Below are 144,179 nucleotides of genomic sequence, written 5' to 3' on the forward strand. Positions count from 1 at the left end.
AATTATTTTCATTTTTCACCAGCTCTAGTATTAACCTATTTGGATATAATTCAATTACTATTTTTCAATTTTTTTAACATGATAAAAATTTCAGGCATGAAGGTTCACTTTGCTGTCATTCACCAAACACTCCAGAGATTTCATGCAGCTGCCGTCTGATGGCCAAGAAGTACCCAGTCCAATCAAATGGGATGACTCCAGACTGGTGGAATTTCATAAAGCTGCTTTGCTTTTAAGACTATTCTACGCTAGAGAGCTTCCAGCAGCACGGCTGTACCAATGCAGCTGCACCACTGTAATATCTCGTGTAGCCGCTCTATGCTGACGGAAGACAGCTCTCCTGTCAACATTATTAAACCAGGCCCAATGAATGGTGGTAGCTATGTTGGTGGGAGAAGGTGATATAGTGTTGTGCACATTACCACTTATGCCAGTGAAATTTATGTCACTCAGGGGAGGGGGGAGATATTTTTTCACATTCTTAAGCAACAAAAGTTTTGCTGACATACGTGCTAGGCCTTAGTTTTATTTGCTCTGTTCGTTTGGTGCCATTATGGTCTGCTTCAGGTTGTCATAACCATGGAATAGCAGTTCTTAAAATAATTGGAGATTTGTGACCAGATCCTCAGCTGGTAGAAACTGGTGTAGGAGTTACTCCAATTTACACTAGCTGAGAATCTGGCCCAATGTGCTTTTATCTGAAATAATTTGTCTGGCTAATTCATGAAGTCAGAGTAACTCATGAGGTGCCTGTCACATTTTAACCAATTCCTCCTGCTTTTTAAAACATCTCTTCTCTTCTTTTCTGACACCCTTGCTATTCTTTGTAGAATGTCTGTGCATCTCCTGATCTGGCTGTTTATCGCTAATGTGAGAATACTGCATACCCATAAGTTAAACAAGAGGGGCAATGTGTGTGTCTCTCCCCATGAAAAGGCCTTTTGTATTCTCCCCTTGGGAGGGCAGAACAACGTAAGCCCCTATGAACATTTATTTTCCTTTAGCAATGATTGCTGTAAAAAGAGCTCAAAATTAAATGAAATGACCTGATGTTACATGGCTTCTACAGCTCTAGGGCACGATCCAGTTCCAACTGAAGTCAACAGAAAGGCTCCCATTGAATTCAGAGGAGCTGGATGGGACCCTTTAAGAGAATACAATTAGATAATTGATAATCTCTCATTATAAGTAGATGAGTTTGGCTGGCAGTCCCAATATAATAAGGTTAAGTCTGGTGTCTTTAGGTACTTCAGAAAATGTATAAGGAAAGCCAAATAAATGGGGTCACCACATAGGTTGTGTCTACATTGTAATCTGGGATGTGATGGCATCCTGAGCTGGCTTTAATCTAGCTAGTGTGGGTCCAGAGCTGTGAAGCCACTGGCTTCTGCCCAGTTTGCCCACCTGTAACCCTGGCTAATTACTCACATGTCTAGCCAGCACTGAAGTGACTTCACTACTACCAACACCTAAGCTTGCTAGATTAAAGCTAGCTCAGGAATTTCTACTTGAGCTGCAATTGCATCCATGATTGCAGTATTGACATACTCACAGAGGAGCCATTGCTGGCTCAATTGTCCATTTCTGTTCATAGTCAAAGAGCAAAGCCAATGTACAGATATTTTATAATATAAATACTATAAAAAGGTTCAGGAACTATTAAGCAACTTTCTATACTTTTAAACTTAATGTTTTTGCATGTGAGGAATTCAGTGCTCAGTAAAAATGCTGGGCTGATGATACTGGAACATGAAATCCTCTGTTTGGTCACAGAACAGGTATGGTACAGAGAGTATCAGTGTAGCCTTCTCCACACTGCCTCACCAAAGTGACTCCACCCTGTTCTGAAAAGATCACGTCTGCTAGTCTGATGTATTTCAGACTATCTGGTTTTTAAAGCCCTGGCCACTCAGATAAGATAGCCAGCTACTATAGAGCTAATTGGAGCAGTGATTTGGTGATGTGGAGCCTTGTCTGGACTGAGACTATCAATTTATTTCATCTAACATCTGGCAGATGGTGAACAGCTTATGGTATCTACTAACACAGAGCCTCTTCCTGCTTCTACTAAAGTCGATGGCAAAAGCCCTTAAGTTATGAAGCCCCACGTTGGGTACACTATTGTGCAAACGTTCATCCATCTGAGGAATAGATCTGCATGAATTCCATGACAGATCAATAACTCTGGGCCTCTCATGAGAAAAAGGGCATTTTTTGCCATTGCTAATTGTTTGTTTTCTGTATTGATCTGTATACCACCTACTGTCCAAGAGTCTTGCTTGTGAGACATAGGGCAAAGTTGATGCTCTCAGAAAAGTCCCCAATGAATTTACCTTGAACATACCCTAACTAGTTTATTTCCAAACAAGATGAGCTATATGCTGCTGAATATTTTTAATATTTGCTTCTTATCAGGTGAGATCATTTTGGCTATGCACGTGTTCTATCAAGCTGAAAGACTGTCAATAGATATTAGTGTAACTCTGCTATTCAGTGCTATAGCTGAAAGGAACAGACTCAGATACATCTCAGTTTGCTGTATTCATTTCATTTTGCTATAACATTCATTGCCAACTCTCACGATTTTATCAGGAGTCTTGTGATATCTGATGTTTTTCTTAAAGCCTCAGTACGTGGAGTCATCTGATTATATGAGAATCAAAACTAGCTTTACAAAAAAAAAAAGAAAGAAAAAGGAGTTTCCTAGCCCTCATGGCTGTGGAGAAAAGATGGAAATATAACCTATGTGCTCCTACTAACTTAGAAACCTGAAGGTAAATAAAAAGAACTCAACTGGTGTTAGTAATTTTTTTTAAAAATCTCATCATTGTTAAGCCACTCTCATGATTTCTGGGACTTGATTCGTGATCTTTGAAAGCTTAGGGTTGGCAATACCGTTAAGGGCCAAAGTGTTCCTGGTTCCTACATTGGTGTGCGAGGAAGAGGGAAGATATAAGAATTCTTCTCTCTGCAGATCACTCCCTAGCTGGGAAGAGACTCTCCTGAGCTTCTAGCTCTAGTGATACCCACTGGAGTGCAAAGGAGGCAGAAAGAGGTCAGAACTGCAGCTACACGCTATAACAGAGCCCTAGCAGCAACACTTTTTTGTGTGTTTTCTTATATAAATTCTTGCTTCTCTGTAACTAGAGGTATAGAAGTTTTGCAGTCTGTTCTTTCACCTCTAAAGGTTTGGATATACAAATTCCATTTCAGTCAAAAGTGTAGCTGGATTAATACTGAAGAAAAAATCTGTTTAAAGCAAGTTTAAAGCTCAACTGCACCAACTAACAATAGTGTGATGCTGGCAGACCAGGTGCCAGCTCATGCTAAAGCCCCTGGTCAGTTCACTTGTGTATTAGTATAGATCAAAGTAATTGTTAAATGTATAAGAGTGTATTTGGTGTTTAAACTTCATGAAAACTAATGGGATGCTACATGCATTGTTTTCACTTATCTGTAATCTTGTTATAATGTAATAGTAACCATTTACATTGTGTATACCTCTGTGTAAATAAATAACCCATCAAGCAAAAAAGAAGCCCTGTGGAATGCTAATGAAGAACTTTAACAGAAAAGTGCTAATTTCAAAGCAAGTGGTCATTGTGTGTAATAATCAGAGGTCAAAGACATAAAATGCATTCCTTTCTCTCTGTAATCAAAGGGAAAGCCATAGTACTATGCCATTCATGTCCACATGGGTCATGACACAAACAGCTTGTTTTCTGTGAGAAGAAGCTATAAGTATCGATTCAGGGAAAGATCCTGCATCTCTGGACTGTTTGGATTCTAACAGGGCAGAATAACTGAACAAGAAGATGGAGATCCCTAGAGTTATTCTGGGTAACCCTGAGAGACTTTTGGGAAAATGGCAAATTACTACATCTCTGACACCATTTGGAATTACAAACTGTGACTCACCTGTATATATATTGTACCTGCTTTAACCTCTCAATGACTGTCATTCCCTTTTCTTAGCTAATAAACCTTTAGTTAGTTTACTATAGAATACTATAGTATTTGGTGTAAGATCTAGGGTACCAACTGATCTGGGGCAAGTGACCAGTCTCTTGGGACTGGTGGCAACCTGATGTGATGTCATTTTTGGTGTAAGTAACCTTTTATCACAAAGTCCAATTTGTCTGGGTGGCAAGATAGGTTGGAGAGTCTGAGGCGGTGGTCCAGATTTGGCCTGAAGTCCACCTATTGACTACCCCTGGTCTAAGAGGATTGTCTGTAACTCCATGGTAAGACTGTTATACTGATCCAGGAGATCACATTTGTCATTGGCTTGTGAAATCTAACTACAGAACACACACCAATGGATAGTCTTCCCTGAGGTAGGCACTCACAGTTGTGAACCACTCCAGACAGCATGACAAATAGTATAACCTCTGAAATGCAAACTTCAAACTTTATGTTTCAACGTGCAGTTTAAATCCATGTTGATTTTGGTTAGTTATACAAGACATCCAGTCAGGAATAATATCTATGAAAACAAAATGAGAAGTGAAAACTTTAAGAAATCTGTGCTACGCTCTGCCATTCATGACACTGTTTTAAAGAAGTGATGTATTAACAGCCACATAATAACATATTCAGTATAGTACAATATGGTAAAAATATTGCCCATTCCTTCTTCATAACATGCCTAATATACTGCCTTTCCTATCCATCCACTCAACTACGTTCTTGTCCAAGCTCTCAATTACTGCACCATCTTTCTCTCTGGACTTGACAAATGCCATCTTGCCGTGTTCATATCTATTCAGAATTCTGCTGCAAAGATCATTTTCCTAGACAGCCACTTTGAACATGTTACCCTTCTCTTTGCATCCCTCCACTGGCTCCTCCTTTTTTACCACATCAAACACAAGCTACCTGTCTTCATTTTCAAGGCCCTTCACAGCCTATCCCTTCCCAACCTATCATGCCTGATTCACTAGCGAGCTGTCGATGCTTGCTGCTGATCAGCCCATGATGGCAGCCTCCATCTTCTGTTTGTTAAATTTTCAAGTACACAGCTTTGTGCTTTCTCCCATGCTGCTTCTCATGCTTTTGAGGAGCTCCCTGAAACATCCAAAAACCAAACATCTTATCCTCCTTCAAAACTCTCCTTTTCCATGATGCCTACGAAAAAATTGATTAGGCTGCTGAAAGATTGTCTCATTGTTTCCATGTACTCTTTCATCTGTCTTTATCCATCTGTCATCTCTTGTCTTAGATTGTAAGTTCTTTCGAGCAAGGGTAGTCTTTTTGTTCTGCGTTTGTACAGAACATAGCACAGAGAGGTCCTGGTTCATGACTAGGGCTCCTACATGCAACCTCAATACAAATACTAATAAATAATAATCATAAATAGATAATCATATGGCAGTGCAAACGCTATGTTTAAAAATAATGCATCTGTCTGGTGCCCCTGTGCTCAATGGAGTGGAGGCAGAGCTGGGATCCTCTGTCTGGCATCCTGTGACTGGTATGGGGATGGTTTAGCTCTAGTATAAATTAGAGAAGCCTTGAGATTGCTCTAATTTACCCCAGCTAGAACAGCCATGCCTGAAACGTTTCACCAGATAAGGATTGGATACTCTGTACCAAGAGGGTTGGAGTAGTGAGTGGCATAAAGCAGGCTATGCTGGCCACACCAGCTGGGGGAACTCTTTGCTGCCTAAGGTAGTTTTTAAAGTCCCTTTCACACTGCTGAAGCATCAAAAAGGGGACATTTTTATGGGGCTGCACTGAGCACTCTGTGACTGTGCAGATGCCTTGATTCTGCATAGTGAGCTTGTGGGACTTCTTGTGGGCAGGAGAGTCTCTGCCCCTGGATCTCTATACAGGACAGGGCCCTTAGTGTTTACTGTTAATTCTGGGCCCATTGAAATCAATGGCAAAACGCTCATTGACTTCAGTAGGGTCAGGATTTCACCCCAAGCCTTTAAAAGTGCTTTGCTAAGTATCCATTATTGTAGTTGAGAACAGTAAAGATGCCCTATGGTAACAGATACATCAATCCTCCAGGTAATTACAGATCACATCAGGCAGAAATGTCTATATAAACTGTCATAGCCTAGGTGCAATTCTTTAGTCATTTAATTTGGATCAGTCATTTTGTATATTAAGGCAGAGAATACAAAATGCCTTAAACATTTCAATTTTTAGGGCCTGCTCCGGCAGACTTACATGTGTGTTTAACTGCTCCTGTGAGGAGTAGTCAATTTCAGTGGGACTACTCACATGAGCAAAATTACTCATGTGTGTAAGTCTTTGCAGGATCAATCTCTGAATTTGTAAGGTTCCTCAGCTCACAGAGCAATTACTTTTCACATTTTATTTTAACAATGTTATCTCCCAATTCAATTAACATCATCACAATTTTCTCTTGACAATTTCATAGCAAGTCTATGGGGATCCTATTAAAATGTCATTATATTGCTGCTGCATTATAAGACTTTGGTGCGAAAACAATTTCAGTGCAAGTCTATAGAGATCTTGTTATGAAGCTGTTAGAATGTGGAATGCAAATAGCATCAATTATTGCAGCACAAGCCTGTGGAGTCCCAATCCTGATGTCATCGTGATGTGAAATTAAAAAGGGAAATTATTTCAATCCAAGTCTATGGAGATATCAGAGTGATGTGAGGAAGGGGAGAAAACTATTTCACAGCAGCTCTGTAGGCACATTGATATGCTGGCCCCAATCCTGAAAGCCCTCTACATGCAGAACCCCTTCAGCTCCCCATGCAGAGGCTTGCAAGACCATGTCCATAATTGTATAGGATATTTCCAGATCACTGTAAGATCTGCTGTACTTACTGGTGTTGAGCAAAATGGGACTACCCCTGGGTGAAGTTCATCCCTATGGAGAGGCCCATGCACCACTTAAATCCCCCTTAAGGCCTTATTTAAGTCAAACTGGGTCCATATATTTAAATCACGTTATCCACTGAAAATAAAAAATGTAAGACCACTAAACACAAAGGGCACTCTTCATGTATACAAGGGGATGGGACTGGGCCCACAGTGTATCTTAGTGGCACTTAGGACTTGTTCTGGCTCTCTGCAAATTTTGCTCAGTGTAAGTACTACTCAGAGTAAGTGAGTGTTGCAGGATATTAGGCCCTAAGGTAATGGTGATTATTTTCCTTGCTGAGAGTTCTAGAAATGTCTATAAACAATATGAATAACTAGAGAATGTAGGTGACTATGGAATATAACATTTCCAAAGCATCTTCCCACATCATACCAGGGATGTACAGCTTTATATATGGAGCATTTGCATCCATTATTCACTTTGTCCAGGCAAGTTTCATTATCATTAAAAACATTCACAAGAAGTAAAATAAAATCAAAGTGCTGATGTTAAGGTTGAGAGCTACAAAAGCCAGGAAAATATACTTTAATGCTCATGGCTTTCTTCAGACCCTTCAGACTTAGGCATTGCCTCACACGCAGTGTGGATTAGCCACTGGACCAATGGGGCCCATGCCCAGAGGCCCTGGCCAATTGGGAGTCCCGGAAAAATGGGCAGCCCCAATCCTGCTCCCCGGCAGGAGCACAGTGGAGTGGGAAGGGCCCCCACTTGCTCTATCCAGGGTCCCACAAAAGTTTAATCCACCTCTGCCCACACGTGGTTCCCAGAGCCCTTTGGTCAATGTTAGCTACTACTGCAAAATACTGATTTCACCAATATGGGCCAAGCATGTGGGTGGCTATAGTTACCCAGTTGTGATGGAGAAATATTACTATAAGAAGACACTCATCTATGTGGGGGATCATTCCCTCAAGGGTCCCCTCCATATATGGCTCTCCCCTTTTCCAGGTGGAAGCTACATCAGCAGTACTATTCTCAGTCCTGAATATACCAAGGGCCCCTCCACATGTCCAGGAATCCATAAATGAGGAGGAGGTGGGGATAGGAGCTCTTTGTGCCTCTTCCTTCCCTTGCCCCCACGCAATGAATGTGTGGAAAAGTGAATGCATCCAAGGTTCATTAGCTATCCCTTGGTTTATCCATTGTGCCATTTAAAGAGAAGAGGTGGTGTTAGGGCAGTAATTGGCTGATGTTGCACTGCCAGGAAGCCAGAGGAGAGGGACCTCAGAGCCAGTGTATTATAAATTATTATACAATAATCATGTTTATTACAGGAGGGCCTAAGAGCCAATCAATAATAGGGCTCCACTGCAGAGGTGCAAGGCCTCCCCATGTATGGCTCTGGCCTCCTGTAGATAAACTAAGCTGCATGATGGTGGGCCAAACTCTTTCCATTAGGGAGCAAACCCTTCCTCCCCAGTGGAATGATCTGAGGAAAACTCGGTAAAGGGTGATTTCCTCTCCCTTGGACTTATTCCCTGAGCTTCCATGGGAGAGTTGATCTGACCCTATCTAATCTGTCTGTCTGTCTAGGTCTTTATAATGCATTCCTCGCAGAAGCCTCTCAGCACCTACAGGGGATGTACTGTGGTGCCCTCATGGAATGCTATAATAAATAATTCTGTAAATGCCACAATGCCTTCAACACAAGGAGGCTGAGTTAAAGGCACTGTAATTGCCTTATGTTACTTCAACATCTGTTCTGTGGGCTCAATTCCATCCTCCCTTACACATTCACTTGAGCTGTCTGTGTTTATTGAGCGCAAACTTTTATTTCATTTTAACGGACTGCACAGACATGGACCTCATTTGACTCACGCAATTGCCAGGGTGATTTTTACTTTGCTCCATCAGGATTTTGTTGTCATTGCTTCATAGTTCTCTCTTCCAAAACAACTGGAAATTAGTAGCTGCATATTAGGGATGAACGGTAAATGCCCTGGATGGGCTGCCTCTCTTTTAACTGACTGAGGTGTGGAAAGGAAAGATGTGTTTTGCTGGGATCTTAACATTCTCGTTCAATTATGGTCAAATCCAGATTGTGGCCTAGCCATTGTGCTAGTATGCTCTACAGGCACTGCAAACCCACTGGGTATGTCTGCTCTGCAAAATGAAGGTGTGATTGTAGCATGGGTAGGCCTACCATGTTAGCTTTAATCTAGCTGATACAGCACATGCTTGAGTACAGGATCATGTATATGCTTGTGCCTGCTCCCCATACCCAGCCCAACAGTCCACATATGCTGTGGTGGACTCATGTATAATACTGTGTACATGTGTATACCTGTCACCATGCCTCATGGGTCACAACTGAGAATACCAAATTCAGGACAAACTGCTGAGAAGTAGGGCCGACACACCCCAAAACTGGTGGTTATTCTCCTATAAGATATAACCAACCAGCAGCAAAAGTAAAATTCTGTTTCACCACACTGGTTACAAGAAGTCTGAAAAGTAGCCTCCTAAGGCATTCCAGTCCTGGATTCAACACCCAGACACTAGACTCGAAGATGAGTGGTTCTTTAAAACCAATTTCATAAAACAAAAGGTTCTTCTGATCCCCAAGGACCAGTCATATACCCAGGTCAATATACAACTCAGATCAGATAATCATGCTATTGCCAATCCTTTAGTCTAAAATCAAAAGGTTTATTTATAAAAGAAAAGAAAAGTGAGAGTTAAAATTGGTTAAAGGAATCAAATACAACAATTGCTAGTTTCTTGGATCAGGCTTGTAGCCATGATAGAATAAACTGCTGGCTTGTTAAGTCTCTGGCTGCTTCCAAATCATTGGAAGGTCCTCAGTCCATTGGTTAGAATGCTCCCATTAGTATAAGTTCATAGTCCAGAGGTCTGGGCAGGAAAAAGGCAAAATAGAGGTGTTTCCAGGGCCTTTATTAGCTTCTGCCAATTGAAAGGAAACCCATTATTCTCACTGTGGAAAATTACAGGTAACAAGATGGTGTTTGGAGTCACATTGGCAAGTCACATGTCCATACATGATTTTGCTTAATCATAGTAGAGGCCATTACAGGAAAGTCCATTAAGTGTAGAGAGGTGTCTCCCATGGTCTCTTGTGAGTTAAGTATTTCTTGAAGAGCCATTTAACTTGAATAGTTCATTCACAATGTGCTGGCTAAATCCCTTGCTGGTGTTACCACATGAGCAAACATTTGAAATACAGATACATAGTTAATATTCATAACTTCAGATACAAAAATGATGTGCGCCTACCAATAGCATAATCATATTCAGCAAATCATAACATTTCCATAGACACCTTACATGGCATACTTTGTACAAGATTTGTTGCAATTATAGTGGTAGCAACTATGACCTACATGGTCATATTTTAATCAGATGTCACAATACCTGCATCCACAACTGCCACTGTTGTTATAAGACTTTAGCACTACCATTTCAGAGGTGCTGTCGCAGAGTTCTTTGAGTCACAGGGAGATACTCTCGGAGCAGCTTTGTTGTGTTTTGCTGGTACTGTCCCTCTCCTTCACACATTTGCTAATGACACTTCCTGATCACATGGTCCCTCACTGTTATTCCCTGTAAAACTGGTTGGAAGACACTGAGCAACAGGATGATGATCTGGTTCTGTTCCTGCTCCTTACTGGAGGACAAATGGTTATGCAGTGGAGCAGGTGATCGGAGAGATGCTGGATGGAATTTGGGCAGAATGTTCTGACACATTGAAGGTGGTTGACCTTGAGGGTCAATTACAAGTAATTCAGCCTATGTGATACTGATATGGTGAATGCCATTGGGCGAACTGTCACTTATGGTGCAGAAGAACGAGCACGGTGTGGTGGGTTCACATTGTTTTGGATACCTGGGTTGACTGTCAGTGGCTTCAAAACTTCTGAATGAGGACGCAGACCTTCATGGATCTGTGTGAAGAACTTGCACCAAACCTCCAGCAGTAGAACACTTGATTTAGAGAAGTGATATGAGTTCAGAAGCCAGCTGCTATTGCCCTCTGGAAGCTGACTACACTCAACATATGTATATGTCACAGACAGAGAGAGAGAGAGAGATAGCCATTGCAAACCACTCTGAGGTTGGAAAGTCTATTGCTGGGGTCATGATTGTGCAGATTTGTGAGGCAATTAACACTGATCTATCCACAAGTGGTTGCCATAACAAAAGTTCCAGAAATAACAGCTGGATTTCAGAGGATGGGATTTCCAAACTGTGCAGGGGGCATCGTTGACACTCATATCCCAGTACTTTTCGCACAGCAAGAGGCAAGTGAGTAAGTGAATGGAAAGCTTACTATTCACTCATTCTGCAAGGCTTAATGGATCACAGAGGCAGATTCTTGAATACAAAAATGGAAAATACTGGAAGGTTCATGATACCAGGGTGGTGAGGAGATCAGGATTGTACCTGGAGGGAGAAGGGACTTTATGCCCTAGAAATGATATCGTTCTGTATAGAGTGCATCTGTGCCAACTGTTATTTTGGGGCACCCTACATGTCCACTCCTGCCTTGGCCAAAAACCATACCCCAGCATCAATGACTTTAGAAAAAGAGAATTTGATTACAAGCTCAGTAGCTGCAAAATAATCATGGCATGAATGTTTGGTAGCCTGAAAGGTTGTCGGTGTTGCCTGTACACCAATCTGGGTGCCAATATGGCAAACACTGTTTATATGATCATCACCTGCTGCATACTCCAGCACGTTTGTGAGGGTAAAAGGGAGTGCTGCCATACCAAGCAGGCTCAAGACAAGTCTGGTTTACAAAGTCTGCACAGACAGCAGGATTTCATCTATGTGTACACTGATCCTGGTTCCCAGCAGGCAAGGGAAATCAGGGATGTCATATGTGCATACATCTTGGCACAGCAGTGGGGCAGAGGATGATATCTGCCAGTGCCAAGGGTCATCTTCACATCCTGTACAGCTGCTGAAAATGCATGAGGGAGCATTGGTACATACTTGTGGGGTGACATAGCTTTGTGAGGGTTTTGTTCCCCTGTAACTGAAAGTTATAGCACTCATTAAAGACAATTATAATAGGGCATCTCCATTGGGTTATCAACCTGGGGTTGGGTTTTATGCACAGCAGTGGATGAGTTGTTTTACAATCATTGCACAATGTTTGTGGTTTCACTGTTCTCACTTGTTTATGCACATCTGTTATCGAGAGGATTCAATCTTTCTTAGCAATGAAGATTTGCTTGGGAGTGGGTTATGCAGCCATTCTGTTTTTTGACTGTTCCTTGTGAGTGGTGCTGACTATACTTAGTGGCTGTTATACAGCACTGATCCCTACTAAGACTGAAATTGATTAAAGTTTCAGGGGTGGGAAGAGGAGTTGTTTATGCACAGGGTAGTGATAGTTGCTGTCATTTGTCTATATGGTTACTGGAAATGTGTTTCGATTTTCTGCACATGAACTAAGCTATAAAGATGTTCATCTACCTTCTATCTTGTGTTTTAGATTTCTGCTGCTTTGAAAACTAATAGCACATAACACTAATTGCACTATAACAGTCCCTCCAGTGTATCCTTGGGACATTGGATATTCCTGAGCCCAGGGGCAGGGAGAACAGCCAGAAAAGTGCAGTATTGTGACACCAGACAGTTACACACCATTCAATTTCATGAGCTGTGAATTGTGGGTCCAATCTTGAACTTTAAAGCATCTTCAGTTCCTCATACTTTGGAAGGAGGGGCCACACACAAGTCAAGGAAAGTATAAAATGTATTAAAAATATGAGATGGAATGTGTAATAGACATATTTTTAAAAAGAAAGGTCAACAGCAAGTCTTTAAAAAATTAAGTGAATGCAACTGAGAACACTGAACAAATATTTATGTCTCTGCATCCGTCTCCTTGCCCTACTCCTGACAAGGCGGTAATGATGGGAAAATGCCTCTGAGGGAAAACTGGGAATATCTTCTGTGAGGAGTTTGGGGGGCAGGCATTTGGTGGGGTTCTGGGATTCCCACAGTCTCATCATTCCCCTACTGGTTGCTCGTGGGCAAGGGGTCTCCCCATGAGGGACTTTAGCTACTGGTAAAGGGTGAGGTCTCAGGCATCCTGCAACGTACATTTTCTCCTCCCAGTCACTCAGTGAGGTCCTTCAAACAGCAATATCCTGAGTGGCAGCTGGAGAAGGAGAAGGTAGTGGTGGTTGCTGATGATCAGCTGGTTCTGTAGCCTCAGCATTACAGGAGTGCCATGAACTTGTTTGCCCACCGATTCATTAAGCATCTCCATTAGGGAATAATCCCATTCCCTGTGGTGTGCTGCCTGTTCCAGGAACCAGTTCCTCAGGGTCTCCTCTTGCTGAAGTAGGGTCACCAACTTTCTAATTTCTGAAAACTGGATCCCCACTGCCCTGCCTCTTCCTCCCAAGGCCCTGTCCCTTGCCCCACCTCTTCCCTGAGCCTTCACCTTTGCTCCACCTCTTCCCTTGAGGCCCCACCCTTGCTCCACCTCTTCCTGCAAGGCCTTGCCCCTGCTCTGCCTCTTCCCCCAGGCCGCACCCCTTGCTTACTGCTCCATCCTTTCATTATTGCTTAATCCTCTTCACCTCCCTCTTCCCACCACCAGCTGGGCTTCCTCTGCTTCAGGACTGCGGCAGGAGCTGCAGCCTGACACCAGAGCCTGCCTGCCCACCCACAGCATGTAGGATGCTGCCCCAGCTGAGCAGGGGCTGGCAAGGGTTGATGAGCCTCCCCCTGTATCCCGCAGTAACCACATTTTGGTGTCCAGTCAGTAAATCTGGTCCCCTTTTCAACTGGACTTTCAAGTAAAAGCCGGACACCTGGCAACCCTATGCTGAAGAGCCCACTCCTCCCATGCACTAAAGAATTTAAACTGTTCCTCGTTTCGCCTGTCCATCCCTACAAGTAGCTGTTCCAGGATCCTTGTCTGTCCTTCTCTGCTGTCGCTGGGGTGCTGGTCCTGCCCTTCTGGAAGAACGGTTTCCTTCCCAGGAGCCAAAGATCCTGCCAATTCACAGAGAAGAGTGGCATTATATATATTTTTTCCTTTGGAAGAAGCCAAGAAATCTCCTCATATACCATAACTTTGCTGTAGAAGGCCACAATTTTGATATTTTCAGCATTCCAGACTATCCTTTGTTCTCAGACAACTTTTGCAGCCCATGAGGAAGGAGCAGTTGTAAACCTTCATACTGTCTCATGAGGGTGATATGTGGGGGAGTTCCTTCCAGGGACTATGTTACCAGTTTAAAACTTCTTTAAAAGCTAGCCAACATTTGGAGAACATCGCAGTTTTCAAGTTACCAGAATGGAAAAGAAAAGTGGCTTTCCAACCTTGTGGAGGAGATACAGGAACTTATGCCAGAAAGATGTTTCTGCTAATGGTCACCCCTCTACATTTTGCTGAATGCAGGGGTTTGGTCGGCTATCAAGGTGGATCAAGTAGATTTGCACTGCCTTTGAACCTCAGGACCCAACTGGAGTTTCTGCTACACCAGAAATTTCCTGAAAACTAACTAAGACTATATTTTTAGCTAGTGCACAGAGTTTCCATGCAAAAGGTGATGTGAACCATGAACTCTACCCCTTTGGCATCACCAGAAAGTCCTACCCCTGTGCCTTCCTGATACCAGTGAAATGGACTGGAAAGAAAGAGACACAATACAATTTTATTTGGTTCTCTGAAGTTTCAGATCATCACCATAAGCTCTGCACCTCTCCAATGCAAAGGAACACTGCACCGTGTTTATCCAACCACCAGTTCTGATCCTTCTCCCTGCCTTGTGCAGCATGGCTCAGTGTGGGGAAAGACCAGATACCAGGGACAGGGATGGTAAAAATGTTGTAATCAACCAAGGGGGAAAGGACTGCTGTGACTAACTTTTCCTCAGACAACTAAAGTGTTCCCTTTCCCTTCCTGATCCTAACTCCCTCATCCTACCCAAGTTCCACATGACTCCCCTTTGTAATGGGATGGTATGATCAGAGGTTTGGAGAAGCACTGAAACTAGGGAATCTTGCAGGGGACAAAAGACAGCTATTGCTAACTTTAGACAACCAGTTAGAAGTTTCTATAACTGCCCCATCCCCAACCGGGACCTTTCCAACCTGCTCCCTCCTAACCCATGTGGCCCCGAAACCATTGCTGCCCAACTGCTGGCTGAGAAATACACAAACATGGGGCAGAATGATTTTTCTTTAATAATCTGTTTTTAAGAAATAGCTTTAACCAAATGCATAATAGTGGTTAATGAGAAATGAATAAAATCATTGATTTATAACTATTTCTTCATTGGGGACGATTTTGGGGTAAGTGGAGCTGGGGTTGGATGGAGTGGGGGGAGTTGGAGGAGTTTGGTAAGCAATGGCAGCATGTCATCCGGAGGGTGGGGGTCAGTGCATAATACTTCAAATGCCCTTGATCTTAAAATCAGAAATTTAGCACCAAAGCAAATGAGGATATTGGTGGGGAAAGTAGGAGTCCATTGTAACTTACCCACCCTGTGTTCCGGTTCCTGCCATGACTCAGGGGCATCCTCAACAGGTTCCTCGGGGTAGAGGTGCAAAATAACATGATCCTCTGCGTCCAGTGGCATCCTTCCGGGGGATCCTCCTCACCTGGGATATCATCAGCATCTCATCAGACAATGAGGTTGGCAGGATAGAGGAGGGGATTGTAAGCCACTTGACAGCACTCAGTCAAGCTCCTTGTAGAAGTGGCATGTACAACAAGCCATCCTGGACTAACTGTTGGAGTCTTTAGCCTTCCTCTATAGGAGCCTCAAGTGCTTGATGCATTCCTGGCACGACTGGATTCCACTCAGTGCCTGCCTGGTCCAGCCTCCATGAAATTTCCTGGTACCGATAAATTGTCCTGCCACTTTGGGTGAAGTCGTGGAGGACAGTGTACTCCAACCACATACTGACCAGCACTTGGCTGTGGTTGGCAGGCAAAGCAGCTGCTCTCAGCACCTGTTCCATTGCCATCTGTGTTGATCTGCAAAGAGTTCAGCAGAAACCTGTTCTGATGTGGTCAATGCAACATGCTACTACTGGTGAGAAAGGGGTGACAGCAACCTTTATAGATTAGGCAAGGGTCAGGAAGGAAAGGATTCAGTACGTTGTGGGGATGGCGGTGGAGGAGTATTGAAACTTGAGCCATGCCCCTTACTCCCATGTACACTGCCAGCTGGCGTGGATAAAAGGCCATGACATAGATGAGGCACATATCTATCCACACCCCTCAGGGCGCGCTAGCTTGCTCAGCCTCGGACACATGCTTCTGGGGCTTAGGTGTTGACAACAGAGGGTTATGGCGCCACCATGAGCATGGACATGTGGACAGTTCCTAGTCTAGATCAATGGTTTTCAACCAGGGGTACCTGTACCCCTGGGGGTATACAGAGCTCTTTCAGGGGATACAGCAGCTTATCTAGATATTTGCCTAGTTTTACAACAGGCTACATTAAAAGCATTAGTGAAGTTAGTACGAACTGCTCTATATGCTGTACACTGAAACATAAGTACAATCTTTATGTTCCAATTGATTTATTTTACAATGACATAGTAAAAATGGAAAAGTAAGCAATGTGTCAGTAACAATGTTCTGTGACACTTTTGTATTTTTATGTCTGATTTTGTAAGCAGAATCAGTGAGGTGAAACTTGGGGATACAAAAGACAAATCAGACTCCTAAAAGGGGTACAATAGGCTGGAAAGGTTGAGAGTCACTGCGCTAGATATATGCATAGTCACTATATCCTCACTTCACACACATGGGTGGGAGTGTCTGGGAGAGTGTGGGCGGGTGGAGGCTTGACTATTCCCACAGTGTGCCCAGGGCTTTAGCTACATTGGTGTATTGGGGAGCATACACTGCACCAGACTTATACCTGTAATAGTGAGAAGACAGAGAAAGAGAGAGACTATGACTCCCAAGGTAAATTCTCCCTCCTGGACTGTTCCATGAGCCACATAGAGAGTGCTGCCCCTTGCTTAGCTCTAGATTATGATATGATGGTCCAGGGCTGCCCGGAGGTGGGGGGGCAAGCAGGCCAATTTGCCCCAGGCCCCGCAGGGGCCCCCCACAAGAGTTTCTTGGGGCCCCTGGAGCAGGGTCCTCCACTTGCCCCGGGGGCCCCGGAAAACTCTCACGGGGCCCAGGCCCCCAGAGCTTTTTCTGCTCTGGTTCTTTGGCTCAGAGAGGTGATGAGCAGCAGCGGAATATTTATAACTCCTATTTCAGTCATTGGAAGTTGCAGGTACCATCAGGATTTTACCCAAGTGGTACAGCAACACTCAGCATAGAGATACACAGATCTTGAGATATTATGGTTTAGTTCTACAAAAAGAACAGAAGTACTTGTGGCACCTTAGAGACTAACAAATTTATCTAAGCATAAGCTTTCATGGGCTACAGCCCACTTCATCAGATGTAGCCCACGAAAGCTTATGCTCCAATAAATTTGTTAGTCTCCAAGCTGCCACAAGTACTCCTGTTCTTTTTGCAGATACAGACTAACACGGCTGCTACTCTGAAACCTGGTTTAGTTCTGTCATGTTACAGTTCAGTCTAATTCAGTCTCCATGAATCTGCATGACTAAGGTGGAAATGGATGAGAACAGACTTGCTTGTGAGATTTCTGTCTCTTCAACTTCTGGGCTCACAGAAATACCCTGAAAACATCCTTTTCTGTGAAATATTGGCATTTCTGATTCTGCACCAGGGAAAACGCAGAAGTGCATAAATAGTTCCCTGAACACTGCGGAATCTCAGAAAAAAAATGTGAGCAACAAACTTGGTTTTAAAGCTGGCCAACAGTTTGGGGTGCCAGGAGCTACTTAAATCAAACCAATTCACCCATCTGGATCTGAACTTAATGTCCTTGGTTTAGTCGTAGCAGTCATACATACTCATACTGATGACAACCTAAAGCTATTCTAAGTTGAGTTGAGTTGGGGGCAATGGTCACAACCCTATGATATTTTGGAATCAATGGCAGTTCAGGGTGGGTGCATAGCACATCTCCGAATCAGGCTCTATGTTAGCAGAAACAACAGAAACCATGACTTGCTATGGATTAGGTCATATATTTTCTTGTAGGCATTATCAGATGCAACCTCAAAAATGCAGCTTTGTCACTATTTTCCTGCTAGCAGCATTTGGCTTTTGTCTTGGCTGTATTTCTCATTGCTGTAAGTTGTTCTGACAAATGAAAGTCATTCTGAAACTATGTGGCTTTGTAATTATTTTCTTTGGTAAATGTTTTGAAAACCCAAGAGTTGCTGTTTGCTCCCCTGTTAAGATGGAAATGCCTGCCAGAAGTTCAATTTAACTGTCAACACCTCCGTTCAAAAACTTAAAATATTTTGGAGTCTGTCTTTATTGTTACATATATTTGCATGTTCTGTTTTCTGTAGGACAGACAATGGGCTGCTAATATGAATTTATTCCTGTTTAGTCATGTTCATGTATTTAATAGCTGATGTTGAGGTAGTTTTCATCGCACTGTGATATTATTCTTGTCAGACACAGGGTTATTGAGTTCACCAGAGGGAGCCTGGATAACGTTAAAATGTGACTTAAATATTGCTACCAACCTTTGAAATGTAAATTGGTAATATTTGGAAATATTGACAGATTAATGCTGAGTTAGGCCCCGATTCCGCAACCAATTACATGAGTGCTTATATTTAAATATGGGAGTAGTTTCATTGAGTTCAGTGGGGAGTTCTCATATGCCTGAGTTAAGCATGTGCATAAGCATGTCTAGGATCAAGGCATTGATGTGGAAATTCCAGAGCTATACAGCACTCATGCTTGTGTGAAATGAGTTCATCATGATGTATTTTATGACAATAGATAGCAATTTGGCCTGATTACAGTCTTCACATGCTTTAACTTTCACTAGATATTCACTGTAACGTTCTGGTTATATAGCTATTTTTCAGAGCCTTATTCTTCCGCAGCAATAAATCTGATTCAAAACTTACCATAAGAATCCTTCTGAGAAATGCTGTTGTATTCTGCAGCATTTGCCCAGAACACTACAGGACAGCTGTTGCAAGATAGTGCATTTTGGTCCATTGCAGTACGATATTTATAGTACTTTTTCATAAGGAACAGTTTAGAATTGAATTACATGATATTCCTTTAAACCGCTGTCACATCAGTAATTAGAAATAAAACCGAGGGAGATGCAGGGACTAGTTCCCATGCACTGTTGTATGTATTCTATAGGGGAAGGGCCAGATTTTATCAGGGACCAAAACACAATAGTCTCCAGAGGACATATATCTGTGTTTTTACAGTGCCTAGCAGAAGGAGGTCCTGGTACATGACTGAGACTCCTAGATGCAATGATAATTATAATAATAGCAGCGTCTGTGTGAAGATCCTGTGTGAAGAGCAGGCTCTGTGTGAAGAATAATTGCTGGGGCATATGCCTATAACTATGGTGCCCATGCCCTAGGAATGTATGCCTTCCCTTCTAATGCCCCACCACAGCTCCTCATGTGGAGGGCAGATAGAGTAGCCACCTCTCTATTATTATTTGTGGGGCCCAGAATAACAGTAGACAAGTTCAGTCCCATGATCTTGCTGCTGTTTTTCTAGTGTGCATCTGTACACAGTGCTGGTCAGAATAAGACTCAAGAGGCCAAACTTTTCAAACCTGGTGGCCTAAAGTTAAGCACAATGGGCAAGGTTTTAAATATTGAATGCCTAATGTTAGGGACCTAATTCCATATTTATGCATCTAAACAAATGGCCTGATTTTCCGAGTTGCTGAATGCCCACACCTCCCATTGAATTCCATGGATTTCAATAGGGGGTACAGGCACTGAGCCCCTCTGAAAATCAGGTCACTTGTGTAGGTGCTTAATTATGGATATTGAAGCCTAACATTAAGATCACAAATCTGATGATTTTGGCTTTAAGTTTTGTGTGAAAATTAATTAAAACATCAACATAAAATTTTTCAAAGATGCTTCTCTTTATTTTTCAGGGTTCCACCCACAAATTCTCTAATAAAAGTCAGACTGTAGAATTGTGTATGCCAATACAATCCCTGGAATGAGGGGATATTAATTAGGCCACCCATTCAACTGGTTACCACATAATCTGTAATGCTAAATCCCTTTACTTTTTCAAATCAAAATGTTCTTGGTGCTGAAATTTGGAATGCTACTTTTACTTCTTTTTAAAAAAAATAAAAATTAAAAAATGGGAGGATATGGTGGGGAGGGAGGGATAAAGACAACAGTGCATTCATGAGAGCTCTTGTTACAGCATGGTGCATGAACACAAACTCTGTTTAACATGGAAGGGAAATAATCTCTTATGTAGAACGGAGCACACTGAAGCATAAATAGGGCAGATTGCATGATCGTAAGTGCAAGCAGCTGGTCAGAATAGTAAGAGCAGATTCATAAACAAAGCATAGCTATATGGGGATAATAGACAAATGTAGTTGTAAAACGTGTATAATATGCCAGCGCAGGCTAAATGATAGGGTTTCCCTATTCACCGTGTTGAAATTCATCCTAGTGCTGAGAGCCCACACATGGTCCTATGTACTATTGAAACTCATGGACCTAATCCTGGTCCCATTGAAACTGATGGAAATTTGCAATCATAATGCAATCTTTGTGCAGCCTCTCTGCCCAGGAGTGTATTTCCCCCTACATCAATGTTCATTCCATAATTAATAATGTCTTATTGCAGAATGGAAAAGGATGGAAATAAAGGGAAAGACACTTATTTAAAAACCATTTATTTAGGTGCCTAAATATAGGGAAATGGAGTACTTATTTAGGTACCTAAATGTAGGTGCCTAAACACAGGGAAATGGAGGAAATATTCACACAATTCAGGTACATAATAGGACTGATCTTCTGAACATGCACAGGGCTTGATTCATTAGCAATATATTATGTCTGAGTTGATTTTTTCTCTGAAAGTTTTATAGGACAGTCAAGCAAAATTTCATGCTGCTGGTCTAAAGAGAATGCAGCAATGTGTGGCCCTGCAGCAGCATGTAGGCTGAGGAAGTGAACTACATGCATGTATGCTGTGCCAAAATGTAATACAGATGTATCTGGGAAGCATCAAGGATCCAGTGATCAGAATATCGTTAGATTTGAAATGCCCAAGGGGGAGAGTATTGGAGGAAGCAGCAAAACAGGTTTTGACATTAAGAACACATTGTGAAACGCTGTATGGAATGTTGACTGGAATTTTGCAATGGATGGAAAATCAGCAGTAGATGAATAGTAAATGGTTGGAGAGAGTACAGATAAAATTTTATTTTCATGATGTCCAAATGAATAAAGTGGCAACTGAGGCCAGTGCAGCTGCATGGAGATATGAAAGGCAGTTAAAACCTAGTTTAAAAAACACTATAAACTATACTGTTAGGAGAACCAAGCAAGAGGTTTCTGGGGATTAGAATTGCTATCTGGGAATTAGGATACCTGGGTTCTATTCCTGCCTCTACCACTGATTTACTATATAGCCTGAAGCAACTCACCTAGGGTCAAATGCTGCATCGCTCGCCAGCATCACTCACATCTTCCTTCCAGTGAGCATTCAAGCACTGAAATGTGGAGGAACCAGCAGACTTATGGCGCCAGAAATGTGAGCCAGTTTAAGAAAGGGCAGATCGCAGGGACTCTGCATTGCCTGCATAGTGTGCAGTCATGCTCCATGATGGTTTTCTCTTCAGATCTGTAGAGGGGGACTTGGAAACAGGCCTGGCTAGGGTAGAAGTTGTGACCAATAGTGAATCCATGAATTACATGGATCTACACCCCAAAGCAGCAGCCACTACTTCAGATCATAGTCAGTAGTGCCTACCATAGTGCTACTGCACAGGTTTCCCACTCCATGCCACTGAGTGTGTATTGTATGTAAGAGAGATGACTCCCTACGTAGGTTCCCCATGCAAGGCCCAGTGACTGAGGCTTTTTGAAGAGGACTTAATAAACTCCACCAGCACTTCCCACCAAACAGCACATGGCTCCTGGTTTTAATCTAAAAAAATGACTCTGTGAAAATGATTTTGTTCAGCATTAATAGTGTCTCAGTAACTTCATATAAAATGTGCTTATCTCACGAGTTGAAAGACAGTCTTTCTAACTGCCAGCCCAGAAAACTCACCCTGGGAGCTGAGTGTCAAATTGGGTTCTTTCTTGTTTATGCATCGTCAGCTGTCATAATGAGTTTGCAGACCACATTCTGGTCTTGGTTTCACCTGTGCAGACCACTTGTCTTCGGCGCCTGAAATGTTTTCCAGCTATTCATGGTAGATAAAGCCAAGGCAACTTGTTGCCTTTTTAACATAATATTGAGCTAGATCCCAAAGTGGCACTTCTACATTAAGGGCTTGACGCTGCCCCCATCATTACTCATGCCTCCCACCAAACAATGGAAGTATTAAACATTAGAGGAGTTAACAGCAAATTCCATACACAACCATCTTCTGGTTGAAAATGCCATCTTCAAAAATATATTTTAGTAAATGCACGTGTGCTCAAGGTAAACATCAATGGAGAGTGATCTGACTGAAAGCTGGGCACGTGTCTGTGTGTGTTCAGCCCTATACACCAGTTCCTCAACATATTCCTTTCTGGAATATAATGTTTCGGAAACATGTGTGAGCAGCACTATATAAGCACTTTATACTTGTGGTCACACATCAGCCTCCTCACACGTGTAATCAGTAGGGCGCTGTTTGTTTATATGTGATTTTTCATATTGTTCATCTACGTCTGAGACCCAAATGTAACAGAACGCACATACAGCCATCACAAATGTTAGTGACTGTTATTGGCGGGGGAGGGAGAGAATCCATAAGACAATAAAAAGATTACACTCATCCAGACAAAGCATTTTCCTCTGTGATACATACCATGCTGATAATATTGTTAATCTCTTTAGAAAACCAAGCATCCTTAAATGTTAGTCAAAAATATACTTTCAAAATATTCTTAACTTTAAATTTAATATTTAACCTTCTTAGAGCTTCCTTGATGCGAGACGACAACAGAATGGAAATTGCCTTACAAAATACTTTCCAAGGAGCTATCTCACAGCTGAGGTGCGGCATCACAGCTGAAAAGCCAGCTTGAGACATGCCTTTCACTTTATTTGAGAGGCATACCACATGCCACATATTGTTGCAACCCTAACTGCAAAATGTTGTAGTACATATTGGAAAGGACATTATTGCTGGGGTACATTTAATTTGTGCTTACAACAATCACACAAAGGAGATGAAAAAATTGGACCAAAGACTTATTTTATATATTTTACCCACTTCTTTGTATATCTATGCAGAGAGATGTAGATATATACAGTGTGAGATTTTCAAAAGCAAAAGTCAGCCAGACTTGTGATCCTAAATCACATATGTGCTTTGGAAAATCTCACCCACAGTGTATATGTGTGTAGAAGAGGTAGGTAGATAGATAGTATTTCCTGTGAGTATATATTGACTGAGTTATTTGTGACCTACAGTTTCGACCAAAGATTGTTTATTTCTCACACAATGCTAATCACTGTTATTATGCTGATCATTTATGTCTAGTAAATAAATGGCTAGGAAGCACATGCTGGCCTAGAAACCCTACTCAGACATATTGGGACAAATCCTCCAAGACCTCCATGCAGAACTCCACCCAGATTGCTAGAGACCTCCACATGGTAATGTGTGTGTGACCTTCATCCATCCACTTTATTTGTTTTCCTTCTTTAAGTGGCACAATAATACCTACCTCACTGAAGTGTTGTGAGGCTTCATGTTTGTAAAATACTTTGAGATGTCAGTAAAAGGCTCCATGTAAGTGCAAAATATTATTATTATTATTATTAACTCTCTGCTTCTCTTTGAAATAGTAATGGAGGATCCCTTTCTATGGCTCTCTCTGTCTCTGTTTCCTTTTGTCTCTGTTTAGGATATAAATGCTGAAATGTCTTCTACCAGATTCAGCATACTTACCTATATTGGCTCATCTCCAGAACTTGTCACTCTCCATTTCTATACACCAGGGATCAGCAACCTTTCAGAAGTGATGTGCCAAGTTTTCATTTATTCACTCTAATTTAAGGTTTTGCATCCCAGTAATACATTTTAACATTTTTAGAAGGTCTCTTTCTAGAAGTCTATAATATATAACTAAACTATTGTTGTATGTAAAGTAAATAAGGTTTTTTAAATGTTTAAGAAGCTTCATTTAAAATTAAATTAAAATGCAGAGTCCCCCGGACCAGTGGCCAGGACCCAGACAGTGTGAGTGCAACTGAAAATCAGATTGAGTGCCACCTTCAGCACACGTGCCATAGGTTGCCTACCCCTGCTATACACTAAGTGGACTGAGGAAACAGTGAGAGAATATCCTCTACACTTTGGCTGAGACTTTGTATGCTGGATAAAGGACCAGAGTGATGTAAAGAGAATCTAAAAGCCCCAGATCTGGCCTGGGAAGATTTCCCTCATTGCTGGAACTGAGGCATATAGCACTCTCCCCAGAATAGCATGCTATCAAGAAGGCCCAAAGATTCCTTATAAGCCACATAGGCCCTCCTGGGCTGTGAGTTCTATACTGCACCTGTAAAAGTTATTTTTAATTCAACATATCAAAGGATGACACTGCCAGCTATAAACACCTGCCTGGGTTTGCACAAGCTTCCCAGTGATAAACTGTGTATTGGCCAGTATGCTGGGAGCAGTCACTGCTTGAACACGATACAGCCAGATAACTAGAAGGATGTGTCCTTAGGCAAAGCACTGCAGGACATATCATTCTTCTTCTCTTCCTTACTTCCAAATTAAACTTGAAATAAAATCAGGTGGGGCATCTCTCCTTTAATCTCTTCTCACATCACACATGCCAAGTTATACTCATAACCTCAGGTTCCTAATGTTAAGCAACTAAGTCTAGAGGTTCTGGGAAGTGCAGGTGTTCTGCATCTCTGGAAATCAGGTCATTTTCACTGAGGTATCTAAATATGGATTTTGGTGCCTAATTCTGTACACCCAAGTTTGAAAATATTGGCTCTAAACTCCCTGGACCTCAGTTTCCACATCGGCACCATGGGGATAATGAGACTTACTTACCTCCTGGGTAGGACTGTGACAGTTAATTAGCTACTGTTTGGAAGGAGGTATATACGGTAAGTCTGAAAACTCACCCAAGTGCACTCACTCAAGCCTCCAGTTTATCTGGACAAATTGTTCTTTGCCAAACTTTTTCTGAAAGCTGGCAACTGTGCACAGACTCCAGCACAAACGGCCGGTCTCAGTTGCAGCTGCACCATAACATTTTCTAAGGCAGACAGGATGATCAATCCCATCTGAAATCAAAATGTCAAAATATGGAAACAATATTAATGGAATTGAAATGACTCAGAACTGCTTTCTTAGATGAACAGCTGCCCAAGCCATGTGTTCCAGATGATACTGGTTACTCATTCGGTATCGATCCAAAGGCACATCTTCAGTCAATGTACAGTAATTGAACAGATGATGCATCAAGGCTGAAAGAAAACGTGAAGAATAAAATCAATGCAACAGGATGCACTGCTTTGAGTTTCTTAGCAGTAGGACACACAAAATGGTAAGAAAAATGTCATCACCTGAAATGTCAGTTTCATGTCTTTAATATGCTTTTAGACAGCAAGAGGGAAGGAGAAAAAGCACCATGGCTGTTTAATAGCAGCAGCAACAGCTGTAATGATTCTGACCCTGGTTAGATCTCTTGATATTGTTGCTTCTGCTGGTGATGACACCAAGGCGACTTGCCTGTTGACTCGATATATTTGTCTCTGTGGATATGTTTGGCTGTGCTAGTATGACTGGAAAGTTGTCTCGTCTGTCCCAAGTTGAAACTGTGCCTTTCTCTGAAATGTTAATGCAGTCATTTTATAGAATAAATGCACATGATTAAGTTGAACATAACGTTAGCATTTACTACTGAAAGATAATAATGCATGACATATATGTAGTACCTTTCACAGAAGAATCTCCAAGTGCTTTCCAATTATTAATTAAATCCCACAACATCCCTCCTATATAGGCAGGCAGGTATTATTATACCCATTTTTATGATAGGTGAACTCTCAGAAAATTTAAGACCAACATTTTCAAACCTGGGTGCCTATAATGTCTTGATGTTCAGAGTTGCTAAACACCCACAGCTCCCATTGACTTCACAGGAGCAGGAATTGCTCAGCACACCTGAAAACCAGACTACTTCTTCTGAGGTGCCTAGATATGAATTTAGAGCCCTAACTTAGGCACACCAATTTAAACATTTTGGCCTGAGTGACTTGCAGAAGCTTATAGAAAGAGGCGGGAACAGAAGCCTGATTGTCAGTGCCCTCAACTTGTAGTGACTAGACTACATGATCCGTGGGGAAAGAAAACTTGAAAAATTAAGACAGTTTATCAGTGTAGATTTCTGCCTCATTTGTACTTCCTCAGGCCTTACATTTTCTTACAAGCACACACAAAAGTGAGTGGAGGATGGGGAGGGGGAGTGTTCCACTGATAGGAGTCTTCTGCATAGTAGTGCTAACCTCTCCTGTTTTTAAGCAAATTGTCGCCTTTGGACTTCCAAGGACCACCAAGATGGAAGGATGAAGTTTGTATGAAAAAGAAAAAAAGAGGATTTCAAGCTATTATGTATACATTTGTTTTGTGCATATTGGCCTATCTCCAAAGCAAAGTGTGTGGAAAACATATGACCATTATTGAACTCCTGCCTAAATCAAATTCACAGTGTTTTTGCTTGCCAAGCACATGCGCTAAATGAGGTCAGATACCATATGGTAGGTGGAAAACAGGTTGTACTTTTACTAACACCTTTACAGAAGCAGATAGACCTTGCCAAATTAAATGACACCCAATCATAAAGAACTCTGCAGCCTGCAGCCTGCTGTTCTGCTCCAGTGTCCAAAGCCAATCCTGAGATTACTTCCCCAAGAGCTCCAAAGGCTTCAACGACACAAATGACCCAATTCACTCACCCAACCACGGACCTGATTCAAAGCCCATTGAAAATAATGGAAGGTCTCCCGCTGCCTTTCTGGACATCAGTTGGGGCCCAGAGTCAGTTCTTGCACAGACACTGGGTCAACATGCAGGGAAGGCAAATATTTGCCTTAGCTGATCAAGTTTCTCTTCTGCCAAGTGGACATTACCATCTGGAATTTCTATCCTTTTGGACACCCCACTATCTGTTTTTCCTCCCTGCCCACTGGCTTCTTAGAGGGACCATATTTGGTGCAGCCCCCTGACCATGGTCCACACTAATCATGGGAACTGAGCATCCTGATCCCCTAGGTAGTTTTACAAATCTCAGCCTTAGTTGCTTACTGTAGAAGATAGTCCCGCTCTATTGCAGGAAGATGAGCCAGGAGAACCTTGCTAGCTCTCTCATCTGTGATGCTCAGAAACCTGAAAGCAAAATCACGAAGGGCAAACCAAGAGAATGCTGGCAGATGATGTAAAAGAGAAGAATAAAATACTTCTTTTCTGTGATCCACCATGAGTATGAATGCAACTTTTGAATATTTGGGGATGGAAGGAAAACATGTAGTGCACCTAGATCTACTGATTTGTCAGCCTATGAAATACCCCATGCTCCAAAAATTGCAGTAACACTGTCTACGAAGGAAAGATTTGGTTACTAAATGCTAATGAATAAAGAAAAATATCCCTTCCATGCCCTCTCCCTGCCAAGATCCGCCTGGCTTTTGGTATCTAGGAGGAAGAGGGGACATTTTGGCTCAGAAACACACAAACAGAGGAGAGAATTAGGCAACAGTTTGGGGACAGATTTTTCCCAATTTTGTGCAGGTGTGCACGGGTTCAAGGAGCCGTGGTCCTGATCTCAGTCCTTGCACTCAAAGAGCACAAGAAATCAATGAGGCTAGTGGTGCTAGACTCTCCAAAACAGGTGGGGAGGGGAAGTAAGAGGGTAAGGTTGCAGTCGTTTCCTCTAGCCGCACCCACCAGCTGAACTGGCCCTTTGGTGATTGCTTCATCCTCCCAAGGGATTACTGCATTGCTCCCGGAGGCACTGTGCACACTAGAAACACAAGGCCTCCTGGAGCTCCTTCTGGGGAGCATGGCTCTGCACTGCAGGCTGTGCCTTAATGCCACAGTTCAGCCCTTCGATTTTGAACCAATAGCCATATGCACACATAAGTGCAATAACTGCACACGCAAAATACACATGCAAATGTAGGGTCCAGTTTGAGGGCAAAATTTATTCCCCAAATTAATAGCATGCTAAGGATGTTTTCTGTTGATATACACCAAGTCAGGCTAAGATATCTTTAATGCTGTGAACTTTAATTCTAAAAGGATATCTTTCGCTGGATACCATCAGAATTGATGGAAGCAACTATAGAAAATACAGAGGAATCAGGTATCACTTGTAAGAGAGCAGCTAGGGATGCAGTATTCCATTACACAGGATGCATTTGTACCATTTTAGTTTGCACAGATGGAAATATAGTTCAATGTTTCAACATCATTTGACTTTCACATGTTAAAATATTGATAAGTGCTGCACAGGATAATGCCCCTATGGTCTGAAGTAGTAACTGGAGCATGATGTTTATTGAAGTGAGATACAGAAAAGCCTTTAACGAGCATTTAAAATTCTGGGAATATTTCTCAACACTAGCATGGCTTATTTCTTTATTTGTCTTCACCTAATCCTTTTTCTATATTTCACAATTTGTGGGAGCATTAAAATGGATTTTATGCCGGTGATTAGCTGTAGATGACTGTGATACAAGAACACGATAGAGGAGAACTATCTTCTCTTTGAGAACTAGAAATGCTGCTGTGATATGTGGAATAACAAAGTTCAATCGAAGGAAAGCAATGTTACATGAAATAGGCATAAATAGGCCATACAGACTCTATATTCTAAATATTTATGGGCCTTTTATGCTGAAACAAGAACATTTGGAAACCGGAAAACACTTGATCATCCAGATTGCTCAAAACCATCTGTTTTGCATGATGCCAAAACTCCAGTTCTAAAATGCACAATAGTGTGTACACTACTTATGATTCCTAAAATAAATTAGCCCAAACAGAAGGCAAAGAAGGCCAGAAACAGTGTAACTAATGTTAATGCCACTTTTATATATTTGAAAGCCTGGGGTGGGGTGTGGGGAAGGGAGTTAGTAATATTTTCTAAAAATGCATATTAGAGTGCTAAGACTGGCACTCACTCAGAATCCATCTATCCAATTTGAAGCATTCAATTTAGGACAAATGTACTTTGGTCCCTTATGAAATTGTGGATTCATTTTCTGTTTCACTCTATATGCTCTTCCCAAGAGGTATATGATTTGAAAAATCAGGAGAAATGGGTAGTTCACCAGAAATTATGCAGGTGAACAGTTTGAATATATTCAGAATCTTCAGAAGACAGCCCCATGGAGAGAAAGAAACATTTTCAAGAGTTTGGGCAACTACATCCTAATACATAGTGCTACAAGGGGTCTGCTGGCTTGGTTTTCACTTAGAACGTAAGAAGGGCCGTACTGGGTCAGACCAAAGGTCCATCTAGCCCAGTATCCTGCCTACTGACAGTGGCCAATGCCAGGTGCCCCAGAGGGAGTGAACCTAACAGGTAATGATCAAGTGATCTCTCTCCTGCAATCCATCTCTGACAAACAGAGGCTGGGGACATTCCTTACCCATCCTGGCTACTAGCCATTAATGGACTTAACCTCCATGAATTTATCCAGTTCTCTTTTAAACCCTGTTATGGTCCTAGCCTTCACAAGCTCCTCAGTTAAGGAGTTCCACAAGTTGACTGTGTGCTGTGTGAAGAAGAACTTCCTTTTATTGGTTTTAAACCTGCTGCCTATTAATTTCATTTGGTGACCCCTAGTTCTTGTATTATGGGAATAAATGAATAACTTTTCCTTATCCACTTTCTCCACATCACTCATAATTTTATACGCTTCTATCATATCCCCCCTTAGTCTCCTCTTTTCCAAGCTGAAAAGTCCAAGCCTCTTTAATCTCTCCTCACATGGGACCCTCTCCAAACCCCTAATCATTTTAGTGGCCCTTCTCTGAACCTTTTCTAGTGCCAGTATATCTTTTTTGAGATGAGGCAACCACATTTGTATGCAGTATTCAAGATGTGGGCGTACCATCGATTTATATAAGGGCAATAATATATTCTCTGTCTTATTCTCTATCCCTTTTTTAAAGATTCCTAACATCCTGTTTGCTTTTTTGACCACCTCTGCACACTGCATGGACATCTTCAGAGAACTATCCACGATGACTCCAAGATCTTTTTCCTGATTTGTTGTAGCTAAATTAGCCTCCATCATATTGTAGGTATAGTTGGGGTTATTTTTTCCAATGTGCATTACTTTACATTTATCCACATTAAATTTCATTTGCCATTTTGTTGCCCAATCACTTAGTTTTGTGAGATCTTTCTGAAGGTCTTCACAGTCTGCTTTGATCTTAACTATCTTGAGCAGTTTAGTATCATCTAGAAACTTTGCCACCTCACTTTTTACTCCTTTCTCCAGATCATTTATGCATAAGTTGAATAGGATTGGTCCTAGGATTGACCCTTGAGGAACACCACTAGTTACCTCTCTCCATTCTGAGAATTTACCATTAATTCCTACCCTTTCTTCCCTGTCTTTTAACCAGTTCTCAATCCATGAAAGGACCTTCCCTTTTATCCCATGACAACTTAATTTATGTTGGAGCCTTTGGTGAGGGACCTTGTCAAAGGCTTTCTGGAAATCTAAGTACACTATGTCCACTGGATCCCCTTTGTCCACATGTTTGTTGACCTCTTCAAAGAACTCTAATAGATTAGTAAGGCACAATTTCCCTTTAGAGAAACCATGTTGACTTTTGCCAAACAATTTATGTTCTTCTATGTGTCTGACAATTTTATTCTTTAATATTGTTTCAACTAATTTGCTGGTACCAACATTAGACTTACCGGTCTGTAATTGCCAGAATCACTTCTAGAGCGCTTTTTAGTGATAGCCCCAGCGAGGCTGGTCCAATAAAAGATATTACCTCACTCACCTTGTCTTGCTAATATCCTGGGACCAACATGGCTACAGCAACACTGCATAGAACGCCAGGGAGACTCATTTTATTTACATCTTCTTTGGACGAGTCAGAGCTAGATTGTGCAGCCCATTCCCCAGGTGGGCAGCACTTACTCACATGAGTAGTCCCATTGACTTAAATGCTCACTATCATGAGTAAGGGCTGCACAACCTAACCTCCAGGGTTTGCTGCGAAGCTTTTCCCTTTCACGTGATTGCATAGTGTTAAAATGCAGGTGACGTAATCCCCTTGTTAATTCTCATTAGCCAGAGTTAACCATCTTCCTTCCCTCCAGCCCCCCACCCCCACCCCCATCCCACCACCTCCACAGTAACAATAAATAAATAAACAACCAAAAGCTACTGAATGAAAAATTATATTGATTAAACAGTGTTTCTATTCGACTACAAGTGCCCTGAACTCAGGTTCCAGCTGCCCTTCATTTCTGTATAGTATTTAAATAAATGTTCAAGTTCTCACATGCCTTGTTCTATGTCATATGCATCTGTGGTGCTGTATACATGATTTTGATACAGAAATCATAATACTAGGAATGAACATTTTAGGTCAGAATTATTATTTTGCAGAGCTATCAGTTTCTTTATTCTGCTGTCCACATCTCATACATTTTTTACCAGAGCTGGTCAAAAAAATTGTGATTTATTGATTTACTGATTTTGTCAAATTTTTGACAAAAAATTATTGAAAAGTTTTGCTTCAATAATGCTGAAGCACTTCTTTCTGACTTTTCTTGTTTTGATTCATTAGTATAATAGTACAGAATATTTGAAATGATAAACCTGAGACCAAGCTATTTGACTTCCTGGAAATGAAGCATTTCGACAAGATTGTTTTGATATTTCTGAAATCATTTTTTTCAGAAATATCATTGGGTGGGAAATTTCAAAATTTCAACGTTTAGTTCCAGTTCGGGAGACAAGGACATTTTGAAATGTCAGAATTTCTTGTAAAACAAAATTCCAAGTTTTAATCAGCTCTAATTGTGATGAACCCTGGACTTTTGCTGACTGAAAGGCAGCATTTGTATGTTAGGACCAGAAGTACCATGAACCATCTTGAAAAAAAAGTGTATTACTATGAATTAGTGCTGCAGCAAAATGTTCAAGCTCGTGGTTATTTTTCACAGTATCACATGCTGAACAGCACCTCTGGGCCTTTCGGGATCCCAGAGATCATCCTCATCCTTTTAACAGCCTGGAGTTGTGGCCTCCCCTACTCCAGGCCCCCCTAGCTAGTGTTAGTCATTCTCTTAAGTAAGGAGAGCTGGCTGTGGTTCCCAACACAAAGCACATCACTACCACTCTTGACTTATCGACATATATAACTGGAAAGTGACACAAGACGCTCACACCCACCTCCTCTAAGGCTTGGAGGCTGCATCAGCTATGCTTCCTGTGCAGATACCAAGCTTGCATCTCAGGTCCAGATCCCACCCATCCATACACTGTGTTACCCAGCAGTAACTTTCTCATATGCAGGAGGCCAATGATTCTCTAGCCATCTGTTCAGCGTGTGACGCACGGGTGCTTAAGAGCCACTCACAGGTTAAATGCACACAGCAAATATTCCCTGCAGCACATATCTGTATTGTATCATAATGCATTAGTACATTTTGCAAGTATAAATGAAAGTGACTATTGGGATACAAAATGAATGTTCATGTGTCACGGCAGACTTTTTGGGTATTGTATTGTTAAAGCTATATGTATAAAACAACAAATACATTCCGTTGATTTTTAGACAATAATGTTGAATGCATTTAAACTGTTTTACAGTTTGCTGGTTGAAATATGCTGGAAACAGAAAGCATTTGACATTCAAATTCAAACTGTTAACAATAAAAATAAGAAGTGAAGACACTGAGATAGTGGGGTGATCAGCACATCTCTGCATAATCCATTTAGGCCTCAGTTTGCAAACCCTTACTTAGGGTATGTCTACACTACGGAATTATTCCAATTTTACACAAACCGGTTTTGTAAAACAGATTGTATAAAGTCGAGTGCACACGGCCACACTAAGCACATTAATTCAGCGGTGTGCGTCCATGGTCCGAGGCTGATTTCTGGAGCGTTGCACTGTGGGTAGCTATTCCATAGCTATCCCATAGTTCCCGCAGTCTCCTCCCCTCCTTGGAATTCTGGGTTGAGATCCCAGTGCCTGATGGGGCAAAAATCATTGTTGCGAGTGATTCTGGGTAAATGTCATCACTCATTCCTTCCTCCTGGAAAGCAACGGCAGACAATCATTTCGCGCCCTTTTTCCCTGGATTGCCCTGGCAGACGCCATAGCATGGCAACCATGGAGCCTGTTTTGCCTTTTGTCACTGTCACCGTATGTATACTGGATGCCACTGACAGAGGTGATACCGCAGCACTACACAGCAGCATTCATTTGCCTTTGCATGATAGCAGAGATGGTTATCAGTTGTTTTGTACCATCTGCTGTGCCATTGTAAATTGGCAATGAGATGATGGTTATCGGTCATTCTGTACTGTCTGCTGCTGTCATGGGTGCCCTCGGCTGGGGGCGCAAAGACAAAAATGGGAATGACTCCCTGGGTCATTCCCTCCTTTATGTTGTATCTAAAAATAGAGTTAGTCTTGCCTAGAATATGGGGCAAGTGTACTAGAGAACCAGAGAGCATAGCTGCTCCGTGTCAGATCATGCAGAAATGATGAACTACATGCCGTTCTAGGGGATGCCCCTGCAACAACCGCACCCGTTGCTTCCCTGCTCCCCCAACCCTCCTGGGCTACCGTTGCAGTGTCCCCCCATTTGTGTGAAGAAGTAATAAAGAATGCAGGAATAAGAAACACTGACTTGTTAGTGAGATAAAATGAGGGGGAGGCAGCCTCCAGCTGCTATTAGTCCAGGCAGGACATTAAGCTGTGCGGGGGAGAGGAGCCCAGCATCCCGCTGCTATGATAGTCCAGGCAGTACAGAATCTTTTCTTTACACATGAAAGGGAGGGGGCTGATGGAGCTCAGCCCCCAGTTGCTATGATGAATACTGTTACCAGCCGTTCTGTACCATCTACTGGGAATGACCGGGAATCATTCCTATTTTTACCCAGGCACCCCCTGCCGGCCTCACCTGAGACCAGCCAAGAGCACTCACGGGATGATGATGATGATGGATAGCAGTCATATTGCGCTGTCTGCCACTGGGGAGGGAAGGGGATGGGAGCGGATACTGCTCTTCACTGCCGCAGCATCGCGTCTACCAGCAGCATTCAGTGGACATAGGGTGACATAGAAAAAAGTCAAGAAACGATTTTTTCCCTTTTCTTTTCACGGGGGGGGAGGGGGTAAATTGACGAGCTATACTCTGAACCACCCCGGACAATGTGTTTGATCCTACAGGCATTGGGAGCTCAGCCAAGAATGCAAATGCTTTTCGGAGACTGCTGGGGACTGTGGGATAGCTGGAGTCCTCAGTACCCCCTCCCTCCCTCCATGAGCGTCCATTTGATTCTTTGGCTTTCCGTTACGCTTGTCACGCAGCACTGTGCTGTGGACTCTGTATCCTAGCCTGGAGATTTTTATCAAATGCTTTGGCATTTCGTCTTCTGTAATGGAGCTCTGATAGAACAGATTTGTGTCCCCATACAGCAATCAGATCCAGTATCTCCCGTACGGTCCACGCTGGAGCTCTTTTTGGATTTGGGACTGCATCGCCACCCGTGCTGATCAGAGCTCCACGTTGGGCAAACAGGAAATGAAATTCAAAAGTTCGCAGGGCTTTTCCTGTCTACCTGACCACTGCATCCAAGTTCAGATTGCTGTCCAGAGCGGTCACAGTGGTGCACTGTGGGATACTGCCCGGAGGCCAATACCGTCAATTTGCGGCCACACTAACCCTAATCCGATATGGTAATACCGATTTTAGCGCTACTCCTCTCATTGGGGAGGAGTACAGAAACCGATTTAAAAAGCTCTTTATATCGATATAAAGGGCCTCTTTGTGTGGATGGGTACAGCGTTAAATTGGTTTAACGCTGCTAAAACCGGTTTAAATGCCTAGTGTAGACCAGGCCTCAGACTGAATAAAATTCACTCTTGTGTATTGGGCCCAGTACAAGGTCTATGCATCGCTTAAATTTTAAGTCCTCAAACAAGGACATAAGTGGTACAGAGGCCTCACGTGAGGTATCTGAATAGGAGGAGAATTTCATGTGATTCCCAGGCAATGTGCCTCATTGAAGCTACTTGCCACAGTAGGCACAACTCACATGAGTAAAGTATTGCCACAGAGATATGTGTTATGACATACTGTGAATAGGTATCACTTACAGATTTTCTTTAAAAAGCATTTGTAAAGACATAAGGTCAAGCACATTGCTTGTCTTAACACATCTTTAAAGAGAATAGGGGAAGGTATACAGGAGAAAAAAAGGCAGGGTAGGAGTCGTCTGTACAATGTAGATTTTACTCACCTTTGTAAACGCTTTGGAAATGCTAAGTATTACTATATCTATGCTCTCTATCTCTCTATATATATTCTCTCAAAACATCATATATGATGCATGTATATACAGTGTATCTTTCATATCACAAAATGATGTATATATATATATATTGGCATAAATTTCAAAATAGCAGTTTTAAATGAGAGACAATAATAGGAGACAATAACCCATGGAAAATACTTTTGCTATAAATACAGCACATTAAAGAGAAAATATTCATAGAACAACAATTTATGCTGTTCTTATAAAAGAAATATGCCATCTTGGGTATTTTGGGGATGAGGGCCAGATAGATAAAGAGATATAGGGATAGGAAACATCTATACATATTGACAAATCTGGGATAGAAATTGATATTGAACATTAATAACATCTTTTTCAAGGGACTAGCTGGTCCAAAACTTAAGATATTTTGTTGATATCAGTGGGTATCAAAAGTATAATTATTTCAACATCTAACTATCCCTAGTTTGGCATCTTCTCATATTTAGGCCTCAATTCTTCAACAATTTATGTATATGCTTAACTTTAAACATTGTTAGTATTCCAGTGACGAAAATTGGACTATCTCCACTTCTTACAACTAAACATGTGTGTTAGTCTTTTCAGGATTGTGACCTTAATGTTCTATCAACATGATGACCAAGACCATCATATAACATGAGTACTTACTGGAAGGTCAGATACAGCAATCTATAAAACTGTTGGTTCTTACCAGCCTTAAACACTAGCCATTGTGTCAAAACAAAAATCTCTAGGGAGCAAATGTAGACAGTAAACAAACTAAGATATAAATTTAAATATGAATCAAATATCCCAAATAAATCACAAATGTATGCTTTGTATAGGTTACTTAGGGCATGGACAGGACAACAGCAGCACTCCAGGCTGAAACAGGCATTCACACTTCTATGGCCTGTGTTTAGTTCTATGGCTGATGTTGTACACGCGGTCAGACTAGACCTCTGGCCTTGAATTCTATAAATGGATAATACTGAAGGCTTGACTCTCCGAGAATGTGTGTGTGTAAAAGTAACATAGCTCACTTGCTCCACAAGCAGACATTTCTAGTTACCTTTTTCACCACAATAAACTCCCATATAATTAGCTACAGCATATCAAAATAGATCTGTTTATTGTGAAATATATTTTCTCAAAATTTTGCCTATAGTAGAAAAAATATTTAATTCCATCTCGGAGTTTTTCTCTTTGAGAAGATTCTTTGAATCTCACTGTGAAAAACCTCACTGAAAAATATAAACTCTTAACAAATGAAAAGCAGAAGTTTTAAACTGAAATCTTGTCCATCAAAAAGAAACAACTCTTATATTAACTTTTTTGAGCCAGTAGCCTGGATGGAGAGAACAGTTATGAACCAATAGTTATTGGTTAAGGCTGATAGGGACATTAAGCTTTATTTAAAAAGTAGATTTATGTCTCTTTTTTCGCATTTTCTGTTTGCAAGGTACGTTTTCTTCTACCGTATGGGGAAATGGAAAATGTTTCTTGAGAAAATAACTCAATATTATATGACCAGTAGATGGCAGCATAAACACACTGAAAATGTTTTATTGACCATACATTTAGTCTGATAAGTGGTCCAACTTTAAATAGGTTCAATATTTGTCTTTCATATTTGGAGAGTGAAAAGTATATGCGGCAATTAGAGGGTAATGCAATATTGCAGTGTAAACAAAAGAGTAAAATGAGTGTGTAACCACCGAACATTTCCACGTTTTAATTTGTTTGTCCAAACTTCTTTTGCAATTGCAAACTCACCTCTGAAGAGCTTGAACAGAGGGATGGAGCTTTGATTCCTTTGACTCCTAATGGATCATTTTTAATTGTCACCGGTTTCCCTTTGATGTTTGTTTGTTTGTTTTTTTTCACTGCTGCCTTCTATGGTAAATGGAGAAGAAAGATTATTCCCCTTAGTCTCAAAACTCACCGCAATTCTCTAACGAAAAGAAGCGGCATTTACCTGGTCATCAAACTTCTGCAATGTAAGAGATTCTGCCCGTTGTTATCTGGGCAACAGGAAGCCTGTGCCGATTCAAAGTTATTAAAACAAAACACGCACACACTAGGATTGAAAAGTCAAAAAGAAATTTGGATGTGGATTCAGTTGCAATGTGTTTCAATAATTAAGAATGTGAGATACAACAGTTACAGGAAACTGCCGAAAACATATTCACATTCTCAAAATTAGTGACTCAACGGGGCAGCTGGGGGTCTGTCTACTGGCAAATGTATTTACATAGAAATATTTTGCCAAGCCTGACTTGGATGAAAAGTTCCTGTGAAGTGACTTCTGCTTTCCTTTGTTTCGTATTTCTGCACACGTTAATGATTAGATAGATAGATAGATAGATAGATAGATAGATAGATAGATAGATAGATCACACACAGTCTAGCCAAAACCCAAACGGTCCCTAAATAAAATGGAGATGAATATGAAACGAGACATGAATGCAGGCACCGATTTCAGAACTGTGAAAATATGTCACCAGAGCATCGTTTTTGGTTCAGATTGATAATCGCTCCCTGCTCTCATTATAAGATCAGAAGGGCCATCTGTCCTCTCTGGATAATTTGGAGCTCAGATACAGTCAGCCCCCCTAGAAAATGACCCCTCTAGCCTATGTAATAACAATCACTTCAAATGCCGGGCTCCGACGGCAGCCGGGGAGGAACACATTGGCTCCAGATCAATATTGATTATATGTATTTAAAACATCCAGATCAGCTTCACTTCTCTGGAGTTTTCTTTCCCTCGTCCACAAGAGGTGATTCTAACACATTACACGAGCCTAACGGGTGGCTTTCTTATGCTGTGGGAGAAGTCAGCATCCTATGAACAATACAACTCGGGGAGCTGTTCCTAGCAAGGATCCATATTTGCCGCCAATGAGCCATTTTCCGCGGATACATGTTAATTTTCTAAGAGAGTGACTGATTGACTTATGCACATCCGCAGCAGACAGGTGTAACATTCAGTGCCTCTGGAACAGGTTCTGGACCTGCAGATAAAATTAAGAGTCTCCTCTACTGCAGTGACACAAGGACATAGAAGTCAGTAGCCGAGGGAAAGGCTGCATTTGCCAGAGGAGTGTCAGCTACATTTCTCCTCTAACTTTTCCCAGTGTCACAATTTCGTAGCTAGCCCCCCGTGGAGAGAAATCTCGATTATTTTATAGGCAGAAGCAGACTGACTGTGCCCTTGCAAAAAGGGGCAGAAGAAACAATCCCTTGTAGAACGAATCCAGAGGGGATGGTTCTAATGCAGATCAACCTGTATTGTATTGCGAACAGGGAAATAATGCTTACAGATGGGACCAGCAGTTTCAAGACTTTAGCTGAGGACGGGATGCTGAAAATTCACCCAATCCGTCTGCTACAATGGGAGGAATACGATTTGAGTGTTGCTTCTACCGAAACTGTGCGGTAGAGCCCTGGGGTGTTTGGAAGACGGTTTTTATCATTCTGATGGTAGCGGTTTCTCCTCGTTTGCGCGACACCGCGGTTTATATTCACCGTAGAGTTTGAAATACATTCGGTACCAGACAGGAATCCTCGTTTGTTAGGGTTCAGGGCTCGCCCACCAGAATGCCCCCAGCATCGAAGATGCAATCAGCCTGTATCTGGATTGAATGGCATTCCCCTGAACGCGAGGAATTCGCAGTCTGTCACTCTGCCTGAGCCCCAGAGGAGGCTCCATTGGCACTCACAGATGCTGGGCACCGTCCCAGCCAGCTGCAAAACGAGCCCATTCATATTGCGGTATAAGAGATTAAACTAATTTCCAAACCCCTCTGACGCCTGCACTTACTCAAGATGAGCAACATGTAAACAGCAAAACAAAACAAGCCCCCACGGAACAGGTGATCTCGTTACACTTCTGGGTCCCCTTTCCCCAGCTAGTGACCCAGGGGACTCAGTAACCCCTAGGGCTGCAGTGTGGAAAACACTAGGGGATCTCGGTGGTTTAATTAGCAGGAATCCCAAACTGGCTCCGTTTTTATTTTGCCACTAGTAAAACATCCCACGTTTACAAAAACAAACCAAAGTCAGGTCACTGACCGAGGACTGCAGTGTGCACACATCAAGAACGGTCACTCTTTCGGGTGACCACGATAATGTAGCACTTGATGCCAACCAGGTCTTTTTATCCAGTAGCAAAATCATTTCAAGTGTCGTATTAAAAAGCCAGCAAAGCTATCTAATCTGATGCCTCTCTGTAATATCTCTTGATAGATAAATCCTGTGTGTAATTCAAATCTTTCTGTCTTGAGAGACAGAGAGCGAGTATGTGAGTGAAATATACATAAACTAAAACAGAAGCAAGGTTAATATATGTACTACTATAATATCTATCTATCTATCTATCTATCTATCTATCTATCTATCGGGGGCTATAGCTAGTTAGGTATTTTGATATATATACATACCTATACACAACTATCAAAATACCTAGATAGATAGATCGATCTACCCCCCCATTTTGAAATAGGTATATATCTATTTTCATTGACATAATTTTCTCTGTATTTTCCTATCTACGTGTGTGCGCTCGTGCCTACCTGCGAACGAGTATATATGAATTAGTCGTATATATGTATATATTTTTGCACTCACATAATCTCTCTGCGTCTATCTACCTCGGAGGATTAGTTCTCTCTTTACCTATTGAGAGTTAGAAAGAGAGAGGGATTGTAAATCTATCTCCAGACAGACAGCTGATATGAATATGAAAAGCTAGGTACCGATGTAAGGCTAATTCAGGCAGCCAGTCAGCAGTACAGCTTGTCTTTATGGCTGTTTAGTCTCATCACCCCCAAAGTCTTTAGACAGTTTTCTCTGAGTGTCTCCATCAGGGTAAAAGCAGGAGATGACTGTGACGCACACCCCTGCTTTTCACATCCGAAGTCTACACAGAATGACATATGTCACTGCCATTCCGGTACTTCGCTGGGAACTGGCAGCTTCCCCCACCCCGGCGCGCACACACCTTTTGTTCCAAGCAAAATAAACATTTCTGAGGAGCTGGTGAACAGTGTCATGTAAGGGGGGGCAGAAATGTGAGGCCAGCCCTCCCACCCCCCGCCTTGCCCTGCACCTTTGCTGCGCTGATAGGTGTCCCAGGGAGCGCATTAGCCCTTTCCTTTGCATCGGGTGCGAGGGGACCAGTCAGACCGAGAGGGGACCCTGGGGGCAGGCGGTAGAGAGGGAGTGGAGGGAAAAGGAGAAGGGGCCCCGGGGTGCAGAAAGTGAAGAATGTCTCCAAAGAGGGAGAAAAGGGGAAGAGGCCCCAGAGCGCAAGGGAGTGAAGATGGAGCCCCAGGGCGCACGGGAATAGAGTCTCAGAGCGCAGGGGGATTGTGGAAGGGCCCCAGGGCTCGGGAGAGTGGAGAAGGGCCGCCGGTGTGTAAAGAAGTCGGGGAAGGGACCCAGGGAGCCCGAGAATGGGGGTGACTCCGGGGTGCAGGACAGTGCGCCAGGGCCTAGGGGCGCGAGGAGGCTGTGGAGGGGTCCCACGATTGAGGGAAGTCCGGGAGGGGACGTGGGGAAGGCGGTCCATAGGGGCACAAAAGAAGTGGGGTCCGCATAGGTGAGCAGGGAGCAGAGAAGTGGGGAAAGGCTCCTGGGTGCGGGGAAGGGCTCCCGGCGGTGGAGAGGAGGTTCCAAGGGGCCGGACAGAAGAGGCAGGGCTCGGAGAGGGGGCGCTAGGTGCAGACACTGGGGGGGTGTCCCCGAATGCAGGGAGGACTGGGCTCCCAAGGCAAGGCCCCGTGAGTGTAGGGCGAAGGGGCCGAGGAGAAGGCCGCAGCGATGCCTGCAAATGCCTGCAAAGGACCTTATTTTGTGGCAGAAACTCTCTTGAGCGCAGACAATGGAGCGGGGTGTTTACTGAGCGCTGGGAAGACAATTAGCAATTCATTGGGAGAGATGTGTCACCCAAATGTCACAGGGAAGCTAACATGACATCTGTTTTAATGGCTCTTTGCTAATAAACTCCTCTCGAAGGGCGTCTTTGTAGGGACGTCAAAGATTATTTACAGAATGAGTCAATTTCGAAATGGTTTCCTGATCGCTGGGCTGAGTCGCTGTAGGTGGTGGCGAGGACCAGAGTGGATTTAGGGGGCCAAGCCTCCCTCCTCCCGGCAGGGGGGGGCGCTGGGGGAGAGGAAGGAGACAGGGGGAGCCCTCATTGTGCAGAGCCACAGAAAGAGGGGGATTAGACCTGCTCGCCACAGATTTAGCAATTCATCGTCTCCGGGAGCAAGTAACCTTCTCGCACAGCTCCCAAAATATTGACATGAGCACGGAGCCAGGCAAACAGGCAGCGCAAACCACAGGGGGCTTGGCTTCCGCATGCTCAGTCTTCCCTCTTCTCCCTCCACCCCCCAGCCCCACATTAACGCCGTGAGTGGGACAGGACTCGAGTACCCATGTGCCCAGCTCCCAGTGGTGCTTGTGCCAGTGCCCTGGGGAAACCTGCTCTGAGCCCCTAGGCCGAGCTCTCTGAGCTCCCGACTCCCTCTGTCCCCAGCAATCCGATCATCCACGGGCCCCCAGCAGCCTCCCCTGCGGGTCCCCATTTGCTCCTTTGGAGGGAGTCTCCCTGGGGACTTTCTTACTTTCTCCCTTCTCTGGCTGCTTTCTCTGCCCTCCTCCAGCAAACTCGGGGCTCGTACCCCGCTCCTCTCAAACCCGCTCTGAAATGGTTGTGGGGAGCGGCCCAGCTGCCCTGGTGGGGTTTCCAAGACCCTGCTGGAGCCCAGGATCACGCTCGCTAGTCCCTCGTGTTTGTCTGTTTTGATCCTGTCTGGCTCACTCCCCCCCAGCTCCAATGTTCCCTTTTCATCTCTTCCCCTCTTCCTTTGCGTCACCGCTCAACCCCTCTACTCTACTGTGTTTGCCAACTGGCATCCGGTTCATTCTCCTGGGCACCTACCAGCCCCCACTCGAGTCCCTTCTTCTCCTTATTGGCAGGCACCATTTGGTGGAGCCTCTCTGGGGATTTTTATTTAACTCTTTAGCTCTGCCCCCTTCTGCTCCTTTGGCAGCATCTACTTCTGCTCAGCCCCTTCATCCCCCTCCTCCAGCAGCCCTCAGTCCCATGTCCTGCACTTCAAATACCTCCAATGACTATGCAGCTGGGGAAATTTCCCTTTTTTATTGGCTCACTCAGCCCACTACAGAGGGTCAGGACCTGCAGAGAAGAATACCCCCCCCCCTTTTGAATCTAGGCCTTCACAATCTCAACACAAGCTTAATGGGGGACCCAAGCCGGGGACTGATTTTTTTAAGAGGGCTTAGATGGGCTTTTTCAACAGAGTACAAATCACTAGTAAACAGCTCCCTGTAGCTCCACCGCTGACCTTCCAGATAAATTCCAACTAATATAATCATAGTCGATTTCTAAACACTCAGGGACACACAGGGAGGAAGGAAGTGGGGAACTCCATAAGTAAAGCAAACGGTGAAGACGTGGCTGGATTTTGCATCTGTTTAAATACTAATTCCCGTTTTAAACCCTTGCCCAATTTTTTTTATAGCTAAGTGGAACAATAAAGGGAGGCAGCATCCTCCAAGTGGGGTTAAAATAAGTTCAAGAACTCTATAAGATTTCTATGTCTGCATGAAATAAACCAGATTTGCTAAACTGTTTTGTGACCAGGAAAGTCAGACCTAGGAACAAGAAGAGCAGATTGCAGAGCTGTAACCATCCCAGAGATGCCAGTGGGTCTATGAGAAAATGTTATTCTCATAATGGAACGATAAGATTTGGATAAACTACACTATTCCTTCTTGTGAGATGACTTGATTTCCCTGTGAATTTAGTGGTGCGAGTCTCTGTCTGTGAAGGGAACATACAGGAAGAGTCTCTGGTTCATTGTCTATACTGTGTATAGAGTAAACACACGTCTTGTTTTGTTGTTTCACTAGGGAATTTTGGGAGCCATAGTCTCAGACAAACACACGCTTTACCTAACGCCCAAGTGCTCACTGCACTACCAGTGAGTGCACTTTCCTTTCCTTCTCTTCACACTGCAAACAGGTTGGTAGCTAAGGCAAACGCACACTGGCAAGATGAAATTCCATGACGTTTAGAAGTAAAGAGGCCCCAGAACACCCTCCAGATTTCCACGAAATGCCACATTCCGTGTTATTTAACAAGACATACTACAGTAAAACACATAAGTAGACAAACCGAGAGAATCCATTTGGAACAGTTAACACAGCCTGACTCGCTCACAAGCACACAGTAGGGGAAGACAATTTAATTTCACTCAAATCCATCAGGAGGATCTAACGTTCAGATGATTGCTTAGTTGGCATTAAGGGTTGCTTTAAAAAAAACAACAACCTTGAAGTCCCTGGTCATTGGTCTATATCTTCATACTTATTTGATTTTCCTACTCTGTAGTGGATGGCTGGAAAATATCACTATACATAGCTGGCGCTTGTCAATAAATATACAGTTTATGCAGAACTGAAGCCTAAACTTCAGGAGGCTAGGTGGACAGACGAATAGAGCCAAACCTAGAGCATTGACTCAGTCAAAGCTCCCATTGACGTTAATAGAGAGTTAAAACAAAACCATCTTCAGGGCTTCTTGATCTTTTCATCGTATTATATCATCCCATAGTATAATTTATAGAGAGAATGAGAATAAGTTACAGAAATGCAAGTATCCCAGGTGTTTAATTCTTTCACGAACAACGAAAACATATGGTAGTGGTAGGTCTGAAAGTAACAGTGTCATCATAACTTAAAGAGACAATGGGAATGGAGTTTGGGAGGAGGGAGTTTGCAGGAAAATTCTCATTGTCCATAACAGTAAGTCTGAATTCAGAGGGGGCCCACTGTATGCATATAACTTCGTTTCCCTTTACAAAAGCTGTGTTCACTCTTCCCGAACATATTGTGTTAATCTATGTAGCTGGTAATGATGTTCCGGCCACAGTGGGAAGACAGGATGAGGGGCTAGATGGACCATTGGTCTGACTCAGTCTGGCCATTCTTATTTCTTATGCTCGTGGCTACTGCATTTCAACATAAAAGTTCAGGGCAAATGAGTGCCAACTCTGCATGTGCAAAATGACCCAGGAGACAAAAAGACACAAAGACAGTACCTAGGCTGCTAGAAGTTAGAGCACGGAAGTTGTAACTATAACTCTACACTAAACAACACCGTAGTTCCCAAGCCAATGTGAAAAGGACAGACACTTCTGTCTTGGCTCCTTGCTTAAAAGAGACTGCGTTACAGAAGGCTATATACCTGTCCCTCTCCCACACACCCATCCCATTTTAAAGAAAAACTCAGTTCTTAGGATTCACTTCCGTTGGCTTTAACTGAGCGTAACAATTTCTCCAGAATGGCTTATGGAGTGCGCGAAGCTAGTTCACAGAGTGGAAAATGAAATTGGTATTTTTTCTGGAGCAAACCATTACTCCCTGAGCCTTTTTACCTTTTGGTGGGCAGGAAGGTATAAATGACATACAGTATTTCTATAAATAATATCTGAGCCGCTCTCCAGTCTTCAGCGTATGCTGGTCACACTCCTTTGCTTTCTCTGTTCTTATATAGACGTGCACTATTCAGGGTCAGCCTGCCTGATACACTTTGTAGCAAGGAAGCTAACAGCACTAACCTGAGAACAATGGTGTACTCTGCAGAACAACCACAAATGTTTCAGCTTCCTGAGCTATAGAATGGATGTGGACAGACATCACAGCACTGCCAACATAGGGCTGTAACAGCTCAAGAGCACGGTAGAAACAAAAAATCCCATTCAGTATTTCATTTCTTTCCACTTGTTAGGAATCTGGTAAATAAAATGTTCATGTTATCTAAATGCACAGATAAGGCGGGAATGGCTTTCTTTAATAGCATGATTGAAATGTGAGGGGTCTGATGTCTCCTCGTTAGTAATATTGGCTTTGCATGCAAAGCACAATCCCATCCCTCTAGACTGCTTAGCCAAAACAGAGCGTAAACTCTGTAATTAGTAACGTGTTCCATCATTAAAGAGCCCTGCTGAGAATTTCTATTTAATAATGGTCTTAAATTAGTTATGATGGTAAATACTCATCTGAAAATTCAACATCTAAAACCATCTACAATCTGGAAGTGCTCCAGTATTGCTGTAATCTCCTGTAACACAGAAATGACTATCACATGCAACCATCGCATTAGAAATTCTCTGTACTCTTTGGTCCACGAATATACAGTATGGATGTGTTAATTAGGTTAACTCATAAATTGTCTGCTTTACAAATATTTAGAACTAAACAATGAGGGGGGGTTAAATAGGATGCCAACCAGGCTGAGAAAATCTGCTAGTGAGATTTGATTCTTGCAACTGGAAAATCTTTTGTTTTCAGATAAGGTGGCACATGATCTTGAGGCCTAAGAGTTCACCAACCCAATACAATACCCCCCCAACACACTACTCCAGCAATACCCACTGTACCTGTACCGGATAATAGGCAACGGAGATTTTACATAGCAACACGCTTGATTTTCACTTAAGAATTTTGTATTTATTTTTACCTTTTGAGTCAGAGAGATCTATTCCTAACGCGGTTTTTTTGAAACACACACACACACACACACACACACACACACACACACACACACACACACACACACACACACACGCTGCATTCCTTTTCTGTAACGTCCACAAACATTCAGTAAGGCTTTGTTTAGCGAGTCCTTTGACGAAGACAATTATATTTAATAAGTAGTGAAACAAGACGGATGTGACAGATAGCTGAGGAAAAAAGATTTCTGTTTCCTCGTGAAAGTTGTTCCTTCCATCCTCTTAAAAAAGACCAAACCAAACAAAAATCTGTCAAGCCATTAGCATACAATGTGGAATGAAAGTTGCGAAGATAAAATGTGATTCCAGGTATAAATAAATAATTCAGATATAGTTCATCCCCGTTGGGGATATAAACAAAAGTTTTTACAATAACAATAGAAAATCAGTAACTGAGATAGTTGAGGGGTTAAGGGGAGGGAAGAGGGGGACAGAATATTTCCGTATTCACCTAAACGTCTAAACGTTTATCCTCTCCTGCACTAACCTTTCATGTTTAATGAATGAATCTGCATTGCAGGTTTTTTCCCCTCTCTGTGCCGGCTAGTTTTAAATCTGCAAGCATCACAAAGAGGCCGTGATCCCATCTGCCTATGATTCCAAATTAAAGTTCAAACGGACGGCTTACACACTGCTGATCCTGTATCATAGCCTCTCGCGACCCTTCAATTACTATTTAATAGAATTACAGTTTTAAATCCCAATAGTCTTAAAGAATGTTTTATCACAGACTGGAGAGAGAATATACAGGCACCTTCAATGTTATTGAACTATATTGCTGACCTATTTAGATATTAAAAGGAACGTTTAATGTTCTACAAGATATTACAAGAGCTACTTTAATCTTCAGATGAGAAAGAATATATGCATGTATGTATGTGAGTGTGCATATATACACACATATACGTACTATATATGCAAATACACTTAGGTGTGTATACACACACACACTGAGAGGTCAGAAATCAGTGCATCTACTAAACTATCCAACTAATATATTGTTGACAAATATTGCTAGATAGATTATTTCAATAGGAAACCAAATTCCCGTCCAGTCATTGAAAGATACACTTTAATGGTCCTTATTAAATGAACTTCTCATGATGTTTCTGTGCGGAGAAAAAGCAAATATTTGCAGTAGAGCTAAGCCTCTCTCTAGTAGCTACATTTGAAATTAAAGTCAATCGAAATCCGGCTGTAGATATCATAAATCTTGACTTCCACTGTAGGTTCCTCCATTCTTCAGACCTGTTCAGCAAAGGACCTGCCATCCGGAGGGACGATGCTGCCACTTCATCTCCATTACAGTAAAGCGATTCTAACCACACACTTCCAGATATTTACACCTAACCTTTACTTATTAATTACTCCTTTGCATCCTTCTTCTCCTGCACGTCCCTAGATGTCGGACGGCTTTGAAGCCTGCTGTCTCACAAACCTCTTAAAATAAAACTAAACTACCCCCCCCCACCACACACACACATGCACAGCTTCAAAATCCACCTTAGCGTTATTTAATCACCAATATGAGCCATTGCCCTAGTTGTATGTCTTGCTATTACCTTGCCAGAATGTAATATTTATCCGTAACACTGGTAATATCCCCAATGCCTTTTTTCCACCACCTTCTCTTCCTCCCCCCCCCCCCCCCCGCCATCTGTCCTGATTTTGCAACTGAGTATTTTGTTTATTTCTTTTCCCATTTGCAAACTTCTTTCTAATTGGTCTTTCTATAGGGCTGGGGGACTGCAGCTTCCCACTCCAGGCCCCGTGTCCTTTTACAAACTGGACTCCGTGTCTGTGAGTGCGGGGGGAGGGAAGGGCGCGCGCGCGCGCTCACAGAGGCAGCGTTTGTCTGTCCTTTCCCTGCACGCCGAATCCGGGCCAGTGCAATGTGGAGCTCAATAAGAAACTGCATGAATAAACACGAATAGAAAGTTGTGCTCAGCTAACCGGAGAAATCAGAGCAATACCAGGGCACCAACGTCCACAATTCTTTTCACTTTGGGCCCGGGCTATAACCTCATCTGGGTATGCTAAAGATTAAGGGCAACGGGCAAGCAGATTCAGCCTCTTCTAAAAGCCAGCTGTAACTGATCAGGGAGAGAGAGCTATAGCTTATCGAAAACCTATCGTAGCCGGGGAAGGACTACGGTCAACGATGGTATCGCATGCACACAAAGGACACGAAACAACGGTACAGGCCCCGGGCAGACATTTAGGTAGCAAAAGCAGGGAGGGTTTGCAGGTGAAAAGCCAATAGGTTTTTCAGACAAAGACGCTGCGCGCACACACACACACACACACATATACATATTATGGTCGCACTCCGAGGAACTTGCACACTTTATTTCATAGTACTCTCGGAAAGGTGGAGCTCACCGCAAGTCGAGATCTCTGTGTATGGACATAGACGCACATAAATAACGCGTGGATGTGTCTGTCACAACATCTAAAAATTGTTGTCACAACTAAACTGTAACATAGTGTCTAACTTCAAGCTTTTTTTAAAAAATCGTGCAATGCAAGACTGCCTGTGTGTGTATAATCTTTGCAAGCCGCGAGACAGAGGAGTTCAGTATATAAATCTGTATTTACAAAACTCACTTTCCGTTCCCCTTTTGACTCATCACAATAAGTTCTGGTTAACAAGAGTTCCGCGCGTCTCTCCTATGGGAGAGCATATCCTCTGTGCCATGAATTTAAAGGCACCGGTGGACTCCGGATGTGTGAGTTCGCTGCCATATATCTCCTATCCTATGGCTTTCTTTTAAATATAGATCAAATGCACTTCAGCTTCCGAATAATTTCATCTTAATCAACAGTCAAGCTTGCCACGGATAATAAACTAATACTGGAGAGGGCTTGTCGATAATGATCGGCCAGAGGAAGTGAAGAGGTAAGCCTCAGTTTGGAGTTTCTGATAGGCCCTATCTTACCAGGGCAGATGGATTTAGTGGGTGAGAAGGCTTAAACGCAGATTTTCATAGATTTACACCTCAATCAACCATTCAGGTTTTTAATGCAAATCCTAGAACAACATCGTTTATCTATTATGGGGACGAGATTTTAAACAGAGTATCATTAGCTGTAGCATTTTCAGATATAATACAAATAAACACAAATATATGGTTTTATGCGCGTGTACGTATGTATACGTTATATACTATATCACACAGATACGCACAGACAGACAGACACGCACACACCCACACTGCCTGAGAGAAATTACTGGAGACAAATACTTTACAAATCTGTATATTTGGGGCTGCAGCCCCATTATGAAAACTAGCTGCGTTTCATGGACTCTTTCCAAATTACCAAGCGTCACTGTTTCTTACATTAAAAGATGAACAGTAACTTTCTGAAATTAAACAATAAAACCAAAGGAAAGAATTTGAAAATTACTCCCAGAAGTTTTAGGGAAGAAAGTTGATGATGAAGGGAAGAAAAGTTATAAAACGCTATGACTGTTTTATGAACGGCAGTGAAAATATTCCTATTTAAAAGAGTCTCTGGTGGTATCCCAGGAAAACAAATGACATAAAATATTGTTATGCTGAGCTTGAAAATAAAGATTAAGACCTAGATAAATTAGACAGAATCAGGCATGATTTTACTGTGAGTTGACGCCTAAAATGCAGTTCCTAGATTCTAAAATGATGAAGAAGAAACTTTCACATCTCTGAATCTTTCCAGGTATTTAATTCTGTTACAAATAGCAGAGGCATAATGAGGCTCATCAAAAAGAGAAATAGAAATATTGCACTTTTAAACATTTATAAATATTGTCGATAGCTGCCCTGGCAATGCTGTGATTTTTTCTACAAGGGCCTTTGCTCCTTGCTAACACATACTGGGGTTGACGAAGAAAACTGTTATAAATGGCTCAATTCAAACGCCGGCTGCCTGTGAAGTTGCGGATACTTTTGAAGTATGTTGCCCCATGTTAGTATTTTTCCTGCTCTTTGAATCTGCATGGGGAAGATGACGGACGAATAATATAATTTAATTTCCCCATGCGATATAATACTATTCTCTTCCTCACTTATCTTCAAATCAACGCTAGTTTTGCATACGCCATGTTATTTTTTTATTAAAAAATCCTTCTATGCTGCTAAATATGCAATTAATTTAGCAAAACTAATTTGCAGTCTATTAGATTCAAGTTATTTGTCAAGTTAACAGAACGCTGTTATTGTTTTGTGCATGCCTGAGTATTACATAGGGTGTACCTATGCAATGATGCACATTTCAAATTCTGTAAAATTCAAATACACTTTTCATTTGAATACAAACGGGAATGCACGTGCAAGTGTAAAGGCTGAACCCATCTGAGAATTGTTTTTATTATTTCTCCTTAGCAGAGGATTTTTCTCTCTCAAGGAGTTGGGTAGAGAAAGGGTGCAGAAGGGATTTTAAATGTAGGTGAGCAAATTCACTGATTTTCAATATTAGGGGACAATTCCTAAAAGCGTCTAAATAGATTCTAGCCCACTTTACTCCGTGACGTGTATGATAACAGAGCAGCAAAATAAAGGTGTTCTGATTGGAAGCCTTCCAGGTAACAAGGTACAGCTTAATGTCGATGACCATAAACGGTAAAGAGAAACATTCCACAGACTCCTTTTCTCGCTTTCTTTCTCGGTAGCATTTCAAGTGATCACACAGGTCTGTTCCAATGACTGTTTCTTAACTAGTCCTTCATTTAAAGCTTTTGGGCAATCTTCCCTCAAAAATATCAATGGTAATAAACATGTTCCCAACAACTGTTTGTGCTGAAAGGAAGCTGAGTAAATACACATAGGATTTTCTGAAAAGATCTATAAATATATTTGCATTTCAGCTTATTTTCAAAATAATCAATAATGTTCTTTGAATTAAATTCCAAACTACAGGGCATGGGCTTTTCTTTCTCCCCGTAGAGTTTCCTTTTGGAAATGCCTATAGTTTTCCCTAAAATTTCAGGAGCTTCCCATTCAACTAGCCCGGACCTTCAAATAGAGGAAAAAATGCAGCCAAAACAAAGTCAAATCGGAAGTCAAAATTTGTTCTGGAATGGTCAAGAAATTCCAGGCACGTTTCTCACTAATCCTAATAAGTTTCAAAATTGTATTTTCAAGTAAAAACAAGTTTAGAATTCACCTCTTGTTAATTCACGGTTGAATAATCTGCCTGGGGCTAAGCAAAACTTTAACGCAAAAGGTGATGCTGGAATACTGTTAGTCATGCAAATAAAGGCTTCTTTCAGCACATTACAATATACTTAGGATTCGAGGGGAGGAGCTGAAACCTGATTAGGGAGAGTAGTTTATAGTTTTTGTTTTCATTTAAAGCTACAAACAAATACTAAAACATCTTAAACGTCTTAAATGGAGAAACCTGCTAATCCCAATAGATGGGCAAAGTGATCATTTAGGCTCAGAGTTTTTTTTAAAAAATGAAAAAAATGTTTGTGCCAGTGGTGTGAAAGCAGGATTGAAATGACATCACTGTGTCTTGGAAACACAGTCAGAGCAGTGATTATATCAACTCAAGGGGGCAAAGTCTGCCTATACAAAAGTGATGTTTTCTTTTCCTTCCCCTTTACAGACACTGTTCATTTCACTAAGGCAGACTTTTAATGCAAAGTTATTTTATATTATTTTTAAATTAATTTTAAATGTGCTACAAACACAGCACTTTACTTCAAAACACATAGAAATTCAAACCAAAAACAAACAAAAAAGCCAAACTCGCCTAGTTGCTATATACACACAAGTAAATTCCAGATTCCACTGGCGTGCATTGCTAACCAGCCTGAGCGCTTCAGCACATATAACCTTGAATAATTCATAGTGGCTCACCTAACCAAGCAAAGCTTGAAAAATAATTTCTCAGTTAGGGTGTGTGGGGTAATATATAGATATAGATATATAATTTGCAATAGACAAAAACACCAACATCGCTGAATAGATAAGAAAATGGAATACTGTATTTGATTTAGAAAGTTTGTACATATAGATAAACACGCAGTTAAGGAAACAATAGTATAAGCGTCCTACGTGGAGTTTAAGAAGAGACCCCAAAGCTACTATGAAATACTCAAAATAGCTTTTGCATAAGATAACTACAGTTGCATTCTAAGCTGTTTTCTATCGCTGAGGTCCCTTTTTAAAACCTAGCACGTCAGCTCGTGACAGCTAAGTTTGTGCAAGGAACACCAAGTCAAGGAAAATAAAAAGGAGAGAGAGAAAAAGAGGTGGAGACAGAGAAAGAGAGCGAGAGAGAGGGAAAAAGGAAGAAAAGAGCAAATATCATATACAGGCATTTCTACACATATATTACAAACTGGGGAAATGACCGCATCATTAAGATATACATAATTCATATAAAATTTTGAAATAAAAATAAAAATCTGTTACAGTCATAACTATTCTTTTTCCACATTTATAACCAGTACCCACACAGGCAGTGACAGAAGTGTAGAAAAAAAGGTGCTTACGAATAAAATGATTGTCTGCTGAACAAAAAAACAGAAGATTGCATCTTGGCTGGACCATCACTTGGACTTAAAAACAGAGAGAAAGAGAGGGGGGAGGGAGAGAGAGAGAGAAAGAGAACCAACAAAAAGGCGATAAACATTTGTTATTTCCCTCTTCAAGCAGTTCCTTTTTATTTTTTTTATTTTTATTATTTTTATACAAATTCGATCGGAGTTTTTGTTTGTTTGTTTTTTGTTTTTGTTTCTTTACTATAGAGAATATTTTTTCCCAGATACAAATTTAATCATCAGCATCATCATTATCATGCAAGTGGGTGAAATGCGTCCATGGAAAAGCGCAAAGGAGAAATCGTGCTTGTCCTAAAAAGAATGCAATTGTCACTTTTTTAATATAATTATTATTATTCCCCCCGCTGCAGCCTCAGTGTCAGGGACTGTCTGTTGAAGTTTTAGCTCCATCTCTTGGTGGCGGCGGTGGCAGTTGGTGGCGGCGGTGGATTCGCTTTTTGTTTGTTTGCTATTGTTTACGCGTTTGCTTTGCGTTTCTCTTGCTGAGTGTGTGTCTGTGTGTTCTGATTCTGGGGCCCTTGGTCTGGGTCGGGGAGCGGGTGCTTGGCTGGTTGGTTCGGGTTGTTTGCCGGTATCATACATCACATTCCGAGTCGCTGGAGGTTACCGAGAGGATGGAGGTCCCCGTCTCGGCTCGTTCTGTCAAACTGGAGACGCTGGTGGTAGGACTGGCAGCCGTGGACGGAGACTCGGCCGAGTTGTGTGTAGGGCAGCCGGGCTCTGCCAGCGACCGCATGCCGCTCTGTCCTATCGCCTGGTGCTGGAGCCTGCATCGCACGGGGAGACAAAACAACGACACAGTCCTTCTGAGAGAGGAAGCGCGAGCCTCAGGCAGCTCCCCTCTTTCCCCAGCCCTTGCAAACGCACCTCGCAAACAAACACTCACCAAACAGCCTCCCTCTGCAACGGGCTCCAGCCACATCCCCCCCGCTTCTCTAGGGCTCATAGCCCCACGCCCGATCACCTTCTCAGCTCAGCCTGCCTGGCTTTTCCATAGCGTTCTGCAATCTATAGAGCGCTATGCCCGTGCACCGTGTACACACATCCATATGCATGGGTGTGTATACAGGCCATCAAGGTTCAATGAGTGAACCTCTCTCTCTCTCTCTCTTCGTCTTGTTTTGGTAAAGCTGTCGGCCGTGAACTGCATTGCCTCGACTTCCTGTCACCGCAGCTGCAGACAGCCTCTTGCAAGTGTTTCAAAACAGATCAGAGAAAGCCCACTTCAGATATGATCGGGTGAAGCTCAGATATAAATAGACAGATCACAACTTTTAAAAAGCATGGTGGTGGGGGGGGGACTCATTTATTGCGCTTGAGATTTTGTTTAAAATCTCCCTCTTTGTCGGCTTCCCCCCCCCCCACTAGTCCATTTTTCCACCATAGACACCAGGGTATTGTGGGCCTAATCTAAACTAAAACAATATGTGCGCGTTTCTCAAACACACGGTGGATACGGAAAGCTACAAAGAGTGTTCTGTATTAGAGAAGAATTGCAGCTGAAACTGACTTATCTTGTCTGATAATATATATATATATATATACACACACACACCATTTTAAAAAATGTATAAAGAAATACCCTGGTGCTCTGGAGAAGGGGTGGGGGAAGCAACATCTCGCAAGTATTTAGCGAAACATCTATAAGGCATTTTTTCTGTCCCTCTAAAAGGGAGAACGTTTTAATTTCAAGCCTGATTTCGTTTTGAAAAACAAAAACTAAACAAAAGACTCCAAACTGGGGTCCCTCGCAATGTCAACACACGGGAAGGCATTTGATTTTAAATAGACAAAATACATAAAACAAAATAAAAATATTCAAGTGCATCATCGTATGCTGAACATTCTCCTGCGCTTGGTTATTCGGTTCTAAATACAGAGAAAAATTAATTCAAGCATAAGAGAAAGAAGCTAAAAGTCCTGAACTGACCAGCCATTCACAACGCATAACAAGCACTCCCAGTATTTATCAAAACGCACTCCTCAGTCCACTGCTTCCCACCAGAGCATTTTTTTCATTTCAATGTCTGCAAAGAGCTGAGAAATTTATCTCGCTTTAAAATTTCCAGTCATTTTAAAATTGTTTAATTATGGCGTGTTTGGTTATTTTCTCCCATTACAATTCCTGGTGTATTCTTTCCGCTGTCAACTGCGTTCAGTCAACAAAAGCATCCGTATGCAACTTCTGTTTACTTACTGTACTAAGCTGCTCTGCCTTCCATTTGATGGAAATCAAATAGTGAAGCAGTTGCAGTTTGTATTTTTTTCAGGACTCCGAAGCACCAGTACCAACAGTAAAATTACAAGGAATTTGGGGGAGACAATATCAAAAGAATAATGAGTTCTATTTACACACTTCCAGCGATAATGAAATGTATTTTTTTAATCAGTCTGTAAAGCTTGTTGAAAGGTCTATTTTAAATTTTAAAATGATGTATAAAAACTACGTTGAGACCAAACAGGAAATAGTTGAATTTAAGGTTTGGTTTCATTGGACACTTTAAACACAAACACATACATAACACACACACACACTATATTATACGCACACCAATAGCTAATCATTCTGTGTACATTTATAAATATACATGCGAAAGAAAATGCATTTCTGTGCCTCAGCGCTTTCCTCTATTTTTACTTCTGAGGCAAATTAGTTTGTTTGTTTTTTATAATTAATAAGAACAATAGGAGAACAGCTGCTTTCTTTGCAGAAGCATACTTTGAATTATGATGTTTGTTTAAACTGTTTAGTGCGTGTGTGTGGAGGGGGGGCAGATTCCACTAAAATGTGCCAACACGAGTGACATTTAAAAACAATACATCAAGCGTAGCATTGTGTGGCTTCCCGTCACTTTTACCAATCCACAAGGAAAGGAGAGACCATTCACTGCACTTTGGGAAGGCCGCGTGTAAACCGACTAACGCACACATCGGTTTAGAAAGAAGGAAAGTCTTTTTTAAAAGAATAGACTCATGGACACCCCGGTATACGTGTGTGTGTGAGAATAAACTTTGTTCTGGCAAGCAGCGAAGGCTTCCTGGTGCTGGGTTTCACAACAACTCCTTTGCTGGCTGCATCTTTGCAGCTGGAGCAAATAGATTGGTATGCAGGACTTGGCTTGATTCTTTATTAATTATTATTAAATATAAACAAACAAACTCCCCCACCGCTGGGGCCCAAAGAAAGAACTGCGAGAGCACTACCAGTGCTAGAAATCAGCCCAGCCCTGCCTCTCGCTCTCCTCCCAGGGTGGGGGTGCCGTGTGCACTGACCTGTTTTTAGCAGCGGCTGCTCTGTCTCTTTGCCTTCGGTTTTTGAACCAGTTGCCTACTTGCGTGGGGGTGAGGCCGGTGGCCTGCGCCAGTTCCCTTTTCTTGCTGGGGTTGGGGTAGGGGTCTTGCAGGTACCACTCCCTGAGGAGGCTGCGAGTCCTCTCCTTGAAGCAGTGCGTCTTCTGCTCTCCATCCCAGATGGTCCTGGGCAGCGGGAACTTCTTTCTCACCCTGTATTTATCAACCGGCCCTAGCGGGCGACCCCTCAGCTTCTCGGCCTCCTGGTAATGCGCTTCGAGCCACATGGCCTGCAGCTTGCCGTGGGACTCCTTGGTGAATTTGTGGTTCTCCAAGATGTGATAGAGGTCTCGGAAGTTGCCGGTGTGGAAGGCCACAACCGCCCGGGCTCTGAGGATTGACTCGTGCTTGTTGATGGCCTCGCATGCCCCTGGCGCCACGGGCAGCGACCAGAGGAACCTCCCCAGCCGCTCGATGTCTCCAGTCTCCTCCAGCGTCTCGCAGACACTGGCCACTTGTTCCGGGGAGAAGTTGAGTGTGGGCAGCTGAAACATTGACAACTCTTCTTGCGGTCCCCTGGAGCTGCCTCCTCCACCACCGCCAGCACCGGGGCTGCAGCCCGTGATGCTGCTGCTGCTGCTGCTGCTACTGGCGAGAAGTAAGGAGCGGTGAGGCGGGTCGGTGGTGAAGTTTGGCAAGAAGAAATGGGTGGGATAAAGCTCTAAAGGGGACCTGAAAACCATGGGATGACCTGAGAGAGGGGGAAATAAATCAAGGAGAAAAGAAAGAAAGGCAGGCAGAAGGGAGAAAAGGACACACACACCCCGCACGCATCCACACACGCACACACACACACAGCCACATAGAGGCACACAGCCACACACACACACGCACGCACGCACACACACACACACACACACACACACCAACCCAGCACCGCCACCGAGTCAAGATTCAATGATTCAACAGCAATCGCCCTAATGACAACAGCCTCATAATATCTCCCCTAAATCCACAGTGAGTGCAGCATTGAAACATTTTGTTTCGCTTTTCTATTGGTCTTCTGAGTGTCGTTGTGGCGTTGCCATGGCACCCCCTGCCAATCACTGTCAGCCCTGCCAATCATTAGTGAGTACGTAAGAAAGGTTTTTACCACTTCGCGCAAATGCACGGGGGGAAGGGAAGCAGGGTGGTTAGTGGAAAAGGATTTTTTTTTGTATCTTTTCAACTCTTAATCTCAGCACTTCCCCTTTTCTCCGTCTCTCCCCCTCCACACCCCTCCTAAATAAGGGATCAAATAATGCGAAAAGCAGTGTGCACATATTTGTTGAATGGGATGAGCAATTAGAGGGTGGAATATTATTGTGATCTTAACGAGCCTCGTTAAAGCTAAAGGAGATATGGGGGGAAAGTAAATGGGCCAGGCTGGGATACACGTTCGGATAAAGGGCTCCTAACTGAGACAATTTACACATGATTTGCACGTAGTTTCACTTCATTCTGCCTATCTGAACACTAATAGTGCCGAGGAAGAAAAGAAAGATGAGATCATTAGACCCATCCTCATGCCAGTGACCCTCCCAGAAGCAGCACACACAGTACGTCCTGGGTTTAGCTCTGGTTCTCTCAAGAATTTCTCCCCCGCCCTTCACTTAACAGGGTACCTGCTAAAATCCAAGTTTAACGGGATCTGCAGAGTCCCCTGCAGGGCTGCAGCGCTACCAGGAGCATCCGTGCTCTGAAAGGGCCCTGTCTGCGGGCTTAAAGTTAGAGAAAAACACTCCGAGTAACTGGCATGTTAAACCCTCTTCCGCCTTTCTTTTTCAGCTAAATACCTCTCTTTTCCTTAGTTCCTTCTCTTCCTCTGCTTTTCTCTCCCTTTCTCTTTTTTCTTTTCTCTCTGTTTTTTCTTTCATTCCTTCTTCTCGCACATCCCTCTTGTTTATCCTCTCATTTTGCTTTCTTCTCATCTAGCCACTCGCGTACGTGCCAACCTTCGCTTTAACATATATCCCCTCCTTTACATACATTTTCTGCCCCAAACTTCGGGGAAAAGAAAGAAACACATTTGACCATTAAATTAAATGTGTGGGGTTTTTTTAAGTGTGGACAAAGAAAGTCTACTTGCAGTTTTAACTCCATATTACTCCAACTGCTAGCTAGGCTCTTCGATCTTGCTCCCATGCAACTATATTTATTATTAGGTATGTTGCTTTTAAGAAGATTTAATCAGCATCTTGAGCTGGTAACTCTTTTGTTTAGTTTCTGTAGCTATGGAAGTGTGATTTACAGAGATTTGTACGGGTCATGGACGTCTTTCCAGACTTACTGTGTATATTTAGACAGGACTTTGCTTGGTGTTAAAAAGTGTATATTTTGAATAGGTTCACACACAGTAGCAAACAATACCGACATTGTAAAGGCATGTACAACGAGTATTGAAACGCAGCATCCAGACTTCAACTAATCTGCCCTCAATAAAGCTGAAATAATTATCCTAAGCCGCCTTTCTAGAAGAAAAATCATTGAGGAATTCAAAACTTTTTTAAAGATCTTTTCTGCATTCCGATGCAGATCTAGGGGTGAGGAATGGAGCCCGAACTACTTTCAGGCATCAATGGAGGGAAGAGAGGGGGAAGAGATATTACAATTAAAATGTGAAAACATAGCGTGACTTGGCCTATCCGAAGGATAATAATCATGCTGCTGCTCTGGGTGGTAGAAGTTCTTTAGCTGGACTCCGAACTGGTGGTGATCCCTTTCACAGCGCACTCCTCATGAAATAATTCCAAGTGGCAGATGAATAGGTCCAGTTGCAAGAGCTGCTGGACTGGAAGAACCTCGTTGAATTACACATTCATCACATTTTCACTAAACTGTCATCGGTGTGCTCTGTTATTCATCATGAAAATAACTCGCCCTCTTAATTTTTAGTGATCTGCTTAAACACTTCTGTTAACATACTTGGGGGGAACTTTTTTCGTCTCTCCCCTCCCTTTCTGGCTCATATTTCCAGTAACACAGCTAAGGAAGCAAAGAGACGACTCGGCACCTCCACCAATCCACTTGAAAGTATTAATTGTACAACAATATGTTTAGCCAAAGATTTTAATATAGAAAAACTCTTTCCTTTGTAATCCGTTCCTTTTATGTAAAGGATTATAAAAGCGGAGGGGCGATTCCTGCAAGGGTTTCTTAATATTTGAGTCAATTTTCTTAAAGCTGAACATTAAACTACCCCAAAAATTCATTTCAAGGGTCATATCAAAAAGGCCCTTCTTGTTTTCTATTCTTCCACACAATCATATTCTGTTCACATGCTTAGACTATGCTCCTAGTATTAGGATTCCTGGTGAACTTTGCAAAGCTACAAAAACTCACACCAGAATCTGCTTTAGCTTGTTTCAGGTATAATCCGAGCCCAACAAACTGCTTTTCTACTGAGAATTCTGTCTGCAAAAGATGTGTTCTGGGCTGAATCTCAAACCATGATTAGATTAAAAACAACAACAACCCCAACTAATGTGCCTATTAGCTAATACGAAGGTCTTAACAGAGCTCTGCATGTCTTACAGCATACGCGATATTTCAGCCCGTGAGCTATTGCACAGTTGGATCCAACATCCTAAAATGTTTGAGGATACTGAAGCAGCTAACTCACCAAAGCGAGTTACTATGGCACGATATACATTAGACAAATCCTGGGAACGGGACTCGGTGTTTTCCTAGTGTAGCCAGTGATTCAGTTCTCCCCTAAGCCTGTTAGGGACACATTCTCATGTCCTTAAATGTACAAGCAGATAATTGTTGGCGCTCTATCTTTGTGTGAGGAGGCCAGGGTGTAAATGGCTTTTAATGACTGCAGCTGCTGGCTGAAAACTGTCAATGGAATTGGCTAATTCAGAGCCCCCGAATCTTGCGAGCTCCCTGCACATTGCCGCTGAATCCGGACGAGCTGAACTAGAGAGTTACTGTCGAGGGGAGAGATACGAAGCCATGATCGCCAGCAGCAGGGAACGCAAACAAGAGGACCGGGAAAGCAAACCCCTCTCGACTCGGAAAATCCTTTCCGGATCCTGTAAGTTTCTTATTCACACACTCAAGACCCGCAGGGAAGAGTCTCGGTTTTGTTCTGACTCCCCCCCCCCCGACCCCCCCAATTCCCCACTCACTTGGTGGCTTAGGCATCCGAGGAAATGATAAGAGTTTTCTCCTTCTTGATAGACATCTTTACAGTGCTGGGGGAATTTTGGTAGCTAAACTCTATTTAAACTTAATCTTATTGTATCCCACATGATTCATTGTTTTAACTCATATAATGACATGTGGCTTTGCGGGGAAGAGCCGGAGTGAAATTTGTTTTCCTTTCTGCTGCACCAAGATATTCAGGTCAAGTTAGGTGTCTCTCTGTTCAGCGCGCTGATGTTTCCAGCCTGCCCCGTTTCGGGGGCACTTTTTGTGGGAGAGAAAGGAGAAGGGGCTCTTGATTTTACTGCTTGCTTTGATTTGTAGCTCCCACTAGCTTCTGGTTTTCTGCTGCCCAGTAAGTGCCCCCTAAGCCTGACTCGAGAATGACTCATTCGGCGCTCCGGAGTGTTTCGGTTCAAACGGGTTCGGTGCCATCTCATGTGCCTCGTCACCTTCTAGGCAGAGGGAAAGCTCTAAACTACAGTATCACGGGGCCGAGGCGGGTGAAATTAAGAGAGGGAGAGAGAGAAGCAGGCAGGTAAAGGAGAACTGATCACATCCATCTATTTTTTATTAGGACCGAATTGAATTTTTGTCATTCGTAAGGTGGCAAGCGCAGACAACATTGTACAGCTGCTTTATTTGAAATTATCCTCCCTTTTTAAAGCCACGGTTTCCCAAGATAAATGACCGCGTATTTGATGTCTGTGTCAGAGCTGGCCTGTTCGGCTCCTGTAATTCAATCCTGTTGATGTAATGAGTGCAGTATATGCTGTGTAAAAATGTGGGCAAATCATTTTTAACGGTTTTGGTGGGTGTGAGAGGCAGGCCGGGTATTTTATTACTTGCCCCAAACAATACCAAAGCTACGAGATTAACCTCTCCCCTTCCTTTGAGTAAACACGTCCACTGGTGAAAAATATGAAATATTTATTTGGGAAGGGAAATAAGGAATTAAATTTGTTGCAATTCCAAAGTCCAGAGTTCTTTAAGCAGCAAACTTTTTCGATTAGGCGTTTAGCTCAAAAGTGAACGTCAGTGCAGTATGTTTCCTAACGATAAACCCACATTCCTAATTTTGGAAGTGTCTGTTTAGCAGCATAAGCATACATACCTCATCTTGCTTCTGAATTAAATACAACTCTTAATGATGCAGCATTATCAACAAGGGACACTTGATTGATTGATTGATCTAGGTATGATATATGTGCTGTACATCTAAATTAAATATTAAGTGAAATACTTAGCTCTAATTAGAAAACGTAACCTAGCAATGAAAAGTAGTAGAAATAAATTACAGAGGGAGAAAAAAGCCCTCCAGCCTTGAAAATGTTACACTGATGAAAGTAGCATGTTTAACAGTCATGTGTACAGATGCTGACATATTAACAACAACCAGCAACACTGAAATGATTGACATGTCATTAAGCCATCAGACTGATTTTAATAATTCTGTCAAAACCAGAACATTTTAGTTAAGTTTTTTTTATTTCCTTTCTTTCTTATTTTTCAGTACACTAACCCCAAGAAAACATAATTAGCTGGTGGTGGGGGAGAAGGAGATAGGAAACTGTCAAGGATTTACCAAAAACAAACAAACAAACAAACAAAAAACACCCTAAAAACCCAATCCTCTCCAGGAGCTAAGGTTTCCGAAGAGAGCTGGGTTTCTTCTTATGCAATTTTGCCTTCAAAAGGTAAACAACGACACAGTTGCCTCAACTTTCCTCTTTAATAAAAAGTTCCTGGTGTGACGGAAAATCTGAATATTTTATCAGTCTCTTTTAGTGACCCTCATTAGGTGGGCATCCTGCAAAGGCCCTGGCGTTATAAGAAAGCTGCCCAATCAGAGCATTTGCACGCCTTGTTAGCGATGGTTAATGAAGCTTCCCCATACACTGAAAGAAAGGCCCCCTCAATGTAGATTTACCTTATGTCAACTCGTTACTTCTAATGAATCGCATCAAAATTCTTCCTTGAATGGGACTAAAGCACACAGAACCTGCAGCCCCCTGGATTCCGCCCCCCCTTCTCCTTCTTAAAGAAGAGTTTACGCATGCCAGACAGCAGAGCATCTGAGATCTAGGTGACAACGTGCATTTATTGGAATGGAAAAAATATATACTCGCCTATGTAATATCAGAGCAAAGCCCCCAGGGCACCATGGATGTGACCCCTGAAAACTAGTGCAATCAAACATTCCTTAAGAAAACATTTATTGAAATGATTCGGACACACTCTGCCTTTGCCTTCTGAAGTGTACACACACTGCAAGGTGAGGTGTATCAAATTATGGAAGCTTCGCTGCTGTCAGGTATACATTTGCTCTTTGCCTGTGATTTGAAGCCCTTGCGCCCTTCCTCCCTCTGGGCTAGCACTTTAAAATCAATTAGTATGTTCAATTCTTGAGGTAAATTATTCAAACAAATGTTTGGAAGACCCCAAGGGAGAATTTGGCCATAACAAAAGATTTGATTAGCTTTATTTACCCCAAAAGCAACAAAGGCACAGGGCTGGGAGAACAACCCACTACATCAGTGCCTGGCCAATTAAATGAAAGTCATTAGCTTCTTCCTGAAAATCCTATCTTTAAAATAAAATGGGGGGTGGGGTAGGAGAGAGAGAGAGAGAGAGAATCGGGTGTTTTGTGATATGTGTAGCTCCAGGATTTTTTTTAAACCCTTACCCACTAGAATTTTTGCTCGATCTAAAGGACAGAAAACCCATAATACAGATTATAACATTCACTGATTCTAATCCATTATCTGACCGCCACACTGTCTATCTCTTGATTCCCATATGCTTTCCATGGCTCTCAGTGACTGAGCAAACACTGCTTGAACTATACCTAACAATTGCAAGACTGTGCCTGTTGTAAACATGAAGTGTTCCCAGCTTTACCATTCAGCTGTGAACAAACAAAAAGTAAATAAATTGGGCTGTAAATTGTAACTAAAAAATGAGCTCGCGTTCTGCGAAAAAACACACACAGAGAGACAGAGAGAGAGAGATTCCCGAGAAACAGGTCTGTTTGGAGCCCTTTCTCTTTTGTCCCCCTGCTTATGTACTTTTAGCGCATTTCAAGATCATCACCGAGCTCAGCACAGATCTACAAAGAAAGGTCCTTCTTCTCTCTTGCCTTAACTTTTACAACCTCTGCAAACTCTGGTGAGCAGAGCTAGCGAGCATTAGCTCACCACTTTGTGGCCCTGTGCCTGTAGGAGGCTTTCTTCCCAGGAAGAGCCTGCGGACCCAGGCTGTTAACGAAGGACGAGCTAAAAATGTTGTTTCTTAACTCTGCACCCCAGAAGACAAGAGTTGGAACCAGGATCCTCGGGAAGGTAAGATAACGTATATTGGAACAAGATCACCCTCTGATGGCCTCATCCATAATATAATTTGCATGTGTGTGTATGTGTGATATGACCTCACCTGAAAATGATTAAAGAGAGAGAAGAAATAGGGACATCAACTGCATTAACCTGATTTTTAAACATTGTTCTTAAAAGAATGCATAGAAACAACGTGTCAGAACCCAGAAGACAGATGGGTCTGAGCCCCAGAAGAGCACTGTGGCTTGTCCCTTTCCTTTTTAACTTTTCTGTCCTGAACACTGCTCCACCTTGTCAGACAATGAGCCACAGGCATCTAAAAGGTTAAATGAAATATTTTCCCCCCCCTCCCCTCCCAAAAAAGGAGAGAAGCCAGAGGATATGCAGGAGATAAACCTAATTCTTTTTATATACAACCTGGAAATAATCCATTCCGAGTTTGGACTGGGTTGGTGAGGTACAGATAATGGCTTAATTTTTTAGATTTCATTTGCTTTAAGACTGCCTTTAAACTCGAAATAAACAAACGATCTATTGGCCTGGTAAGACCTTCTCAAGCTGATATGTGAAACTTTAAATAACAGCAGGTACAAATTTGCCCTACTTAAGGCTATAAATAATTCAGAAATTCAAGTGCCTAAGAAGTTGGACTTTGTACAGTAACTCGAATAGGGAAATTGCACTATACATAACCAGTTATTTATCATTTTTACTGAAAGTGTCAAATTCAAAGGTGAAGTTGTTTCAAACTGACCAAAATGGGCATTATTCTTTATCATGTAAATTATCATTCACTTGACCCCAAGTTAGTGGAAATGCTTATACGTGGATCACACTGAAACTTATTCAAACCACAGAACTAAACAAATATTTGACAAAATCCCAGGCAGCAAATTGAGATAAATAGAATTCTTCAATTAAAAAGTGGAAGGTTTTAGGAGGTTTTAACTAAAATCTTTGATCATTGTGACAAACCTTAAGAATCAGGAATTTTTAAAAATATTAAACTTATGCTTTCTAGATGTTACAAGAAATTAGTGTATGTAATCTCCTAGCACAAGAGTAAAAGAACAGAAAACATATGAACCATAGGAGTGTTAGATACATAAAAGACCTCCAAGTAACAATTACTCTAATACTTATTTTAAAATTGTAAAATAAATTAAAAGATATTTAACACTCGTGTACAACAAAAATGAAGGTTTGATAAAGAAGATGCCGCTTGCAGTTGCTATTTGATTGGATACATATACTTTTGGCATGGAGTGACATGATGTTATTTTGACACGAAATGAAAAAGTTACTGCAGCTATAAAGACATAGATACAGATAAATACAAATATATAAACTCATTTATAAATGAGTGGGCACATGTGGTATGAAATCAGAGAGTCAATGGCGTACAACGTAATGCAGGAAAATACACCATAGGTACAGCGCTGATCTGGGGTAAGTTTAATTTTTAACTCCTAGAGATTATTGGAAATCAAATAAAAATTCGACATGCATTGACCCATTAGAGGATTTAGCAGTGAGGAGCGAGAGATTTTCCAGGGCTTTTGTCACTAATGTTTCAATGCTCTGCGCTAACTTTAAGAAAGTGTCAGTAGAATAACAAATTGAGGACATGAAAGGCCATAGAGAGAAAGCAAGCAAGGATGCTCTTGACTTCTTAGCAGTTGCTTAGAAAGGAACTCGAGCTTAATATGAGGACTTAATCAGTGGATAGCACAAAGCTGGGAAAAGGGGAAGAAAAAAGTTGGACTCAGCACGCGCAGTTTGGTCAAGTCGCTTGATTAAGCAGTGAATAAAAAACTCCAAGGCTCAGAGCCTTTCAGTGCAAAATCACCTTCTGCCTTCAACTTTTCTAAACCGACATGAAGCCGCCACTGACAAAAACTATATTCAAGCAAGAAACTTGGGAGTGGCAGGGTAAGTCTTTAAAAAGGAATGTGTATTTCATTGAAGGAATAGGTGTTCTAATATCACACACACACAATGTGTGTACAAGGATGGATGTACACGTGTGTGTGGTTTGTATGTCTTATAATATAAATTATGATATATTTATGTAGCTATATAGCTATATTTGCGGGTATGTATAGAAAAATCTATATATCTATGCATCCATACGTACAATTGTTATATACACACATACAGATCTATATATTATGTATATGATAGATAGATTTAGTGTAACTTAGCCATTTAATAGACCTAGAGAAGTAGATTTTCTCAGAAGATGTTGTTATCAGACTCACTCCTTCCTTAAGAAACAGCTGAGTTTAAAGCCAAGCTGTAAAGATTTTTAACAGCTTAGCGAATATCACAGATAAGAAAAATCTGGAAGATGCTACTAGGACATCAGATTTTAATGGGCTTCTTCACTGGTGAAAAGAAACTTCATTCTGTCCCCTGTACGTATAATGATGTAGACAGACTTCGATATATACTCCATGTAATCTTTCTGTGTGACAGAGCTGTTTAAGTGTATACCAAGCCTACATTCTTTGTACCAAGGCCAAAAGGATGCATTGTTGAAAGAAAACTATTCAAAATCTTTCATCTGATAGAAACGATCCAGCAACTGTGAGGCAGCTCCAGTACAATGGTTCTGTCTACATAATAGTATCTGATAAAAATACAGCATGTCAGTGCAACAAAAAGTTAAAAGTCTTAAATGTTTCCATCTCATATATTGTATGTACTCAATAATATGGCAACCCTGCCTGTCCCTCCACTCCATCTGGTACATGGGAGCACTTTAAAATCTAGGACTTTGTGTTTGAAATCCTGGGTTCTAGGCACAGGAAGAGGGGCGCAATAGCTTTCTTACCTGCTGCAAGGTAAGTTAAGCGAGAGCGATTAAAGGTGTAATGACCATAGGGTAAATATTCATTAGGAAGATGAGATTCCTCTTCTAAGATCTTGTTTATTTTATTTGGAATTCAATATCCTATAGCCTAATCTATTACCAAGAACAAAGATTTAGAGGGAGAATATATTTACCTAATATTTTCTTTTTTTTTTTCAGACACTTTCTTCAGTGGGATAAAAAAAATATTAATCATATGCACGTTATTGTCCTTTGCTGCAAGAGAAGAGCGCTATTTACCAAACCCCAAAATGTGAAGCAGAGAACAGTTGACTAATATAGTTAGCAACTCTGCCTGGGGTAGAAGCATTTAGCTAGCTAACTGGGAGGATATTTTGCTGCTCGTTCAATCCAGTGAGATGGAGTTTTCCTCCTAAACTACTCTCCCCGAAGAGTAGTAGCTCTTTTCCCTAGAGCAGCCATGAGCAGCTGAGGATGGCGCTCATGTGTTTTAATAGGGTCACAAAGGAGGTTTTAGTCTTTAATTTCCAGCCACAAGAAATAACGTAGAATTCTTGCTTTATCTCATATAAATAAATAAATGCAACAATTAAAAACAATGGCACATCTGGCTTGTGAGATCTGCCCCAGTGTTTCTGTCCAGTTTATTTTTATCAATAGGATGATTGCTTCGTTATGAAATTTCCTTTTGGGCCGGGTTACACCCTGACAGCCAAGCGTGCGTAGGGCGCACCAAGCTGCCTCCTAGCCCCCCTGACGCGCAAATGCATAGCCCTGAAGATCTGAGGCAGGAAACGAACAAATTGCCTGATGTGACCTTCAGGGAGTACATTTCAACTGCTAAACATCAGGAAAGTGCTTCTCTCGCTTGCAGGCGCCATATTAATGCAGGGAGCTGCTGAGCTGGGGAGGGGCCAGTAAGGCGGGGGGGGGGAGGGAAGGGAAAGCAGTTTCACAGTTGGACAGTTGATCTAGTTTTACACAGTTGTTAATTCAGACTGGACGAACTCTCGACAGCTGCACGGGAACAGCGGTGTTTTCTGAGTTCTCTCCCCCCTCCCCCCGAGAGACTGGGCTTTATAATAGTCATCTCTGCCCTGGGACCCTACTTTGCAAAACAGCCCTACGGCTCTTTTTTAAAACAATGCCTTAAAGCACACCCTGAAACTGGAAGCACTGAGATAGCATGTCCTCGTGTGGGACAATGTCTGACTCTGCAGGGTTAGCCTCTTTCTTTTTTTTATTAATCACTTTTCAGAAATTCTAACCGGTCCTCAGGCAATAGTCCAAAGTCATTCATAAAACAACGATTGTGATAAATAAACCGATCAAATTCCCCCTCCTTCCCCCACACGCCCTACCCCGATTTTACTAAAATCTTTGCCTTGTTGAGATAGACACGATGAGGCTGGGTCCTTATTTTAGGAAAGGGAACTTTCCCCTTCATGCTGATGAAGTCTCAAAAACGTGTAAAATTATTTCCGAAATGTATGTGGAGTTGTTTTGTGCTTCATTCTTCACCCTCCTAGCTTTAAAACGACTATAGCATTAAACCTAATACTTAACCAAGAGGTTTTTTTAAAAAAAATTCTACTGATACACGTTAGTTGGTAAATTAACATAACGTACAATCATAGGTAGTGCAAATACCATTCAGAATCTACACACTCCATATTTGTAAAGAGGATGCAATTCTAGGAACCAAATACACTCTAAATAATTCATAACAAAGTACCCGTGCTCATCTCTCTCTCTCACACACACACACACATACACACACACACACACACACACACACTTTCATTGTATGCTGTCCCATATTTTTTGTCCTTTCTCCAGACTGCAGTTATTGAAGGTCAGCTGGAGAGGTCATGGCTCTGCATCCCTTATAAATAGATTTTGATATTTAGACAGCTATTGCTACTCAATATTAACTTACAGGATAATGGCGAGAGATACCGCATGCACTGAACCTGTTATTCACGAGTGAGCAGCATCTGTCGAATACAATTCTCGTCTTTTGCCCTGTTTGGACACAGCGCAATCAATAGGGAGAAGGAAGTCTTGAAGCTGTGCAGCAATAGAGCTGCAGGTACAACACAGAACTACACAGGGGCTTTAGCTTAGCCCAGGAGTCAGGTACAGGCCGGTGACACGTGGTTAAACAGATGAGGGTAATTGAAAGTTTCCAGGCAGACTTGGAGTAGACTTTTAAAAGTGTAGGACAGTCTCGCTTGAAAAGATGACAAACTTGGTCTAATTTAATGTTAACCTACAGAGACACCTGGTCTCCCCTTATTACTTGAATATGTAAAGAAGTAGAGATTCAGAGCCCACCGTTAACCCATTTATTAGCACAGACGATTCAAGGAAGGGGAAGGTCTTCAGCTGTAGGTAATATCTTGAGGATTAAAAATAGTTGACGCTGAGTATATTGTATTCCATTTTACCAAAACACCCCTTTACTTCTAAATGCCTGCAATGGTTGGGTGGGTTTTTTGTTTGTTTGTTTTGTTATTTTTGTTGTTTGTTTGTTTGTTTGTTTCAGTATGACCTCTATTTTTATTTGGTCATTAAAATGAAATGAACTCCTGTAACTTCCGTTCTGTGTAACAAAATCCAAAACCAAACACACAAACCAAGCTCAGGAACAACCTCTGGCTGCTGTTAGCCAAGGTAGTGCCTTTTGACAAGGCTGTATTGTTATCAGTTTTACTCATTCTGTAAAGATGTCGACTATATTTCATTTGCTAATAACCAGGATTTGAAGCTGTGAAGCAATATTGGGGTGTGGTTTGTTTATGCAGCAGACTGTGTGGGCAAATGCGTGGCTGAGTGTCACATTCGCAAAACCCTTTATGGAATGTGAATATGACGTTTAGTATGAGAACAGCATTCTTCTCCTAATGTACAGTTTTGCTATTTAAAACATGATTTCTAAGCCTTTTACAAAGCAAATCCCCATTTTACTGGCAGGATTGCAGCTCCCAAGCTAGCTTTAATTAAGTTCTTTTGTGGGAGAAAAACATGCATGTCTTTCTATATTTACATCGTATTTATCTGGAAATGTTGTGATGCAGGTTCCAGTTTCTTTCTGCATGTGAACTTTATCAGATAAAAAGTATGGAGGGCAGTGAAGACTTTAATTTAATAAATAGTGTCTGAAAGAGAGTTGGGAAGTTGTTTTTTTTTATCCCTGCATTCGTTTGACTCAATCTTTAACGGGTACGAGCAACATCTGGTAGTTTAGGGAAAGTTCTTATTTGAAGAAAAGGGATTATAGCCAGGAAATAGGCACAAAAGAACAAGTTTTAGTAAATTCAGACTCCATACAGCCGTTTTTTTTTTCCTGACATACTTTCCCAAAGAATCTAGAGGACCAGATCACTCACCTTTCTGATCGGGGACTCGTGCATTTCGTTCCCAGAGTAAAATCAAGCCACATCAAACTACACGAATCCTCCTTATTCACCGTACTTGTATTCACTTCTGCCAGGCTGTTTTGCTAAGTGTGCTTGAAAGGGTTCTGTTTTGTTGGGGGGGGACTGGAAAGAGGCGGGGGACAGTTATTCAGACACTTATACGACGCATTGTTTGTTAGTGCGCACATAGTGTTATGATCTTCAGCTTTTTTAAGAGAAGAAAAGTAGAAGCAATTCTGTAAACAATTGGGAACAAACTGACGACTGCAACTTTTTCAACCTTCCTCGCCAGACAGAAAAGGGGCAGCAGCCTCCCCAACAGTTCTATGTTATTTCATCTGCCAGCCACCCTTCCTCGGAGCTTGACGCAACGTCTGAAAGTGCCCCGTGCTAGGCGCAGAGCTGTCTCTCAAAATACTGTCTGGATCAAGTGGCTCTGAGCATACAGATCCCCAAGAGCGGTTTGGGATCAAGCAGCGCAGTTTTGCCTAAAGGATGCAATGATGCAGTAATAACCCGCCCTCGCCACTTCTCTATGTACAGCAGAGTACCACAGCAGTGACAATCTGCAAATAGTCGCTTCGCCCAGTGTCGGTAACAATCGGGAGAAGCCCTTAAAACGAGTTCCAGGGCCACAATGAGAGAATTTCACCCTTTGAGGGGATTTTGTGGGGGCGAATATTATCTATCTCGTGTTAGTAAATCAAAGAGGAGATTTTGCGAGGCACAGTCCCATATACCTTTAACTACAGTGATTACTAAATTAATAGCAGGCACTAAGACAGATGTCAAAACGTCTTGAAAATGTTTATCTTTGAATAATTGAGATGGTAGTAGGACGTATTATCTGATCGTATAATGAAATATGTATGAGGAACAGCTGTTCGCAATAGTCACCTCCCGTTGTTTCATTAGTTCAGAGTCCCCCTCATTTAAACAAGCGCTTTAATGAAGTTGGTCATTTACTTATGTCCACTTTTGTTCATCATCATCAGAGATTGATGACATTCGTGGCCCCACGAAAATATACGGGAAGGAAAAAAATGCTTTTCACTGACTCATCTCTATCTTTCTTCTGCCTGGATAGGAGTTCTGGGGCATTTACTCCAGCACTTGCCACTAGATTCTTTGTTCCTAGAGACAGACGCATATACTGGATTAGTGCGTGTGTGTATCTATATATTCGAATCCAATACGAATCTATACGGCTCCCCTATTTCTGCCTGGCAAGATCCAGCTGCCCAGGATTCCCTGAGAGGACGGATCTGAGATGCTCACCTAAGAACCACCAGCTAATAGTCATTTATTAAGATCTCAGGCTGAACAGCAGCAGACTCCTAAACTGCTTATTGTTGACATAAACTTCCAGACGTTAAGCGTATGCCTTCGCACATCATTGTGAATGTGTAGTACCAGATGTTGCTTTGCAACCTATTGTCTGGAGACACTGTTTAGTTCAGGTTAAAATATCTTTGCTCAAACGGCTCAGCTGGCTATTGTGTGAGCATTAGTGAAGTGTCATGAAAAGGTAATGGGAAGTTCTGGGAGGTTAGCTCTCGGAGTGTGTCCAGGAGGTCCTTGGTTCATGGTGGGGTTACAATGACTATTGACAGCTTTTGTTTTCTCTCTTCAGAGAACCCTTTTCCTTCCTCTAAAAGGATGTGCCCCGTTTTCTTTCCCTTAGTAGCTTTCTCCACCTATGTCATTAGACGGACCAATGTTTGTTTTTCTAGTTTCCCTAAATCGCCCCAAAGAGGAAAACAAATCGCTTTGTTGCGTCACCACCACCCGCAAGGCCCAGGGCTGGCTGGAGGACCGGGGGTGAGGGGTTTCTAATTTTGGTCAGGGATTGTTTGCCGAGGAAGGGGGGAAACTAGTCTCTCAAATTCATCTCAGACTGGCTGAGCCCGATCTCCGGAGAGAAAATACACCCTGTCTCCAAAAGTTCACGGCCAAACCACCCCAGCCCTTGCCTCACCTCTCTGACCCCTTTAGCATCTTCTCTGTCTTTAGGCTTTTCCCCGCCTGCTTAGCCGCCCTAATGGCAGACAGGGCAGATGGGAATGAGCGGAGTGGCACAGCTCCCCGGGACGAGCAGTAACACTGACCTCTAAACAGAAAGGCGAGATAGTTGCTAACAAACTCCGATCGTGCTATTCTCCTGACAATAACCTGTTCGGTTTTATTCCTTTCTTTGCTTATACCCCTAGCCTTGCCAGCTGCAGTCGCGGAGGTCTGTGGAGATTTATGCTCCGGGGTGGGTGGGGGAAGCTATAGACGTAAATCGGCTTGTTCCCTCCAATACTTCTGGTACGTTGTTGTTCTGCCTCTATATGGAGATAATTATTTATACACGAGAGCGTGCAATTAGTTACAAAGACTTTAATACTTCGGATTTGTTTCACTAAATTGAGGGCATAATACAGTGACTGAGCCTCAGTCTGTCGGACTGGGATTTGGGTGTTGGTGGGAAAGGCTTGTCAATGACCTTTAGAATAGCCAAAGTTATGTAGTATTTCGACTTCTCTTTTACACTCTTTCATGCCAGCTGGTGTTTCTCCCACTTTCACACGAGACAAAATAAATCGGAGTCAGTTTCACGGTCCCTGAGTTTCTGAGTTCATTTACTCCAGATTTACACAGACGTAGCCTTATTGACTTCAGTGATATCGCAGTATCACTGCGAGTAGACTCAGGCCAATAGCTCTGGCACTAGTTGCGTTGAACACTACATAACGCTATTTTCTGTCACTGGAGCGCAACGCCGCATCATCGGAGCATATTTCCTCACCAGCGAGATCATTCACCAATAGTAGAGACTGTGAGAACATCCTTCAGCGGTAGCAGATTTATACCTCAAGAGAAACCATGTTTCCCCTTCCTCACTCTGAAGTTTGCAAAGCCACTACAAGATGCAGTTAGCATATTTAACTATGCATCCCCGTAAATGCCCAAGTGATAAAAAAGCCACATTTTGTTTTTCAGCATTGAGAGTGAAGCTTTTGCAAACCAATGCACTATAGAAAGTAGATGTATTTGTGTTATTACTAGCATTTTTTCCTCTCGCATAATCCCTTATGCCTTTTATTATAATCCTACACATTACAGTTAATCTGTAATGATACTACTTCAGAAGGACCTGTTGCACACAGTGATGGTAATTTGTAACCTTGGTAACAGTTTTAAATAAAGATTATAACAATGATGTCAACTGTATTTATTCACCATACTGTAGGAGGGGTCTAAGGGTTCATACTATCGAGGACGAGTTTAAGAAGCAGTCGAGAGATTCTATGTTAGTATAATTTGATGTATCACTTTTTAGTTTGTCTTGAGAAAACACAATCATTGTTCTAAATAGTGAAAAGATTTGCAAACTGCTGAGAACTCTGTAAACTTTAATTTTCTGAATGAGAGGTGTATTATTATGAATTAGGTTTATCAGGGACCAAGTACCTTTAGGTAGAACATTTTACTCTGCCAGAGAAATATCCCAGAATAAGTACTACTTAGAGACCCTGATGAATAATGCTAACATCGAATCTACCATTAGTTTTCTGCATGAGCTTTCTCCCCTATTAAAGCTAACAATGAATTGCTCACTAGCTGAAAGCAAAATTAAATGTAATTGCTTTTATTTATCTATTGCTTTTATATCATTAAAATATTTTTAGTTACATTTTATAAAATAGCATCCACTTTGATTATTACCTGCCATATCTGTTGATCCACTTCCTGTATATGCAGAACCACAACATTAACAATTAAGAAAAAAAAACATATTTTATATATTGTATCTGTCAAGATACATTACAGTTCCCATTAACAAAAATACATTATTCTTGTTGAAGAAGCTATGAAGCATATCTTTCATGAACACTTTATTAGTAATCATAGTTGTCAAAAATTAGATATGCACAGATTGCAGATGCGAAGGAAATATTAGATGCAAAATGAAATATACTGTAGAATTGAGGCATAACTATTTTCCCTCTTTAAAATAAAAATTTTACAGAGTGAGAAACTGAGCTATTAAGCTTACTTAAAAGATGGCTTTGTTGGTTTAATTATACTGCAGTTATTTTATAAATATGTTTCAAAGGAAGCTTGCCATATTGAATGTCAATGAGGCCTTAAAGAAAAGACTTACAAAAGCTAATGCATACCAAATACCAAATTTTGGTCATTAGCATTCCTATTTATTACAAACTAAAGGAACCTATTAGCTGACAAGAATTTCTGTTTAGGTAGCATTACAATGTTTGGCCATTAAAATAAAAAAGGGCAAAGTATGATTTTTTCCATTTAGAACTATATGTTCCTTTTTACCTAGAAGGACACAAGTACCCCCCCAAAAAAACAAAAACAAAAAAAAAATCTTTAGAGTGGAAACTATGATTCGTCATTATTGTGGGTCAATATGGAGCCAAATCCTGCAGTCTTTACCTAGGGAAAACTTCCATGTCTCCAAATGGAGATGATTTTGACTGAGTAAGAACTGCAGATTTTTGGCCCATATGCTAACACTGTAGTTTTAATGATCTTCAATTACAATATAACATAGTTTTGTAAATCAAGTTTTGACTACAGAAGGCCTGCAGGATCAAGCCCTTGGGATTTAGGGCCTGATCAAAAGACCCTTAAAGTCAGTGGGAATCTTTCTGGTGACTTCAGTAGACATTGGATCAGGTCCATAATATGCATAGTAGCCTACCTACTTACGGGTAGGAGAAATAGGAACTGGACCATGAATTAGCTGATGCAGGCTTCTAACCAACACTTTCTTTTCTGTGCCTGTCACAAAACAAGAATATTTATTAAAAGTGTTTGTCTGTTCTGGGAACTGCTTCAATAAATTTTCAGTCTGGCAATTCATATTTCTTAAAACATTTGAAGAATCTATACTATTTCCTCTGTTGACAAACATACAACAGATGAATATGTATGATGTGCTGCTTCTTAAAAAAAAAGTTATGCACAAAGAGGGAGACATTTTGTGCACAAAAAGAGGTAAGTTTTATTGTGTTTTACTGAACACATGTTTTTGATGTTGACCACTCCTGTTATAAAAGTCTCTTTAGATAAGGCATCTGGAGATGGCTGACGATAAGGCGACAAATTAATATCCACTTTTTTCCTTTGTTGCCATGTGTATTTGCAATGTCCGTCTGTCTTATTATAGTTGGTTAAGATTGTGGTATCTATTTTAATTTGATACTGAAATTCTGAACAAAGGCAGAGAAGTTTCACAATTGCTACTTAATGACAACATTATTGATGTTGTCTAATGTCTATGTTGTTTCAGAAACAACTTCTATTCCCATAAGAAACTGTAAAAAAAAAAAGTAGGGAGTCATAGTCCCCAATCCAGTGAAGGTCACACAGTGATGCCTGAATTGCAAAATTTGCTTTTCTAGTTTCATTGGTCATTTATAAATCTAACTTTTAAAGTCAATTTAGTTTAAGGCAAGGTTTAATTTGACTAATAAAGCTCACCCTCTATTTTGATTTTGCAAAAACAGGCTGAAGAAACTTGTAATGATGTCTTGTTTTCCATGAAACAAAATCACTATATAAGTACTGTAAATATACCACACAAAGAATGAAGGTTTCTCCCTCAGTCCATCTGCAAGATCTGTAAGTATAACAAATTTACTTTACACAAATTTAAGTCCTAAATTTTTATGATGTCATTATAAAATAGGTTATTTATACATTCACAAGAACATATGGAGAGAAGTTTAAATGAAGTATTTCCTTTATCTTTGAGAGCCTCAGAATGTATGACATACATTCAACAAAGAAGGCCTTGTATGACCCTATGCATGTATGCTATATGTCCCTGCATTTCACTGATGAAAACAGAATTGGCCTTAATTTCTGTGGGTAGGGATATTTAAGGGCTGATCTCAAAATGATCTAGTCTGCTCGTGACTCTGCTAAAATAATTTGGAATGAAGGAGAATTTTAGGAGGAAAACAAAGTTGAAAAATTCATTATAAAAGCAATCAGACTTTTCGAAATGTTAAGAACTCTCATATTTCCATGGAGGTATTTTCTGAGTCAAAGATCTTCACTTCCATTTATTATCATGAAAGGTAGAGGTTCAAGAAGCTGCAGACAATCCAAATTAATAATAAATCTGAGGGACTCTTGTTGTCTTCTCTCAAGAATTGCGATTTTCACAATGAGCAGTTTTCCAGGTCGTCATGTCTGTGAAACAAATGGAGCTGATCCATTGATCTACAAATCAGATGCTCCTGGGAAGATAGGAGATATATGGAAGGTCTTTCACTTATATTTGGATGATTTAGATAACTACTGTTAGAATATTTTCAACATAGGAGTCTTTTTTTGCAGTGTTGTTACTATCAACTAATTGTTGTAATATAAATCTTTCTCTTAGAGTGGTAAATAGGGTCTATACTTGAAGGAGAAAAGGCTAATAATCTAACAGAATGAGTGTCAAAAGAAGTTCAGACAAAAAGACCAGCCCTTATGGGGGGAAAATGTTGTGATGAAGCATTCTTTTGTTAAAACCACCCTATTAATACAAAGTCAAACACAAGAGTTTGAATAAAAATGCTTAAATCACATCATTCTGCGCAATGATGTCTCCTTTTCACTCTAAACCATCCATAGTCTTTCATAGCAAGATATAGTACACAACAAGGTGTTTTGAAAAGCTTCATCTATCAAGTTTAACAACTTTCTGGTGTAACTTCTGAGAGTGCTCATTGCTTATTCATGTGGAAGTGAGTACGCCCAACTCGTTTTGCCTGGTTTTGCTACTCTTTGTTGGTTTGTGAAGCTGTTAGGGTAGCTGCAAATGGCTTCTCGAGTGACATTTGCTGACATTCAGTGAAGTATATTTATCAGCATTCTTCACCTCACCTCTATACGTGTAAACCATTTTATTTTGTTCTTCATAGCAACCTCCTTTTCTCTATCCATGCTCTGAAAATAATAAATGGCAAGGTGGCATATTTCCCCAGCTGCACTAAAATGTCACTGTGAAAAATCTTTAATGGTCTAAGTGTAGCTTTTCAGGTTGTAACTTGTCAAGTAACTGAGAAATTCTAGAGTTTCTCTTTAATCCACAGTTCTTTGGAACCATATAACTGCAGGCAGAGACTAATTATAAGTTACACCAGTCAGAGCTGGACAAGCATAAACCAAGTAGAATACAGTTGATAGAGGCTAATTTTACATCTGCATTCTCTCTTTATGCTTTGTTACTTCATTTTCTGTATTCAGAAATGCTAAATGTGCCTTACTGTATTCTCATTAATATGTGTGTGTGTATTTATGTTTGTTTTAATTACTTTGCTCATAATTATCATTGAACACACTTCTCCAACTATCATTAATTATTATTTATATTATTGTAGCATCTAGGCACCACAAAAGATATTGGGCCCATATTGTGCTAGAAACTGTACCAACACCTAATTAGAGCCCTGCAAATCCACAGATATCCACTTTATATCCACGGACCATTTTTGCAGATCACAGATCAGATGCGGATACAAATTTTGTATCTGCACAGGGCTCGATACATAATAAGAATTAGTCTGTGAGGAGCTTACAATCTAAATAGGCTAGATAGAACAAGGGTAGGAGAAAGGAAATATTACATCCATTTTACAGGTTTATAAATTCTTTAATCTCTGTAATAATTTGGGGATCCTTTCCCACCTAAATACTAAACAGAACAAAAGGAATAAAATACTAATACTGACAATGAGAAATGTTTAGGAATAAGGGATGGGTTTCTTGTCTGAGTCACCATTTTGTTGATGCAGTTAGAATGAAATATGTTTCCCCATGGACAAAAAGTGGCTAAAAGTCATTTTATTTGATATCAACATTAACTGTGGGTCCATCATGCTTCCTTTACCAATGAGAAAAAGACTTCATAAAGCGTAAACTGTTATATTTGTGCCTACCATACAATATTTATCCAACCTCTCATAAATGAACCAAGATAAAAATCAGTAAGGGTAAAATTCACCACTGACCATGTAGACGGCCAATACAAGACTTGTGCACCACTTATGCCCATAGAGAGTTTTGCCGCTGACTTCAGTGGGGCCAAGATTTCATTCTTAGGAGTTAAGTGGTAGATAAGCTTTGTGCTGGTCCTTCTGCATAGTGGTGAATTTAATCCATAATGTCTACAAAATATTTATTTTTAGGAAGAACACCTTTGCTAACATTCTTTAATGTCACTGTCAAGCTTAAGAAAAAATATATTATGCACTTGACACATTTTCCACTCAGTATTTTCAAGGGTTTTTTTATCTTCTGGTATTTTGCATCAGAACATGGCATTTGTGTCATGGATTTCACTGTATTTTCTTTTTTGGGTGTCAAAAAGGTGCCTCCTCCATGCAGCGTATGTATTTGTTGAGGTAAAACAAACCCACAACTTTCGACATTTATTTCAGGCTGGGTTACAAGAACACTTGAGTTAACTAATACATTTCTAGATCTTGCACTGCTGTTTATCTGCATATGAAACTCCCATTGAAGTCAATGAAAGCTGTGTGCATGGATGGAAGTCAATACATGACCTAAAGGCCAAATTCTACTCTCAGATCCATACTTAGGGCTCAGAAGTTTACCTTGAGTTAAGTATATATATTTGTTATCTATCATGGTGAAAGCTAGATAAATAAATACAATTGCTACTTAAGTTGACTGTTTGAAGAGCTTAGAGCAGCCTTTGGGCCTCATTCTGCCTTCGAGTCACAGACAGAGCTCTCCCAAGATCAGTGTCAATTCTGCTGCTCATTGAGGTCAGTACATGGCCCTGAGTTCTTTGCTTTTGATGCTTTGGCATTATGCTACCCTTCAGAAAGTGCAGATCACTGTTTCTATATCGTATTTGTGATGGCAGGATCCTCAAAGGAGGAGTGGTATTGCCAAAACTCAGGATTTTGAGCAAGATACTTAGGCAGAGACACACTTATGGACAGTAGGTAGCTCTGTACTCTCTGTCATGTGTAGATCTCAGTAGACAGAAGAGCATATATCATTCCAACTGACATTGCTAGTTACTTATACTGAAGTGATTTATGTTCCACCTATTTCAGAATATAGCATTAGAACAGCTAGCAAATCTAATCTGTTTATTTAATCTGTCTATGGCATTTTGAATGCATCTGTCTTCTTGGTATCCAGGTGCCAGTGAGGGAAGATTTGGCCTTGGTGAAAGCAGGGAACCAACAGAAGGCAGCCTCCCGAAAGGATGATTTGTAAGAAACTCAGCCAGTTGTGGGTTTCTCCCCAGTGGAGAACATGACATGGCCCATTCTTTGGCATGTATGCAGGTATGATCTTCTGCCCTTTGCCAGCATCTGAGGGTAAAATATGTCCTTGGTCCCGCAACCCAAGTTGCATACACAGCTCTCCCAAGTGTTTCAAGCTAAGCACTTTTATCTTCAACCAGGCACAGCTGGGCCTTGTAGTAACATCTGGTTTATCTAAGTTTTGCATATAATACAGAATCAGAGATATGTTGGGCTGGAAAGAACCTCGAGAAGTTAGCTGGTCCATCCCCCTGGGCTCAGGTGAGACCAAGTATGTCTAGACCAGTGGTCCCCAACCTTTTTCGTCTGGTGGGCACCAGATGATGAGCCATGGAGGACCGTGGCAGTGGACAAGCATCTGCCGAATTGCCGCACAGCAATGTCAATAGGCGTCACCGCCGACAAGCAGGGTCATCCGGAGGCGTTGCCGCCAAAATGCCGCCGAAAATCGATGGCATTTCGGCGGTGACACCTCCAGATGATGATGCTTGTCAGCGGCATTTCAGTGGATGCTTGTCCACTGGCCAGTACACAGGCGCACTTAGATGCCCCAGGGGGTGCCATGGCACCCACGGGCACTGCGTTGAGGATCCCTGGTCTAGACCATCCATGACAGGTGCTTGTCTGACCTGTTCTTAAAAACCTCCACAACCTCCCTTGGAAGCCTACTCCCATACTTAATTATTTTTATAGTTGGCAAGATTTTCCTACTATCTAACCTAAATCTCCCTTGCTGCTGATTAAGCCAATTACTTGTCCTACCCTCCGTGGACATGGAGAATAATTGATCATCATCCCTTTTACAACAACCTCTAACGTATTTGAAGACTTATGAAGTACCCACTCAGTCTTCTTTTCTCAAAACTCAGCATGGCCGGTATTTTTAACCTTTTCCATAGATCAGGTATTCTACACCTGTTATCGTTTTTGTTGCTCTCCTCAGGGCTCTCTCCAATTTGTCCACATCATTCTTAAAGTATGGCACCCACAACTGGACACAGTACTCCAGGGGAGGCCTCATCAGTGTGGGTAGTTTGCTTGTAAAAACAAAACAAAAAACCAAAAACAAAATCCCCAAACAGAAACAACATGCATTTTTTCTACATAAATTATGTATTTTTTTGAAAATGTTAACACTCTCTTTCTACTGGCATGGAAGAAAGGTTCAAAATTACAAAAGGGAGAGAAGAAGATAGAGATTGGGATTTCCAAGAGTATTCAGCATTGGCCTAACATGGCTCCATTTATGTCAATGGTAAAACTCCCAGTGGCTTCTGTAAGGATGTTTTCAGGCCCATCAACCAGGGTTACCTTACAAACCTTGCAAAGCGAACAACTACTGCTTGCTGTAGCAGACAAAACCATGACTAACTCCAGAGTTCAGAACCAAGGAGCACAGGTACAAAGTGTCACACCCCAGTGATCTGTATAAACTCAGCCAGTGATTGGTACATAAAGGTAAAGACTTAAGTCTCTGTACGCTATTTTATACTCAAGATGACACTCTCATTTCTATCAAAACCCCTCGTCTCTGATTTGGTACATAATTAGCAATATCTGTGACCAAATATAAGATTCTGCATTACATACTAAGTTATATAATGTGCTTATCTATTTATTAGCAATAATAACAAATCTGAATATTTAACAGGGACTTTAGGGACTTTCCTTGTTTATCTTGATTATATGTGGCTGGGTCACCATGACCTCTCATTGTAACTTCATCCTTGTCCTGTACCCAACTCCAAGGACATTTCAAGAGTTGAACAGGGTATCTTACTTACGCAGGTGGCTGTTTTGCATTCCTTCCCAAGAAGTTATGTGAAACCACCTTAAAAACTAGTGCACCCACTGTATTAGTTATATTGATTATGCACTTGCTTATATATTTTAACAACTAGTATTTGATGTGTATGATGTATTAAATACATGATTAAATACACTTAGGTCCTTCCCATTTGACATGAGGTAAGTTCACCTAATCACTGGCTTACCACCTTACAACTTCAAAGGGAGCATATGTCGGCTTACGCTGTGTGCGTCTGAAAATCCCACCCACAACAGCCACCGCTAGGTCAAAGGCAACATAGTATCACTTATTAAATAAAACTATGGCTTATAAGAAATTATCCACAAAAAAGGTACATAAGTTGTTGCTGCTCCGGGGCATCCTTAAGTCACACTTCAGCAAGTTATGAAGTTATCTTTGGCGAGATATCACACCATGTTGTCAACTATATAGGAGTAGGCTTATGTGTCTGTGACGTGTCAGTTGTCTTCTTTGTCATTTCATTGCTGTTATGACATCTAAGTAAAAGGCAACCACTGCTATTTTAAACACTATGAATCCACAGAAATTTAATCTATAAACATTTGTTCAGTGCTTACCTGCGTATTTCTCTACCACAATATTGAATTTCTGAAGCCTTTACTCTCACTCACAGGTCAGTATTTGTCCGTATGTCTCCAATTTTATTCTTTCTAACCTGACTTTACAAAGCAGAGGATTCATGGGAAAACCTTTTGCCCACTAAATGCTTAACACTTGCTGTGTTTTTATATTAACCACATCCTTGAAAAGAATAAAAGGATTTACTGTCTCAAAAAGTATCATTATGCAGTGAAAATAATAATATCGTCATAAAGAAGGGGCTGAATACAGATGTTCAGTTGTTTAGTGATCTGTATTTTTCTTATTTTGAGTGTCTTCCACTGTTTTGCCTAATTTACTCATACCGTGGTGTACTGATTTGCAGCTAACACCCATGATTTGTTACAGCGAAAACTGAAGTGAACAATTACAAAAACTTAATTAACAATGTTAGCAGAATGGCAAGCTTTCAGAAAAAAAGGCATCTCTTTTTTTAACTAGAAGAAGCTATTGAGATTTCTTAATTTTGCTACAGCTGAAACCCGTAGAACAGGTATCAATGAGAGAGGCAGACAGTGGATCAGATTCTGATCTCAGTTACACCATTATAAATCCAGAGAAATTGCATTGACTTAAGTGGAGTTACCCCTGAGTTCACACTGATGTGCGTGAGATCAGAATCTAGCAGAGAGAAAAAAGTCTATACAGAGAATTGTGAGTTCTGGTATACATTCTTAGCATAAGATTAATGATATTGCTAGTATTATCTCAATTCATCTACAAAATACCATTTTAGACAAATTGACAGAGATTTTATTTCACAAAATGAAACCGCACAGATCTCCTGAGGCCCAAGCCAGTGCCCTGTCTCCTGGACCACACTGCCTCTCTGCAAATTTGCCCCTCTAAATACTCACAACCACGAGTCACTGCACATGCAGGAGCAGCCCAACTGAATTCACCACCACCACTCACACACATAAAGTTCAGCAGGATCTAGCCTGTATGTGAATAAGGGATCACAGATATTTTGGTCACTGTCTAAATGTTTTGCACCAATAAATAATTGTCAAAATAGCAGTCAGCTTAATATTATCATCTTAATTTTACAAATGGGAAAACCAAGGATCAAGCAACCTGCCTAAAGCCTTAGAGGTTATCAATGCTAGCACCAGGATTAGCATCCAGTTCCATATTGAGACCCATAGACTGTCTCTGTACATCTCCCTGCTGAAAGAGGATTCCCTGAAAGCTGCACCTGAATTTCCCATAGAGCTCTTTGAAAAGATCCTCAGTTTTGTTATGAAGAGAGTCTTCTATCATGTAGTGTTATTAGTAGAAAGAAGTGGGTGACAGCTTGTGATGTTTTGCAGATGTTTCTAATGATGTTTCTTGGGTATTTTCTGAGATGTTTCTGCAGCTAAGATTTCTCCTTGGGAATTGCAGGTGTGTGCACAAGACTTTACATAGAAAATGGAAATGGTGCTATAACAGGATCAGGGTTATTTATTTTAATTTCCAGGTTTTTCTGGGATATCATTTAGCTTCTGATGAAATATAACAATAATTATTATATATCATATTATTATATAATAATTATTATTATAATTAATTAAATAATATAAAGCAAAGATACTTAAATAAGGCTTTATATTAAATTGTCCAAACACTCACTTAATTTCAATTCAATGGATCATGTTGGCATGTTAGCAAAATAACAATTATTACAAATATGTTATGTAAGTTGAATGGTGATGAGATGTATACATACATTGCATCGCTTCAAAACTGCTGGGAGAATAGGATAAAAAAACCTCCTATTAATAGTTGCTTGAATTTCAGAACAAATACACTTTGTCCATGCTATCGTCTCTTCTGTGAGGAAGATCTATGAATATCCAAGTACCCCTAAACCTCCAACTGCCAGGAGAAGGGACTGGATGATAGAGGATGATCACTCAAAATTACCCTGTTCTGTCCACTCCCTCTGAAGCGTCTGGCACTGGCCACTGTCAGAAGATAGGATACTGGGCTAGATGGGCCATTGATCTGATCCAGTCTGGCCATTCTTATGTTCCTATCTAACCAACTGAGGTTTTTTGCACAAATCTTTGCAGAAACAGAATTTGAAAGTCATGTGTCTTTTCATGCTGGAAGTACCTGCACCCTGATTCATTAAAGGGGAAAAATACCACAGTCAAGCACTGTTAGGTGAGTTTGGGGGGATTTTTTTTACGGGGGTCATGATTTCTAGATCTATAAGCCTTCGTCTCATGAATTGTTGGCCTTATCAAAATGGCCACCATATCCTATTATTTTCAATAAGACTAAACGACTATAAGATAAGACTGCCCCTACTTAAAACTGTTGCTAATTCTGTACAGTGTTTGCATTTGTATCTATTACAGATGGCCTCTTTCCTTTCAGTGGGACAGAAGCCTGGCTTGCCTCACTGAAGGTTGTTTTCCTTTGTGCTATATGGTTTGGAAATGGAACTGGGAACTGTGAGGTGAAAATAGATCATGGGATGGAAGACGGACAGTGAGAGTGATAATGGGAACTCAGAGACGGATACTGAGAGGAGATGGGAATATGGGAAGCAGTACGAAGACTGAGGGAGCAGGCAAAGAAGCAGCATGGAGGGAGAATGTGAGATATAAGAGGATGAGGGGGAAAGATGGGAAAATATGGAGTGAGGGCAGGTGTGGAAAAGGAGCTTGTGGGAGAGCATGGAAGGACAATGTGAATGAGGAAGGAGACTGTGTTGGATAATTGTGGAAGTGGGTAGAGCTAAATGAACCCCAAAGTGATCTTCCTGCTGCAAACACAGACAGAGATCTAGGACATTCTCAGAGAAGAAGCTGTTAGCTGGCTTTCTCAGGGGGCTGCTTGTATTCCTCCAATACTTCTTTAATAAAATCTGCTTGCTGTTTCTTTTAGTGCCTTTATCTTTTGGTTATTGTTCATGGGGCAGGTCCAGCCAGAATATAACAACCACTAATGGCATTTTGATGAGTAACTGGCCTTATAGAAAAGAAGACGAGGGAGCCAGCATGCCAAAATTCAGGTAGGTTTTGGATAAGCATCTGAGGTTCGGGATTTGTTTCAGAACTAACCTTGAGCTCCTGCACCTCTGGGAAGTTTTTCCAGCTTTGGAGAAGATGAACAAGAGTAGAATCCAAGAAGGGGTCTTGGCAGATCCCTCTGGGAAGGAACATATGCAAATATGAGAGTCCTCATTTATAGTCTGACATTTATTTTTTTATCAAGCTTTTGCTAAATAATGCGGGTTTGCTAAAGAAAATGCAAAGATTTCCAAAAGTCAGAGCTTTTTTATATATTTGCCCAAATTATCTTAGCTGGAAATCTCATTTGAGATAAGACATTCTCCTTTTCATTGGTGTGGGTCCTGTTATGCAATTACAGAAATAAGAATATGATGGTTACACTCTTAATACACATGCATTGTAAAATATAATCCAGCAGCTTCACTGTATTTAAAAATGCTACAGAATTGCTGTTGGAAGAATGATATTTTTACTATAACATAATAAGCACCAAATAAGCTTATTTAATACAGAAATTTACCATCCCCAATATGTTTATTTGCAACCTCTACATTCTATTTAATATGTTTTTGGTTTCTTGCATGCTCAGAAAACTCCATGCCCAGTTACATTTATTCTTTCAGAAAAGAGTAGGAACTGAACAAATATCATCCTCCCCTCAACCAGTCAGTGAAGCAATAAACTTAGGGCCAAATATGGCAGTCCTAATACATTTTACATTGGTGTAAATATTGAGCAACTCTACTGATGCCGGTGGAGTTACTCGACATTTACACTTCTGCAGCTGAAACCAGAAGTGGGCCTTCACTTTTGAAGTCACTGGGAGTTTTGTCTGGACTGAGATAGGAGAGCAGGACTGGGCCTTTAGATTGCCCACTAACCTATAAACAGTATTTTGCATTACATTTCACCTAGCTAAACTGATATCATTTGGAAACATAACTGGCATTCAGATTTTTTTAAAATTCATAGATTACATAATATTATAAAACTGGCTACTACTTTAAAGTACGGCAATGATTAACCATGTCATTATCTCCTGCTCTACTTGGCATGATAGGTATCCACTGTGGAAAACAAATTCTTTACATTTTAGCTGCCACACAACATGTGCAGGGCTTTCTGCCAGAGTGCATCAGTTATGTCATTTCAAGATACTGACTTAAACCAAACCTTTGGATCTAAACTCTGAGAGTCTTTGAAATCTGAACTCAGATTTGGATCCAGACACACATTTTGCAAATGTTCTTCATCTTTATATTGCACCACATCAAAGGCCCAGATGTAAAACACAATTGTCTTTGGGATTTTTCAAATCCAGATCCAGTGAATGGAAGTGGGTAATAATAGCCCATGAAGAGTAGATGTTTCACTGCTACCTTTTGGCAGAAGTGAGTAATGAATGTTCCACGGAAAGCATCAGACAAGTTAGTATATTATTTTCGCCTTCAATTTTTATTTTATTCATGCCATGCATGTTCTTATGTTGTGTGCAATTTCTCTAACATATTCCCTCACTGCATGTCTCCCCCGAGTCTATTCATTCTAAAACATAGGTGCAGATGACACAAAATGAAGCTACAAGCTCTTCTGTGTTAACATTTCAAAGCCAAAACTGCTCAGGCAGGTCAGAGAACTTCATTAACACTATAAACATCTACAGCTCAGTACAAAGGAAATGGTATGAAATTGACAATATTCATTTTCCTGCTAGTTCACACAATGACTGCAAAGTGCCTTACCACTCACATGGTGATATGCCTCATAAGTGTCTCTATCCTTAATGGAAAAAATGGTATGGGCAGAATACAAATCTAAGAGAAGATGGCTTTGTTTTAAAGAACTATTATATCACATCGCAAAGTGTTGTATATGTTCATTCTGGACAATCATTTTCCTCTTGGTATGTTCTGACAATACAAAACATGCTAAAATCCAGGCCGATTCTTCTTTCACAGAAGCACGGTGATTGGAAATGCTCCAAAGCTTCTGAAATTTGATTTTTCATTGAAATTTCAAATTTTGACACCTCGCCTGAAAAGAGAGCATTTAAATGTCATTTTCTTTTCATTATGTAAAAGCTGCAAAGAATCCTGTGGCACCTTATAGACTAACAGACATTTTGGAGCATGAGCTTTCGTGGGTGAATACTCACTTCATCAGATGCATGTAGTGGACATTTCCAGGGCAGGTATATATATGCAAGCAAGCTAGAGATAACGAGGTTAGTTCAATCTGGGAGGATGAGGCCCTGTTCCAGCAGTTGAGGTGTGAAAACCAAGGGAGGAGAAACTGGTTTTGTAGTTGGCAAGCCATTCACCGTCTTTGTTTAATCCTGAGCTGATGGTGTCAAATTTGCAGATGAACTAAAGCTCAGCAGTTTCTCTTTGAAGTCTGGTCCTGAAGTTTTTTTGCTGCAGGATGGCCACCTTAAGATCTGCTGTAGTGTGGCCAGGGAGGTTGAAGTGTTCTCCTACAGGTTTTTGTATATTGCCATTCCTAATATCCTAAACAGTCCAGTATGGCCGATGTACATAGCAAAGGGGCATTGCTGGCATACGATGGTGTATATTACATTGGTGGAGGTGCAGCTGAATGAACCGGTGATGATGTGGCTGATTTGGTTAGGTCCTGTGATGGTGTCGCTGGTGTAGATATGTGGGCAGAGTTGGCATCGAGTTGACATAACCTAAGTCGTGCAGAACGCAATGCCATCCACAGCCTCAGAAACCACCCTGACATTATCATCAAAGAGGTGGATAAAGGAGGTGCTGTTGTCATCATGAATAGGTCTGACTACCAAAAGGAGGCCGCCAGACAACTCTCCAATATCAAATTCTACAGACCACTTCCCTCAGATCCCACTGAGGAATACACTAAGAAACTGCACCATCTATTCAGGACACTCCCTACACTCACACTGGAACAAATCAACATACCCTTAGAGTCCCGAACAGGGTTATTCTATCTACTACCCAAGATCCACAAACCCGGAAGTCCTGGACGCCCCTTCATCTCGGGCATTGGCACTCTCACTGAAGGACTGTCTGGATATGTGGACTCTCTACTCAGACCCTATGCCACCAGCACTCCCAGCTATCTCCACGACACCACTGATTTCCTGAGGAAACTACAATGCATTGGTGACCTTCCAGAAAACACCATCCTAGCCACCATGGATGTAGAGGCTCTCTACACAAATATCCCACACACAGATGGAATACAAGCTGTCAGGAACAGTATCCCTGATGATACCACAGCACAACTGGCTGCTGAGCTCTGTGCCTTTATCCTCACACACAACTATTTCAAATTTGATGACAATATATATTTCCAGATCAGTGGCACCGCTATGGGTACCCGCATGGCCTCACAATATGCCAATATTTTTATGGCTGACATGGAACAACGCTTCCTCAGCTCTTGTCCACTAACACCCCTTCTCTACCTATGCTACATTGATGACATCTTCATCATCTGGACCCATGGGAAGGAGACTCTGGAAAAATTCAACCACGATTTCAACAGCTTCCACCCCACCATCAACCTCAGCCTGGACCAATCTACACGGGAGGTCCACTTCCTAGACACCACGGTGCAGATATGCGATGGTCACATTAACACCACCCTATATCGAAAACCTACCGACCGCTATGCCTACCTTCATGCCTTCAGCTTCCATCCCGGGCACATCACACTATCCATTGTCTACAGCCAAGCACTGAGGTACAACCGCATCTGCTCTAACCCCTCAGACAGAGACCAACACATACAAAATCTCCACCAGGCATTCTCAAAACTACAATACCCACACGAGGAAATAAGGAAACAGATCAACAGAGCCAGACATGTACCCAGAAGCCTCCTACTGCAAGACAAACCCAAGAAAGAAACCAACAGGACTCCACTACCCATCATATACAGTCCCCAGCTAAAACCCCTCCAACGCATCATCAGGGATCTACAACCCATCCTGGACAATGATCCCACACTTTCACAGGCCTTGGGTGGCAGGCCAGTCCTCGCCCACAGACAACCTGCCAACCTGAAACATATTCTCACCAGTAACTGCACACCGCACCATAGTAACTCTAGCTCAGGAACCAATCCATGCAACAAACGTCGATGCCAACACTGCCCACATATCTACACCAGCGACACCATCACAGGACCTAACCAGATCAGCCACACCATCACCGGTTCATTCACCTGCACATCCACCAATGTAATATACACCATCATATGCCAGCAATGCCCCTCTGCTATGTACATTGGCCATACTGGACTGTCTCTATGGAAAAGGATAAATGGACACAAATCAGATATTAGGAATGGCAATATATAAAAACCTGTAGGAGAACACTTCAACCTCCCTGGCCACACTACAGCAGATCTTACGGTGGCCATCCTGCAGCAAAAAAACTTCAGGACCAGACTTCAAAGAGAAATTGCTGAGCTTCAGTTCATCTGCAAATTTGACACCATCAGCTCAGGATTAAACAAAGACTGTGAATGGCTTGCCAACTACAAAACCAGTTTCTCCTCCCTTGGTTTTCACACCTCAACTGCTGGAACAGGGCCTCATCCTCCCAGATTGAACTAACCTCGTTATCTCTAGCTTGCTTGCGTATATATACCTGCCCTGGAAATGTCCACTACATGCATCTGATGAAGCGAGTATTCACCCACGAAAGCTCATGCTCCAAAACGTTTGTTAGTTTATAAGGTGCCACAGGATTCTTTGCTGCTTTTACAGATCCAGACTAACACGGCTACCCCTCTGATTCTTTTCATTATGTGACTAGTTCCTGTTGCCCTCAGTCATCCCTCAATGCTGGGAATGCACTGACCAGGCAGGGACCCCCAAATCCTTCAACATCAGGGTCATCTATATAATCACCTTCCCGACCCTTCCTATTAGCTGCAAGTGACCCATCACCACTGCAGTGCCAAAAGAAGCAGCAGCATATTTCCCCAGCTCATGGAGCCGGTTATCTGCAATGACTGTCCCTCCTTCTTCCTTACTACTGGCAGCACTCATGGCGGGGCTGCTTAGCCCAACTGCTCTGCTTGATCTCTTCCTACTTGGCCCCAGTCACAAATAGGTCCTCATGTGGATTGCTTTATGGTTAAAGCATTTGAGTAGAAGTCATGAGACCTGGGTTTTGGTCCCCATTCCACATGTGACCTTCCCTGTGACCTTAGAAAAGTTGTCTAAGTTTTCTCTACGCCTCAGTTCCTTATCTGTAAAATGGGGATAATGAATTTTTACCTACCTTACGGGAGTACTGTGAGGGTAAATTCATTAACATTTGTGCGGTGCTCAGATATTACAGCAACAGGTGCCATGCAAGAACATAAACAGAGAGCCTGCAACTTACACTGAAGTCAATGGACCAACGTACTCAGATTCGCTTACTCCCTACTTATGCAGTCTCTCTTAGGTTCTGCAGAAGTTTGCCTGAAGAAAAATTAAATAAGGACCTCCCAGTGTGACCAGCTGAGGAATTGCAGCACTGCTCAAGAGTCTTTAAGTAACTGTGAAAATACAAAAGAACAATTGGAGGATCCTAGGGTTCATTCATGTCAAAGCATCTCACTATTACTCCTCCTTTTCAGATAACAACTGGAACAAGAAGTCAAGCTGTGAAACATGCAAATGTTGCATCATCTGGCTTCTTGGCAGACCACTCACGTATGCTGTGTCATATAATGCCAGTGAATTGGGTGAGGTTATCCAAATGGCTTTACCCTTTTGAAAAATCATTCAAACTGTGTGGACCTGATTCTGACCTTATTTACACCAGTGTAAATCTGGAATAACTCCACTGAAGTCAATACCATTATACTATGGTAAGATAAATGTAAGTGAGAGGAGAATCGGACCCTGCATTTCTATCAGTTCATCTTTGATTGTGTCTAATGTAATAAACATTTTTATGCCTCCAGGACAAAGACACCCTGTCTCCTGGAGCTCCTGCCTCACAGGTCTGTGCAGACGCTGGATGTATCAGAACTACTACGAACATAAAACTGATTTGGTTTATGAAAAATTTGCAAGATAATGCAGATTATGATTCAGTACCTACAGTCTGGGCCTATTCAGATTCGTAATATAAGCTATGTGGATTCACACTCTGCAGATCGAGAACTAGGATAAAAAGCATCTCTCTAAAGCTCTAATGCAAGTTAAATCCCATCAGACCCAATCCTGAAAAAGCAAATAAAGCCCAAGTAAAAAGGCTGCATTTGTGTGAAATGCTGAGTTGCTGCAGCAGGGCTGCACAGCTTCTCGGCTGCTTCAGACACCAGAATGGGGAAAAACATCCTTTTTTGGAGGCTTTTGGCCCTAACACAACCATGTCGGCAGGCTCAGGACTGGGCCATATATTCACAGAGTGGACGAAAGAAAACCACAAGTGAAAAACAAAATGAGTTAATTCAGATATTGGAAAAAGAACATCTGTAGGCTAACATGATGGGCCCTATCCTGGTTCCATTGAAGACTGTAATTGAGTTCGTTAGGAGCAGGCTCTCTCTTGACACTTCATTATTGTTGGAATATAATATACATAATATAGAAAGCAAATATATCAAATTTGCTTCATTATGCATAATTTCAGACATGTTCATAGGCTAATGTGGTTTGGTACCCAGTTACTTGGAGGATTACCTCTCCCAGTGCCATACTGCCACACCTGACATCAGTAGAAGCACTTGAACTAGAAGTTCCCTCAGTGTAAACGAGAGGGAGCTGTTGTAGGGCACTTTATGTGGGGGCTCAAAGGCTTTGGAGTTTGTTTCCCTCATTATTCTGCTAGAGCTGTATTACCAAAGACCATCGTTTTCTTCAGATACATTTAGGACGGTTAGGGGTTTATGAGCAGGCGGCCGGAGATTGAAGGATGGTTTAGGTGAGATATTTTGATATAGATGGTTAGAAAGTATAATTTTTCCTCAGAGAGTCTATTAAATTAGAAAAAAAAATAGAAACTTGATGAACCAAAGTATTATATTAAAAACTTTGAGACTTACTACTTGAGTATTTTACATTTTGGGAGGTGCCTAAACCTCTGGATAGAATTTTTTTAAAATTAAAATAATGGGGAACTAGGTGTTCAATGAAGAGTTAAGTAAGTGTGATATTATAATGAAGTGTACTGTTAATTATTGCATATCTTTGTAGTGCACCTTGAGTTAGGTGTAGGACATAAACATTTAAGAACAGAAGCTTGAGTGCAGCAGTTACAATACAATAAATGTGTCCCTTTGACTACATTGCCTTTTTGTTTACATTTTAAATAACACATTTATGAAATACTTTGCATGTTAATTCAAATGGATTTCAACTAATTGTGACTTAAAACACTTTTGATTAGAGTCAGTCCAGTTCACAATGGATGTGTCCACCTCATAGTGAGTACTAATCCACTGACACTCTCATAAGGATCTGCATGGCGGTCAAGCACTGAAAGCTAAAGTGCAATTGCAGTATTCATGTGAGTAGGCCTGTTAATAGCAATGGAGCATAGACAGGGATAAGGAAATAGCAGTTTGGCCAGGAACGAGTATATAATCTGAAGCTCCGTCTCACTCCTAGAGATGGTCTCTGCAGATACTTCAGAAGGAACTTTTCTGAGGTAGTATCTATTTTTTTTTTTTTGATAAGTAAGAGGCTTCCATCTCCAGGCTGTCCATACGTTACCTTTCATGAGCGGTACATTTACACAAATGCCAAATAAACATAGAAAAATTAAAACTGCATAAGATTTTAAAGTGATCATTTCAGAGCTCTCATAATGCACCTGCAAAATGTGAACAAGCATCCTGCCCCTGCATAAGCAAATAGACACCAATATGAGAAAACATGCTTTTGTGTACAAAATGGTTTTATGTGATCAAACCTTATTGGGTGCATTTTTTAAATCCAGTTTGAAAATTTGCCCTTATACTATCTTAAATGCTGGTGCCAAAATAACAACTGGACTGTATAGAACTAATGGAAGCAGCCAATCTCAACATCTGGGAGCTATGGCCACATCTTCTAAAAACTGGATATTCAGCCACTACTTATTCCCAAAGAGTGCCTGTGACCATAATGGAAAATGCATGTCAAAGATTTAACATATGACTTGTGGATCAACAGCTGAATGCTAATGGCCAGAGCCTATCACTGATCCACATTCAGAACTGCTATGACCTCACAGAGAGTTTCACACATGGATGGACAGCAGGATTCGGGTTACTAGCAAAATATCACCAGGCAAAAAACACAGGGATTGATTCTGCAGCCCCTAAGCAGGCAAAACTTTTACTGAAGTCAGTTGAAGTTCTGCTTGCTTAGGCAGTGCAAGGTTAACTCCATTGTGAAGTTTGCTCATCCATCCATCCAGATGAAGCAAGTGCCAGAAAGAAAACAACTATCACATTCATAACCCATCACCAGTTCCTAATAAATAGATGGGAGGATTGTGAGGCACCCATAAATAGGATGTTGTTTCATGTTCCTGGACAAATTTGGTACAGTCGTAGTGCTGGGATTGTTAGGAGGAATTTGGCTGTGGTGGTTATGGTTGGAGGCTGACATGTAGGGCCCTGACAATATATCCCAATGTTAACACAGACCACTATTGTCACTTCACAGTGATTATGTAGTCATCCTATTTATTAATAATGATGTGTGAGTTAATGTCATCTGCAGTCTTACCCTATCTGAAGAGGAAATGAGTACTGACATGCCATGGACTCAACTGAAAGGTGTTGATGATTTAGCTCATCTTAGTGCTGAGTCTGACTGTTGATATTTTATTATTTCAGCTTCACCGGATAAAACTGTGAGATGGCCAGAAAGACTCTTCTTTGCAGGGCAGAATGGCACTGATATCACATACAAAGGATGATTGAGAGGTAAGGAAGCTTAGAAAAGCACAGGTAGCCACAGAGCTCCCTAATGACTAACACACAAACAGATCCTACAGAGTATAACTAATCCCACATAGGGACCCTGGATTGTGAGACACATTTTCGTACCTACCCATCCATTTTGGATGGTGTGGTTCAGTGTGAATATTTTTATTTGCCACTTTATGACAGACCATGCCTCCTTTTTTTGGATCTCAGAAGAAAAACACAGGTAAAATGAAGAATAGGAGATTTGCCATCTTTTGATGGGAGATGCGATTAAACTAGTGAGGATGAAAATTAGGAAAGCACCGTACACTCTGCCAATCTGATGCAAATTAAACATATAAATATCTCCAAATTTTAGACCTCCACAAGGGATGGCTGACATTCTCATTTGGCCCAAAGTAATTTAATTTAATTTAAAGTACTTTAGAACATCCATTTACCTTTATAGGTCCCAAAATAGTTCCTATTCAAGTCAATGCAAAGACTCCCACTGACTTAAATGGGAGCTAGATCAGTTTATGATGTATATTCTTAAGCACAGTCCATTAATAAATATAACAAGCTTGATTGCTAGTGATAGCTAATGGAAAATGAGTAGATGTCCCTTACTTAAATTTTGCTGACTTATCTTTATGTTTTCCATAAGACCAACAGGAGCAACAAAAAAGATTCTCTAGTTCTATTTACAAAATCTCTAGAGTAATTTGATGTGTGAAAAGCCTTGAACTGATTTTTAAAAGCAATTTTTGTTTGATCTGAAAATTTTGCAGCTATATCCTGCCCTAGCCAACATAGCTATGGAGAGAAGCTATACAAGCCGGCGTGTCCTGCCACAACAATCTAACTACTCAGAACAGGATTTCAAAGGATGTAGTAGGGCACTGCAGCGCAGGGAACATTTTGCTGCTATTCCTAGTAAATGAAATTCACACCCTTTGCTGAGGGCCAGCAGAGTGCCCATGCATCACGTAAATCCTGTTTTGAAGTCCAGATCATCAGCTGGTATAAATTGGCGTAGCTCCTTTGACTGCAATATGGTGCACAGACATTACGCTTGCTTTGTGAAAAGAAGTGAATTTCATCCATCACAGGCAAAGTCATCAACAACCTGTTGTCAGCTTGCACTGTCTACTGCTTGGGAACTACACACATTTCTCTTACCAGATAAGAGGCTCTTTACACCCTCTTACTGTCCTTATACACTAGCACAGCAAAGGGCAGAACTTAGCTACTATATAGCTGAAGAAACATTGCTTTTTTTTACAATTATATTTAGAAATTTCCTTGAACCACTCTGGAAAGCAACAGGTTATATGGATAAACAGCTCATATCTTAATAGATTCCCTCCTGACAGTTGGACAATACTGAGAATTTTACGCAAATCTGTTGAGAAGATTCCACATAAAAGAGGATCCCATGGACTGCAGTAGTAGCTGGGACCCCTTCTCTTCTCTTAAGTGCTAAGAGAGATTAGACTGGAGGATAATGCACTGGCTATTCCCCTACACACTTCAAAAAACTTTCTCTTTTCATACCACCCTTACGGTATGTCTACACTACCCGCTGGATCGGTGGGTAGCGATTGATCTATCGGGGATCGATATATCACGTCTCATCTAGACACGATATATCGATCCCCAAATGCGCTCCCATTGATTCTGGAACTCCACCAGGGCGAGTGGTGGTAGCGGAGTCGATGGGGAGCCACAGCCATCGATCCCGTGCCGTGAGGACGGGAGGTAAGTCAAAATAAGATATGTCAACTTCAGCTACACTATTCCTGTAGCTGAAGTTGCGTATCTTACATCGACCCCCACCCCCTAGTGTAGAACAGGCCTTAGAATAAAACTCTATGGTATATGTAGTATAGAGAGCCCCCCTTGCATGGTCTCTCTGCAGCTCATTCTCTACTGCTCTTTGTGCATTGCAGAGCCACAGCAGCATCTGGTTTAAATTGTCTTTCATTGTAGCACAAGGGGAGGGGTCCGATCCTGATTTGGGACTTCTAGGCACTACCATCATACAAATAAATAATAATAATGACGTTGTTGTGTAACAAAACAAAAAGAAAAAGAAAAAGAAAAAATACGTTCTACATCCTCACCACCACCAAACTGACTTTACTATAAGTAAATAGTTAGAAATATAAAAAAACAAGTCCATACCAGGAGACCGGTTCCAGGAAACTGCAGCCAGTATACAAAAAGTTACACATGTCAACTTTACATGTGGAATTAAAAGATCTCAAAGCAACTCCAAATTCAAAACTGCAAATTGTACAGAAACAAAACCCTTGTGGAGTCACTAAAATGTCTAATTCATTATTATTTTAAAAAAGATTAAAAAATAATTTTTTAACATTAAAGTGCAACTAAGCACTGAAGAATTTATGTAAGCTTTCCACAGGGGGAAAAAAATCCCTAAAATGCTGCAATGGTATTGATGTCTATTAAATATTTACTTTTCTCTCTAGCTCACACTAGAAAGAGTAATTTGTATTTGGCAGAAACTGGCTGCAATTACATTAGTCAATCCAAAAGCCCAACTTGCTCATACAAAATGCAAACAAATTAGTTAAAATGGTCTAATTAGCAGACTGTAAAAATGCAAAGCAAGTCTGGCATAAAAATGTGTGCAATACAAGTATACTTTTACAAAATAAACAGAAAGACAGTTATGGAATAGCCTAATAAATCCTATACCATCAAAGAAACCTAATGAAAACTGGCATATTTATTGATGTTATATTTTAGAAAAAGTTTGTGTGATCTAATTAAATACTGTCATTCACGCAGCACTAGGACATGAAAACTGATTGTTACTGTAGTTAAAGCTGCAATGTGATTTAAATTCAGTGTTGTGTGGCTATCTAGGACCTTGTTCTAAATTGTCGACACACACAGACAACTCTCAGTGAAGTCAATTGAAGTTCAAAATAGTTTTAGGGGTGATGCAAGGAATGCACACTTCTGTCAACAGATAAAATTTTCAATACACTTTCTTAAAATGCTATATGATTTCCCCCTACAATAAAGGGAGACAATTTACTCTAATTTTTATGACTATAAATGTGTGCAGATTGTTGTTTACAGTGTGCCCAGTTCACTATATAAATAGAGAATCTACAATAACTATTATTTTATATTAGACCACACAGGCTCTTTTGGAACCTTTATAGTTTGTTACTTCACAGCACAGCTGAGGACTGTTTAATTTGTGGGTTTTTAACTCCTTAGCACATAGACTATTCACACAGTAGACCATTGTGATTTATAGTCTGCTATATGAAAGAAGCTATTGTGAAGACAGAGCTTGAGTCTGTCTTCATACGGATCCTACCTCATATAGCCTACAATCCTGCAGAAAGCGTAGCTGTCTTTTCTGTAGGTATGATGGCAGATCTCAGATAAGGATGGGAAGTAGGTGGATTTAGCATAATGCATTAGGGTTGTGCACAAATCACAACAATGACTTTGCAGAGGATTAGTATCATGGTATTTGGAATGCTGAACCTTTATGTGAAATATACTAATTACCTTGGGAAGGGTGGATGAGGATGACTTTTCAACAACAAAGTCATCCGTTCTACCCGATAGGGGAGAGAGCTGATATGGGGTGATCATGTACAAAGGAGAAGGGGCAGGGCGGGGCCTGGTGGTTATCACTTTTGATATACTGTATTAAAGTACATGTGGGAGACATTAACTGGGAGAGACAGGAGGGCTCTCTACAACAGTTACAACTGGCTTGTCCAGTTATTTGCACTAAAATATCTTTGGGCCTGATTCCACCACCTTTACTCACTTGAGTAGTACTCTATGGTGCAAGTGGCCCAACTGTGGTTAATATGCTGTTTCTGCCATCCTTACTCATGATGAGTAGTATCTTACTGTGCAAAAAATGTGTGTTTCAATGGAACTAGTCAAGGTGTAAAGTACTCCTCAGTGTGAACAAGGGTGGCAGAATAAAGCCCAGAGGGACTACTTGAGGAGTAAGGGATTTTTCACTCTAAAGGTGTCAGAACTAGGCCCCGTGTTATCTGGTATTTGAAGACTCAGACCTAAAGCATTAGGCTGAGAGCTGGGAAAGGTGAAAATAAGAAAGTATCACAGGAATGAGAGAGATTGAAAACACCTATAAGGTCATGTAGTCCATCTCCTCCTACACAACCAGAACACCTCATATCCCCTCCTCACAAAATGTTTCAGATACTGGGAACCCAATGACCTTGAACCCCATAGAACTCATTAGGGCTGGGTAAACCAGGATGTTCTAACCATGAGGGAGGACAGGAACTCCCGACAGCAGACTACAGTCTTTACAGAAAGCTTGTATAAGAAGTTTAAGATCTGGGGCGTGGGAAAAGAGGAGCTCCAAAGCAGTGCAGCGTGCTCCTCCGGCAGTACCAGTGGTCACAGCAGGCTGGAGTGCAAGAGAGGAGCACTGCTCCAAATCTGTTAATATCAGCTAAAATATTCTGGTTGCTCTTCCTCCCTCAAGCCTCAGGCTGTGCAAGTCTCCTAGTATTTTGCCTTCACTGCCTCTGTAGACAATTGCAGCTAGACCAGGCCAGGTAAGCAAGCATTTGCCTGTCGAGATGATCTGTTAATTCTTATCTATATGTGCTGACAGTGCCTTTCTCCCTCTCCCCACCAGTCACTACACATTAGGTAAGGTTTACACAGCTCAAGCTTCAGAAACAACGAAACAACTAATTCCACTGGATGCTATTCCTCACTGCCCTGTGGTTCACTAAGGTGTGAGATCAGCTGATAAGAGACAGCTTCAGCTACATTCTGGCCATCTGATGAAACCAGGCCCCCGGTACCCTGATTTGTCACCAACATGCACTAGTCACAATTTTCCGTCATAACAACATGCACCTGATCAGCCATTCAAATCAAGCAGGCCAACAGCAGGTTTTGCAGTAGACCCTAACACCCACATTTACTACCATCTGAAGAAGAATGACCACTTCTGCCCATCACTAAGACCAACCCTTCAATCTAGGCCATTTTCATAGACAGCTTGACTCAAATTCCATTGAAGTCAGTAGAGAGACTCTCACTGAATCACATCTAGAATGTCTGCAGATGGGCTCCATCTTAAAGAAAGAGAGCTCGATAAGGCAAGGAGAGAAGAGATGAACATGTGCGGTCACCAAGTGGATTTGGGTGAAGAGATGTGCAGAGAGTGAGGAATGAGAAATGAGAGAAAAGGAAGGCAAAACTGAGGAGAAGCTTGAAAGAGAAAATGAAGGAGTGAGTGAGAGTGAAACAGAAAAAGAGGAATGGAGGGAGAGTGGAGAAAGAAGAGACAGGATGATGAAAGAAGAGATATGCCAAGATGCAACATAAGGAAAGAAAAAGTGAAGAAAAGATGAGTAGCAAGTGAGACCCCAAACGATACATATTTTATTATTTAAAACAAGGTTTTTAGCCATAATGTTACAATACTAGGGATGCTTGATTTTTATAGACAAACTGGGTATGTTCATCTTCAGGAGTGACCTGGCTGAAATACTACCTGAGAGACGAAAGTAGCAAATGTTTTAATCTTGTCAGGGAAAGGAATGGCTTCAAGGGGTCCTATTGGGTAGAGTACACTGAAGAAGAGCTTGATTCAGTTTTATTCCTAAGAGGGAAGTTGCAGCACTAGCCCTCCGCTTTGATGTAGCCTGTGGAAACTGATGTTTTAGGACAGTCTGACATCAATTAAAGCCCCACGCTGCACAAATTAAAACCTGCTTTTCTTCACTAATTTCCTTGGCTTCTACTATTTTCAAAATCATGCAGTTCAAACACATACAACAGCCAAATAAGACTGTCATCCCCAACTGTCTTAAATATAACAGTTTTCCCTACGCTACTGTCTGAAATAAACAGATCTAGAGCTTGTTTACTGAGCATAATTTATTCCAGACCCATGCTGGAATAATAATGTTCTTGAGTCTTTGCAGATGTGTAGTCACTAGAGAGCTGCCTGCCTACATGAGTTTTTACACATATTTCAACTAAATCAATGCTCTAAATGCAACATTGAACACTCGGGGATGTTGTGTGGATTTGTAGCACTCCCTGGAGGACTCTGTGTCTATAAACCAATAAACAGTTCACACTTCTCAATATATGTCATTTTTGACACATAGTGTATCGATCATATTCCTCATGTTAATTCAATATTCTTCACTGAGAATAACTGGTTACAAATTAATGAAGGAAGTGAAAACTATTCTCCATATACTTATTTCTCGTAGACTATCAGCTATAAAAGAACACATCAAAATAGAAATTTCTCATATAAACAGGATGGAATTCATATTGATTAGGTAAATACTGAGTTGTATGTATTTTGTGATCAAAACAAATACATAGGACACGAAGAAATGGGGAGAAATAGTTTATATTTTATGTCCTCATATATGCATGTTTGCAAGCATGTTTGGACTCTGCAATTTCAGACAAAAAATTATTTTCTTATATAAGGGTAATGCTGCAACCTGCATGCTCTTCTGTGGATGAAATCTTGGGGGCATTACACTGAAGTCCATGGGTGTTTGCCAGAGAAAGGACTGAGTAAAAATGGAGTAAAGACCTCAGGATTTAGTCCCTAACCATAAAGCTATTTTAATTTCATGAATTAAGAGATTCTGAGACCTTTTCTGGATTGGCCAGTCAGAATCAGACAGATTGCAGACCTAAAAATACTTAAGTACACACACACTCACTGGTTTTATAGATGGTAGGTGTTTGCACAGGTCAGGAGATAAATAATGTCAATAAACAGCTACACCAAGGTATATGTAGGCTTGGAAGGATTAGACTTTTATCTGTAAATACTGGTAAACGTCAATTTCACCATGGACGTATAAACTGATGAAAAATATTCCCATTTATAATAATCTAAATTTATAGATAGGCAAAGTAAGAAAAATGCTGCTTGAGAGCTTATTAGAGTTTGATTTAAGCATATTTACTTTGTATATTTTGACATGTGATGTTGATAATTTGGGTTTTAATAATCATAAAGCTTTAACTTTTGGATCTCAACATATACTGTCATTGAATAATTATTGTTTGAACCCCTCTATTGTCTGACCAACCCCATAAATTCCTGCAATTGTTAAGATTTAAAGAGGTAAAACAAAAAAAAATGCTTAAAACCAATAATGTTGTGTAACTATGAAAATGTAATAAATAAAAATAGGAAAAAATGCTTACAAATGAACATCAATATTATCTGTTGAAATTATAAAAAATAAAAACAGAATTCTGCCTAGTCTAGAAAAATACAAACAAAAGAGTCAAGTAATTTAATTGTCCTGAGGATATATTATTGTCCTTATTTAAATCCATGGTACGCCCACATCTCAAATACTGCGTACAGATGTGGTCTCCTCATCTCAAAAAAGATATACTGGCACTAGAAAAGGTTCAGAAAAGGGCAACTAAAATTATTAGGGGTTTGGAGAGGGTCCCATATGAGGAAAGATTAAAGAGGCTAGGATTCTTCAGCTTGGAAAAGAGGAGACTAAGGGGGGATATGATAGAGGTATATAAAATCATGAGTGATGTTGAGAAAGTGGATAAGAAAAAGTTATTTATTTATTCCCATAATACAAGAACTAGGGGTCACCAAATGAAATTAATAGGCAGCAGGTTTAAAAAAAATACAAGGAAGTTCTTCTGCACACAGTGCAAAGTCAACTTGTGGAACTCCTTAACTGAGGAGGTTGTGAAGGCTAGGACTATAACAGCGTGTCAAAGAGAACTGGATAAATTCATGGAGGTTAAGTCCATTAATGCTATTAGTCAGGATGGGTAAGGAATGGTGTCCCTAGCCTCTGTTTGTCAGAGGGTGGAGATGGATGCCAGGAGAGAGATCACTTGATCATTACCTGTTAGGTTCACTCCCTCTGGAGCACCTGGCACTGGCGACTGTCAGTAGACAGGATAATGGGCTAGATGGACCTTTGGTCTGACCCAGTATGGCTGTTCTTATGTTCTTATGATCACACAGAGAAATTACTTCCTTTTGCACTTTTTTCTTCAAAAACGGGGCACAAATTCAGTCAGCTAACATTTTTTAATTTAAGCAAGTGTTCTGGAAAAAGGTTGCTAAATGGATCACATACTCTGCCTGAGATCTGGAGTTCATAGTCTTCAGGGCCAAAAAGGTCACATCAGCATAGTTCATCATCACTTCGGAGTACATCGGCTTACTTCTGCAGCTGGCAAAAGTGCAAAATCAGAGTCCAGGGAGAAATTTTCAGTTTCTCAGCATAGGGGTAGTGTTTAAATATGGTTGTGAAGGTAGAGTATAGGAAGTGAATGAGATGCCAAAGCAGAATGAAAGGGACTAGAATAATATAAGTTCTTGATTTAGATAGCTCAGGTCCTTGTTCTAATTCTAGCTAAACATGTTAATAAAATCCATTTTTTTTAAATTGGCATTGTCACATTGTTGACTTTAGAAAAAAAGAATTCCATATTGTGTCTATGTCAGAATATCTCTGTGTGTAGAATTTCATGTGAAAACATAGTTTTTAAAAAAAAGAAAATTTGTGGGGGGGGGGGGGTAAGAAAGAGCGATGGCGTTTGTTCAGGTAGCATTTCTTCTGAAAAGAGATAGTACAAGAGTTTACATGCCAAGTATGTGGCTCCTGGTGTTACGCAACACACCAATAATACTGGTTCTATGCCTACAGTGTGATGTAACTTTATGAAAAATGTTCTGGAATGAAAATATTTCTGTGTCTTCAGTGGATGACTAAAATATGCCTTCTTTCTTTATAATTCTAGATACTATTTTCAGGAATTTTTTTGTTATGAAAACTTAGTAGTATAAACCATTCAGATGGAGTAAATGGGATAGCTCTGGATTTACACTAGTATATCTGAGATCAGAATCTGGCCTGTTAACATCAGTGGGACTATTCGCAGAGCAAAGATTGCAGAATTAGACCCTGTATATTTGTAACAAAAAGTATGGGTATACAGGGGAGGCTCTAGGCATTTTGCCGCTCCAAGCACAGCAGGAACCAGCGGACCCTCCACAGGCAAGCCACCGAAGACAGCCTGCCTGCCACCCTCATGGCATTGGCAGAGCACCCCCCCCCCCCCCCGTGGCTTGCCCGCCCCAAGCACGCACTTGGCATGCTGGGGCCTGGAGCTGCCCCTGCTGGTATAGTAAACTGCACACTGAAATGATTCTCAGTAAGCTGTCATATAAATGAATGAAAGAGGGGCATTCATTTCAGTTTAGCTTATATATCCAGCCAATATTTACATGTGATATTAAACTTTTGATTTATCAGAAACCCTAGAGTCATGCAAATTGTTGATAAATGTGATGTGCAGTTTAGATTATGGACAGTGTAAGAGTGACAATTAAGGGCTCAATCACCTTCCACCCCAAGATCTGCCTGCAGAGAACACCGTCCACATGTTGATTTCTCCCTTTGTACAGAGAGGGCTCTAGGGTATCACTTGCAGCGACTGAGCAGGAGTGTGACAGCTGTAGCAAGGCGAATGTACATGATCCATCCCCTAAAGGATGCACAGGGAGGTTAATGCAATCTGAGACCGCAGACTTTTCCATTTATGCCCTTCTATGCCATGGAATCTTTAATGGAGTTTCCAGAGGCAGCAATGAATGAAGAAAGCTAAGGAACTGTAATGAGGAGAGGGGGTGTCACCTTTTGCAGGTTATGTGGAGTGACCATCCGTGGTTGTTTCATGGGGTTTGGGGAAATGTCCCCCCCTACTCCAACCCGTAACAGACTGGAAACGCCTTCAAAGACAGTCCCAGGAGGAGTTAATCTTTTCCAAAATAATGTAATTAGGTGACTCTGGAATGGTTACACTGATGTTACTGCAGTTAGTTCCTGGGCCATTGGCTTCAGTGCTAAACCAAATGAGCAAGGCCTAGGTTCATGAGTAAGGGCTGCGGGCTCAGGTCCATATGTTTGGCTTGTAGAAAAAGGGATAGACAGACAGACACACACATAGACACACTATGGAGGAAAAATATATGCAATCTAAAACAAATGGAACAGTTACCCTATGACTATGTATTGAATGTATTAAATTTATTACAAGCTGAAAGCCTGTATTGTCACTCAGGTGCAGTCTGTAAAGTCATGTGTGGGAAAAAGTCAAACATGACAGAGAACTTAAAACTGGACCGTAACAGACTGTGAATCCCATTGGTGGTTGAATCTTGTGATATTCTAAACAAAAAGAGCTTTCAGCCATGACTGTAGCTGTTTCCATTGCTTCACACCGACACAATAGCCATTCTAGGCTTCAGATAAATGCTTAGGGTTACTGTGTATGCTGGTTGTATTGTTGTGTGGGTGGCTGTTTCATTGTGTGTAGGGGAGTTGCACTGGGAGATGTGTGTGGATTTGTTGAAGGTGGCGAATGAGGTGTGTATGCTGTCATGGGGGGCTGTGTGTGTTTGGGATTATTGTATATGCTAGTTGTGTTATTGTGTGGGTGATCGAGTTGGGAGATTCATGTTAATTTGTGTGGGTGGCAACTGGGTACACAGGTGTGGCTATTGGGCCAAGTAATCCACCCTCTCTGCAGTCTCCCTCATACAAAAAATGAAACTATTGCATACAAATTAGCTGTAGAATAGGGATAGTGGTTGGTTGTTACCTCTGATATCACAAGTTTTCTAGGACTCTTGGCATAGCATAGTTACATGCCTGACGGTAACTGTATACTGTATAGGTGTAACTCCTCATATCAAAATGGCTGAGAATTTAAATATTGGACAATAAGAGCAATAAAAAAGTAATATCTAGCCAATGGAAGAAAGGGGAAGTTGATTATAAAGAATCTAAATCTGAAGTTTGGAATTGTAAAACATTGATAAGGGAATCAAAGGGACACAAGGAGGAATGTATGGCCAGAACAGTTAAGGATGATCAGAAAGAGTTTTAAAAATACATTTGGAATAAAAAGAATCCTGAGAATGGTACTGGTCCATTACTAGATGGAAATGATAGAATTATGAATAATAATGCAGAAAAGGCAGAAGTTCAATAAATTTTGTTCTGTATTTGGGGAAAAACAGATGATATTGTCTCGTCACATAGTGATGAGAACTTTCTTTCCATTCCACTAGTATCTCTGAAGGATGTTAAACAGAAGCTACTAAAGCATACATGTTAAAATCAGCAGGTCCAGATAACTTGCATCTAGAGGTTTAAAAGAGCTGGCTAAGGAGCTTGCTGGACTGTTAATGCTGATTTTCAGTAAATCTTAGAGCACCGGGAAAGATCCAGAAGATTGGAAGAAAAGTAATGTTGTGCCAATTTTTTAAAAGGGTAAACAGGATGACCCAGGTAAATATAGGCCTGTCAGCCTGACATTGATCCCTGGCAAGAAAATGGAGCCGCAGATATGAGACTCAGTTCAGAAACAATTAAGGGACAGCAAAGTAATTAATGCAAATCACATGGGTTTGGGGAAAATAGAGCCTGTCAAACTAACTTGATATCTTTTTTCAATGAGATTACAAGTTTAAGGTAAAAGTGTTGACATAGTATACTTAGACTTCTGTAAGGCATTTGATTTGGTACTGAATGACATTTTGATTAACAAAGTAGAATGATACAAAATGAACATGGCACATATTAAATGGATTTAAAAATGGCTAACTGATAAGTCTCAGAATGTAATTGTTAATGGGGAATTATCATCAAGCAGATGTGTTTCCAGTGGGGTCCCCCAGATATTGGTTGTTAGCTCAATGCAATTTAACATTTTTATTAATGATCTGGAAAAAATACAAAATCATCACCGATAAAGTTTACAGATGACACAAAAATTGGAGGAATGGTAAATAATGAAGAAGACAGGTCACTGACATAGTGTGATCTGGATCACTTGGGAAACTAGGCACAAGCACACAATATACACTTTAATATGTCTAAATGTAAATGTATACATCTGGGAACAAAGAAGGTAGGCCATACTTACAGGATGGGGAACTCTATCCCAGGAAGCAGTGACTCTGAAAAAAATGTGAGCGTTGGGGTGGATAAGAAGTTGAACATGAGCTCTCAGTGTACTGCTGTGGCCAAAAGAGTCCAGGGATATATAAAATCAGACCCAGTAATACTAACTTTATCTAATCTCTCATTGAAAAGGAAGTCTTCCAAATTCCAGCTGGTAAAATCTTTAAATGAATACTGTACCATAAGAGTCATGCATTCCATTGTTGTATGACATCTTTAGCCATTAGATTATCTCCTATTACATACTGTGTGCAACTTATCCACATTCACTAGCAAATTTAGCTCTCCAAAAATAAATGTTTGAGTGTTCCTAGTTATGTTTATGGCTATGTGTGCAGTGAGATCATGCAACCATGCAAATGGTCACAAAGTGTACCTACCCCCTATTCCCCAAGATGACACAGAAATCTCCATTTATGCATGAAAATCCACAAAACTGGCTATTTTACTGCCATCTTTACCATGTCCAGTGCCTGTTTTGCCTGCTTCCACCTTTCCACGTATTGTTCAGTGCTTTCCCCACAAAGTGGAACTCACCGGATTTCTTGCACCTGCTTCCACCTGACTCCAGAAAAGGATGGTGTAGAGATCTGTATACAATCCAAAACAGAAGCAAGACCACCAGCACTGATTCTCTGTGATGAGAGAGATTGCCCACCAAGATTTTCACAAAGGTAGGCTGTGCTTTGCTAAGCTACTTGTTTCGATCCCACAAAGATCACAGTCCTTCCACAGAGCAAGAAAGTCTGCACTGAAATAACAGGGTGGGGTGCTGGTCTTCGGGTGCTGGTCCACTGGAAGAAATGTATGTGCAAACAAAAATATCTGGACAAAACTATGTGGCCAAGAGCAACATGTCATTTAGTAAAGCCCTCATTGTGTTTGGAAAATTTGCTTGGGACAGAAAACCAAGGCTGACTTAGGTACCACAGACTCACCAACTTTATTACTGCAGAATGAAGTTCCAGTGCATGTCAGTTCCTTCTCTGATCAATGTCAGTGTCTTTCAAAAGACAACCAATGGCAGGCAGAATTCTACAATGCAAACAAACAATACTGTGAGTTATAATCTCACTTTGTGATGCATTTTTTAGATTTCAATAAAACTGATAGATGTTGAATTATTTCCCAGTCCATTAAGGTGGCTGATAAATTCCAGTTTGCCACAAAATTCAGTGTATTTCTGCTGAACATATTGAGGAGAGGGTTCTGCCACAGCCTTTAGGTCCAATGTGCCCAAAATTGGCCACAAGCACATTAATACTAATAAATATGGCTGTCAAGAGATAAAAAAAATTAACCGCGATTAATCACATGATTAATCATGCTGTTAAACAATAATAGAAAACTATTTATTTAAATATGTTTGAACATTTTCAAATATATTGATTTCAATTACAACATAGAATACAAAATGTACAGTCCTCACTTTATTTTTTATTTCAAATATTTGCACTGTAAAAAATAAAAGAAATAGTATTTTTCAATTCACCTAATACAAGTACTCTAGTGTAATCTCTTTAGCATGAAAGTTGAACTTACAAATGTAGAATTATGTACAAAAAAACCTGCACTCAAAAATAAAACAATCTAAAACTTTAGCACCTACAAGTCCAATCAGTCCTATTCATGTTCAGTCAATCACTCAGAGAAACAAGTTTGTTTATATTTGCAGAAGATTATGCTGTCTGCTTCTATCGGCGCCAACTCTGTGAGTGCTCCGGGGCTGGAGCACCAACGGGGAAAAATTAGTGAGTACTCCGCACCCACCTGCAGCCAAGCTCCCTTCACCCCCCGCCCCACATCCTCCTCCTCCCCTGAACACTCACATCCCCGCTCCTCCACCTACCTCCCAGTGCTTCCTGGCTGCCACTAAACAGCTGTTTGGCAGTGCTTAGCACACTCCGGGGAGGGGGGGAGGATCGGGAACATGGCACTCTCAGGGGAGGGGGGGGGAAGAGGCAGGGCTTGGACGGGGATTTTGGGAAGGAGTTGGAATGGGGCAGGGAGGGGGCAGAGTTGGTGCAGGGGTTGGAATGGAGGTGAGGAAGAGGCGGGAAAAAGCAGGAAAGGGGCAGGACCTCATGGAAGAGGTGGAGTGGGGACGGGGCAGATGGGAGGGTCGAGCACCCATGTGAAGGAGGGGAAGTCGGTGCCTATGCCTGCTTCTTGTTTACAATATCACCTGAAAGTGAGAACAGGCATACTACCCCAAATTGGACCCAGCAGGGTTGATTTCAATGCTAATCTCCTCATTGGGGAGGAGTACAGAAATCGATTTTAAGAGCCCTTTAAGTCATTAAAAATGGCTTCATTGTGTGGATGGGTGCAGGGTTAAATCTATCTAATGCTGCTAAATTTGACCTAAACTCGTAGTGTAGACCAGGGCTGAGACATTGCACAAGGTAACCTCCCCTCTGAAGGTAATGGGAATTTTGTCATGGGAACTTAATTGAGTTCATCTTCCAACTCTATGTCACCTCTTCTAAGGAGAAAGAGTGTTCAGGGAAGTTGGGGTCAGGGTACAGTGTATTACAGATTATTTTAATTAGTATAGATTAAAAATACATTTATTCTAGGCTATAATACCCTGGTAGCTATTTCAGAGACAGGCAGCCAAGTGACTAATTCACTGGCTTTTCAGTGCTTGGGATGCAATAAAGAAGTGCCACACAGAAGTAAGAGACTGGTCTTCATCACCTTCCCTAGTAAAGTGACAGAGGTCAGGGTTACAGAAAGTTAATACCCATCACATGGTTCTTTTGCATACTATTTCCTGTATTTATTGCAAATTTCACACTTGGCTACCTTATCTTCATTGGCAGCACTTATGCCTGGCGACAACAGGACATCTCAGGCACGTCAGCTATAAGAAACTCCTTCCTGGGCCTGTATTTAACATTTAATGAGTATTTTGGCAATTTCATTATCATTTTCTGAAGTCTAGGTTGTGCTTTTCAGATTGGTTTCTGTAATACAGCTTCCAACAGGTTTCCACCCTTTGACATTTTACAGGAGCCACTTGCAACCAAAAGCAATTGCCAGCATTTCTTTTGCCATCTAAACATTGTTCTGTTGTACTTCAGACAGTGTTTTGGAAGCATATGCCATGAGGTGATCATCTCACAGAAAGACAGGCCAGAACCCATGGAAGCTTGAATCAACCAAGATCTTACGTTCTTTATTCATCTCCAAAATTTTTCAGGACTAGTATTTCTGTAACAACTATTTTTAAGCTCTTCTGTTGCAAATCATACCAGTGTCTGTTCTCAAGATGATCAAATTAGCCATCTGTGTCTTCAGGCACCACTTCACATGGCGCCCGCTGGTTTCACATGCCTGTCATAGCCCCACATTCACAGTATGGCTCCACACTCATCCACCCTGTTGCGGCCCTGTCTGTGTTTTGGTCATTCAGAACACTGTCAGGCCCACAGGAGCGATTAAGCCATGGGACAGAGGTAAAGTCATGGAGGGGGGTGTCCCCCAACAGCTGCCTACTAGATTGGTGGGGGGCCTTCAACTCATCTTGTTTAGTATTCTTCCCCTCTGCTCTTTTCAATGTGAAAGTTTAGAGCACATGAAAGGAACCAGAACTGGGGGCCCTAGGCATCAGCCTTTTCTACCTAATGTTTGATTTGGCCCTGTCCTCTAGTAGAGCTCTGAGTGGAGCACTTCATTATGGCAAATTAGGGATTCATTTGCTGAGGTGTTCACATGCCTGGGAATCTCCCTAAGGCCTCCTTGTTTGTGGTCTTTCAATTTGTACAATTGCCGTCACTCTTCCAGGGTCTGGTTGAACTCTAGTCCCTGTGTATGTATTTTATATAACTAATCTAATTCATCCCAATCTGGCATTTGTTCGTGTTCAGCTGAAGGTCTCTTCCCCTTAGTCATGCTACAGAACATTGTGGAATCTCTCAGTGTGGCATTTATCATTTTCGCCCCAAATCAGCAGATCACAACAGTTAGTTCTACTCGATTCAGATCTTCAAAGATCTGCTTCAGTAGATCTCAGTCAGGTGCTAAGGCAATGCCAAAGGAAAGGCCCTTAAAAATATAGGCTCAGATCCTCAAAAGTATTTACACACCTAACTCCCATAAATTTCACTGATATTTAGGTATCTAAACATGTTTGAGGAGCTGGGCCCTGCCCACCAAGAGGGAAATTGAAGACATAGAGTTTGACACAAAACCCTTGGCTTGCAGTTTTTAAAATGCATCAAATCATTTCAGAGAAGAGACCAATCTTATTTGGTCCTCTTGTGCCCCGGGGTATCTGAGGTTTACAATGAAATCTTCAGAATCTAAAACATAATGCTGGGACTGATTTTTCAGTGCATTATGTTCGTTTTACATGATTGTAAATTGATTGAAATCAATGGAGCTACAATGAGTGAAAACTGGAAAAACACAAGGGTGAAATCAGGCCCACTGAATCCATGAGAGTTGACTAGAACAGCCATATATTACCTCTTTTTACACTCAGAAACCTAAGATATAAGTCTGCATAGCTGAGGGCAGAATGGAGTGCTTCATTTACAAATTATTTAATTTAAGTTTAGTGTTAGGAAAAATTAAGCCTTCTTTGGACAAATCAGTATTATGTTAGGTCTATAGAACACCCTACCTGAAAACATTCATGCCAACTTAAGTTGAATGATCATATGTTTAAAAGTCCTTAATTTGGATTATGTGTACTAACTGCCACAGCCTAGTTTAGATGGAATGAAAATGTTTGTTACACAGCTTGTTTGAATGCATGCTACAAGCATGTTGCATTCACTGCAGTGGTCAAATAAAAAAAATTCCAATATCTCAGTGAGTGATTGATATAATTAAATGTCAAACAAAGGCTTGTTTTATCACCTCAGTTAGCTTGTTGACATATAATAGGCACTGTTGAGTAGTACATCTAGTTAATTATTTTCTTTTACATATTGATATTAGTACCTGAAGTGGGAACATCTCATTTCCTGAATATGATTACCATTTTGAAATCTTATGCACAGGGGAAAAAAACCAATTCTATAAATTAAACAAGAAGTTCTGAGAACTTATATCCCCCAGTTCACATCCAGATACTAATGCATCTCATTTACTTTGTTGCTATTCCCTTGAGTTATCTGTGTCATGCAGACCAGTCTTGCATGTCATGTTAACTATCTCCTGAAAAAAGCTAGAAGAGTACTTGTAATAGTGCCCTAAGCCAGCATACAAGGTAGGTAGACGAACATAAAAAAACCATCACTGTTACATTTCAAGTTGCTGGGATATTTTAATTCCAACAGGAAAGAACCCATGTCAGCTAAAGATGGAGCTATAATTAAACTGATATGGCATTCACAACTGCCTCAAAACCTACTGTAGTTGTCATATGTTTCTTTCCCCCATCTTTAAACTATATGGAAATCAATTATCTCAACAAACCAGATGTAAGGACTGTATGCCAACCACTTACTCCTGAAGTGAATAAATTATTTGGAATTCATTAATGATGTGAACAACTCTTCAGGATTTAAAGCACCAGTTCATTTTCTGTGCTGAGATTCACATGGAATTTTAACAAGTTCAGCACTATCCTCCGTCATAAATTCATATGGTAAACTGTTATGCAAATAGCTAGAATTCTGGGATAGGTGAGCAGAGCACAGAAAATTATGCTTCAGCTGACAAAGTGCCCGTGAGTTAATGGTTCTTTATATTTAGTGACAAATTTGTTCCTGATTTACCCCAGAGTGACAGACACAGGGTAAAAGGGGGACATCTGAGACTGAAAATACCATTTGTGTGTCAAGGATGTTAGCAACCTGGAGTGGTGATAGGCACTGGTGTCTACAGGATATGAAATTGAGTTGATGTGATGTCATTTTGGTTCTACTGTAACCTGGTTATCTCTTGCCAAGACTTCATGTATGATTAGTCAGCTTGGAGAGGACAGCAAGCCTTATCAGGCACATTTCCTGACATTTCTGTCAACTTAAGAAATGTGGCTAAGGAATTTAAGATGAGGTGTCACATCTTCATATCAAATCCCATTGAGTCACCACCTACAAGTTTGAAGACTCCTTCTAAAAACATTAATGAAAAGGAAAAATGAAGCTGAGACTGAATTTGACCTTGTGATGAATTTTGCATGTAGCATCTCCCTAAGTTAGTGTCTTTATTTTACATGCATTTTCCCTATGCACAGAAAAAATTGTTATGCAGCTTGTGTAAAATAGTATTAATTAATACTAATGTGCAGGAGATATGTTGTGAATTTTCTGGGTTCTAGTCTGTAGAATAAGCCTATCTTGTTTGTGCCTCCACAATTTTAAAAGAAATTCCTTGTGTATAGAGCTTGCAATCACATATATTTAACAAGTACTGTATTTGGAATAGTTAATAGCCAAATAAAAATACTAAGCATAACAATATTTTTTCACTTCTTCAAAGCTAGTATAATGTAATATTCGCATAATACACAGATTCTTTCACATTTCTTTTCAAAAGCAAGTTAGCAGCATGCTAATTTTATGCTATTAAGTATGTCCAATAACATGAGTCATATAAATAAAAGCAGTTGCATTGGAGAGCTCTCCCCCTGGTTGCAATGCGACTCCAAGTTAAAACTGATTGTTAAGCTAAAAAATAAAATCAATATATGCTGTAGATCAAAACATTACATAAACAAGGTATGTCTATAGACTACCATGTGGAAGACTAAGATGAAGTAGTTTATGGAATACTCAAGGATAAACTACTGCCCTCTGACATTTTGCTGGACAGAGACTTTGATGAAGACTTTTAGATCAGGACATCTGGTTTAGGCTCATTGTTAGTTTCTCTTAAGAAATGTTAGAATTGAAATGATGTTTCAAAATGTTTTCATTAAAAACTCTTTGATGGAACAAAGGAAATAGATGGGCATTCAGAACTTTCCCCAGTAACTTGAAGTCTCTGGCATGCCATTTGGCTATGCAGGACACAACATTAGTAGCTTTATATAGAGCACAATCCTGCTCCTATTGAAGTCAGTGGAAGTTTACTACCGTTGACAATTAAAGTAGAGACAGTCTCAAATAGGACCCTACAGTTATTTTTCAGAAAGAACCACATGGCATTACAGTATCTCCTGATAGCCAATCCACCATTAACCATTCTCGGTTATTTTAAAAATAATTCATGTTAAGAATCAAACTCTTCATTCACAGCTTGTTTCCTCATAATATTATTCTGAAATTGCCCCCTCTTCTATCATTAGGTACATTGGTTTCTTCTTAATTGTGGTATCTTTAAACAGCACTTTTGGTCATACCTAACAAAGCAATAAGTAAAACATACCATGCCAGATCTTTAGCAGATGTAAATCACCAGAGCTTAACTGGAGTCAGGGTGACCAGATGTCCTGATTTTATAGAGATAGTCCCAATATTTGGGGCTTTTTCTTATACAGGCTCCTATTACCCCCCTACCCTTGTCCCGATTTTTCACACTTGCTGTCTGGTCACCCTAATGGAGTCAATGGAGTGATGCTGATTTACACTAGCTGAGGTTCTGGCCCACCACTGAGAAGGCTAAAAATCTAGAAGGAGAAAGAGGCACTGTTCCATCTGTTCTTTGTCTGATGACCAGAGATAGGCAAGCTTATTTTGCCTAATTTCAAACCCACTCTTCATAGCTGTGACTCAAACTTGATTGCATTTTATTTAGGTGAGACTGGAAAAAGGAGGAGAGAAAAGGAAACTTCAATGTGAAAAAAGAAATAGAGTGTGTATGTGTGTGTGTGTATATATTAGAATTTTTTTCCCTTGTGGGAGTGCGGGAGGGCTAATATTATTCTAGCGTATTAACGGGTGTGTTGTATGTAAGACAGGAAGTAACTGTCCCACTCTATCAGGCACAGGTTAGGCCTCAATTGGAGATGAAAACCTAGGAATTCAATGTAAAGTTAATATGATAAACAAATGATTGAATCTGAGGATATTCATTCATACATTTCAACAAAGATTCTGAGCTCCTGTGTGTCTTTGCCCACTGTCCATCTACAAGATCTTGTTATGCATGCTCTGAATCCTCTTTAGATATGACCAATATGTGGGTTATTCTAATCAGTATTTGTTTTAGAGGGTGGATAAAGCAGGTAGGTGAACAAGTTTAGATAAAAATGGCAACTGGCGTATACCTTTGTCTTTTTTAATAGCTATCTGACTGAGCCTTTTTTTGATGTTTGAAAATGTTTGGCAAAACTTAAAAATTCACATGCTTCTGCATTTCCTGTTTTTTGCCAATACAGGAAATGGAAATACTGAAATACTACAAGAAGTTATTTTAATAATATTTCTATCCAGCCCAAACCAGGAAGCACTGGCAATCTTGCAAGAAGTCTATTCTTGTAAGATTGCTCACTTAAAAATGAATGCATTAGTTTGGCTATGCTTATCTGAGTAGAGCTGTATAATGGAAGTTTTGAATTTGACCCCAACAGGGTCTATTAATATGTGTTTACTCCTGCAGACCTTAAATAACTGATAAAAATGGAATGCTTCCTGATATTCCAGTTGGATGTGAAATAAGGCAGCATAGGGAAGGTGGAGCTAGGGAACAGAATGTCAGAGCAGAAACAGGTAAGGAGAAAGTCAAAACAGCAGGCAAGGAGGCCAGTAGAGATTAGAGGAGCAGTGGGGCTGGTCTACATGACGAAGTTAGGTCTGCTTAACTACATTGCTCACACCCAGTGAAATGTAGTTAAGCCAACCTAAGCCCCAGCAAGATACTGCCAGGACAGTGGAAGAATTCTTCCATCAGCCTAGCTACCACCTCTGGATGAGGTGGACTTACTGAAACAATGGAAGAACTCATTCCATTGCTGTAGAAAGTGTCTACACTATAGTGCCGCTTCGCTGCAGCTGCAGCTGCAGTGCTGTAGCAAGTCTAGGGTAGACATAGTTTTTTGTGAAGTGGCAGGGGGAGATAGCAATGGACAGGTGGAGTGGTGGCATGGAGGCTAGTAGGTGAAGCCTCTATGGGGAAGTGGACGAGGGGTCAGTTAGAGCAGAAAGTATGAAGGGATGGGAGAAAACAACATGGAAATTGGACATGGGGTGGTGAGTGCTGTGGCCCTGGAGCATAGTGGGACTGCAGAGAAGGAATGGAGAGCTCAATGGACCAAAAAAGCTGGAAGGCAGGGCCAGGGAGAAGAGCTGGAGGTTGCTTTGGAGGTTGCTTCAGACGAAGGAAGATCAAGAGACTCAGTTAGGAAGAGAAGCTGGTTAGACCAAAGGTTTGTAATGCTAATGGTAATGTTGCAAGTCTCAGTCATTTATAAAAAGATGTGCTTGGGTGAGAGAAAGTCAGTGACTGAGTCTAAAATGAATCATTAACCAAAGGTAAATGAAACTTATATTGAAGTGTAACTGAATGCATGATTCTGACTGAAGAGTCTGTAGAAAGAAACAAATGGACAAAAGCAAGACACAAACTGAGTTACAGTGAAGATGTAGCATGACTTCTTTATTTTCATTCTTCATTCTTCCTCTTTCTCTAGTAGAAAGGGATGTTGCACTTATAAAAGGCGAGACAAAAAGCTAACAGGAGAGTTTCCCCTGACAGAACTGCTTGTACATCATGAACAAAAGGGGGTGTTTGTTCTCCTTTTAAATAGCTGGTGTCTGAAGGCCACTGTTAATTCACGGTTGATCAGAAAACTACATGGCCATTCTGTGAAGCATGACGCCAAAAGCTGAGGTTTGCCAGCTCATAAGCTTTAAATCTTCACTCTGTACTTCCTGACTATTGAGTGCATTAATATTAGAATGAGCTGGAAAACAGCTAATGTTTGACATTTCAAAGTTGTTTTTGCTTCTCAGAGCTTGAAATGGACCCATTTTTTATTTTTGTGAAGTTTTGTATGATATTTTTTACCAAAATAATTTTTGAAAATTGTTCCTTTTTGCCAAAACAACTGTTTTTAGTAATGAAAAATGTCAATAGTGATATTGGTAACACTGGTTAAAAACATCACTGAAAATACCGCAAAAGGCAGAAGATTTCTATAATACTGACAATTTTTCATGAGAAGTTTCATTTTGGAAAAAAAGGCCATTTTTGGATGTAAAGTTTATTAGTACAATGATTTTTAGCCAGCTCTAATTAATACTAGTTTTGGCAAGAACTATATTTTGAAATTAATGCACCTATTCCAGACTATCCTGTCAGCAACCAGACAAAAGGAAATAGAAGAGAATGAGCTATAACAGGGAAGGACAAAGAATGAAGGGGGAAAAGAGAGGAATATAATTGTAATTTATTTTATTTAGATTTAAATACTACAAATTGCCTATGCAAGTATCTAGGCACCCTAATACATAATTAGTAATACAACTAATCCCTAGTAGCAATACAATAATCAGGAACTCAGCCAGCCAGCCACCTATTAAAACTCCTTTCCACCCTTCATTGTTCTGGGAAGCATATCCTCAGCCTTCTACAAAACTCCTATCAAACAGGTTCATAGAATGTGTGAGATCTGCTCTCTTAAGAATCACTGACAATTTTTTTGCTGCATCTGAACTGTTTTTCTTTTCCAGGAAGTTTTCAGTGATGTCTTGAGACTTTGTCAGATTATCATAAAGCTCATAATTATTAGCTCCTCATCAGATAGTATCTTCCTCTATACATAGATATCAATCCTTAACCATGTGTGAGAGTGTATTTTGCCATCAGCACAGCAATACTCTCTTCATGAACAGCATTGTTAAAACAAGCCATTTCTTAGTTGGGTGTGACAGATCGTTTAAATCCTGAAAATCATGTAGCAGTATTAAGCTGTCAGATCTAGGTATTGTTCTTCCCACTACCCTGTCCATTACTTATAGCACCTGCTTTCATACTATTTGAAAAGATGGGATTCAACCACATAATATGCCCAGTGTCACAACTGCATACTTAAAGCATCCAACCACAATTGCCTTCAAAGAAGCCCTTGTTAAACAATATGTCTGTAATTGATGGAGAACTTTAAATTGAATTAAATATTGGTTGGGGTCTCTGGCTACTCTGAAGCTGCTATTATTTAAGATCGTTAAGAACAGATAAGTAATGTGGGATTATGCTGATGAATGACTAATTATGACTCAAATATTATTGCTATTATTACAAATTAATAATATTTGTATTTATTTTGATTGCAAAAGTTCCCACAATGTGCTAGGTGCTGTACAAACACAAAAGCATGGTCCTCTGCCCTGAAGAATGTATACTGTAAATAAACAAAATGGACAGAGTGATAGAGGGAGGGGAAAAGAGGTACAACATACAAGTAATGTGAGGTGGAAGCAACTACCCATGTCCTGTTAATACATCAATATGTAAAGTGAAATAGCCCATTCTCAAGTATCATATAACATTGCCACAATTGGGCTAACCATTTTCTTTTATGTTTCATGTTAGAAGTGGGTCTTAAATGAAGACAGGACAGCAGCTTTGTGGACCAGGCTCAAGAAGTGCTTCCATGAGTGGAAGCATTGAAACGGCGCAGTAAGTAGCGTGGTAGGACGAGGGGATTCAACATGAACAGACTAGGGCAGATAAATATGAAGGGTCAGGAGTTCAGAAGCAAGGACAGGAAAGTTTTGAATTTGATGCAGAGGTGGAAGTATAGACAGTGGAGAGATTAAAGGGGTGTGTGATAAGTTCAGATTGATGGAGGAGAGAGAATATTTTGGCAATAGTATTTGTATGGTCTGGAGAGGATGAAGTGAACGTCAAGGAGGCCACAGAGGAGGAGGAGGTCACAGTAATTAAGAAAGGAGATGATGGATAAGAATTTTTGATGAACAGTTGGATAGAAATAGGCAGACCTTGAAAATGTTTTGGAGGCAGAAGCAGCACAATTAAGATATAGTTTGGATGTGTGGGGTCAAGGGAGGAGTCAGAGTGAGAGATGATCCCTAAGTTACAGGCCAGAATGACAAGGGAGGATGGTGGTTTTGTCCTTGGTGTCAGAGAATAGGGGTGAAGTGAAAAAGGTTTGGGAGGGAAGATCAGCAGTTCAATTTTCTAGAGAAGTAGGCTGAGATACAGGATTGGATGGATGGAGACAAGATAGGACAACTCCTGACAGAGGTAGATTTGTGACTAGCCATCAGCATAAAGATGGTAGTTGAGGGTGAAGAAGGGAGATCATGACAGATCTTGTCAATCCGAGTTGACAACATATTGCATAGAGAAGGAAGAGGGTGTCAGAATGTGGGGGGAGGGGGACTTTAAAGAGAGAACAATATTTGGGAATAAATGTTAGATCATCCTTGATTTGTTAATTTCCTCAAACGCTGAAAGTGATTGGCTCAGTTAAACTGTTTAATGTTTTCCTGTTCAATAACATTTTAGATACTGACTTTAAAAATTCAAAAAACTTTATTCTCTCTCTTTCTCTGAAAAAGCAGCTTATTCTTCTCCACAATACAGTCCATTTTAAACAGACATTATCCCTTAGTTTGACAATATTCCTTTATGACCCATATGATATTCTTTTGCAACCCACTAATAATAACTGATCCCACACTTCATCTCCACTTCACGAGCACTGGTCAACCCATGTGGAAGGATGTAAGGAGAGGTCTAGAGATACTTGAAATAAATGGTTGGCACATACAAGATATCACAGATGGGCTAGCTACAGCAAAACTTGCCCGCATTGCCTTGGATAAATAGATAAAGTTACCTCAGAATCTGCAATACTAGCTAAATGTGTCTAAATGAGTCCTAAAGGGAATATACAGAATACTGCAACTACTGATGGAAAGTTAATTAGTTATCTAAGGCAACTGGCAAGTTTTAAAGGTGTCCTCTGCCTCTGTTTTTATTGACTTAAGCATTCAGGACAAGAATGAGTGTGGTTGAGCTGGTAAGCAGCTGCTTACTAGTGCATACAGAAGTATTCATATGCTACGTATGATATACAATATAATAGACTGCAGTTTGCAGGAGCTAGAGGATAACCAGAATCCCATAGCTTAATTTAAAGATGGGCAAACCTCAAAAGGTTTGAAGTCTGGGTTTGGTTTGATAAGCATCCAACAGAGACAATCTCATTCTGTATATTGTGACAAAGTTCCTCCTCTACCTTGGTGGGCTTCTGTGCTTATTGGCAGATTTGCTCATCTCACAGATTCACCCTGTGGATCAGGAAACAGCCCAGAGACCTTCCCCTCTGGTAGAAGCCACAGTCCAGGCCAATTCTTCCTGTGTCTGATCAGGAGTTGAGAGGTTTGGGGGGAACCCAGGCCCGCCCTCTACTCTGGGTTCCAGCCCAGGGTCCTGCGGACTCCAGCTGTCTAGAGTGCCTGATGTCTGATAACGCTGTACTTCTCAGTCCTCCAGCAGTATGCCTACTCACTCTCAGATTCTTGCATGCCTCTTGCTCCCAATTCCTCGCACATACTTCCTCTCCTCTGGCTCCCTTTGACCTGACTGGAGTGAGCCCTTTTATAGCATCAGAGGGACCTTAATTAGAGTCAGGTGCTTAATAGCCTCACCTGACCCTCAGCAGGTTAATTGGAGTCAGGTGTTCTCATTATCCTGGAGCAGCCCCTGCTCTGGTCACTCAGGGAACACAAAACTGCTTATCCAGTGGCCAGTATATCTCCCTTCTACTACTCTGCTGTTCCCAACTGGCCTGGGTCTATCACATATCCCTCCCCTCTGCTCAACACCAAGGGGTTGGGCAGCTTGGGATGCCAGACAGTGTACAAGTGATAAGCCATCAGCGTTGCCATGGTGACTCCCTGCTCTGTGCTGTATGCGGAACTGGAAAGGTTGGAGGGATAAGAACCACCTGGTTACCCTTCTGTTCTTTTCCTTGTTCCGTTGCATCCATTGAAGAGGGGCATGGTCGGTCACAAGGACAAATCTGCACCCCAGCAGTTAGTAACGCAACGTTTCCATGGCCCATTTTACGGTGAGGCACTCTCTTTCTACCGCTGCGTATTTTTGTTCTCTCGGAAGGAGTTTCCTGCTGAGGTAGAGAATTGAGTATTCCTCTTCCCCAACCATCTGCGACAGGACAGCCCCTAACCCCACTTCAGATGCATCTGTCTGAAGGATGAATTCCTTGGTGAAATCTGGGGCTATCAATACAGGGTTACTGTAGAGGTCTGCGAATGCCCTCTCTGCTGCGTCGGACCATCTGACTGGATTTGGACCATGGGCCTTCACTAAGTCCATTAGGGGTCTTGTTCTTGTGGCAAAATGGGGGCTGAAACACCAGTAATACCCCACCACGCCTAGGAATGCTCGGACTTGCTTCTTACTACTTGGTCGTGTCCAATTTTGGATGGCCTCTAACTTGTTCAGTTGAGGTTTTACCAGACCTTTTCCTACCACATAGCCAAGATATTTGGCCTCTGTGAACCCCACAGCACACTTAACAGGGTTTGCCATAAGGCCAGCTCACCTGAAGGTATCAAGGACCACCCCCACCTTTTTCAAGTGGGTTTCCCAGTCTGGGGTATGAATCACCATGTCATCGAAGTAGGCCACAGCATAGCTGGCATGGGGGGCGTAGTAACTTGTCCATGAGGCACTGAAAGGTAGCTGGGGCCCCATGTAGTCCAAAAGGAACAACCATATACTGGAAAAGACCCTCTGGTGTAGAGAACGCCGTCTTCTCCTTTGCATTTTCGGCTAGGGGAATCTGCCAGTACCCCTTTGCCAAGTCTAGGATCGTTAAGTACCGGACATTTCCCAGATGGTCCACTAATTCGTCTGTGTGGAGTATAGGGTAGGTATCAAACTGGGATATCTCATTTAGTCGATGGAAGTCATTGCAGAATCTCATGGTGCCATCAGGTTTGGGCACCAACACTATTGGGCTGGACCACTGACTGTGAGATTCTTCAATGATCTCCATCTCCAGCATTTTCCTGACTTCCACTTTTATTTCCTCCCATTTGGCAGCTGGCACCCAGTAGGGCCTCATTGTTACTCTGGCTCCAGGGTTTGTGACGATGTGGTGGTATATCCCAGTTGTGAGACCCGGCTTTGTTGAGAATATGTCTTGATATTGGGTGATCATCTCAGTTACCTCTTTCTTCTGGGCTGTTGTTAGATTGGGTGACACCCTCACCTGTTCTTGTTCTCTGGGTGCAGGTCTTCCCAAACCACTGTGCACATCTCTCGGGAATGCCAGGGTTTCAGAAGGTTGACATGATATATCTGCCCTAGTTTTCGACGTCCCGGTTGTCACACCTTGTAATTTACTTCCCCTACGAGTTCAACTATTTCATAGGGCCCTTGCCACTGAGCCAACAGTACCAGTACCATTACTCGGTCACTGGGCTGAAACTGACGAACCTTGGCTTGACGGTTGTAGTAGGTTTGCTGGGCCTCTTCGGCCTTCTCTAGGTGCTCCCTCACTATGGGAGTGACCCGGGCTATCCGGTCCCTCATCTCTAGCACATGCTCTATTATGTTCTTCCTTTCACTGGGTTCCTCCTCCCAAATTTCCCTGGCTATGTCCAGAATGCCTCGGGGGTTGTGCTCATATAACAGCTCAAAGGGGGAGAATCCAGTTGAGGCCTGAGGTACCTCCTGGATAGCGAACATAAGGTAAGATAGTAGGGTGTCCCAGTCCTTCCTGTCCCAACTTACCACCTTCCTTATCCTAGCCTTGAGGGTTAAACCTTTCTACCAACACATCAGTCTGCAGATGATAGACTGAAGTTCTCACGGTATGTATATGGAGCAGCGTACAGAGGTCCTTCATTAGCTTCAATATAAATGAGGTTCCTTGGTCTGTTAATATCTCCTTCAGTAGCCCCATTCGGGCAAAGATCCCCACCAGTTCTTTGGCTATCGTTTTAAAGGCCGTGTTCTGCAGGGGACAGCTTCTGCGTAGCGAGTAGCATAGTCCAAAACAACAAGTATATATTGGTGGCCCCAAGCTATCTTCTCCAGGGGTCCCACTAGGTCCATGGCTATTCGCTCGAAGGGGAGCTCTATGATGGGAAGGGGTACTAAAGGTGGCCTCAAGTGGGAATGGGGACTGTGCAGCTGACACTCTGGGCAGGATGCACAGTACTTCCACACTTCTTCATGTACTCCGGGCCAGAAGAACCATCATAGTGCCCGTGCCAGGGTCTTCTCTACCCCAAAATGACCCCCAAAAGATGACTATTGGCAAGACTTAATACAGCGTTCTGGTGGTTTTTAGGTAGTAGGATCTCCTGTACCATTTGCCTCTGTGCTGGTGCAACCCGGTATAAGCGATCCTTCTTCATTATGAAGTAGGATCCTGGCCCCTGGGTTTTCCCTTCCATGGGGACCCCATTTATTTTGGTCACCTCCTTCCTGATGTTGTCATATCTTGTGTCTTCTGCCTGGTCCCATCCAAAATTTCCTCACACGGGGCTAATCTACCCAAGATCTAGGGGCCCAGTCTCTGTTGCTTCTACTGGTTCAGAGGTGTTAGGGTAGGGGTCAGAATTGGGTGCTTCTCCCTTCCGGGTGGCCTCCTTTTCAGCTGCTTGGGTCCACCTACCTATGAGAGCGACCCTCTGGCTTCGGGTCAGCATTCGGGTTCCCATGGCCTTAGCTGCCCTTCTTTCCTTTTCATCTTTCTACCCTGTCTGTGAGTGGAGAATAAATCTGGGGATATTTCAGAGAAGATTGGGGGTTGACAGTCTGCTCTGGATGCCTCACTAATTTCGGGGTTCCTATCTTTCTCAAATCCCCCTACTGGGAGTAAGTCTCCAAGCCCTGGGAAGTTCCTCCCTATGAGCACCGGGTATGGGAGTGTAGGGACTACACCTGCTGCTACCTCAATAGTGTTCCCTTGGATATCAATTTTTACTGAGATGGTCGGGTAGTTACTAACTGTCCTATGGACGCATGTTATCCCTATATGTTTAGCCTGCAGCAGCTGACTACGCTTCACGAGCTTCCCTGAGATAAGCGAGATAGCACTTCCCAAATCAACCAGTGTCGTGGTCTCTACCTCATTTAGTTTCACTGGTCTGGTATACATATGTGGGGTTAGTGAGACCCCACAAGGTGGATTAGGAAGCATGGGTATGCCCATGGGTCTGCCCAGGTTACACTGCATAGACTTCTCAGCCTTGGGACATTGTGAAGCTATGTGTCCCCATTCCTGCAGGCATAACATCTGTATGGATCTCTAGGAGTTCCCTGGTCTCTTGGTTTGGGCAGTCTAACATCATGATCCTCTTCCCCCTCAGTGCTTCGACTCTTTGTGGCCTCTGGTGGGCCTTCAGGCCCTCTCTTTTTCCACCTGGGCCCTCCTGGTGGCCCAGTCACCCGAGCTTTAGGGCTTAGCACTGCTAGTTTAACCCAGGGTGCCTCTTCCTTAACTGGTCAGGTCAGTTCCCTCTCTGTCCTTCGCCTCTCTACCAGGGTGACAACCTTATCATAGGTGGAGGGTTCGTTCTGGCTTACCCAGGCACGAAGGTCTGGCGGTAGCCCCCTCATGTATCAGTCAATGATCAAAATTCTAGTATCTCCTCCAGACTCTGTGACTCCATTTGCAACCACTTTCGTGTGAGATCAATGAGGTCATACAATTGGGACCATGGAGTTTTGTCTTCCTGGTACCTTCACTCATGATACTGCTGGGCCTGCACTGCGGTTGTTACCCCAGATCTGGCCAATATCTCTGCTTTCAGCTGGGGGTAGTCTGCTGCAGCCTCTTCAGGCAGATCGTGGTAGGCCTTCTGGGCCGCCCCACACAGGAATGGGGCAAGGATGCCAGACCACTGATCTCGAGGCCAGGTTTCCCGTAGGGCCGTCCTCTCAAAGGCCAGAAGGTATGCCTCTACATCATCCTCCCACGTCATTTTCTGCAGCCAATGGCTGGCCCATATAAGCCGAGTCCCATCATGGCCACGGTTCAGCTCTGTAAGGGTCTTTACCTGGTTTACCAGTTCCCGCAACATAGCTCAGTCTGGAGCAGCCTGGTCCATCAGCAGGTGATTAGTCTCTTGCTACAACCACACTGCCTCCTGATGGGCGGCTGCCTGGACAGGGGTAGCCTCCTGCTGGGCCACCATAGCTTATATCAATGCCCGCACTATGTCATCCACTGTGGTGAAAAAAAATAAACCCTCTCCTTTTAAAAAAATTTTTTTTTAATTACTCTCCTTCATCCGCCATGCTGTGCACACCAAACCCTACTCCTGGTACCAGCTGTGACAAAGTTCCTCCTCTACCTTGGTAGGTCCTGCGCTTATTGGTGGATTTGCTCACCTCACAGATTCACCCTGTGGGTTGGGAAACAGCTCAAAGACCTTCCCCTCTGGTAGAATCCACAGTCCAGGTCAATTCCTCCTGTGTTTGATCAGGAGTTGAGAGGTTTGGGGGGAGCCCGGGCCAGCCCTCTACTCTGGGTTCCAGCCCAGGGCCCTGTGGACTGCAGCTATCTAGAGGGCCTCCTGGTACAGTTGTGCGACAGCTACAATTCCCTGGGCTACTTTCCCATGGACTCCTCCCAACACCTTCTTTGTCCTCACCACTGGACCTTCCTCCTGATGTCTGATAATGCTTGTACTTCTCAGTCCTCCAGCAGTATGCCTACTCATTCTCAGATTCTTGCATGCCTCTTGCTCCCAGTTCCTCGGACACACTTCCTCTCCTCTGACTCCCTGGCTCCCTTTAGCCTGATTGGAGTGAGCCCTTTTATAGCATCAGAGGGGCCTTAATTAGAGTCAAGTGTTTAACAGTCTCACCTGACTCTTAGTAGGTTAATTGGAGTCAGGTGTTCTTATTAGCCTGAAACAGCCCCTGCTCTGGTCACTCAGGGAACACAAAACTGTTTATCCAGTGGCCAGTATATCTCCCTTCTACTACTCTGCTGTTCCCAACTGGCCTGGGTCTATCACAATATGAATGAAGAGAAAGGACCATTTAGCTGGCCTATTAAGCGCTGCTATCGCTAGAGTGGAGCACTATCGCTTTATGGCACAAAACAATGCTATACAACAGCCTTAAAATAGACTATGGAGAATTATAACATGGCCAGTTGAAATTACAGGGAGAATTTAGGAAGACTGTAAAATTAGAACTCAGTTAACACAAATGATTCCTCCCACTTGAAAGATGATAGAACAACCCTCATTGAACATCATGAAAAGCATACATATTAAACCATCAGATAAGAGCATGTAGTCAACTTTAGAAGTGAAATTACTTAAATAACTATGCTAGTATTTAGAAACTTTAATGATTAGACATGGAGATCTTTATACCTTTAAGGCAAAAAGTGATGATAATGAGATAAAAATAAGAATGACAATCCAGGGAAATTTGCATTTTTGAATTTCCAAGGCATCTAAAACAATGTTACTGATATCTGAACCTGCAGCACTTACACATGGGAAACCTCCCATTAACTTCAGAGAAAGCTATGTAAAGAATAAAGACTCAGGACATAGTCAGGTTTTAATAAGGCTTGCAATTTCCTAGTTAGGAATTAATTTCAGGACCACTTGCTTATATATGATGTTTTATTTAGTATCTTAAGCACAGCTATTTGCATTACTGATTACTGATATATTCCCATTTTATCATTCATTACTGATATACATTATTAAGCTGTCCTTGACACTGAGCTGCAATGTCTCAGCATGGGATATATTCAAGGAGTGGATGGCATTCAACAGAATAACTTCATCACACAATGATATGCTTGAGCTTTGACAGAAAAAGGGCTCAGTGTCACTCTGTCCTTGCCAATCAAATACACATCCTTTCTGAGGTGGCTTCAATCCACACTGGTACACCAAGCATAATGAAAGGTTAAGCCAATAACCCTTACACGTTGTCAAGGGCCAAATAAAAATAGCAGAATATACACAGGACAGTCTCGCTTTGTGATAGAACATACAGGACATACACATGATGACGATATTCCTACAGGGGATGAGTTTCATACAAGAACCCTTGAAAGACCTTGCTCAAGAAAACCAGGCATCAAAGGAATGAGCAACAGCCTAACAAGATCTGGCCACAACCCTGGGGATCTTTCTTGTCCAATTTTAAAAATATTAAATATTGCCAAAGAACTTTTTGACCTTTGTCATGGGAAGGGGCAATAGTGAGGGATGGGTAAAAGCACTGAGGGTTTGTGAAACTCTCCGATTACTTATATGTGTTTGCAGGACAGTATACAGCTACTTCAAGTATAACAATTTTATTTCCTTGTTTTTTTTAAAGATATGAAGTAAGTTCAGGCTCTTTGTGGAAATTTATGAAAGAATATCCTGACATTCAATCATTTGTTTTTCATACTGATTGATGTTGAATTCCTAGGTTTTCACCTATTTTTTTTCTTTGACAACCATAAAGTTCTGATATTATTGTTTTCATTTATTTTCATGTAGAACCTTTCCTATTGAAGTTTTTTGTTTGAGAACAGCAGCAACGTTCCAAGTCTGGCTTTTCTTTGCCGATTCTCATTAACAATATGCTACTTTCACAAGATTTAAAGAACGGACCATCTTAGGCTTTACATCAACATCTATACTCTTGTAAATGTATTCTAGCTTTCATTAGTGACCCACATATTCTCTCTTTAATTGCCGCCACTTTACCTTGAAATCATCACTTATAATGAATAATAGAGACAATGGATTTCAGGAAGGCGGATTTTGGTAAGCTCAGAGAGCTGATAGGTAAGGTCCCATGGGAATCAAGACTGAGGGGAAAAACAACTGAGGAGAGTTGGCAGTTTTTCAAAGGGACGCTATTAAGGGCCCAAAAGCAAGCTATTCCGATGGTTAGGAAAGATAGAAAATGTGGCAAAAGACCACCTTGGCTTAACCATGAGATCTTGCGTGACCTACAAAATAAAAAGGCATCATATAAAAAATGGAAACTAGGTCAGATTACAAAGGATGAATATAGGCAAATAACACAGGAATGCAGAGGCAAGATTAGAAAGGCAAAGGCACAAAATGAACTCAAACTAGCTATGGGAATAAAGGGAAACAAGAAGACTTTTTATCAATACATTAGAAGCAAGAGGAAGACCAAGGACAGGGTAGGCCCACTGCTCAGTGAGGAGGGGGAAACAGTAACGGGAGACTTGGAAATGGCAGAGATGCTTAATGACTTCTTTGTTTTGGTCTTCACTGAGAAGTCTGAAGGAATGTCTAATATAGTGAATGCTTACGGGAAGAGGGTAGGTTTAGAAGATAAAATAAAAAAAGAGCAAGTAAAAAATCACTTAGAAAAGTTAGATGCCTGCAAGTCACCAGGGCCTGATGAAATGCATCCTAGAATACTCAAGGAGTTAATAGAAGAGGTATCTGAGCCTCTAGCTATTATCTTTGGGAAATCATGGGAGACGGGGGAGATTCCAGAAGACTGGAAGGGGGCAAATATAGTGCCCATCTATAAAAAGGGAAATAAAAACAACCCAGGAAACTACAGACCAGTTAGTTTAACTTCTGTGCCAGGGAAGATAATGGAGCAGGTAATTAAAGAAATCATATGCAAACACTTGGAAGGTGGTAAGGTGATAGGGAATAGCCAGCATGGATTTGTAAAGAACAAATCGTGTCAAACCAATCTGATAGCGTTCTTTGATAGGATAACGAGCCTTGTGGATAAGGGAGAAGCGGTGGATGTGATATACCTAGACTTTAGTAAGGCATTTGATACGGTCTCGCATGATATTCTTATAGATAAACTAGGAAAGTACAATTTAGATGGGGCTACTATAAGGTGGGTGCATAACTGGCTGGATAACCGTACTCAGAGAGTAGTTGTTAATGGCTCCCAATCCTGCTGGAAAGGTATAACAAGTGGGGTTCCGCAGGGGTCTGTTTTGGGACCGGTTCTGTTCAATATCTTCATCAACGATTTAGATGTTGGCATAGAAAGTACGCTTATTAAGTTTGCGGACGATACCAAACTGGGAGGGATTGCAACTGCTTTGGAGGACAGGGTCAAAATTCAAAATGATCTGGAAAAATTGGAGAAATGGTCTGAGGTAAACAGGATGAAGTTCAATAAAGATAAATGCAAAGTACTCCACTTAGGAAGGAACAATCAGTTTCACACATACAGAATGGGAAGAGACTGTCTAGGAAGGAGTATGGCAGAAAGAGATCTAGGGGTCATAGTAGACCACAAGCTTAATATGAGTCAACAGTGTGATACTGTTGCAAAAAAAGCAAACGTGATTCTGGGATGCATTAACAGGTGTGTTGTAAACAAGACACGAGAAGTCATTCTTCCGCTTTACTCTGCGCTGGTCAGGCCTCAGCTGGAGTATTGTGTCCAGTTCTGGGCACCGCATTTCAAGAAAGATGTGGAGAAATTGGAGAGGGTCCAGAGAAGAGCAACAAGAATGATTAAAGGTCTTGAGAACATGACCTATGAAGGAAGGCTGAAGGAATTGGGTTTGTTTAGTTTGGAGAAGAGAAGACTGAGAGGGGACATGATAGCAGTTTTCAGGTATCTAAAAGGGTGTCATCAGGAGGAGAGAGAAAACTTGTTCACCCTAGCCTCCAATGATAGAACAAGAAGCAATGGGCTTAAACTGCAGCAAGGGAGATTTAGGTTGGACATTAGGAAAAAGTTCCTAACTGTCAGGGTAGTTAAACACTGGAATAGATTGCCTAGGGAAGTTGTGGAATCTCCATCTCTGGAGATATTTAAGAGTAGGTTAGATAAATGTCTATTAGGGATGGTCTAGACAATATTTGGTCCTGCCATGAGGGCAGGGGACTGGACTCGATGACCTCTCGAGGTCCCTTCCAGTCCTTGAGTCTATGAGTCTATGAGTCTATGAATGAGGAAGGAGAGCTAATAACTGACGGGATCAAGAAGGCCTTCAATGCCTATTTTGCATATCTTCACTAAAAAGGTTAATGGTGATCAGATACTCAGCACAATTTTTATTAACAAGGGGGAAGGAAAGCAAGCCAAAATAGGGAAAGAGCAGGTTAAAGAATATTTACATAAATTGGATGTATTCAAGTTGGCAGGACCTGATGAAATTCATCCTAGGACACTTAAGACACTAGCTGAAGCAATTTCAGAACCAACAGCAATTATCTTTGAGAACTCATGGTAGATGGGTAAAGTCCCACAGGAGTGGAGAAAGATGAACATAATACCTGTCTTTAAAAAGGAGAACAAAGAGGTCCCAGGGAATTATAGACCAGTCAGCCTAACTTTGATACCTGGAAAGATACTGGAACAAATTATTAAACTACCAGTTTGTAAGCACCAAGAGGATAACAGGGTTATAAGAAATGGCCAGCACGGATTTGTCCAGAATTAATCACGCCAAACCAATCTAATTTCCTTCTTTGACCAGCCTAGCAAACAAGGGGAAGCAGTAGAAGTGATATATCTTGATTTTGGAACAGTCCCACATGACATTCTCATAAGCAATTAGGGAAATATGATCTAGATGAAATTACTATAAGGTGGGCGCACAAGTGATTGAAAGACCATACTCAGATAGTAGTTATCAATGATCAGACTGGGAGGATATATCTAGTGGGATCCCATGAGATTAGTCTTGTGTCTGATACTATTCATTATTTTCATTAATGACTGAGATAAAAGAGTGGAAAGTGTGCTTATAAAATCTGCTGATGACACCAAGCTGGGAGGAGTTGCAAGCACTCTGGAGGACAGGATTAGAAATCAAAAGGACCTTGACAAATTGGAGAATTGGTCAGAATTCAACAAAATGATATTTAACAAAGGTAAGTGTGAAGTACATTGTTTAGGAAGGAAAAAAATCAAATGTGCAACTACAAAATGGGGAATACCTGATCAGGTGACAGTACTGCTGAAAAGGGTCTGGAGATTATAGTGAGCACAAATTGCGTGAGAGTCCACAATGTGATGCAGTTGCAAAAAGGGCAAATACTATTCTAGGCTACATTAACCAGAGTGCTGTATGTGAGACACAGGAGGTAACTGTCGCATACTACCCAGCACTGGTTGTGCCTCAGCTGGAGTACTTTGTCCAATTCTGGGCACCACACTCTAGAAAAGATGTGAACAAACTGGAGAGCATTCAGATGAAAGCAACACAAGTTATAAAAGGTTTAGAAAACCTGATCTATGACGAAAAGTTAAAATAACTGAGCATGTTTAGTCTTGAGGAAAAAAAGACTGAGGGGAGACCTGATAACAATTTTCAAAAGGGCTGTTATTAAAGAGGCCTGTGATCAGTTGTTCTACATGTCCACTGAAGGCAGGACAAGAAGTAATAGGCTTAATCTGCTGCAAGGAAGATTTAAGTTAGATATTAGGGAAAAAAATCTAATTATAAGCATATTTAACCTCCAAGGGAGGTTGTGGAATCCCCATCATTGGAGGTTTCTAAGAATAGGTTGGACAAACACCTGTCAGGGAAAGTAATCTGGTTGTAACATGTAATTCTACTTGCCTATTAGTCAACTAATCTTCTCTAAAGCTTTAGAATTAGTCAATCTCCTCCCACTCACACCCCATTAAAAATTATTTTTTCACCAGAATGGCTGTTAACGTCCCAAAGAACTTGGTCTGCTGTATGTCCAACAGTTTTCTCCTGTAAAAGGCATTGACATATACCATGGCCTCAGTACCTTGCAAATTAGTGTAGAGGGAATAGCAGACTCAATGAAGTTGTTCTGGTCTCACTTACTGATGTTGGGATAGATTTCTCAGCCCAAGGCTTGCTCAAGGCTGGCATTTCTGTGCTATTCTCCCTAAAACTGATGGGGAAATGGCCTATGCTTTCCCTTCTGCCAGTGGAGATTGGATAGTAAGTGTAGAATGTATCTTTTCAGAGAGTCCAGCAGGGGTTGCGGGTTGATCTGGTCCAGGTTCCTCTGACATTCTGAGTTGGTAAGAATGCCTCCCAACTGGGGCAGTGCATATCTGTTCCTTGTACAACAGATGTGTCCCTGAAGAACCATAGCATAACTGATCATATTGCATTAATAGGGTTTTGCATTGTGTTGAATGACCACATGTACAAATAACATCATGCTTATTAAATATGATCACACACCCAAACAAATGTACTACAGGCCCCATTTGCACTCAGTTACATGGGTGCATCTCAGCCAGAGTTACACTTCTGTAACTGAGGGCAGAATTGGACCCTATATTGAAATTATAAGGGGTACACAGAAATTGATATAGCACAGAAAAATATGTGTGTTGATGTTCCAAATGTAAATATATGTTAGCAGCTATGTAACATTGCCGGATGGTGGGCTGTTAAAAAATTAATAGAAAATAGTGTTCTGCACATAGTGTGATACACAGTGTTTAAACTGTTATACTTTACTTATTTATATAGCATGTTTTTCCAATCATGTCAGAGCACTTGTCCTCCATCAAGAGATAATTCCATGCAAAGAATAATGGATAGATCCTCCACTGGTGAAAGTCAAAATAACTTCATGGCAATGAGTGGAGTTACATTAATTTACATCAGCTAAAGAGGTGGCCCATAGTTTTTAAAAGAACAGTTTTTGAATGATCTAAGTGCAAAGGAAACAGTGTAAATGTTTAACTAGTTTTAAAAAAAACCCTCAAGAAGGACGTTACTAAATTTTGTCAGGCTTTCACATACAAAATTCATTTCTGGGCATGGGATACGTATATGAAATATCAACGCGGAGGTTAACGTTTTTGGAATGGTAAAATATCAGAGAGGTTTTAAATGAGTGCCTTCTCAACCATAACTAAAGAAAGACTCGTGTAACAATATAATAAATATTCCATCCTAAATAGTTAACAGCAATGATGCAGCACCTAATATTGAGCTCATTATTATTGTCATTTAATTATAGTGTAATTATCTTTAATACTTTACAGTGTAATTTAACATTTTCTGTGTCATATGATAGTAATACAAAATATGCCATTACACTAGCATTTGACAGCCAAACTGTTTTAAAAAACATTGGCAGTTTAACAGCATAATTTATACAGGTGCATAACAAGACCTTAATGTAAAATACATTGGTATTAAAACCATCACAAAATTAGGTGGCAGGGAAAGAATTCTTCTGCCATGGTCATATTTGGCTTCAATAGTTCAATTGCTCAAGGATCCTCAGAGGGAGATCATCTGAGGACAGATAAATAGATTTTAAGGCCAGAATTAGCCATTAGGATCATCTAGTCCAGGGGTAGGCAACCTACAGCACACATGCCGAAGGCGGCACGAGAGCTAATTTTCAGTGGCACTTACACTGACCGGGTCCTGGCCACCGGTCCGAGGGCTCTGCATTTTAATTTCATTTTAAATGAAGTTTCTTAAACATTTTAAAAACCTTATTTACTTTACATACAACAATAGTTTAGGTATATATTATTGACTTATAGAAAGAGACCTTCTAAAAACATTAAAATGTATTACTGGCATGTGAAACCTTAAATTAGAGTGAATAAATGAAGACTCAGCACACCACTTCTGAAAGGCTGCCAACCCCTGATCTAGTCTGACCACTTGCATAACACAGGTCACAGAATTTCACCCAATGTCACTCAAGTATTAGAATGCTAGAGAAAGGATTAGATTCTGCTTTGACATTCCAGGGTGCAATCTAGACCAGGGAGGAGTTGTGTCACAACTTGTCCTGCAATCTGGGGTGCCTCACAATGCTTTGCTGCTGTTGCGCCCATCCTGGACTCCTCACAAACAGTATGCAGGTCAAACCCTGAGTATAGCCACAGCCCTGGTCCAGAAGCTCTGACCCCATTAGCGGGTCAGCAGACATCAGCCACACACTGGCTTCCAGCAGCCTTAGTTACTACTTTGCAGGGTGACCCCACCACACTCCCAGTCCCTGATTTCCCCCAGAAATCATGTGTTCTGCACCATCCAGCCCTCGCCTGTACAGTCCAGATATATTAGATATGTTGCCCCTCCATTGGATCAACCTGCAACAGTCTGATACCTTAAATGGAGTTACCCAACCAATTCCCAAAACTGGATTAGTTTCCATAAAAGACTAAAACAAGTTTATTTACTTACAAAGAGAGAGATTTTAACTGAGTACAAGTAATGAGGCATTAACGTCAGAAATGGTTACAAAAGAAATAAAGATAAAATGCTTTCCAAATTTAACAAACTAGACTCAGTTCAAGATGATGTCCCTTACCACATGTTTCTAGTAACACTGCTGACCAAACTCCCCAGCCAGGCTCTACTCCCAAAGTGTATTTTGTCTTCTTAGGTGAAAAGAGAGAAAGGGAGAGATAACTTGGGGTGTTTTTGCCCCTCAGTTTTATAGTCCAGTCCCCCTTTGAGATGTATGTTCCAGAAGGCTACCCCACAAATCAAAGTTTAATGAAACAATAAAGAAGACAACATGGTGTCTGGTAATGAAAGAGGCTGCACACTGTTTGTTGAAATGCGGATCTTCCTTGTCTCTTCTCTTCCCTCTTGCTGTTTGAGGACCATGTTCACAGCTTATATGTAAATTAGGGCAAACACACACTCCTTTGTTTAAGACCTGCCACCATCATCATTCAGGGGAAATTTATAACTTTATATATAATGTTGCTACATACATTGTGCCATGATATTATTGACCAGCAAGTTGTTAGTTTTCAAGTGATACCTTACAAAGCACATTTTGTGCAAAGATTATTACAATAGTATGTAGGGTGTGAATATTGGAGTGCATTCTATCACAGCTGGGCACAACATTTCCATTAAAGTGAATGGAAATTTAACACCTGTAAACTAAGCCAAAGTTTACTGAACTCATTGGAAAGACTCCCATTGACTTCAATGAGCTCTGGGAATAGTCCTTAGAGGGTATGTCTACATTGCAATGAAAAGCCCATGGCTGGCCCATGGCAGCTGACTGTTTAACTGCAGTGTACACTTCTAGGTTTAGGCTGGAGCCTGGGCTCTAGGATTCTGCAATGTGGGAGGGTCCCAGAGCTCAGGCTCCAGCCCAAGCCCAGAAGTCTACACAGAAAATGAAACTGTTCCACAACTTGAGCCCTGCGAGACCAAGTTGGCTGGCACAGGCCACCCCCAGATGTCTAGTTGCAGTATAGACATACCCACAGAGCCCAAAGGATTGGGCCAAAATATGTACTTGGGGCTGAATCTATCCATCAGAGTCCAGCCCAAGTAGCTGTGCTAGGAAATGGAGAGAGGTGCTGGGAGAATGGAGCTGCACTTCTGAGATGTACCTGTGGGCCTGCTTTGTGGCCATTACAGTAGCTACTGTAACACACACACTTCCCCAAGATACAGGTCTTACTCTGCCCATGACCCCATCAAACCTCCTGCACGTTGGAAGACAGGGAGCCAAGCTGAGAGTTCTGCTCTGATGCACCCCGGAACAGTTATCCCAAAACACAACAAAAATTTAAGCAAGATATGCATATAATCACCATGAAGCAGTGAAGTCAGCAATAGTCTGAACAAAACATAAAAACAGCGTCCAAACAGCAAATATGTAGCAGCAGGCCCTGAGTAACTGCACATATCTAATGCTATGTACTCACATACAGCTAGGAATAGGAACCCTGAGTTCAAGGAGCAGGAACCAGGAAATAAACAGGAAGCACGAAGGAAAAATACACACACGCACGCGCACGCACACACACACGCGTTATAAGGCTGAGCTCTATGTGTCCTACATAACACCTCCAAATCCTCTACCCCAAATGTGCAGTTTCACTACTGTGTCTAAGGAGGTGGGGGCAAAATTTGTCCCTGGATAGTTCCCATGTGTGTTCTTAAGCCTCTCTCCTACCCCTAGGATTAGAAAAGAGCCCTGCATACCTCACCTATGTATTTTCAAAACTTGGGCAAAACAAATAAAAAATGTGATTTTAATCCCCAGAAAAAGAGTATTTATTTATCATCAAAGTGGCTGGGAATTTTAGGGCAGTAATTGCAGCAACTATTCTGTTATACCAGAATTACCACTAAAAAAAACCCAGCACAGACAAATTTAAAAATAAAAGGTCAATTTAACTGGTATCTGCTAATAATGAGATGAATAGTTGTGCAGTTGGTGGTTAGCAGAAATTCAGAACATTTGCTATAAGAACACTTAACTTCCTGGGGACTTAGACAATAGTGCAATACAATCAGGTTTCTAGGATCTAACTAAAGTGTAAGATATATAGATCAACCTTATGTCTCACTTGAACATACTGTGTTCAATGTGCAGGCAATAGAAACGTCAAAGACCACATAGCATCTACAGAAGTCATCTGAACATGTGCAAGGTCAATGTAAAAATATATGGCCAGAATAATTGAGGGCAGAAATGGAAGCTTTTGACACCTATATTTCTGTCAATATTGAAAATCCATATTCCTTTTTAATTAAGCAAGACATTTAAATTGTTAAAAACACTCCATAAATCAAATCATAAGTTGTTTTATCCAAAGAGGGAGGGCATTTGCAAAGCACATCACTGGTACACTAACATATTGACTGAGGAACACTCAGATTGATCTTTACCGAAAAATAAAGAATATTATTAAAAAATAAAGTGAAAAATACAGTGCTTTGCAGCAGTTTGTTTTTGCAAGACACACGAATAAGACTAACAAGATGTCAATAAATTCATGATTATGTGTTATGGGAGGTGAAATTCATTCCTTCTGCAAGAAACACTTTTTGATTAACCCCTGGGGGAGGTGAGATACATCAGTAGAGCTACTGCAGTAGACAATTCAATAGAGCACCTCTGCATCAAAATGCAAGATTCAATCATCTGGCATCAGGACTGTCATGTGACAATGGTAAAGAATGAGTAACTTTTTAATGCTGAAAAAGGAACTTCATTGGACTAAAGAATTCAGCATTAACCCCAAGTAGGATTGCCAGGAGTCTGGTTTTCAGTCGGAATCCCTGGTTGAAAAGGGACCCTGGCGGCTCCGGTCAGCACCCTCAACTGAGATGTTCAAAGTCTGGTCGGGGGTGCTGCAGGTCTAAGGCATGCTAGCCCCTACCTGTCCAAGCACGGGTTCCACACTCCCATTGGCTGGAAACTGTGGCCAATGGGAGCTGTGGGGCGGTGCCAGTGGGTGAGAGCAGTGCGCAGAGCCTCCTAGCTGCTGCCTCCACCCACCTAGGCAACAGACCTGCTGGTCACTTCTGGGGCGCAGCGAGGAGCCAGGACAGGCAGGTAGCCTGCCTTAGCCCTGCTGTGCCGCTTACCGGGAACTGACCAAGGTAAGCCCGCACCCCAACCCCGAGTCCCTGCCCCAGCCGTCAGCTGCCCCTCAAACCTGGAGCACCCTCCTGCACCTCAAACTCCTCTTCCCTGTCCCCACCCCAGTGCCTGCACCCCCAGCTGGAGCCCTCACCCTCCCACATACCCCAACCCCCCTGCCTCAGTCTAGAGCCTCCTCCCACACCCTGAAGCCCTCATGCCTGGCCCCACCCAGAGCCTGCATCCCCAGCCCAGAGGCCGTACCTTCTCCCACACCTCAATGCCCTGCCTCAACCCGCAGCCCCCTCCCACACTCTGAATCCCTCAGTCCCCCACCCCCCATCCTGGAGCCCCCTCCTGCACCCCAAATCCCTCCATCCCCAGCCCCACCCCAGAGCCTGCACCCCCCCAGCCAAAATCCTCACCCCTCCCGTACCTCAACTCCCTGCCTCAGCCTGGTGCCCCCTCTCACACCCTGAACCCCACATTTCTGGTCCCCACCCCAGAGTTCGCAACCCTTTTTAGAGCCCTCACCCACTCCCACACCCCAACTCCTTTCCCCAGCCCAGTAAAAGTGAGCGAGGGTGTTGGAGAGTGAGCCACCAAGGGAGTCGGAATGTAGTGAGCAGGGGGCAGGGCCTCAGGGAAGGGGTGGGGCAGGGCCTCAGGAAAGGGGTGGGGCTGGGGTGTTTGGTTTTGTGTGATTAGAAAGTTGGCAACTCTAGCCCCAAGACTCCCTCTGCTTTACTGTAGCATATACACCTTGAAGATCCCCCATCCTTCCTCACTGGCTTCATGCTACAGGACAGTACAAATATCCTCACAGAGATAAATCAATAGAAGAATCTTGTATCCCCATGAAGGATCCTAGACTCTACCACCTTGTTACATTTATCTACTTGCAGCTTTTAAAATTCACTTTTTAAACAAATAACTTTAGCTATTGGGACTGCCATGTTTGTTCAGGTACTAAATTTTACAGTCAAGGGAATGATTTGTGTGTGGAAATGTACTGAACCAAAAAAGAATATAGGGTTCATTTTGAGCAGGTGCAGTGTAGTTCTTCGGCATCATTATTAAATATAAAGTATGGCCAAGAATAGTAGGTGTGGTTAGATGTTTGGCTGTATGTGTGTGTTCTCCCTGTGTGTTGTCCCAGCTTTGCGCAGACAGTTAGCACAGCAGACCTCAAGCGAACCGCCCAATGACCATAAGAGCAGTTAAGGTACAAAGGAACCAAGCCAGGTTTATTGTTGATGAAGCACAGTAATAACACCTGGCAGACTCTCTGAGGATATTAAGACATGTAAGCCCGTGACAATGAACGCAGCTCCATCAGTGGCAGGACTTTACACTGCCCCTTAGGCTGGTCAAAGAAAGATACATTTTTATACCCTAATATAAACAAGTTCAGTACTGTCATCCTGACCTTATCTTTTAGGAGCAGTCAGTGTGTTCCTGTTATTCTTGGGGAATGTTTTGTACCATCCTTGATATCGGGATGTTCTGGTACCACTTGATATCGGGATGTGTTTGTGTGAGTACTCTGTACTTAGCGCTTCTTAGAAATGTGTAGTTTTGCAATATCAGCCCTGTTCTTGCCAGATTCTGTGAGCAGGTCCTGCCTCATACCAGGCCTCTGATACAAGGGCTTACGTTTTAGGCACTCTTCCTACTACAGTAGGTGTATCCAATGGATCATCTTGGGGACCCAGGGGAAGTAGAATGCCTCTAACAGTTTTATGACAGCTGAATGTGAACAGGCTCTGTGGGCGCTCAGCTAGAAAACCATGTTGGGTCTTGGCGGCTCAGTATCCATTCCACTGATTATTTGCTAAATTGAGCTCTAGGGTCTGAGTCCTGAAAGCTGCTGAGCACCTACAGCTGGGTGCTCTAGTCCTCAATTACCACTGAAGGCAGAAGGTGCTGAGGGTGCTCAGCGTCTGGCAAGATGCAGCCATGGTGCAGATTTAGGTAAGGAACAACAGTGTAGATAAGCCAATAATGTCTCATGCAATGACACTCACATGTGCATAAATCAAAAGCTCAGCCCACAGGTGAGTGCAATGAGCTCTATCAGCAAGTTCTCAGGGCCTGGGGATCCATTTCCTGCATCATTTTGTCTGAAAATATGAAGTCAGGAAAAAGTGGTGTAACTTACATGACAAGGGAGTTGAAAAGAAGGATTGTAGCAAGAAAAATAATCAGTGGAGACGTTATGACTAAAGGTAAGATGAAGTATCTTTTTGTTTGCTTTTCTTGTTACTTCCTACCTCTTGGTCTATACCAGTGATGGGCAAACTTTTTGGCCCGAGGGCCACATCGGGGTTGCAAAACTGTAAAGCGCTGGGTAGGGAAGGCTGTGCCTCCCCAAACAGCCTGGCCCCTCCCCCTCCCCATCTCCTGACTGCCCCCTTCAGAACCCCCAACCCATCCAACCCTCCCTGATCCCTGTCCCCTGACTGTCCAGACCCCTATCCACACCCCCGCCCCCTGACAGGCCCCCTGGGACTCCCACACCTATCCAACCCCCGCTGTTCTCTGTCCCCTGACCACCACCCCCAGAACTTCTGCCCCATCCAACCCCGCATGCCCTGTCCCCTGACTGCCCCCTGGAACTTCCTGCCCCTTATCTAACCCCCCTGGCCCTGGCTCCCTTACCATGCCACTCAGAGCAGCATGTCTGGCAGCCGCACTGCTGGGCCGGAGCCAGACATGCTGCAGCACTGCCCTGCATGAGCTCGCAGCCCTGTTGCTCAGAGTGCTGGTGGCACGATGGCATGGCTGCAGGCAAAGGGGTTGCGGGGGAGGGGCTAGGGGATAGCCTCCCTGGCCAGGAGCTCAAGGGACGGGCAGGATGGTCCCGCGGGCCACATGTGGCCAGCAGGTTGTAGTTTGTCCACCTCTGGTCTATACGTGTCAACAGTTGGTACACACACATACACAGACACACACACACGCTTACCAAAGTGCAACTTATATCACTATTTGCATCACCTCCAATTCTGGCCATTTGCAGTTTATAGTCACACAGAGATTGTGTCCATTTTGCACATGGAAATGCAACAATTTTTAACAACTGTTCATAGCAGTTTCAATGTTCTAAGTGTGTGTGTATTTGCATAGGCTAAGCCACATGTACAGCACATTAAGTCTTGTAGCTAAGGCTCAAGACTAGGAAGGAAGAGAGGTTCTGGATTTTGTTCCCAACACTACTACAGACTTCCTGTGTGAACTTGGACAAGTCATTTAACTTCTCCGAATCTAAGTTTTCAAATCTGTAAAAATGAGGGTAATAATATTTACCTGTGGTATCTCATGAGATATGGCAAGGTTAAATTAATATCAGCAAGATATCTGAGATCTCTGGATACTTGGTGCCTGTAATGGTGCGGCCATGTGCCTCTCACAAGCACCTCCTGCTGTCTGGGTGTGTGCCTGCATTCTCTGCTTTTGTGGTGCATTCTGCTAGCAGCTTCATTTTTCAGATGAGTTTTCAGTGGCTCAGCGCCCTGTGAAACAAATGGAAAACAAATCCCTTCCGGGATAACACAGTCCAATGAACAATTGGCCCTCCCCGAGGTCCTGAGTCCTGTCTCTGGACCTGCTTAAGCACTTGCCCCCTTCCCAGACTCCAAACGAAACTTCTAGCCTCCTCAGCCACTATGCCTGTAGCCAGTGGGGGGACCTGGGCCCGCCCACTACTCTGGGTCCCCGACCCAGGGGCTCTATGACTAGCAGTCACCTGCTGCTTCCTTTACTAATGCCTATTGGTGCCTTCCCTGGGTGTCATATGGTATGATGGGATAGCCTAATTTTGGCAATTAATTGATCTTTGAAATATGCCCAATGGTCTGTGATGGGATGTTAGATGGGGTGGGGTCTGAGTTACTACAGAGAATTCTTTCCTGGGTGCTGGCTGGTGAATCTTGCCCACATGCTCAGGGTTTAACTGATCACCATATTTGGGGTCAGGAAGGAATTTTCCTCCAGGGCAGATTTGCAGAGGCCCTGGATGTTTTTCGCCTTCCTCCGCAGTGTGGGGCACAGGTCACTTGCTGGAGGATTCTCTGCACCTTGAGGTCTTTAAACCATAATTTGAGGACTTCAATATCTCAGACAAGCGTTGGGGGTTTGTTGCAGGAGTGGGTGGGTGAGATTCTGTGGCCTGCGTTGTGCAGGTCAGACTAGATGATCATGATAGTCCCTCCTGACCTTAGAGTCTATGAGTTTATGAGCTTCTTGGGTCCTCAGCCTGTTCCCTATTTAAGCAGGGTCTCTACCAGGCCCCCTTGTCTAGAAAGTCTGTAATAGACTCTGCCCTGTTCTCTCAGGGTTCTTTCTCACAGGCCACTATATAGTTTATATAGTTATCTGTTTTTAATATTTAGTGTGATAAGAGTTTTATACTGTAAATAGGTTAGCACTGTACATAATTAGTACATATTAGCTGCCTGCTATTCAAAAAGGTTTCAAAAGGCCCTGTAATAAAAGCAAGATGATCTTTTGATGTAAAATTATGCATTGTCAGTGGAAAATTCTGAATATTTGTGCATTTTCCATTCAGCTGAAAATATATAGCATCAGGAAAAAGAAGATATTCTGGTTGTGTATTTTTAGCTAATACAACATATTTCATAAATTTAAAACAAGGCAAATTAGAAAAAAGAAGTTAGTTCAACCACATGATTTAATATCAAGAAGAGTATCCATGTTAGAAATGTGTTAGTATTTTGAACAACTCAAAAATTCCACTTAGATCTGACTTTTTAAAATCTAATATAGTTACAAGTAACATTTAAGATTACTATAACCAAAAGAGATTGATAAGGAAAAAAAACCCTTGTTTTTCAGTTTGTTTACTTTATGCTTTTGACGGCATTCTGCCTATAGTCAGTGTCACTGTTTTCTTTGCATAGTCTAGTTAGTTGACCAGTTTCTCCTGCTCATGGGCTTTTCCACATGGCAACCCAGGACAGAAAATCATTTTTAAAATAGGAAAATGTGATTGTAAAGCAAAAATTAATACAGGAGCTGAATGGCAACTACAGTACAAGAAGCACCTTTTAACTTATTTTGGGGAACTTGGCTGATTTCCAGATGATAATATCACTTGAAACAAAGTTAACCAAAACACAATAGACTTATCTTGGCTCCTCCTCTGAATCAACATCTGGCAGGTCGGAATTTGGAAAGGAAACCATTTGGCTCAAACTGTATCTCGTTTCGTTTGGCCATTTTAGCCACTAATTCCTCAATCAGACCTGCGCAGAAACATGGATCTGCCTGAAGTATCAGCAACTTAATGGCTAAAAACTTTCCTGTACAGTTATTTCATTTTCAGAAACATTGGGGCATTGAAATCAGCAGAGTTATGCCTGGGATGGATTTGACCTGTGAATTTTAATTTCAAGAAAATTCTGCTCGATAAGCAGTTTTATCTTGGAATATTGATATAGGAAGCAGTCAAAGAGAATTTGTGATCATGTTCAAGATTTTAGCAATGTAACTGGCTTTTAAATGTATACAGTATTTTGTGGTGACACTGTATTTATTATAATTCCATGTACTATTCTTCTGTGTGCTATGTATTTTTGTTATCTGTGTGTTAATTCTTCCAACATTTCTTCTTCTGTTTGCTCCTTGGTAGCTGTACCACTTTCCATGCACAAGAAAAGAGATGGGGTTGTGCGATATATTTACCAGTGTGTGTTACACTCTGTAAATGGAGAGTTTAAAAAAAATCTGCAGAAAGGTTTCTTTTCCCCTTGCTTCTTTTGTGTTTTCCATGCAAAGGGAATGAAGTGCCCTGGAAGTCCATGGAGCACTCTCTAACACAGCCCATGCTCTGTAATTTGTGAATATTTATTTATTTTTGTATCCCTCTCTCATGCATGGTATTTAATATGTTATTGCAAATTCTCAACTGTTCATTCATTGTAGATATTCTCACTTTTCTAGCATGTTTCTGAAGATGTTTTGTGGTTTCATTTAGCTTTTCTTTGACAATATACACATTATCCTATTACTGATGGGTGTGAATTAAGTACTCTTGATTTGTCATTCTGTTTCAAGGATCAATGTTATTGGACAATTACCTTTCTTTCAATAGAAAAACTGAAACTAGACAGAAAAACAGGAAGTCTTATATCGTGTACACAAATAAACACAGAAGAAAAGACCACTGCAAGATGTGACATGGAGCATCAATTTATCCTCAGAAGGTTATAGGAAAACCAAAACCAAGAGTTCTATTCTACCCAGGATACAGGGGTTGCCATTAGAAAGAGTGCATTTGTCAAAAGACACACTTAGAACATCTATTTCCTTCTGTAAGTCTACAGGAAAATTGTGGTATCTCATTTACTACATGTGGTAAATGTTAGCAAATGGTAACTTTGACGGCAACCACTGTAGCTCATGTTAAGGATAATGGGGGTAATGTATATGCATAAAAGGAAGATCAGGCCTTCAATGGTGCATTTAGTATTTGACTTAGATTGTAAGCTGCTTGGAGTAGGGCCTGTCTTTTCGTTCTGTATTTGTACAGCGCTGAGCACAGTGGGATCCTGGGCCATGCAGGGCCGGCGCTTCCATTTAGGCGACCTAGGCGGTCACCTAGGGTGCTAGGATTTGGGGGGGCAGCATTTTGCCACCCTCGGCAGCAATTCGGTGGCGGGGGGTCCTTCCTCGCTCCGGGTCTTCGACGGCAATTCTGCGGCGGGTCCTTCACTCACTCCGGGACCTGCCACCAAAGTGCCCCGAAGACTGGGAGCTGCAGAAGGACCGCCCCCCCCTGCAGAATTGCCGTCAACAACTGGGAGCGCGGAAGGACCCCCGCCTAGGGCACCAAAAACCCTGGCGCCACTCCTGAGGCCATGACTGGGGTTCTTAGACTCCACTACAATCAAAAATAAGTAAATAAATAAATAATACTAAAGGTAATCTTCTGTCTTTGATTTATTTTGTGTAAAACTCCCATTGACTTCTAAGGGGGTTCTGTGATCAGAACATTGGCAATATATGGCCCCAAGAAAAGAAAGGAAAGATAAAAGAATACTTAAGTAGCTTGAACATACTCAGCTCTGTACACCCCATTGATGCTCACTGTAAGTGAATCTGTCATCAAGAGACGACTTGTTGGAACTATTAGTAATTCCTTTTGAGAACTCACAGAAGTCAAGTGAGAACCCAGAGGAATGGGTAAACATACTATCTAGTTTTAAATGGAGGCAAAGGGGAGAGTTCATGGAATTACAGACCAGTAAATTTAATTTTAATACCTGTTAAATGGCTAGAACAATAATATAAGTCACTGTGCTATCATCTTATTTTCCTGTCGATGCTTAATGTTCGGCAACAAGGATTTTCACTATTCTGGGGTTAAGGTAATTCCATTGAAGTCACCTGGAATATTTTAGGAACACTAGAGACCTTAAAATAAGTGGTGCAGAATTTCCTTTATATTGCCCTAAGTATGTTAGCGTAATAAACAGATATCGGTAGGTAAGAACATACATGTCAAACATTGGAGTAAACCTGTTTGTGCCAAGTAAACAGATTGAGAGTCTGTATTGTGTACTTATCTGCCCTGGCCCTAAATACTCTGGGGAGAGTGGAAGAGGAATGCCACAGACGGCGCTTCCTAACTGTGGAGCCAATTCTATACCAGCTCTGGAATAGCACAGAGCAGACTTGAGGCTGTCACACATTATACCAGATTGCTATAGCCTCAAAGGGACAATCCACCAGCTGAAAATAATGGACCCCATCCTCCTACCCCTGCCAGGGCTGCAAGAGAGGGGTGATGTAGGAAATGGTTATGCCAGGTTAATGCCCGCTGGTGAGACTAGATTAATTTCTGGGACCTTGGCACTGCCAGAGTGGTGCAAAGGGGCCAGTTTACAGAAGACAATATGGCTCATCACCTTTTGTATTCCTGCCATGGATAGCATCGCTATGAGCCATTTGCTACCAAAGGGTTAATGACAGCATATTTAATGAGTGTACACAAAATTCAGATATGATCTTATTATTTTTAAATGAATGTATGTAACTTCCTTCTAGAAAAATTCCTATAGAATTTAATAGGGAAGAAACCAACAGAGTGCTCTTGAAATTTCTCTAAAAACCTACACAACAGTTAATAGAGAATGATATCTTTTCTGTAAAAACAATGAGGAATCCTTGTGGCACCTTAGAGACTAACAAATTTATTTGGGCATATGCTTTCATGGGCTATATCCCACCTCATCAGAAAGCTTATGACCAAATACATTTGTTAGTCTCTAAAGGGCCACAAGGATTCCTAGTTGTTTTTACTGATAGACTAACATGGCTACCATTCTGAAACCTGTCATCTTTTCTGTAGTTTTAAAAAAAATCATCTTATAGTAGGGATAGATTTCTCTATTCAAATCCATAGGTCACTTCCATAAGAGCTCCTTATCCCTAGAGAACCCTCCTACTTATGTCCTCATTGGCCACCCTGTTTTGAAGGACACCCACTTTCCGCAGCTATAACAGCCCCTACACATGGGCTATGTTGTGCTATCAGTTTTTAGGCCATTTTCCTTGGCCAAGGAGGAGTTCTTAAAAACCAGTGATGTGAAATATCCCTCTGTTTGTCA

General features: G+C 41.6%; 1 protein-coding gene and 1 long non-coding RNA gene across 5 annotated transcripts; one reads left to right on the forward strand and one right to left on the reverse strand.

The window, feature by feature from the left end:
* Nucleotides 1-49,763: 49,763 nt before the first annotated feature.
* SIX3 (SIX homeobox 3) lies at nucleotides 49,764-56,918 on the reverse strand. The gene is made up of 2 exons (XM_050951939.1): nucleotides 55,901-56,918; nucleotides 49,764-53,394 (listed from the first exon to the last, which is right to left on the reverse strand). The coding sequence occupies exons 1-2, from the start codon at nucleotides 56,659-56,661 to the stop codon at nucleotides 53,202-53,204; spliced, it is 954 nt and encodes a 317-aa protein (XP_050807896.1). The 5' UTR covers nucleotides 56,662-56,918; the 3' UTR covers nucleotides 49,764-53,201.
* Nucleotides 56,919-59,667: 2,749 nt separating this feature from the next.
* On the forward strand, nucleotides 59,668-100,541 carry LOC127050254 (uncharacterized). 4 transcript variants are annotated; one of them, XR_007774178.1, is made up of 10 exons: nucleotides 59,668-59,996; nucleotides 75,219-75,333; nucleotides 78,883-79,031; nucleotides 82,828-82,882; nucleotides 83,499-83,592; nucleotides 83,790-84,448; nucleotides 85,771-85,876; nucleotides 90,069-90,144; nucleotides 90,399-90,437; nucleotides 98,017-100,541. It is a non-coding gene; the product is annotated as an uncharacterized LOC127050254 (long non-coding RNA). The 4 variants fall into 4 exon arrangements; XR_007774177.1 differs by lacking the exon at nucleotides 90,399-90,437; XR_007774176.1 differs by lacking the exon at nucleotides 98,017-100,541 and having other exon boundaries at nucleotides 90,399-91,375.
* Nucleotides 100,542-144,179: the final 43,638 nt, after the last annotated feature.

This window comes from Gopherus flavomarginatus, chromosome 4 (assembly GCF_025201925.1).
Source record: "Gopherus flavomarginatus isolate rGopFla2 chromosome 4, rGopFla2.mat.asm, whole genome shotgun sequence".
NCBI lineage: Eukaryota > Metazoa > Chordata > Testudines > Testudinidae > Gopherus > Gopherus flavomarginatus.

Excerpts from the sequence above, each read along its gene's own strand:
- SIX3 (XM_050951939.1), bottom strand. The coding sequence starts at position 56,661 with ATGGTTTTCAGGTCCCCTTTAGAGCTTTATCCCACCCATTTCTTCTTG. Across the intron at positions 53,395-55,900 it reads GCAGCCGCTGCTAAAAACAG|GCTCCAGCACCAGGCGATAG; the intron begins GTCAGTGCACAC and ends CGTGCGATGCAG.